We start from the raw sequence: 144,179 nt of genomic DNA, 5'->3' as shown, positions 1-144,179 counted from the left end.
GGACGATAGCAAATATAATGTTTGTATTCCAATTTCTTCCAAAAGCTAAAGACAAAATTCCAAGATGGAAAATCCATGACTTCCCAAAAGAGGGAAAAATATTGAGAGATTGATTTTGTTTTCCGTCAATTGCCGTCACACCATTGTATTAGAAACACTCTCACAGCAGTGTTAATTCTTAACATTTTTTTTTGCAATTTACTGCCAAGGTAATATAACACAAAGTATGCTGTTATAAATGTATGTTTTTTTTTTTTAAATGAAAATATGAAAAACTTTACTAGATTTGTGATGTTGATAACTGGAAATGTGCATCACAGTCTGAATCCCAGTCATTCACTCCATACTATTACCCAACATCCTTTGCGACAAAGTATTAATACCTCACCTTAAAGGATGGTGCGAGCTGAGAATAGGTCAATGACATAACACTGTTTTCTTGTCCAGAACCATTCATTAAAAAAAATAATAATAATTTAAATTACTTAAATACAACTGAAGAAAAATTCTCATTGAAATAATTCAGTTCTTGGGGGAAAAAAACGTAGTAGTTTGGCATAATATTTCATTATTTGATTAATAATTAATAATAAATATTTTAACAAAATATTCAGGTTTCAAAACATCATGTGATGTGACACCCCAAAACCTTAATAATAATTCTGATTTAATCAGTTATTTATTTTTCTAAAAAAATTGTTAAATAATCACAAAATAGTGTGTACACATATTGTTATTTTTGATTAAAATCACAATCACAAATAATGATGTATTTAAAGTGCAAGGAAATTATATTATTTTTTAATTTTTTACTTGATGGTTACACCACATTACATTTTTATAGTCATTAAATTTCTTGAAAAAGGTATAAACGTTTTTTTAAAACCATATGTAAGAATAAAAATACTTCTATGAAAATTTAAGTTTTTTAAATTACATTTTTAAAGATATTTACTTTTCTTTATATGGACACTTGTATTTGTCATTGACCCCGGTGTCGGATGATTGGGAGAGTCAGATAATTGGGAGCTCTGTCCCGTATCCTTTTTCCCGCTGACGACAACTGTGTAGACGGAGCAAAAGAACCAATGTGGAAATCATTAAAACTCATTAAATATAGCTACACCAGCCACACAGCAAAATCCCCAGAGTTAAATCAACTCTACTCAGATAACACATGGTCCCTCTCTATATAGTGTTAAAGTAACACTGAAGCAGAGATAAAGTTAATGAGATAATTAAGTGATGAAGTTATGATTGAGCATTAGTGATGAACACCTGCTGTTAACAAGCATAATCACTGAAGAGAAACACAATAACAACAAAGGACTTCCAGCTACAGCCTTAGATGAAATCAAATGAAGATAAAAGACATTAAATCTCTCAAGATCTGATTAAACAACTCCACAAACAGCATATTATTTCATTAACTTTAACTCTGCTTCAGTGATATTTTAACTCTATGTGGAGAGGGACCATATGTTCTCTGAGCAGAGCTGATTTAACTCTGGGGATTTTGCTGTGCAGGACCTCTTCTAGACATGTACCGGATAACATCCTTATTAAACCTGCCAGATCCAACAAAAAAAATGTTCAAAACGCATTTATTTGCATAGTCTAATTAAATTAGTCTAAAATGTGATTTAACTACTAGCCTGTTATTCAGTTCATTATATTTAGCAGACTGAATAGGTCCTGTAGAGTAAATTACATTGTATCACTCGTACCTGGGAGTGCCAGTCACAATTAACAAAGCTTGTTGATGATTTAAAACATTATCATCCAAAGTGATTGCAAACAGGCTTTCCAACTAATGTAAACTAATATTTACATTGTACAATAGTAGTACATTTATCTCTCCCGCATTGTTCCGCAAAAACACATCTACTGTCCAGCAATAACCAGGTTGTCACCCTACCCCTGTGCCATTTGGGACAGAGCCTGCGTCTAGGGATTGAACCAGCTTTGCTAGGATGCTACAATACATCCAAAGTGCCAACACTTAGTATACTGGCACAGATTGGCACATAATGTGTCACTGGTCAAAAATACTGATATAATAGCATAGTTTACATGCATTACTGCCGGTTGACATAATCGGATCCCAGTTGAAACTTGAAACCAGCCCAAGCGCTTTGATGCGTTACTACAGGGGTTGCTGAACAAATCACACAGGGCCTGAATTTGGCACAAATGTATTAGAGTGTCATTTTAAGGTGGAGAGAGTTAAACGTGGTCTTTTGTATAGCAGAATTCATTCGGTCATAAAAGAGAGTTGATTTTGATTATGGCTCATGTACCTCTGTATCCCTGGGTCCAATCCTGAGTGTCATTGAAAGTGCATAGAAAAGACCTCATGGAGCAAATATAATGATAGATGTACTGTACAAGACTCGTCGGAGTAATTTTTGTTAAGATTACGGTGTTTGATGGTTAGAATCTAACCAAATAAGAGTGACACAGAATAAGACGTATGCAACCACCAAAGTGGTACAGTATGAGACAGAGAAATGTCACTTTTTCATGTCTTTTCAGCTAATGAAGACTGTATAAACGCGTCTTTTTTATATTATGTAAAGTTTTACTTAAAGCACTCTTTACCCAGAGTTAATCACTGTAAATACATTCCCATTGCACTCTTGGACTCATGCATAGAGCACATAGGATAATCAGCTGAGATTTAATGAATATTTTTATACTTTTTTTTTTTTTTTTTTTTTTTTTTTTTTCATGTTTGGAATGATGATACCGAACTTTTTGTATTATTATAAAAATTACCCTAAAGTGTCAAAGCAATATTTAGAGAAGACTACTACGGCTGGTGTGTTAGCATTCTTGTACTGTTCGCTCAGTCAAATACAACCAAAGAGCAATATGCTTGAATTATGAATTTGGACACTGTTCAGTGTTGCTGAAACAGTCGCTGTCTTGATTTGTAACCTATATTAGTGAGCTTGCTTCTTTTGTCAGCTCAAAACATGCAAACTTTTTTGTTGTCATCATTATATCATGAATATGGACACAATGTAACAAAAATTTTAAATGTACATTGTTTTAAATGGCATATTATTTCGATTTTGTTCGAATGTAAATGTAAGACTTTAAAAACACTTGATACTATGATTGCTGTTTTTGTTTTGAACTTGAGAAATACACCAGCAGCAATTCTTGTTGCGATTAGTGCCTTCTCTGATGCCCTTATTCTGAGAGGTCAGTCATTTTAAAAACATTTAACGGTGGAATGTGTTTTCTGATGTCCTTCAGATGGTTTCAGTATCACACAGTGATGCTGTAAAAGACACTTTGATGCTGAAGATGATTGTATTGTAAATAGATACTGTATCAAGCTGTCATAATGTTTCATTATATACAAAATACCTTAGTCACAGTATATTATGATTGTGGAGAGGTCTGGGTTTCAGATGATCTCAGCTGAGGGTGAACCAGACCACACTGGTTTTTGAGGGGCTAAGAATGAAGAATTCGGTGCTGCCTTGATGAAAAAGCCTGAAAACATTTATCAGTGATTTTGTACATTTGAATAAATAAATTTATTGTCTATAACCAGCTTCTGTGCCATATTATTTTGTCATTTTTTATTTGGGTTTTAACTGGGAAAAATGTAAATGTAAATTTTCAGTAGCAAAATTATAACACTGTACAATAAGGTCCTATTAGTTAAAGCTGTAAAGCTGCAATGGGTGATCTGGGAAATGCTAACTTCAGCCTGCTTGCATTAAAAGTACAGTGGGTACGGAAAGTATTCAGACCCCCTTAAATTTTTCACTCTTTGTTATATTGCAGACATTTGCTAAAATCATTTAAGTTCATTTTGTTTTTCTCATTAATGTACACACAGCACCCCATATTGACAGAAAAACACAAAATTGTTGACACTTTTGCAGATTTATTAAAAAAGAAAAACTGAAATATCACATGGTCCTAAGTATTCAGACCCTTTGCTCAGTATTTAGTAGAAGCATCCTTTTGATCTAATACAGCCATGAGTCTTTTTGGGAAAGATGCAACAAGTTTTTCATACCTGGATTTGGGGATCCTCTGCCATTCCTCCTTGCAGATCCTCTCCAGTTCTGTCAGGTTGGATGGTAAATGTTGGTGGACAGCCATTTTTAGGTCTCTCCAGAGATGCTCAATTGGGTTTAAGTCAGGGCTCTGGCTGGGCCATTCAAGAACAGTCACAGAGTTGTGGTGAAGCCACTCCTTCGTTATTTTAGCTGTGTGCTTAGGGTCATTGTCTTGTTGGAAGGTAAACCTTCGGCCCAGTCTGAGGTCCTGAGCACTCTGGAGAAGGTTTTCGTCCAGGATATCCTATGTACAGATATCCTATGTATAGCTGAAAAACACCCCCACAGCATGATGCTGCCACCACCATGCTTCACTGTTGGGACTGTATTGGACAGGTGATGAGCAGTGCCTGGTTTTCTCCATACATACCGCTTAGAATTAAGGCCAAAAAGTTCTATCTTGGTCTCATCAGACCAGAGAATCTTATTTCTCACCATCTTTGAGTCCTTCAGGTGGGCTTTCGTGTGTCTTGCACTGAGGAGAGGCTTCTGTCGGGCCACTCTGCCATAAAGCCCCGACTGGTGGAGGGCTGCAGTGATGGTTGACTTTCTACAACTTTCTCCCATCTCCCGACTGCATCTCTGCAGCTCAGCCACAGTGATCTTTGGGTTCTTCTTTACCTCTCTCACCAAGGCTCTTCTCCCCCGATAGCTCAGTTTGGCTGGACGGCCAGCTCTAGGAAGGGTTCTGGTCATCCCAAATGTCTTCCATTTAAGGATTATGGAGGCCACTGTGCTCTTAGGAACCTTAAGTGCAGCAGAAATTTTTTTGTAACCTTGGCCAGATCTGTGCCTTGCCACAATTCTGTCTCTGAGCTCTTCAGGCAGTTCCTTTGACCTCATGATTCTCATTTGCTCTGACATGCACTGTGAGCTGTAAGGTCTTATATAGACAGGTGTGTGGCTTTCCTAATCAAGCCCAATCAGTATAATCAAACACAGCTCGACTCAAATGAAGGTGTAGAACCATCTCAAGGATGATCAGAAGAAATGGACAGCACCTGAGTTAAATATATGAGTGTCACAGCAAAGGGTCTGAATACTTAGGACCATGTGATATTTCAGTTTTTCTTTTTTTAATAAATCTGCAAAAATGTCAACAATTCTGTGTTTTTCTGTCAATATGGGGTGCTGTGTGTACATTAATGAGGAAAAAAAATGAACTTAAATGATTTTAGCAAATGGCTGCAATATAACAAAGAGTGAAAAATTTAAGGGGGTCTGAATACTTTCCGTACCCACTGTATATGATCCCACCCATGATAAGCCACGCCTCCTCCAAAACACATGAATGCACACAGACCAGAAGCTAGACGACCAGAGAAGACGTTATTGGATTACATCATTTGTCATTCACCGGTGAGACACTTTACAGTACAGTGAGTAACAGTACTACTTAACTAAAGTTGGGTTGTTGCTGTTTGACTGCCATTCTCGCTTTGTCTCGTGAACGCACTGATGACGTATGATGTCTGCATGAACAGGCTGTGCAGTGGTATGCAAACACAAGTTGACTGACAGGAAACACATGCTATCATTTCTTTCGGACAGAATGCAATGATTGAACGAACATTTTATGGTCCTACGCCTTCCACACACGATATAAAAATACATTTTAGACCGCTTAACATATGATTGTTATCAGGATATGAGAATTTCAACCAGCATAACTTTTCTGTAGAGAATCACTTATTGCACCTTTAACTTTACCAATTAGCTAACTTTAACTAACAATTGACCTTTGGCATATTAGACGCCATATTGAATTTAATATGGATGAAAACAAGGCTGTGACGGACTTGTCTTCACAATGCCAGGCATGCACTGTATAAAGGTTCTGAATGTAGTCCCTCTGGCCCTCTTTGGTCATTTTTGACCGAAAAATTTTATATTTTGAAATGTTAAAAATCGTAGCTTCATCGGAATGAGATGACACTTGGTGACTTTTGTTGCATTAGCAATATGAACAAACAAAAAAAATCAAGGACATGATTCGGACATCTAAAAGGGTCATAAAAAAAAATAGTCACACTTGCCTTCTTTGAAGTAAAAAATGACCGACATAGGAAATGAATGGGAAATACGAAAAAATACGACAACTCAGAGAATCTTTTGTTGGTATAAACTACAAATCAGACACTGCAGAAAAAAGTGCACAGCAATGAAGGGGGGACGCTCTAAAATGTAAAGAGTACAAAATAGAAACACCCACTAAAACACACATTCACAGACACACACACACACAACACACCATTATACACACACAAATTAACCGGTTTGGCTGTAACAATATGGTAAAATTGAGCCAAAACTCAAATAAGAAGTTTAAATCAGATCAGACCCAGATTTATTAAAAGTGCCATCGAATGTTTTTTTACAAGATCTAATATAAGTCTAAGGTGTCCCCTGAATGTGTTTGTGAAGTTTCAGCTCAAAATACCCCATAGATTTTTTTTTATTAATTTTTTAACTGCTTATTTTGGGGCATAATTAGAAATGCGCAGATTCAGGTTGCGGTCCCTTTAAATTGCGCGCTCTCCGCCCACGGAGCTCGCGCTTGCCTTAAACAGTGTATAAACAAAGTTTACACAGCTAATATAACCCTCAAAATGGATCTTTACAAAGTGTTCGTCATGCATGCTGCATGCATGCGTCGGATTATGTGAGTATTGTATACTGTTATATTGTTTGCATTTGATTCTGAATGAATTTGAGGCTGTGATCCGTGGCTAACGGCTAATGCTACACTGTTGGAGATATTTATAAAGAATGAAGTTGTGTTTATGCATTATACAGACTGCAAGGGTTTAAAAATGAAAATAGCGACGGCTTTCTTGTCTCTGTGAATACAGTAAGAAACGATGGTAACTTTAACCACATTTAACAGTACATTAGCAACATGCTAACGAAACATTTAGAAAGACAATTCACAAATATCACTAAAAATATCATGTTATCATGGATCATGTCAGTTATTATTGCTCCATCTGCCATTTTTCACTGTTTTCCTTGCTTGCTTACCTAGTCTGATGATTCAGCTGTGCACATCCAGACGTTCTGCCCTTGTGTAATGCCTTGAACATGTTATGTTGAAATTCGCCTGTTCTTCGGAGGTCTTTTAAACAAATGAGATTTATATAAGAAAGAGGAAACAATGGAGTTTGAGACTCACTGTATGTCATTTCCATGTACTGAACTCTTGTTATTTGACTATGCCAAGATAAATTCAATTTTTAATTCTAGGGCACCTTTAAGCTGTAATAAAACATACCCGTTCATTTTTGTTATATTTTTATTGACTTTTGATGTTATGTGTGACAAAATGCCCTCCTCTGTGTTCAGGTTTGACTGTAGTAAAATTAATGCAAAAACCAACACTTCAAATAAAAAAAAACCTTGTCTAAAACATAAACCTTGACAAAAAGTAGTCTTTGAGAATGTCTAAGTATAAATCCAAATGCAAAACTTAATAAAAATAAGTATTTGTGTCTAAAAACCACTAGAGAACTTATAAGCCACTTTATATAGAGCTCTATAGGAATCTAGTGGTTACACCATGGCATTGCATAAGTTTCCCTTTTTTTTACTCCCACCAAATGGCAATCTGCCTTCAAAAAATGAATTTTAAATGCCTTCTCTATTTTAACATGGAATACTGCTTTAATTGAAAAATAATTTTAAAATATATTAGAAAAAAACTGTATTATTTTCAATGGGGAAAATAGCTAATAAAAAATTGTATAAATATTGCATAGTATCATAAAATACCCCAAAATTTTACATAATAATCAAAAAATATTATTGAACAAAAATATATTACATTGGTGTTCCTGAAAAACCAAAAAAGTTACTTTTAAAGGCTTCGGTCACTTCTGATCGTATAGAAGGCAAGTGTGACTCCTAAACGAAAAGGGCCAGAGGATTAAACAAAAAACAACTTTTGAAACAGATGTTTCGTCCAATAATATCTTGTTGTTAAACAACAGTAGGCTATCCATTGAATGCACTGTAGCTTCTATCTAGGGCTGTCAAACGATTAATCGCATACAAAATAAAAGTTTGAGTTTGCATAATATATGTGTGAATAATGTGTGTAAATAATATGTATATATAAATACACAAATTAATGTATATATTTAAGAGAAATATGTTATGTACAAAAAATGTATTTATATATAATATAAATTATATAAAAATATAAATATACTTATAAATATTTTTTCAAATATATACATGGATGTGTTAGTATTTATATATACATAATAATTACACACAGTACACCCACATATATTAGGCAAACTCAAACTTTTATTTTGTATGCAATTAATCGTGATTAATCGTTTGACAGCCAATACTTCTATCCCTCCTTCGTTTTCATTCCTGTCAAAAATTAAATAGTCCCTCCCTGACTTAAAGTCTATAAGCAATACATTTGTTAGAGTATTTATTATTTCTTAATGTTAGTTAATAAAATATAACTGTTAAATGTTCACTCAGGTCCATTAAATAATAACAGATACAACTTTTAATTTTAATAATGTATTAGTAAATGTTGCAACATTAACTAAAATGAATAAATGCTTTTAAGTAATAAGTGTTTTTCAGTATTACTTCAAGTTTACTAATGTTGTTAACTAATAGCGTTTTGTTTACTGACAGAGTAATTTGGTAAGGAGAGCACATGCGCTTCAGACTTCATGTTTGGTAACCTCACGCGCATGTTACCAAACGTGCCCGTCACTCTTTCTTCGCTGGTCTGTATGTTCAGCGTAAACACGACCGCTGCAGACTTCTTTACGCCATTAAAGACCGATTGCCAGGATGTCCGCTTCTCGTACGGTCATATGTCTGCTGAGAAACGACCTGCGTCTGCATGATAACGAGGTAAATATCACAATCACAGATAGTATATTGTATCCATATTGGAGCATAGAATCGTTCAGTCTCTCGTCTCGAGCAAACCACACTCGCGCCTGTGTCCATGTGCTTAGACTTGTCCTGCTCGAGTTTTAACAAGTCACAATGATTCTCTAAGTAATTTTACTGTTTACATATAAAACTGAACACTTGAGAATAATAAATGGAGTTCTTTTCATCTATTTGAGTTGTGAAACATCATGTCCATGTGAAGCGAAATCCGGGCGCTCATTGGGTAGTTTGTCGGCAGTCGTCACAAGGGGCGTGGTCACATGCGAGAACTAAACTTGCAATATACATAATTTATATATTTATATAATAAATGACTCGACGGATTTTTTTTTTTTTTTTTTAATTTAGCCCTATTTTTGTATTAATGCTCTCACTTCTAATATGCAGATTTGGTTCTCAATTATTATAAACTCTCTCTCTCTCTCTGCAAATAAACAACTAAAAACTAAATAAATATAATAAATTATTACAAAAATACATAAATTAAGGACAGCATTAATACAAAAATAGGGCTACATTTAAACCATTAAATCATTTATTATATACACTGCCCTCCAAATGTTTGGAAACGCCCCTGGCAAAGTGTGGTTTTGGACGACATCAGCATAAATCCTTATCATTTTTTGGTGCAAATACATTAAAGTAACTTGACATTATCATTGAAGACCAGCAATAATAATTTTCATTTTGATTACATAATAATGTCAATATATACATGTCAAAGTCAAACATGCCCCTTTGCCAGCTGTGATGCCTGGTTACTGGTTTAAACTTGGCCCAGGTTTGTAAAAGTTTTTTGGGTCCGCACACCTTAATAGCTTCAACAATTAATTGCCAATTAAGTTTAGAATACAATGAACCAATCAGAACCCAGTTTAGGTCAGATAGCTGCTAATGGTGGATATTATAATGAATCAAAAATCAAAGTTTTTTTTATGTATAAACTGCTTATGTAATAAAATATGTCTTCGTAGATTGTGTTGTCCCTTATCAGTGCAAAATTATCACAAATTAAAAAGGATTCATGCCAATATTGTCCAAAACCCCACATTTCTATGGCGTTTCCAAGCTTTTGGAGGGCAGTCTACATATATAAATATATGTATAATTATATGCAAGTTTAGTCCTCCATAGAAGTGCTAGCATGTGACCATGTCCCTTGTAACGATTACTGACCAACTACCAATTTGTATACTTAGTAAACATGCTATTTTTTGAATTAGTAAACAAATTTTAGGTTTATGAACTACACTGTGCAAATGAACAGTGATTTTATGAACTGCACTGCTTGCTTTGACATGTTAAGCTTTGATGGACCTATTAAAAAACATGATAAACCGGTTTTACTCCATTCATCCAGGTGTTTCACTGGGCTCAGAGGAATGCCGAGCACATAATCCCCCTCTTCTGCTTCGACCCGCGTCATTACCAGGGCACCCATCACTTCAACTTCCCTAAAACTGGTCCGTTCCGTTTACAATTCCTTCTGGACAGTGTGAAAGACCTGAGGGCAACACTGAAGAAACGGGGAAGGTGGGAATGTTCCATCACACACAGTATGTACATTCTCTCCACATACTGATGGTATGATTAATGTATGTTTGTATGCCTTTGTGCAGCACCCTGGTGGTCAGACAAGGAAAGCCGGAGGAGGTTGTTGGTGATTTGATTAAGCAGCTGGATTCAGTCACAGCTGTGGCATTTCATGAAGAGGTGCGTTTCAGAGAGGCCACACATAGTGCTGAAAGCTGTGAATGTAGAAGTTCAGTGTTTTTAGTCTTTCTGTCAATTTCCTGAAGGTGGCGTCAGAGGAAAAGACTGTGGAGAAGAAGCTAAAGGACATCTGCTGCCAAAACAAAGTCAAAGTTCAGACTTTCTGGGGGTCTACACTTTACCACAGAGATGATCTGCCATTCAGTCACATTGGAGGGTAGGACAAGTGTTCCAGTGTTATTTTAGTATTATTTATATATTATTATAGTATTTATTCATATTGTTATATTTTCAGATCTTATTTTAATTTTATTCTAAGTCATTTTTTTTTTCTTTTCTTTTTTCTTTTTTTTGCTTTCACATATTTTTATTTAATCTCTGAGTTTTATTCATTTTAATACTTTAACTTATTTCAGTTAGTTGCTAAGGCAACAGTTGTAATTTTTGTTGTAGTTAACTAACAACACTTAAATTAAGACTTAAATTAAGTTTAACATTAGTTAATCCCTGCATAAGACAGTTAATGATATTATTACAAAATTTTAGGAGTATTATTAAACTGTTATGGTCTCTGTCTGTGCCTCCCTACATAATATTTTGCCATTAAAATAATTAAATTCTGCTTTTTACAATTCTGCATATTAAATAAATCTTAAAGGGTTAGTTCACCCAAAAATGAAAATTCTGTCATTTATTACTTACCCTCATATCGTTTCACACCCGTAAGACCTTCGTTAATATTCGGAATACAAATTAAGATAAAGTTAAGGACAAATTATAGACAAATTAAGAGGCCGTGAGGCCTCCATAGGGAGCAATGTCACTTCCTCTGTCAAGATCCATAAATGTACTAAAAACATATTTAAATCAGTTCATGTGAGTACAGTGGCTCAATATTAATATTATAAAGCGCCGAGAATACTTTTGGTGCGGCAAAAAAACAAAATAACGACTTATTTAGTGATGGCCGATTTCAAAACAATGCTTCAGGAAGCATCGGAGCATTGTGAATCTATTGTGTGTCGAATCTGCTGTTCGGAGCGCCAAAGTCACGTGATTTCAGCAGTTTGGCGGTTTGACCCGCGATCATCCGATTCATGATTCGATACATTGATTCATTTATGCTCCGAATCTTCCTGAAGCAGTGTTTTGAAATCGGCCATCACTAAATAAGTCGTTATGTTGTTTTTTTGCCGCACCAAAAGTATTCTCGTCGCTTTATAATATTACTGTACTCACATGAACTGATTTAAATATGTTTTTAGTACCTTTATGGATCTTGACAGAGGAAGTGACATTGCTCCCTATGGAGGCCTCACGGAGCCATCGGATTTCAACTAAAATATCTTAATTTGTGTTCCAAAGATGAACGAAGGTTTTACGGGTGTGAAACGACATGAGGGTAAGTAATAAATGACAGAATTTTCATTTTTGGGTGAACTAACCCTTTAATATAAATATTACATTTTCCTTACACTGTACTTTCAATGATTTTTCCAAATGGGAACTTGATTGCAAAAGTGTGTAATAAAACGTTATCTGAGAATGATGCAAAACACTACATCACTCATTTTCTAATTGTATATTTAAGGAATTTTTTTATAGAATTTACTGTATAGCATTTTATGTATATTTATTTAAGACATTATTTTATAATAATCACTTATCCACAAAAAAATGTTGTTATTGTGTTTTAAACTAAAAGTAGATTTTGTTGCTGATATATAATAAAAAATAAAATAAAATGGATTGTTTTACCACTTATTTTAGTCCATTCATGCAACTTTAGCAACTTATTCAGGAACTTCATCCTAGCAAAGCTTTGAAAGACAAGGTAAACTTTCCTAGGAAACTTTACAGAAATGTACTGGAAACTATTTTTCAGTTTCGTTGTTGATGTAACTTCCTTTTTTAGGACCTGAGTAGTAATTACAGTGTCAGTTTCAGTGCTTGTGAGGTCAGCAATTTAAATGTGTGACTAAATTTCCTATTAATTTCCACTGTCTTTGAAAGGTTACCTGACGTTTACACCCAGTTCAGAAAGGTGGTTGAGGGACAGGGCAAAGTGCGACCTGTCCTTTCCACCCTGGAACAGGTTAAATCTCTTCCCCTTGGACTGGAGGAGGGTCCTATACCTACGTTTGAGGGCCTGGGACAGACAGGTACCTTGATTTATGTAACTGTACTGGAATATATGTAAACCTGGTAACTGTAACCCCAACCAATATCTCTAGATGCAAAACATAACACAGTCAGTAGGCTGATGAAAAAGGCTGAATCGGCTACTCATATTTCCTCTTTCTTAATATAGCAGTATTATATGAATTGTGCTCTGATTTCCTCTCAGAAGACTGAATAATCCCCAGAAGGATATTTGTAGGATAAAAACAATTCATATTATGTTAACCACAAAGAACAATCATGATATTTTTCCTATCTGTGGTTTCAGAGTCGGTGATGGACTGCCGCTCTGCCTTCCCGTGCCACGGTGGAGAGACTGAGGCTCTTGCTAGGCTGAAACATTACTTCTGGGATACAGTAGGGCCTTCTCTTCCTTTTTCCTAAAAATAACTCAATAAATGAGAGGGTTTTTTTAATATTCTTGTTTTATCACAGAATGCCATTGCGACTTATAAGGAGACTCGGAATGGCATGATCGGAGTGGACTATTCCACAAAGTTTTCTCCTTGGTGAGTCTTCAAAATAATGTTTTTTATAATGCATAAGCAAAGCTGCTGACCCTCCTTCACTGTACTTCAGGCTTGCGTTGGGCTGCATATCACCCAGATACATCTATGAGCAGATAAAGAAGTATGAGGCCGAACGAACCGCCAACCAAAGCACATACTGGTGAGGAATGTGAACTGGAATATGTTTTCAAATAAGATAAACTCATTTCAGGTTTTTATCTGCAAGAATGCTACATTTGTCTTCACCAGGGTGATATTTGAACTTCTGTGGAGAGATTACTTCAAGTTTGTGGGTTTAAAATATGGAAACAGAATATTTCATATGAATGGTAAGTCTGGATTTGTTTTGTGTGTTCTGTTGATCTCTTTTGGTTTTAGTTTCCAGATTTTACTTAGTTTTTAATATCAGTTTTTAAGTTTTTGAAATATTATGCTCACCAAGGCTGCATGTATTCAATCAAAAATACAGTAAAAACTATTATTAATTTAAACTGACTGTTGAAATTTTAAAATGTAATTTATTCCTGTGATGGCAAATCTGAATTTTCAGCATCATTACTCCAGTCTTCAGTGTCACATGATCCTTCAGAAATCATTCTAATATGCTGATTTGCTGCTCATGAAACATTTCTTCTTATTATCAATGTTAAAAACAGTAGTGCTGCTTAATATTTTTGTGGAAACCGTGATAACTTTTATCAAGGATTCTTTGATGAATAGAAAGAAAAAAAAAAAACTTTTTTTAACATTATAAATGTGTTTACTGTTACTTTTGCTTAATTTAATGCATTCTTGCTGAAGTCTAATTTAGTCATTTTTCATTTATTTAAACTATAACTGACATTAAGCTAAGGAAGCCAAAAAACAACGCCAAAAAACAAACAAACATAAAAATCATAAGCAATAAAATACAACAAATCTTCCCCCAGTTCTTCAATAACAGATTTATAGTGCTCATTTACATTTTAATAATATCTAATATTCAAATGAAATGGATGTTTAAATGATTAATAAGATCATTTCATCCCTCATGAATTGAAGGTCTGCAAGACAAGCATGTGCCCTGGAAGACAGATATGACATTGTTCAATGCATGGAAAGGTAATGTGTCCCTCAGAGAATCTTCTCCTCTAAATCTTAATTTTGTACTTAATTTCGAAGAATGCACATTTCAGTTGATTTTCTGTGAAGTAATAGCAAAATATTTTTCACATGATTTCCAGAGGGGAGAACTGGGGTGCCGTTCGTCGATGCGAATATGAGGGAGCTTGCACTGACAGGATTCATGTCCAACAGAGGACGTCAAAATGTGGCCAGCTTTCTGACCAAGGACTTGGGTTTAGACTGGAGACTGGGCGCTGAGTGGTTTGAATACCTGCTGGTGAGAAACATTTGCTGCAGTATATTTGATGGAGTGGGTTGATGCTCTCTGCTCTTTGAAGTGAAGAAAAAAGTAATATGTAGCCAAGTATGGTGTCCCATACTCAGAATTTGTGCTCTGCATTTCACACATCCAAGTGCACACACACAGCAGTGAGTATTCAACACACACCCAGAGCATTGGGCAGCCATTTTTTGCTGCGGAGCCTGGGAAGCGATTGGGGGTGAGGTGCCTTGCTCAAGGTTGTTTGTAATGAGAGTGAAAGAGAGCGCTGTTCATTTACTCCTCCCACCTACATTTCCTGCCAGTACTGAGACTCTTACCCACAACCTTTGGGTTACAAGTCCGACTCTCTAACCATTAGGCCACAACTGCCAACCCCCCAGCTGACTGATGCGCTTTTATCTTTCATTGTTGTCAGGTAGACCATGACGTCTGCAGCAACTATGGAAACTGGCTCTATAGTGCCGGAATAGGAAATGACCCACGAGAAAACAGGAAGTTTAATATGATCAAACAAGGACTGGACTATGACAATAATGTAAGTAGTAGTTTTACTGGTCTCTTACGGTAATAGCACATACAACCAAAAACACCTGCATTCTGATTCATACATTTTGTTAGTATCCTACATCTAAGCAAAAAAGTAAGAGAGACTAGTTGTCTAGTTGTCACACTTTTTACCCCAGTGAATGTTTCTCAGGGTAGGTTTATTTTTAAAGGTGCCGTAGAACATCTTTTCAAAAGATGTAAAATAAGTCTTATATTAATTTTTTTAATTGCCTATTTTGGGGCATCATTAACTGTGCACCGATTCAGGCTGCTGCCCCTTTAAATCTCTCGCTCCCTGCCCTCCGAGCTCTCGACTATAAGTGCAGTTATACAGTGCATTTACAAAGTTCACACAGCTAATATAACCCTCAAATGGATCTTTACAAGATGTTCGTCATTCATGCTGCATGCATGCATCGATTCCTGTGAGTAAAGTATTTATTTGGATGTTTACATTTGATTCTGAATGAGTTTGAGGCTATATGCTTTGTGGCTAACGGGCTAATGCTACACTGTTGGAGAGATTTACAAAGAATGAAGTTGTGTTTATGAATTATACAGACTGCAAGTGTTTAAAAATGAAAATAGCGACGGCTCTTGTCTCCGCGAATACAGTAAGAAACGATGGTAACTTTAACCACATTTAACAGTACATTAGCAATGTGCTAATGAAACATTTAGAAAGACAATTTACAAATATCACTAAAAATATCATGTAATCATCGATCATGTCAGTTATTATTGCTCTATCTGCCATTTTTCGCTATTGTTCTTGCTTGCTTACCTAGTCTGATGATTCTGCTGTGCACAGATCCAGACGTTAATACTGCCTGCCCTTATGTAATGCCTTGAACATGAGCTGGCACATGCAAATATTGGGGGCGTACATATTAATGATCCCGACTGTTACGTAACAGTCAGTGTTACCTTGAGATTTGCCTGTTTTCCGAGGTCTTTTAAACAAATGAGATTTATATAAGAAGGAGGAAACAATGGAGTTTGAAACTCAATGTATGTCTTTTCCATGCACTGAACTCTTGTTATTCAACTATGCCGAGGTAAATTCAATTTTTGATTCTAGGGCACCTTTAAAGGTTTATTATTATTTTTAAAAGTAGTTTTTTTTTTTTTTACCAAGGAGAAAATATAAAGTTTACTTTATATATTGAACTTTTGTGATAAAAAGTTCTGCATGGATACTATAGGGTAAGTTGTCACAATGGAACATAATTTATACAGTAAAATAATTATAAAACAATTCAAGGAAAACCAAAGTCAGAAAGGGAAAATAACGTCAGAATAAATTGTAATTAATAAATTAACAGCTTAGTAACAATTAATAGCCTTTAGTGAATTTTTTTTTAATTATATAACATTAAAATCAATTTTGAAAAAGCAAAATATGGTTACACTTTATTTTGTTGTCTTTGTTACAGTGTAATTATGAATAATTTATAGTTATTACTATAGTAACTACATGTAACGTGTAAAAAGGAAACAAAGTAAAATAAAGGGTTACCCAAAATAAAATAAAAAAATCTAATAAAATAATATTTGAACTAAAAGTGCTCAAGTCAGTAAATCAGTAAATTAAATGAATTTTTAAATGGTTAAAATGATCATTAAAAAATAATTAGCTGCTTTTAGTATTTGTATATATATAACACATTGTATTACATTAAATTAGAAAACAATACAAATAAATAAATAAAAAAAAATTTGAATGATAAGTTCAATTACAGCAAATCTAATATCAGCAAATAAAATGGATGTTTAAGTGATTAAAATGATCTATCACTTTTATGGCCTAAACTGTTGTGAATCATATTTGTAAATGCACTTCCTGGTATTTTCCACTTTTAAATGCTTTTTATTGTCACTTAAGTCAGCAGGTTCTGCTATGAATGTAAGTGTAAATATAGGAAGAGGAAGTTACACATGCGTCTGATGTGTCCGAGAGTTTAATGCAGGATAAGCCATTTTTCTGCTCAAAATTGACACTAAATGTTGTATCTGTGAAGGGGGACTATGTCCGACAGTGGGTTCCAGAGCTCGGAGGTATTAAAGGTGGGGACGTGCACACGCCCTGGACCCTCAGCAACTCGGCACTCTCACACGCCAAAGTTTCACTCAACGACACATACCCTTCCCCCATCGTCATAGCGCCTGAGTGGGGCCGTCATGTCAACAACAAATCAGTAAGATTATTAACAACCGATTGTTATTGACTATTAGGGACAAATGCAAGCTTGTATTAAAAAAAGTAACACAATATAATTGTGGTTTCTTTTTCAGTCTGGTCCATCATCAACAAAAGGAAGGAAGGGCTCCTCTTACACACCAAGACAACACAAAGACAGAGGCATTGACTTCTACTTCTCCAAGAAAAAGAGTTTCTGAGGATGAGATGTATTGGATTAGTGCTTTTTCTTGAGCTGCTTCACAAATAATAATAGGGCATCTGCTCAGGTCACAGGTTACAGAATGGAATGAGGAAGGGGAAATTAAAAATATTGTGGTTTTGGGTTGCTCTTTCTGAATCTGTTTTCACATGCAGATACAGAAACTGCTGCTCATATTTTGAGGACATTATGACAAAATGTAGCTCTAATTTTCATGTGTTTGTATATATTGTATTGAATGCAATATTGTATTTTGGTTGTTTTCATAAATCCCTGTGAATGTCCTGGTTTAGTAAAGGATGTTGAAAAGTTTATGAAGCTTTTTTTCAGGGTTTTTTTTTTTTTTTTTCAGACCTAAACATTTTTTTTGGAGGGGGTAGTTTTGCCTTTTTCTCATGAAACAATGATATATCATGTAAATTATAAACAAACTGTCAAAAAGTTTTAATAAAGTGCACATTCAGAGTATTTTCTTCATTTATTCGGAAATAGGAAGTGAGAAGTGCCAAATGTTTCAGTTTGGTTTTGAAAAGCGAGGGAAAAGGCTGTAAGACAGCTGTGTGCATAGAACTATGATCACTAGTCAAAAGTACTACAATACATTTCTTGCATCATTTTTTTTTTTTTAAAGTTCTGAATATCAAGGACTTTAAATCAAAGGTTACTTCACTTGACCTGTACAAAATGTGCACTTTCACAAAATATATAATATTCTAAAGGGGTCATCTATGTTTTATGGGTTGGTTTCTTGTCACATGACAACAAAATCGCTTCCTGCATGTTGGTTAAACCACTGGACAAACATATTAATATTTTATAACAAAATTGCTTCACTTCTTTTTTTGTAAAATATCTTTGCCAACGTTTCTTTTTTCAAGAATTTCATTGTTTGAACTAAAGTGTTTTTAGTTTTTTACTTTCCAAACACGTAGACCACATTAATTTGATTTAATTGTCTATGTTTGGAGCATTCTCGGTGTTCAGTTTACTGTTAGTGTTGTCTAAATTATAATTAGACAACATTATCAATAAAATGAAATTTAGACAACATTAACAATTATGTTTCTAATATTCGATACATTTAACCAAAACGCTCCTGCAAAGGAGACCATTATGGCTTTTTCCTCCAGTCAACTTTAGTTCGGAAATTGTCCATATTTGGTGTTGAGCTCTGTGCCCTTGGGAGCAGGCCTGAGATCAGCGTTTGACCAGTCTCTATGACGCACGGAATTCTAACAGCCGATCCTGAAACAGTCCATCCTCCCTTTTTTACGTAAACTTCGCGAGCTGATGAGTCAATTGGCTGTACGCTTATTTCGTCATTTCTCTGACGCTTTTTTTTGCGAACATTTCCTCATCTTCACTCGACTTTAAACAACGTAATAGTTGTTCAGTGTTCTGTACTGCGTAGCACACTACTGTTCGTAAGTTTTGATTTCCTTCAGTTTATCGGTAGCTTCAGGAAATGACACTTTAAGATACTTTTTTAATCACGTTCTCTTCTCTAGTTAAACGAGGGGATTAACAACGTCAGTGGATAACAGTGAGGTTTTGCCCATAAATATGGCATCAAAGTCAAGCATAGACCATGCGGTGATTCCTATGACAGCTTTAAACTGCAATTTCCGGAAGAAACTGGGACTGTATTTAAATCCACAAAACACAGTGGCAGCAGACTGGAGGACAGTCGCCGAAATGATGGACTTTACCTACCTGGAGATCAAAAATTTCGAGAAAAGGGACTATCCCTTTGAAAAGGTTTTAACGGAGTGGGAAACTCGTCCAGAGGCCACAGTAGCAAATTTACTGTCGATTTTAGAAAAAGCCGAAAGGAAAGATGTTATATCAGACCTCAAAGAGATTATAGGTATGTCATCCACATTTTATTTATATTAATTTTTTTTATATATATTGTAATATATACTTCATGTGATATAATCTAGCTTGCTATAATAATATAAATAAATAATACGACATATTTACTATTATTACTGTTGCTACTAATATGTTAATAATTATTAAAATATATTATTAAATTATTAAATATTTTAAATAATTAAAAGTACTTAAGTGCTTTATATAGTGAAATGTATTATTAATATTAGTATTGTTGTTGTTATTATTATATATTTCCTTGTTTATACAGTATTAACCCAGAAAAAAAAATGAATAAGAAAGATCACGTTTTATTGCAGTTCTTGTCTAATAAAATTTTATTTAGAAAAGTGAGACGCCATGCCCCCCCCTAAAAATATTGCATATATTATGGAAACAGACATTATTACATTACACCTTTTTAACACATATATGCTCAAAGACCAAGATTGAGAAAAGAATGACTAATCTTGACTACAAGAGGAAGTGACTATTCAAAACTTGAGATGACATTAATTATTTTGGACAATAGCGAAAGTCCCCAACTAAGTGTTATTGTATCTTAATGGTGTTTCTGCACAGATGATGACTGCAGGAAGTATTTGGAAAGACAACTGAGGAAGCCCGTCCAGGTTCCAGTGGTGGACAGCTGCGGGCCCCGCACACAGGAGCGAGAAGGCATCACGCTGTTTGATGATCCACAAGGTGAGTTTTTCCTTGATCAGTCTGAATGCACTGTGGAGTTAGTTAGCAGTTTACCAAACTAATCATTGTCTTCAACAGGACTAATACCGGAGACCTTTGATGCCTTCATCTGCTACTGTCAGAATGACTTCCAGTTTGTCCATGAGATGATCAAACAGTTGGAACAGACTGAATACAACCTGAAGCTGTGTGTCTTTGACCGAGACGTCCTTCCTGGCACGTGTGTGTGGACCATCGCCAGTGAGCTCATAGAAAAAAGGCAAGTCTGTTTAGAGTTATTTTTCATCCAATGCTCACTTGAAATTAAACAAAAAAACCCTGATAATTTAATAAAAAATTTAATTGTAATGCTTAGCCAATCTAAAACTGAATATCAGTTCTTTATATCATATATATATATATATATATATATATATATATATACTTGGGTTGACTTTAGTTTTTTTATTTTTAATTTGTTTTAACAAAATAGAGTTATGCTTTATTTTAAGGTGTCTTTGTGACACTGTACTTATACATTTAAGTACTGAGTAATATTAACCCTCTGATGCTCTTTGCGTGTTGGTCAAAAATGACAGAAATGTATCTTTTTTTATTTAATGAAACAAAGTACTATATTTTAGTTTGATAATGTTTTTTATGTAATATTTTGTATTTTTAGGGGATTTTATGGTACTAAATTATATTTACGCTGTAGTTATAGTCCATTTATCTATTATACATTTTTTGAGCATAGACCTGAAAATGAAATTTCCAACTTAAACTGTCATAAATTTTGAATCCTTTAGAGCACAGACTTAATTTGATCTCTTTTCAAAGACGACACTTGGCAAATTATTGCTGATGTGAAAATAGTTTTAAAAAATTACACTCTTTTACGTTTGTTGTTATGAAAAATGCACAAAAATACTATTTTAAATTTTTATATTAAAACATGTTTTACTCTAAAACTGCAAGAAAATCTAAATCGAAACAAGACGTGTTCCAAATTTGAGTTTGATATCTCAAAAAATTAGCTTTCAGTAAGATTTTGTTTGGCCACAGTACCAAAAGTTTCCCATTCATTTCCAAAGAGGTCAATTATGATTACTGTGTGACTATTTTTTTTTCAGGACCATTTAACCTTTTTGTAACATGTCCATGATTTTTTTTTTTTTTTGTGTGTGTGTGTGTGTCCACATAGCAATTTCCAAACCCTTTACCAAGTTTCATACCATTCAGATGAAGTAAAAAAAATTAAAAAGAAAAAAGAAAAAGAAAAGAAACGTAAAATTTTTCAGTCAAAACTGACCGAAGAGCACCAGAGGGTTTTAAGTAACTACATGTACTTACTATAGGGTTAGGATTAGGGTTTGGTTTGGTTTAGGTTTGGCATGTAATTATTCATAATTTATAGTTATTACTAACTACATGTAACATATATGTAACAATGACATAAATGAAGTGTTACCCAAAAATAGTATATAATATTATATCAATAATTTATTGTTTAACAGCCATAACATAATTTTAAAAATCAGCTTGTCAGGATTGGCTAGAATTTATTTATTGTTTTTTATATATATTTTTTCAGTTGTAAATCCTTGATGAGTTGTCTAATATCTACTTTAAATGTTTGTAATCAATTGTAATGGTTATAATTAAAATATGCCCCACAGGTGTAAGAGGATGGTGGTGGTCATTTCTGACGACTATCTGGACAGTGATGCCTGTGACTTTCAGACTAAGTTTGCACTTAGCCTTTGCCCAGGTACAATATCTTTTTTAATATTTATTTGAGTTGCATTACTGTTTTAATTACTTCATTAAGTGAGCTTATTAGGGCCCAAGGGTTTTTTGAGGAACTTAACATGCTTAAAAACGAAAATTTAAGTCAGAGTTGTCGGCCATTAGGCATGGTCGTGGTGGCAGACTCTGCAGCACCCTTTTTTACATGGTACATAAACTTGCTGCATATCATACATGGATGTATACATATGAAACTCTGTACATTTTATAGTTCTCATTGAGCCAAAAAAGTATAATGCAGCTTAGAAAGCAGGATAGAAATGTTCTTATTTCCAAAACTGTAACCGTCGCCTAACATCAGCTTCACTTTTGTCTCTGCCGCAGGAGCTCGCACTAAACGTCTAATCCCTGTTGTCTACAAAACCATGAAGAAGCCTTTTCCCAGCATCCTCCGTTTTCTGACCATCTGTGATTACACCAGACCCTGCACACAGACCTGGTTCTGGACCCGGCTGGCCAAGGCGCTCGCACTCCCCTGAACATTTCTATAGCCGCCAATAACGGTTTATTATACAGTCATCACTAGGTAAAGCACACTATTCCCTATGGAGGATGAAGGGAAAATACCTTCTGTGATTTCTGCTCGCTTGGAGGGTTTCTCAGACTCAGTAGTGAGTCCAGCTTTTGGACATTTCAAGAAAGGTACTTCTAGATCTGCCCCAATCAAAAGGTTGCTCATTTAGTTTCTTTTTCTTGTCTTGTTTGCAATGTGCAGAAGTCTTTATTTTGTATTTTGCTCTTTATGGCAAGTGTTTTGGCAGGTGAAATCTGAATGTGCATAATGTATTTAATGATTTGCTATCATTAAACTTTCTTGCGGTGATGGTACACTCTTAAAAATAAATGTTCCAAAATGGCGTTTTCACGGCGATGCCAGAGAAGAACCATTTTGGGTTCCTCAAAGAACCTTTCAGAACCTTCTGAAGTGGATGTTAAAGATTCTTCATGCACCATCAATGTCATTTTTAGAACCTTTCTTTTTAAAAGTGTTTAGTACTATAAGAAACATTGATGTTTTAATGTACTTTTAATCTGTCTTTCATACTGCCAGTGCCTTTTGTGTTATAAAATATTAATGTGAAATATATTTGTGGATACCATGTTTGTTCTGCTATTTGCCATGAACGTTATTACTCTGCATTTCTTGGTAAGTTCACAGATTAATACAGATTCACTGTCACAATCTTTATCTCGGTTACGCAGTCATAGTTGGTTAACCTTGCTTTTACGTCTTGAATACCTCAGTCTTCCTGTGACGACATGTGTTCATCTGCACAGAAAAGATAATGGCTTTTGATCTGGTAGATCAGACCTTATTATTGTTTCAATTCTTTTCAATGTTTTAACAATTTATGTAGCTGGCTTTGAATTTATTTGCATTGTTGCTTGTGTCGCATAACTTGAAAAGCTATACAGGTCTTTTTAATCATTTTTATATGCAAACAACACAACTTTTTCCTGTACTCACAGTTAATTTGGCTGCAATGCATATTATTTGCTTTAATAGCAAAAAGCTTATATTTCATACAGTAGGTCATTCATGTGTATACAGATGGAAGTGCGTATGTATAGATGTATTTAGATCAAGTTGCCACATTTACCGCACTTCCTGTTAGTGGAAACTGTTTCTACTGAAGCAGCGACAAATGCATTCTTGTGAAGCTGATTAGAAAGCCAACAGGAGTAACCTCTGCACTGGAGCAAACCTTGCAGATTTTATGATAGGAACTTTTTTAAATGTGTGGCGTGGGTGGGAGTGGATACGTGGGCACGTCTTTCCACTGTTTTCTAAGGTTACGAGACATAAATATTATTTTTATTTTATTTTTTCACTTCTAACATGGAATTCATTAAAATATTCTTGGGAATGTTGTTGTAATCGAGCCTCATTTCATAGGAGTTTCCTGTCCTCAATTTCACTTTCCATTCTTTGTAATATCCCTTTGCTTAATGACATCATCCTCCAAAAAGTGACACGAATTAGTTTAGGTTTGATGAATTTTGTGATGCTTTGTTCTGTTAGTTGGTTTGTCTCACTTTAACATTCTAAAATGAATTTACAGAAATTATTATTAAGTAAATCATGGTTGTTTTGGTATGAAATAAATCTGAATTATCTTCAGGTCTGAATTATCTTCTAACTTTAACACTTTATTTCCATCTTCTTAGGCATTCTGTGAATTTTCTTATCACAATTAATTATCAAGCTATAATAAAAAAAAAATATATATATATATATATATATATATATATATATATATATATATATATATATATATAAACTTATTTCTGGAAGTCCTTTACCTTTAATAGGAATGCTATTTTGAGGAATGGCCATTGTAGTGTACTGTTTATTCCACGAGATGGCGGTATAATAATCAGTAGAATATGGCCACGATGCATTTTATTACAACTATTTAAAATAAAACGTTTTAAGGAACGATGGATGATTTTTCAACAATTATTGCAATAATTGACCCTATGATTGACCCGAAAGTGCTGAACTAGGTTTTGGAGGTTGTGTTTCTTGCATTAGTACTGTACTAATTAATTTTGTGTAAAGAACTAGACTCATAAACTAATTAACGTTGCTTGACTATTCTTATTGGCTTTCAAATATTTTCCATGATAATGACTACAATAAATAACTATAATACATAGTTTATACCAAATAAATCATAGTTATACATTTGTTGTTAATAGCCTATTAATACTATAGCATAATATATAGTATTAATACTATAGCACAATTATTTTTGCAGTATAATATTAGCTAATACCCTAACTATTGATATTTTGCCGGAATGTACAGTCAGTGCTATGGTAGGCTAAATTATTAGCATGATTCCAGATTACATGACAAAAATTGTTATTACGTAATTCATATACATTAGCTACACATTTAAGTAATATTTTTTGATTAGGCTACTTTCAGATTACTTTTGACCTAACTCGTTTATCACACTTGAATAGGATAATCTTGTAGCCTACCATATAAAAATGCGAAGAGAAACAAAATATATTCCATTGTTTGTTATCAACAACATGAAGTGCGTTACATTAAGGGTGTGCCAGACTGGGGTTCGTGAGTTTAATGAAAAGGTATTAAGTAATTAAATCATAAAAATGTAAAATTAAAATAAATAATTTTAAAATAACGATGATTTTTTTATTTGTTATTTATTTGTTTACCTGCATGTCATGTGACCATTAACCGACATCAGAGAACCGTGAACTTCATTTTATTTAGCTAGCCTGTATTAGGCTATTATTGATTTAATTGTATTATTGACCTAACTTATTAAAGGCTTCAAGTAGCCTAAACATATTAGGTCAGAGGTTCAGCTGACAAAAAAGAGTTGAGGAATCTTTGCATTGCATGTAAATATGAAATGACATGGATTTGTGCAATTTAATGTGTTCCAAAGACAGTAATACATGGTTAAAATACTCAATGAGTGATCATTCGAATAATAATGAATGTGATAATGCCGAGAACACACTTGTTAAAAGTGAAATGACTTCTGTAGAGCCAGTGATCAAATGCTGTGTTTGCTCAGTTTTCAGTGATCGGCTCATAGTGTCTGATCTGTGCGTGTAATTTTACAAACCTGGAAGAGATTCTGAACGGATATAAGCAGAAGACTTTTTTAGAAAGGAAAATTTAAAAGACAAAAGAGGGAGAATCAATGAATTATGAATAATTTACTGCAATTGTGAGAATATGTAATCATATAGGCTAATCAATTAAAATAGCCTGTAGTCTGATTTTAAAACGTATTATAATCTAATTACACAAATACTTGATTTTTTGGAATCTGATTACGTTATCCAGAACGCATGTAATCAGTTAGTATGTACAGTATCTATTTTAAAGGGAGATAATAGATAATGTGTGTGATTATGACACACCCAAGATGGCCGCCTTTCGCGTCCGTCAGTGTGTAGGAATGTGGTGGGCGGGGCTTTTGGCGCTGGTGGCAAAGTTTGGGAATGATAGAAAGGCTATTGAAGATAATCGCGGAGAAGAGCTGGAATGCTACTGCTTTGCGAATTACAGTAACATTTAAACGTTGTTTTCTGTAAGCACCCAACACTAGTGCTTGGATTCATCAGGATCTAAATAAAGGTACGCAATCCTGAGACATGTCGGAGGACCTGAGCTCCCAACCCTGGTCCATCAACAAGGATGACTATGAGCTGCAGGAGGTGATCGGTGAGTGTGTACCTTATATGATAGCCGGTGAATACATGACCTTGTGTGCTAGAAATAAGTTATTTTGCTACAAACGTTGCGTGGAAGTGAGTTGTGCGTGTTGTTGTTCAGTGTACAGTAGGTTGGCGGTTTTGTAAATATGGAGCTTAAAATGATGTATTAGAACCAGGGTTTGGGTTTTTAAACTAATTAGCTCTTGTTATGAGCACATGCCATTGAATTTCAACTCTCAAAAAGTCTTAGCTTGAGTTAAAAGCTATTAAGTTAAAGTAGGTGTCTGCAAAAGACTCATAACCTCCACTTCAGTTGTCAAGCCTGTCACGTATGCCAAGTTCAACCTCTCTCTCTCTCTCTCTCTCTCTCTCTCTCTCTCTCTCTCTCTCTCTCTCTCTCTCTCTGAGCATTTTTAACCATTTACCACCTTACTGAAATGCAAACAGTGTAGATGATGAAGTTTAATGGCACTCATGTGAATAGCCCATTGACAGAGTTTGCATGGTAGTATTTTGAAGACGTGTGCCAAACAGCTAAAGTATTCTGCACGCGACAACGCCTCATTCTGCTGATAAGCCCGAACACGTGCACTAACGCTCCTTCAGTAATGGCACCCTTTTCATGGCCTTTTTCCCTTCTCTAATATTCTCAATATTTTGTAGTGTACCTATTGGTTGCAGCATTGTGCAATCTATTATGAAGGTACCGCCCACTTTTACGTTTGGATAAAAACTGTTTACTGACAACGTTTGTTTACAGAGATGACTGTTGAAACATTTCTAAGAGTTAACATAGTCTGCTTAATTTAGAACCGAGTCATATGTCAGACCGGTGAGAACCGTCTTTTCATTGTAGGTCTCAAACCCACAGAGAATATCCAGCACATAGTGCGCGCGCAGAGCCTATACGAAACTCATTCATGGGTCATCGCTCCATATTTACATCAGTGACAGTAATAAATAAGTGTCTTGTGCTATTTATTTATATACTAGATAGCGTTTTGGTGACCTTTTTATTCAGTTAGTGAACAAATAATTCTGTGTATCCTGGTGGTTTGGTCTGGGGACTGCATTGAACAAGATGTTTAACAGTAGGTTTCTCCAGAGGGTCTTGTTCTGTAATAAGTGCACCATATGTGGCTTAACAGTTTCCATCACCCCCTTGTCGTGTGGCCATAAAGACACTGTCATAAGCTGTAATTCTTTTTGATGATCCATGACTCTGGCCAGCGAGCGACTTTTACAGCCTGTCAGTATATCTGCACTCCAAATCTGCTTTCTAGGCATGATCTTCTTCCATGTGTATTATGCTCTTCATTTTCTGAGCACTTTATTGTCTGTATTGTTTTGGTTACTGGTTGATTTAATCTTGTTACATCGCAGGGTTTTAGCTTGAGATTAGCTCTTTGCACAGTCACACGAGTGCTGGAAGAGTCATCTGATACCTGATATACTTCTTTCCAGGGCTTTAGACCCCAAAGGGATCTTTTTGCATGTTCCATGTTTTGAAAAGGTTTTACTAGTTTTCAAAGCTGTAAAGCTCTTGCTCATAATGCAGTTCAAACTTTTAACACTTTTTTGTATTAAATTGCTGTCATGCTCTAATATAGTTTCATGTTTTAAAAATACAAAAACGGATTATAATATGCACACATTAATTGCATCACAGCAAATGAGTAAAATATTGATCTATATTGATTTTTGTATTTGCTTGCCCTTTTCTGGAAACCGATGTTTTGACATTTTGTCTTGTTAATCTTCATATTTTTTTAAACATTAATTTAGTTCACAGTATGTAAGATTTTTGGATTAAAATATCCAAAAACCACTAGAACAATGTTATATATTTTGTTGACTTGTGTACTTACTTACATTATCCCAAATGTTTCCAGGAATGTTTAAATCCAGAGAAATAAGCAATTTTAACCAGGACACGGCATCGCCTATCAATGACATCATAACTGCGTTACCCTCGATTTCCGGTTTTATTTTTGTAGAAACCATGGAAACGCCAAAGACGCTTTAATATATTATGTGTTTTATTAGTCGGGTGAGCAACTGTTTTGGATGCATTCATTGACAGAAAACGAATCACTGTTATATAGCTCAACACAGTCGTATTGTTTAAATTCTCTTTTTTGATTAACCGTTAGTACCATGTTTTTACCATGCCTAATAACAATCTGTGAACGCACAAACTAGCATCATAACAACTTTAAACACAAAAATGTATCTAATTTGATAAAACAGCGATACGTTACCCCAAATACTCATGACCGGAAGAAGCGGAAGTGGTCGTTTGCGGCATAATAAAAGCTCCACTGCTCAAGTCTAGCCATCGCGCTCGCTATGCGCGCTCGTCTCTCATTAGCAATCGCTCCAGCGGCCTTGTTCAGCTCCAACGGCTTTCAGCCACACCCTGCTTCATATTACAGTAATGTTAATACATTTTTAATACATTAGCTCATGAATATGATTTTTGCCCAAGTCCCGTTGGATTCTTTTCCACTGGCTGTAGACATGATTCCAGGAAATCAAGTTTTGCTTTGTTATGAATAAGCGACCTTACCTCTAGCGGGAAAAAAATACATTGTGCCTTTAATAATGAATATTAAAAGAAAAAAACGATGTTTTTGAAATAATATATATATATATATATTTATTTTTTTTATTTTATTTTTTTTATAAGATCATTTTGTAAAACACTTTGATTGAAGGTGACTGTGAACATTAGGTGGTATAATATGATATACTTGATAATGACCCAAATGTACAACAATTTGAAGAGTTTTTCCTTTAAACTTACTGCGCATTTGGGCCTGTGACTAGTCTCTTAACAGTGTGTGTGAGAGACAGTGAAAGACTGGTCAAACCTGTCTTTACTGTTGCCTTTTTTTCTACTGTGCCTCTTCTTTTGACTCATCAGCATTTAAAGTACCCCACACCTTGAACATTTCAACTTGTAGAGGAGAAATATATCATCTTTCATGCTTTTGCATGGTTGAATACACAAAAATTACTTTGATATCTCAGCTTCAGTTAAACATATCCTTAGTCTGGACTTGTCTTTTAATAAGTCCTCTTTCTTTTTAAAGCTTTTTTTTTTTTTTTCGAAGTGCACCGATATAGACTTCAAAGCTTCGGGTTTGTTTCTGTAAGCTGCAGTTTTCCCAAAAGATTTAGTTATCCTCAAATTCCTGGAAACACACTCTGTATGTCTCCCTGTGAGGATATGTTGTGCCCTCTAGCATGCACCTTCAGAATTGCTTCTTTGTTGTAACCTGGCATGTGACGTGACATGCCAAAACAGGAGTTCATGCTAGAGGTGAGCTTGATTTGTAGTCCTTCTGTCCTTCGATTTTAAGCTTGGACTTCTCAAGCTACAGTGTCTTGTTGTAATCATACTATACTTTAATCACAGTTTCTGTTACTATTCTGTCTTTAAACTCAATCCCAGGTGTCCCAGGACCAAAATAATCGAAACAGCGATGTTTAATAAGTGACAAAGTCCTGTTAAGGCAAGTCTGCAGTCTGCAAAAAAACTGCATTTTTCAGGCAGGACCAGCCAATGTGCATGTGCAGTCATAAGCGTGCGTCTCAGAACATTGACTGTTTCTATAGCAACCGGAGCTCTTAAAGGCAGCTAGAGTGATGCAATGACTTTACCAAATTGATTGGCTCTTTTATTTAGAAAGCGGGACTTATTCTGCTGTTGCGCTTTGCACTTTCTCCCCTAATATGAGAGCACCGTCTTTGTTAGCGCTTCTCAAATGGCCATTTTGATTGTGTCAGTTACTATTTTGTGCAAACAGCGCGGATAAGCTACAACAGGTAAACATGTCAGCTGTGTCTAGGGCTGGGTTGACAATATTGATTTCTCGATTTTATTCAATCTTCATTTTGATGAATTGATTCTTAAATCCCAAAATCAAAGTCTTTTAATCCATGCTGTTTTCAGCTGATGCATGAACAAAACTTCACTAAGCATTATTTCTGATATATAGAGCATAGATGCAAACTCCTCACCTTTCAGTGACAACTCACCTTTTTGAGATCAAAATAGATCACCTATGGGATTTGCATAGATCCAATGAGAAAGTGTTTTTAGAACTGGTTGTTTCAGAAAGTACTGTACAGTGCTTCCTTTACTCTTTTAAAACTATGTCTGTAAAGGGTAATATTTTATGTATGTGAGGTTTGAGGTGTGGGAATGGTGAAGAGACAGAGGGCAAACAGTTTGCAGTTCAGCTCAGTATTGCAATCCAATCAGCCAATATTCTCATAAATAGCCTGCATAGCACTTTTATAACATGAGATTTTGACCAAATGTATTCAATTTTGATTTTGGTAAAATGTTAAAAATACAGTTTTGGACATATAAGGTAATAAAAAGTAATAAAAAAAAACTTAAAGTAACTACAAATGAAGCATGTAAAGTGAATATCTTTTTTTTTTAAATCCATGCGGAGCTGCCCCCACCACATGCAATGTTCCCACCTTTTTTCCCTTTACCTGTTTGCATCCCTGATAGAGGGTATGCACCATGCACATGACATCACAGTAGGCGGGAGTCACTGCGTTTACACCCACTGGGAGGCAAAAAGATTGAGTGGCAGCATTAGTGTTCAGCTTGAATGCTGCGAAAATGCACAAAAAACACATCAAAAATGAGAACGAGCTGTGCAATGACTGTACAAATAGATGCAACAAGAAACTGAAGCTATCTAGAGAAGGAAATGGATTCACAGAAACAACTGGAATCTAGGCATCATCCTGAATTTTCAGTTACTGTTGTGCAAGATATGTTAAGTTTTGGGGTAAAATCATACGATGGATGGATGGATGGATGGATGGATGGATGGATGGATGGATGGATGGATGGATAGATAGATAGATAGATAGATAGATAGATAGATAGATAGATAGATAGATAGATAGATAGAAATTGCAGTTTTTTTTTGAGTGTTGATGATTAAATAGGTTACATTTGAATTTCAGTTTTCGGCTAAATGAAAAGTTTCTGTCTTTCGTTAAAAAATTAATTGCAGTGCACTAATCTTTGATCTTAAATCTCTTGAATCATGAAAGTCTTGCTTTGTAGGCTTGATAAACATAGACTAATAAAGGAGCTGGTTGATCTTCTGTCACTTCATTGGGCTCATTTTATGGTGCTAAGCATTTCTGTGTATCTGAATCCTTGTGTAAACTGGTCAGTGGTGTTGAGCCCAGCTGGAAGCTGTAGTTGCTGACCCGAGCAGCTTTTATGAAGGCCCTGTATTCTTGTATTCTAAGTATTGCTTCAGTTGGTTTAGACTTAGAGAAATGCACTAAAAAAATAAATGACTATATTTGAAATAAAATAAGCACTTTGTTTTCATCAGCCACCTTGTAATTATTAATGGTGCTTGCTAAGCAAAGCATCTACTATTGCTCATACTCGAGGTTAGAGATCTGAACACACCCATAACCGTAAATGTTAATGTTCAGTGCATAAATCATCCTCCACCATTGTTCTGTGGACATGAATGAAACCTCAAATAGTTTGTAAGCCATCAGATCTTTTTCTTGGCAGATGATAAAATGGGAAAAAAAACACATACATTAAAGGTGCCCTAGAACTTTTTTTTAAAACATGTAATATAAGTCTAAGGTGTCCCCTGAATGTGTCTGTGAAGTTTCAGCTCAAAATACCCCATAGATTTTTTTTAAATTCATTTTCTTAACTGCCTGTTTTGGGGCATAATTAGAAATGAGCCGATTCAGGGTGTGTGGCCCTTTAATTCTCGTGCTCCATGCCCAAAGACCTCGCGCTTGCCTTAAACAACATAAAAAAGTTCAAACAGCTAATATAACCCTCAAAATGGATCTTTACAAAGTGTTCGTCTTGCAGCATGTCTAATCGCGTAAGTACAGTAGTTTATTTTGATGTTTACATTTGATTTTGAATGAGTTTGAGGCTGTGCTCCGTGGCTAACGGCTAATACTACACTGTTGGAGAGATTTATAAAGAATGAAGTTGTGTTTATGAATTATACAGACTGCAAGTGTTTAAAAATGAAAATAGCGACGGCTCTTGTCTCCGTGAAGTAAGTAAGTACAGTAAGAAACGATGGTAACTTTAACCACATTTAACAGTACATTAGCAACATGCTAATGAAACATTTAGAAAGACAATTTACAAATAAAAATATCATGATATCATGAATCATGCCAGTTATTATCGCTCCATCTGCCATTTTTCGCTGTTGTCCTTGCTTGCTTACTTAGTCTGATGATTCGGCTGTGCACAGATCCAGACGTTAATACTGGCTGCCCCTGTCTAATGCCTCGATCATGGGCTGGCATATGCAAATATTGGGGGCGTACACCCTGACTGTTACGTAACAGTCGGTGTTATGTTGAGATTCGCCTGTTCTTCGGAGGTCTTTTAAACAAATGAGATTTATATAAGAAGGAGGAAACAATGGAGTTTGAGACTCACTGTATGTCTTTTCCATGTACTGAACTCTTGTTATTTAACTATGCCGAGGTAATTATGCCGAGGTAATATTACTATATCTTTAAGTTATTACATCTTTAAGCACCTTTAAGTTATTTTTGATGAAATCCTAGAGCTCTCTGTCCCTCCATAGACAGCAATGCAACTACCACTTTCAAGGCCCAGAAAGGTAGTTAAGACGTTGTTAAAATAGTTCATGTGACTACTATGTTATGAAGTGACGAGAATATTTTTTTGCGGAAAAAAAAAAAAAACGACTTCAGCAATTTCTACTCTTCCGTGTCAGTCTCCGACGCTGTTCACATGAGCACCACGACACATGTGTGTGATGCTGACGCAGGAGCCGGCTAATACTGAGCCGCCGTTCTGACATAGAACCTGGAAGCGCAATGAAACAAGTGAAGTATTTATGAGTGTCATTGAATCATTCATTCAAACCAAATTTTTTAAATTCCTTCATGTTAATGAAACTTTTTAAAATAGACTGCAGCGTTTAACATTTTGTCAGAACCTCTAGTAAATTACATGTTATTACATGTTTTCTATTTGAAACAAAAAAAATCATGACTGTCAATTTATCCTGAATTATGCAGCTCTATTCCTAATATTTTATTGAAATTATCATTGAAAATTACATGTTTGACATGTTTGCCTTCATAATTTTCTAATAAATGAATTAAAAATATGTTGTCAAAGTCCAGCAATTACTGGGCATTCATCAGATTATGAGCAGAAAATATTTAGCCAGATTCAGTTATCATAATTTTCTAAAACTTAATTGCAGTGTAATGATATATGTGTGTTTTCCATCCACTTTTAGGCTGTCAACATCTGCAGTATGTTATGCAGTGTGTTTGACCTCCCATTGCAATCCTGAGAACTTGTGAGCAGCTTTCGTTTCATAGAATTGAAGCTGAAGGCACATGTTCTTTCCATTTAAAAGCGTGACTTTTTGAATGAAGTTGATATTAGTCAACGTTTCCTTTTGTCTTCCAGCCAAGGATGGGTTTGTCTAATTTTCTTCAACCCTGTTACTATTGATCACAGACAAAGAGTTGTTTTAACTGGATCCAAACGTATTAAACCATATAGTCCAGGAGGATTTCTCGGGTACTTCTGTTATTCCACTCTCCATTGGAAAGTTCACAGTGTGTGAGTGTGAGTTTGGAGCACACTCAGCTGAACCATTGTGTTGGTATCTTCCCAGGGGAATTGGAGTCTTGTTATTTCACTGATCCTAGCTGTTTTTTCCACCTCAGAGAGCACAGAGTCTCCTCGGATGGAGTCAGACCCACGCTCTGTTCTTCTCAGGTTCCACAGTCCTTCACTGTTCTAGACTGGAAATGTTTGATTGCTGCTGTTGGACAGTCTGAGACTGTAAGGCCCTGTTTACACCTGATATTAAGATGTGTTTTGGTCGATCGGATCACAAGTGGACGAGAGAGATATGTAACCATCTACACCTGAAGTTTTAATCCTTCTCTTTTGTCCACTTTCGACCACTTCTGTCCTGATTTCTTCAAGGGGAGGGCCTATGGGCAGGTAAATGTATGGGCTTTTTCAGAACTTTTAAAATAAGTGAAATAAGCTTGCGCAATTTTCATATAAACGCGACCGGAGACAACGGGAAAACATACAGAGAGCAGCAGCTTTTGTTTATGCTCTGACAGCCGCGAGACTGCGCTGAACATGGTAATGTAATGGCATGTTAGAAAACTGAAATGTTTAGAGAACATTGTGCTTAGTACATTTTTTGCCTTTAAAGGGGACCAATAATGCCCCTTTTACAAGATGTAATATAAGTCTCAGAATGTGTCTGTGAAGTTTCTGCTCAAAATACCCCACAGATAATTTATTATAGCTTGTCAAATTTGCCCCTATTTGGGTATGAGCAATTTGGCCTGCTTTCCAAAAGAGGGTGGAGCTTTAACAGCTAGCGCTCTGCTTTGGTTGCTCAACAACAACAAAGCTGGAGAATCTCAAGCAGCCAAAATGACGATTGTCAGTAATGGTGTTCAGCCTTACATTGTTCATACCGGAGTCGGACACTGATGGAGAGACTCAGGAAGAAGTTACAACTTTAGAATGCAACTGGACCTTTTTCTGAATGGTTAGTGGATAAATTTATGTAGTTGCTGTGGAGTTGATTCAACTCATCGACTAGCATGTGCTGTCATGTTAATCTTTTGTGCAAATCCACCGTTGAATTGACCCTCATTTGTGAAGCAGTCCTGCATAAAATGATGGCATGGTAACAAGTTGAACACTTTCAACCACATGAGCGTCCACACCACGAATGCAGTCCGGTCTAACGCATTTTCAACTACCTCTAGAAGTGGTCAAAAGTGGACAAGCTGAAAAGATTTTACACCCTGTTTACACCTGTATTTAGCTCGTCCACTTGTGATCCGATCGACCAAAACGCATGCAGTTGGACATTCTTTTTCTCTTGTCAGATCATGTGAGTCATTAGGTGTGTTCGACTTGAAGCGGCGCTGCACAGACCAATCGGTGTATGACATCAAAGTACCTACCAGTGTCAGTTGCGTCGCTTTACATCCATTCATAAATCTTCTTCCGCGACCTCGTGGGATAGTACAGTGTCCATCAAATGCGGACTTCAGAATCTCGCCGGAAGTAGTAGGTAATTCGGGGACTTTTCAGCGTACTGTTTTCGCATACTATACAGAAAGGAAGTATTCGATTTCGGACACAGCGCCAGTCTGTATGACATAATTCGGACTACACAGGTTGTGCTGTATGTTTTTGATTCACTAAAAAGAACCAGTTCATATTAGGGCTGGGTGATATATCGCATGCGATTGTCATGCGCATTTCGTCAGTAAAGCCGGTTCCCTGATTACCACTAAATCGCCATCACCTGCTTTCAAATGGAGCGGCATTTAATAAACAGAGCTGTAGTTCACTGATAAGCCACGCAATATCGCGTTCAATATCGAAGGCGATTCATCTGCGATATGAACGCGATATTGCGTGGCTTGTCAGTGAACTACTGCTCTGTCTATTAAATGCCGCTCCATTTGAAATCAGGTGATGGCGATTTAGCGGTAATCAGGGAACCGGCTTTACTGACGAAATGCGCATGACAATCGCATGCGATATATCGCCCAGCCCTAGTTCATATGAGTCACTTTCTTTATCAATCAGACTACACTGCTTGCAGTGTGTGTTTTTGGTTCACTTCATCTTCATCAACTGGACTGCACAGGTTATGCTGTAAGCTTTGAATTCAGTTCATATGAGTCATTTGTTTCTGAATCAGTTTACACCAGTTGTGTTGTATGTTTTTGATTCATTAAATAGAACCGGTTCATGTGAGTTATTTGTTCAGGAATCGGACTACACCGGTCATGCTTTAAGACATGTTTTGCTATCATTGCTGTTATTTTGAAATTGCAAGGTTTTGCAAAATTCATGTTCATGGTCTTTTTCTGCTACGCACTCCACCAATTGTCCAGTTGTACTTTCTGAAATCCAATTCGCCCTCAAAGTGAATCGTACGCATTCCTGTGCATCAAGTGCTCCGTCAGAGCTTTTCTCTAGTATGAAGCTCCCTAAGTGTGACATGTCTCAGTTCGGCCCAGAATAGTGTGAGGAATGCAAGCCCAGGAAATGTAATAAAGGGCTCCTGATGTGAGAGAACAGGCTGGCTCAAGGTAGCACAAACAGAGAACTATGCATGAAGGAACACATTCACACCGCTCCGGGGACCTCAGCCTATTTCAGATGCTGGTCTTTTGGGCCATACACCACAAAGAAGTCAAATTCCACACTTTGTCCTTTTATGACCGATTGATTTTGACACAAATAAAGGCTCAATACTTGTTTCTTCCAAAATTTACCTTCTTAAATCAAGTCTCGTACTCCTCTTTAGACCATTTATTTGTTCTGAATAAAATAATTCCCTCTTCGCTTGTAACACTTGGTGTGTCGAAATGAACCTGTTTCTTGACAAGTGGCTTTGAATTCAAAGTAGCTTGTTAATTCATGATACTGGAAAGAAATTGAAGGCTGTTAACCTTTATCTCCTCATAAACTCTCTCATGAAGTTAACATCCTCTCTAATGAGGGACATCAAGTAGGGAGGCGGAAGAAATGAATCATTATTCAGATTTGAATAAACCTCGGATCAGATACATTAAGTATTTCTCAGTCTCCAGGCATGTGTGGTCAGATCACGGTCTGCTCATTTAAACGTTTGTCTAACGGAATGAATCGAAATCCTTGATTAAAACCAGACATATATCCTTTTTTCTGAGGATAATTAGGGAAGAAACCACACAACATCAGCTGGTGGTTTTTCATTTAATTTTTGTAAGGCTGTAACCTGGTAACGTAATATTGAATCATTCGATTCAGAAAGCAGCAACAGGCCTCCATAAAATCCTGTTGCTGTGGTGCAGATGTACACAGAAACTCTTCTTCTGCAGTATTTTCAATTCAATCAATAGACGAGTCTGTGATCGAGAACTTTAGAACACTAACATAACACCACTTTATTGCACCCAACACACCTGCATTATTAGCGTCTAATAACTGACCATATTCACAGGTTGTTTTCAATTCTTTATTATGTTTATATAATGAAGTATCATGACTTTATTATATTTGTTATTGGGTTGCTAGGCTGCTTTTGCAGTTTTATTACTTCCTTCTGTGTGAGATATTTGACGCGTTTATTGGAGACAGAAGGAAGTTAAGAAGCATTAACAGTTAGAGAGCGGTAAAACAAGAGTATATCAAACATTTAATATACACTAGCCATTCAAAAATTTGGTGTTTAGTATGATTTTTTTAAATGTCTTTGAAAGAAGTCTCTTATGCTCACCAAGACTGCATATATTTGATCGTTTTCTCTTTTCTATGAGTTCAAAAGAACAGCTTTTATAACATTATAAATGTCTTTACTGTTAATTTTGATAAAAGCATTTCTTATTTAAACAAAGAAAAAACTTTAGAAAACTTAATTTTAAACAGTAGGATACTCCAGTGAGCCAAAACATTATGACCACCTGCCTAATATGCTGTTGGTCCTTCACGTGCTGCCAAAACAGCGCTGATCCACTGAGGCATGGACTCTACAAGACTCCTGAAGGTGTGATGTGGTATCTGGCACCAAGACGTTAGCAGCAGATCCTTCAAGTCCTGTAGGTTGCGAGGTGGAGCTGCCATGGATCGAACTTGTTTGTTGGTCCAGCACATCCCACAGATGCTCAATTAGATTGAGATCTGGGGAATATGGAGGCCAGGGCAACACCTTGAACTCTTCATCATGTTCCTCAAACTATACCTGAACAATATCTGCAGAGTTTCAGGAGATATTATCCCATTGAATGAAGCCACTTCCATCAGGAAACACCATTGTCATGAAGAGGTGTACCTGGTCTGCAGCAATGTTTAGGTGGGTGGGGGTCCAGGGTTTCCCAGCAGAACATTGCCTGAAGCATCACACTTCCTCCACCAGGTTGTCGTCGTCCCACAGTGGGACATCCTGGTACCATCACTTCCCCACATGGCCATCTACATGATGTAAAAGAAAACGGGACTCATCGAAACAGGCGACCTTTTTCCACTGCTCCAAGGTCCAGTTCCCACACTCGAAGGTGGGAACGCACCCCCATTTGTAGCAAAGTGCGATACACTGTCTGTTGTGACACATTCCTCCCATAACCATCATTAAAATTTTGTGAGTTGTGCAGTGCCACAATAGACCTTTCTGTTGGCTTGGATCAAACAGGATAGCCTTCGTTACCTGACCGGGAGCAACCCACAAGCCTTGATCAGAGATACTGTGACCCAGTCACCTTGCCATAACAGTTTGGCCCTTGTCAAAGTAACTCCTGCCCATTTCTACTGCATCTAACACATTGATTAGAGGAAATTGTTTGCTTACCATCTAATTTACCCAGACCTTAGGGTACGTTTACACAACAATGATGTAAAAAAAAAAAGGAAAGGTTTTTTCTTTGTGTAGATGACAACGCTGTCAAAAAGATCCCTGTTCACACAGATCCTTGAAAACATTGTATTATGCATACCAGGTCAGTACTTGCCTAGGCTATATATTGCAAAATAAAACGAACTGGAAACACAACCATTCCAAAAAATGTTTTTTTTTTTTTTTATAAGGATAAGGATTGTTGCAACACACTATGTTCTGTAAAAGTAATTAAATATTAATTGTACACAATAATAGCAATGTGGTATAGTATATAATACTATTATAAATATTTAATTATTTTTCATGCTAAGTACACACAAACATCATTAATTTGAAGTTTAAAAAACATGCCTAATATAATATAAGCTAAGCTAGCAGCTAATTGGATAGATGTATGTTATGCTAGTACATAAGCTAACTAAAAAACAGAAAGAACAAGAAATGCTTGATTTCACAACCTATAGCTTTAGTTATATATAGTAGTATATAAACCATGTAATTTAAAAGACATTAATGGTCATTATAACGCATTTTAAAATATATAAATCAACGTGATTTTGCAGGAATTTAATCGGGTGCTAAAAATACTACCCATTAATAGTCTTTTGAACCAATGGGATCACTCAGGGTCCTAAAGGAGACCCGATTCCTGGGGGGACTCGATTTCTCACTACAGTGTCACCGTTTTCACAGATCCTCGTTTTTGTTGTTTACTTGGATATGATAACCGTATTCTTTTCAAAAACTTGCACTTTGTAACTTTTGGCCTTTTGGCTCATCAGTGTGCATGATACCATAGTAAGTTTAGGTTTTTTTTCTGAAGAAAAAATGACCATGTAATGCAATTTATTATTTATATTTAGATTCGCAGACTTTATAGTTTATATATATATATATATATATATATATATATATATATATATATATATATATATATATATATATATATATATATATATATATAGCTGTTTTACATACATCACAATAGGAAAGAACAGACTAATGCAACTTCTGTTTCATGCTGACTTAAAAAAAATGCTCAACTTTAGTGCAGTCATTCCTGAATCATCCCTAACAACCGATTGTTTGTTTGTTTGTCTGTAGGAATTTACACTTAAACTCATGCTGTTGGCAAAGGCAACTTAATCTTCTTTCCATCTGGTGCCCTGCGCTCCTTTAATGTATAGCATAGGGTCTCAAATATAGCTCTAGACTCTGATTGATGAACGTTGAACTGTAGTATTCACAGCTGGCACTGTTAAGGCTGTGCTGGGGACCAACATCCGTCTGGAGGCCATGATATTGGCCAGGGTGTGATTAATGGGATTGCTGTCAGCACATTTTGGTAACAATTTAGCTATACTACTTCAGTTCAGTCTCATCATTGTAGTTTAAATTCTCCAATGAATGTGTTTGGCTGTTCACAAACTAGTCAAACCATTTCAGCACAGTAGTTTTTAATTGAAAATGAGAATTGTCAGATTTGTTCCCTTTTTTCCCCCTAATCCACGGTGCCCTGCTGGTGTAATCAAAATGCTAAACAATGAGGACTTTGTTATTATTAGGGCCATATGGAGTTCGAGTAGTTGATTGAAGATGATTAAAAAATTCCCTCTGCCTCATACCAGCACAATAATATGTCATTTATATTCAGCTCACAGTGGAAACATAGGTGCTTGCTGATTTATGTGGGTCTCGGCCCCCGTAGAGTCTTGTCTTCTAGTATTCAGGAGGATGTGTGGACCAGGACGACCTTGCGTTCTCAAGGATAACCGTCTCCAGAAGTGTCTTGTCTGCTTTCTCTCTTGTGCCAGTCTGTGTTGCCATGAGCAGAACCTCATTAAAGCACTCTGGAGATTAACCTCAGCAGTAAAGTTGAAAGCCAAGTATAGCGCTCAAATCCTTTGACTTATAGTCTGTTAGGATTTAATAGTCTTCTCGAATAAATGTCCAATGCTGCAGTGACAGAGGAATGTTTTGATTTAGCATTTAGCTGTCAGCTCTTCTCCAACACTTTCCCAGGGAGTATGTGGAATTGCTAGAAATAGATGTTTTTAATGAGCAATTAAAGTTTATAACCAATATGCATTATTGTATTTCTGCTTTTTGACTCCACAATAAACATTTGTCATTCATACATCAATAAAGTATAACATTTTTAATATAACAATTTGTTATTTTTTATTAATATAATTATATTAGTTTTAAATTAATTTAATTGTTTTGAATATTTTTTTAAATATTTATATTTATATATATATATATATATATATATATATATATATATATATATATATATATATATATATATATATATATATATATTTTAGTGCTGTCAGTCGATTAAAAAAAAATAAACTAATCAATCGCACATTTTTCTTTAATCAAGATTAATCGCACCTAACATTCAAATTTGTAATACATTTTTATATTTTAATAGATATTTTCAAATTGAATCTCCAATTATTTTAACGTTTAATATATGGCTTAAAAATATAACAACTTTTAATTTAAGTGAACTTAAACTTCACTTAAACCCATTATAATAAAATTCACATTTAGCTGTGACTTTAATTTTGACCGCCCTAGTTATTTTATAATTTTGCTAAGTTCTTCCACTTATTTTTTATTATTTATGCCATTATATTGTTGGTTTGCAGAAATATTGTTAGGCAGTAAGATTTCTTATTTAATCCTCCTCTTGACATAGTAACTTGTTGTTATAATTTCTTTGTCCTGTAAATGTAAGAGACTTTGTTATAATCCCATTAAAGTTGATATTTATATTTGTTTTATGTGGACATTAGACATAGAGTTCTGCCAGGGAGGAAAAAAAAAAAAAAAATTTGTATAATATATATATTGCAATGTATATTGCACATATATATATATATATATATATATATATATATATATATATATATATATATATATATCTGTCATGACTTTATGTCCCATGCAGCTCCTGATGTGCTGAGTTTAACATGCATTCTTATTCTTGTGTGTTTCAGGGAGTGGAGCTACGGCTGTGGTCCAGGCTGCCTACTGTGTGCCCAGGAAGGAGAAGGTCGCCATCAAACGCATCAATCTGGAAAAATGTCAGACAAGCATGGATGAGCTCCTGGTATTGAACTTGTTCCCACATAATTAAATGGCACTTGTATGTTTCATTGTGTTTGAAGATATTAGTGCAAGAATGGAAGTAACCTGGTTGTGAATTCCATTTCATGTCGACTTTGGGTCTTCACATGTTCTGCTTAAATGTATGAAACCTGTTGGGCATGATCCCAGCTGTGCAACATTTAAAGGCTGCATATGAGAAATATCACTCAATAAGTCATGGCTCATAAATGTCAACACCTTTTATGAGCTGACAGTGAATAATGACCATACAGGACTGATTGTAATGCTTGGACACAACTTATCGACATTTGGTATGTGTCTTTGGACAGTAGGAACAGATTTTTCATATTGTCGCTGTCGGGCAGAATCCTCCCATCAAACATTTGGACCGACACATCCCGTCATGGTTGAAAAATAGTTCCAAAATTAAAGTTATGAAATGGATCTGAGTGCATTTTTAGAAGATGTTCTGTGTTACATATTTTTACCAATTTATGCCATCCTACCGCAACTATTTTTGGCCAGGGATGCAACATTTCCATTGAACCAATGTTTGGTAGGCTTGTAGGTCCAAATTTCATATTTTTTTTTTTTTTTCATTAATCATTACTATTGGGCACTCTTTACATCTGTCTGTGGCTTTTGCAATTGTCTAACCAATGAAAGTATTAAAAATAGCTTGTGATTAAACCTTGTAACTCCAACTCGTATGTAACTCCACTTGAGCTAAATTTTGTTAAAATGTTAATAATATAATGACACATGCAAGTGGCTTACCACATATAAAACCACAATATCAACTTTGACAGTGTGTTTAATTATTTAAAAAAAACAGTGTTTTTTCCATTTCCTGAAAAGTAGCATTTTTGGAGATACAAGATTTCCGCCCAACAGCGACAATATGTGTATTAGGGCTGAGTTAAAAATATTGATTTCTTAATCGATTGTCATTTTGAAGAACTGATATTGATTCTTTAAATCCCAAGAATCGATCTTCCAGTCTATGCTGTTTTCAGTTGATGAATGAACAAAGCTTTACAGCGCGCCTCCCATCCAATAAATCGCAAGCTTTGTGCTTTGTTCCTTCTGATATGAAATGAAGTCTCAGCTTTCATATTCTGTCAATTTTATTAAGAAATTAAAACAATAAATACCTCTTTAATGTGACATGACAGATCGTTGTAGCACTCAGTTCAAGCGGCATGTGAACTGATCATCCCTTCTGCTTTACTACTAGATACAGCACAAAATAAACATGAATGAACATCAGAAGGTATGTTAAAAAAGATACAGTACAACTCAGAGAAATCTGTATCGTAATCGACCCTTCGCAGGGAGTTTGATTGACAAGCGATCTAACCAATCAGAACGCAGAATCCGCCATTTTGTCCGACAAAGCAGTCAGGAGTTAAAAGATTAACCTCGGTGGACTTAAACTTGAAAAATGGTGTGTATTAACGTATTTCCGCGTTTGAAACAACATTTCTTCTCATGTTCATTCATGTTTATTTGATGCTATAAATTAACTAGTAAGAAGAGATGATCGGTTCACAAGCTGCTTGAGCTGAGGCACTACAGCGATCTGTCATGACACATTAAGAGCCACAAAACATTTTTTATTGTTCGAATTTCTTAAAAAACTACACAGTTTGAAAGCTGGGACTTTGTTTAATATCATAAGTAACCTGCTTTGTCTTGTCTGTCGACGTGTTGTCAGTGTCATCTTTGCTCTGTGATATATTTTACACTGCGTGTGGCGTGACAAAGCAACAGTAACTAAGGGGGGCGGGTCTTTGCGAAGGGTCAATTGTATAGAATCATGAAATTTGTCAATGCCCAGCCCTAATGTGTATTATATAGGCTACATGTATTAACATAAGCATAGAATTAACAACATGAAATGGATCCCCTCTGTTGATATTGCGTTCAGATTTGGTGTCCAGCACTTCAGGGGACACCAAATTGTAAAAGTATTATATATACTACATTTTATTTTTAATAATATTTTAAAAATATTCTAAATTCATGGATTAGGTTACATTTTTATCCTAAATTTAAATAAAAGTTAATATGCAAGTACACTACTGTTTTTGAAAGAAGTCTCTTATGCTCACCAAGGCTGCATTTATTTGATCAAAAATACAGTAAATATTTTAACGCCCCAATATTTGCATAATGCCAGCCCATGTTCCCAACATTATGAAAGGGATTACACAAGGGCAGCCAGTATTAACGTCTGGATCTGCACACAGCCGAATCATCAGACTAGGTAAGCAAGAACAATAGCGAAAAATGGCAGATGGAGCAATAATAACTGACATAATCCATGATAGCATGATATTTTTACTGATATTTGTAAACTGTCTTTCTAAATGTTTCATTAGCATGTTGCTAATGTACTGTTAAATGAGGTTAAAGTTACCATCGTTTCTTACTGTATTCACGGAGACAAGAGCCGTCGTTATTTTCATTTTTAAACACTTGCAGTCTGTATAATTCATAAACACAACTTCATTCTTTATAAATCTCTCCAACAGTGTAGCATTAGCCGTTAGCCACGGAGGACAGCCTCAAATTCACTCAGAATAAAACTTTAACATCCAAATAAATACTTTACTCACATAATTCGAAGCATGCATGCAGCATGCATGACGAACATCTTGTAAAGATCCATTTGAGGGTTATATTAGCTGTGTGAACTTTGTAAATGCGCTGTAATATAGTCGACAGCTCGTGTGGCAGGGAGCATGCGATTTAAGGGGGTTATATGGTGATTTGCTGCTCAAAAACATTTATTGTTGTTCATGTAAAAATAAAACAGTTGTGCCACTTAATTTTTTTTCAGGATTCTTTGATGAATAGAGTTTAGAAGAACAGCATTTATTTGAAATAGAAATCTTTTGTAACAATGTAAAAGCCACTTTTGATAAATTTAAAGCATCCTGGCTGAATAAATGTTTATTTCTTTTTAATGTTAGTATAAATATGCGCATTCGCACTGTCAGTAAATCAGAACTATTTCATGTGATAAAAAGAGCTAACACATGGATTCTACCATTTCCAGATTGCCTGGAAACCATTATTAACTGGACCAAAGGGAATCCCTGTGTTGTTTCCCAGTTTTATGCCAGAGTTTTTATTTCCTAGTTAGAATTTCCCCCTTGCACTTCTGTGTGAATCACATCATTGGCTAATATAAAACATCATCCTGGTCATTAAAGAACTTAAAAAACAAATTGCCTATCTTCCAGTTCTAAGGGCGTTTTCACACCTGGCTCATGGGGAGCGTTTGTTTTGAAACCTGGTGTGTTTTCTCCCTTAGTTCGGTTTGTTTAGGCATATATAAACAGTGCAATCGCGCTTGGTTCAAGCAACGAAACAAGCAGTATCATAATTCATAATGGGAAATGTGTTCCTCTTCAGCAAGAATGCTGTCCCGATGAAGCCCTGATTCCCACTCTAACTGCATTATAAATTATATATATGTTTTTAAATATAATTAAATATATGTAATACAGCAGCAACAGATAAAACCCACAATAATCCATGGAGCAAACTTGTCAATCCATCTTGATGGATCGTGCAGAGGAACATAAACAGGTGAACTCTAACCAATAAGAGGACAGTTTTACTTACATGTGACTTGCATAAACGCATTTTGGTATGCTTTGAAATGTTGCCTTGTGAAAGCGAACCGATCAAAGAAGAAAATGCAACATTGTATCAAATTAGGTTCTTGTTTTGAAAAAGCAAACGATCTACAGGTCTGAAAATGCTCTAAAACACCAACTTCTGTTTGGTTTGAAAGCTTCCCTATTACTTTCTTGTCAAGTTACAGTTTCCATACATGAGTCCTCAAGTTTCTACACAAATCCTTTCCCCTTCCCATCTTATTAATTTCATCTGTCAACTCCTCAAGGAGCTCAAAAGGTCAAACATTTGTTCCTCGTGACCAGGCGGAGCCAATTTCGTCGTTCACTGGGAAAGCTCATATTCCTCTATGCATATTTACACGCTCTCTGCGGGAGGCTACCAGAAACTCAGTTTTTCCCATATCCAGGTGTCTTACAGAGGAGTTAGAAGTCGTTAGGGATATTATCCATAGTCCTGCCCTCTATGATTCAGAAAAGTCAGTAAATGGAGACTTTGTTCCAGCTGAACTGAAGTAAAACCTTGAAGTTAAAGGGAGATTCTTGTAGAGTTAGGGTCACATGGAAAATTTGCAGTTCAGGTTTCCTGTGATGCTTTCTTTGCCTTTATGACCTGCTGAGCGCTCTCTTAAACACAGAGGAGGCATTAAATGAAAGCCAGATTGCTCCTGTAATGAGCGGGAGCAGCAGGCGGCTATTGCATGTAATCTGCATCAAGGCCTGCTCTCGGAGGAAATTCCTTCGAGAGGTTTAGGTCAATTTCACTTATGATCAGCCCAATTTGCTGGAGTATAGCGTGCTTCAGTTCTTCCCAACATGCAGGAGCAGCCCAAACTGTTGTGAAAAAGAACAGGACAATCCAAACAAGTCATAACGCAGAAGCCGTGTGACTCTGTAGTGGTGGGAGGAACAATTTTCCTCTCTGACTGAGCTGAGATCCTGTCAGTGCCATTGACGTCAAGCTGAATCTATAGTAAACCCACTGTGTACCACTGCAGCGTTTATTCTACGGGGACGTGACAAGTCCTCCCCTCCACTTCTGAAATCACACGACTATAGTGTCTACCGTCAGATGACGGTGTTTAAATGTGCTGCATTTCTCCTAGATAGAATAGCTGCCTAGGAATGTGTCACTCATGTATACAATATATTCAAACTATCCTGCTTAATTTATGTTCCCAGATAACAGCTTTTTGAATATGATGATTTGGGCTATACACCGTTAATCAAAATGAAGTCAAAATTTGGATATGGTCTGAAATGTTATGGTTGAATAATGAGTCATTATTAATATTATTACTATTCAGTATTATGATTTTTATGTTACTACACTGAAAAAAAATAACTTGTAGGATTTGATAAAATCCTTGTAACAATTTGCACATTTTAATTACATTTTACTGCTACCTGATATTATCAAGTAAAATCTACTTACTATTGAACTTAACATTCATAAAGAAATTAAGTCAATATTACTTGATTATATTTAATTTAATTTCACATATAGAATTAAGTAAAATCTACTTAACTAAGTTAAGTAAATTTAACAAAAATAACTCTTTACTCAAATAATATAACATTGAATTAAACCATGCTTCTAAAATGTGTGCTTTACTTAGAAACATGCAAGTAAACCCAGAGCTTCCCACAGGTTTGAAATATACTTGCGGTGGTAGCCGGGCGAAAAATCCTCCCATTACCCACGGCACAAAAATGGTCTACTACATGTGACAAACAAATAATGTGTGATTTTTAACAGTATTTTTATTTATTGAAATTAATTTTAATTACATAGCATATTACATCTAATTACATACTAATATTATGCATTGTAAATTATGCAAAATTACAGCATTTAAATGGTTCACCTTTTCCTATGTTCTCCTTGCTGTCATATAGTGTCTCTCTCCGTGAATGGGACACAGATTTTACTAGTAAAATTTATAAAATTAATAATATATCTGTCAAATAATGTTGTAGAACTTGTAGAATGCGCAACAGCGCCCCCTTGTGACTTTGCAAAATGCAGCGCCTGTGGGAATTTCAGCGGGAGTAAACAGTTCTGATGCACACATAACGAGCAGGTACAGAACGACTAGTTAATCGATCGCGGATGGTTTCATTATCTTGCGCGGATATAAAAGTATAAGAGGATAAAAATAATAAAAGCAAAAATGTGTCTCCAAATATACTTGGGCGGGCCGCCACGTATAATAACGGCCGCCCAAGTAAAGTCTATGTGTGGGAAGCACTGAAATAATACAATAGACTTCATATCTACATAATAAGAAATGCAGCACTCACCCGAACACAGATACTTCAATTCTTGGTACACAATACACAGTGACGGACAGTAATATTCGATAGATCGTTTTTGAGTATGATTGTGTCATTTTGAATAGAAAATGAACTCCAGATTTCACAAAATTGCAAGTTAACAAATGTAACAACAAAAGCAATGAAAAACAGCGTAAATACAGCTGGAAAACAGCAAAAAAATTAAACCTTATTAATTATTCATGTCCTGGTGCATGATGGGAACACCAGTTTCAGAAAGGTTAAGTAGGTTTTACTTAATTTTATATCGTATAAAGTTAAATTAAGAAAATTAAGTTGAAGATTGAAATCGTGATACGATCAAATGTTATAATTCAGTTTTCTGCATCTGGACCAAATATGAAATATTACTTTTGTATAATAATTCTAATATTATTATTAATTCATTTTAATTAATTAATTTTATTTTAAAAATGAAAATTATGTCATTAATTACTCACCCTCATGTCGTTCTACACCCGTAAGACCTTCGTTCATCTTCGGAACACAAATTAAGATATTTTTTATTAAATCCGATGGCTCAGCGAGGCCTGCATAGCCAGCAATGGTACTTCCTCTCTCAAGATCCATAAAGGTAACCTTAATATTATAAAGCGATGAGAATATTTTTTGTGTGCCAAAAAACCCCCAAAATAACGACTTTTTAACAATATCTAATGATATCTAGCTTCGGAGCTTTACCAATCAAATCAGTGGATCGGAGCGCCAAAGTCACATGATTTCATTAGTTTGGCGGTTTAATACGCGATCCGAATCGCTGATTCGACTCAAAAGATTCATAACGCTCTGAAGCAGTGTTTTGAAATCGGCCATCACTAGATATTGTTAAAAAGTTTTTTTTTTGTTTTTTTTGTTTTTTTGGCACACAAAAAATATTCTCGTCACTTTATAATATTAAGATAGAACCACTGTACTCACATAAACTGATTTAAATATGTCTTTAGCACCTTTATGGATCTTGAGAGAGGAAGTACCATTGCTGTCTATGCAGGCCTCACTGAGCCATCAGATTTCATCAAAAATATCTTAATTTGTGTTCCGAAGATTAACGAAGGTCTTACAGGTGTGGAACGGTATGAGGGTGAGTAATAAATGACATTATTTTCATTTTTGGGTGAACTAACCCTTTAAAGGCAGCTGCATGAGATATTAATCGTTAAAGTTCAAATGTAATTGTAATACTTATTGTAATCAATTTCTTTTTATTTTTTTTACCAAAATGTCTCCTTTTTTTTTCATTAAGATATCTGAAGTTTACATTCTGAAATTGTGAGATTGTGTTTTTGATGAGTTTCAGCAGGAGAGCAATTTCCCTTTTACCGATCTCAAAGGAAATGTTCTGAAAGTGAATCAGCTGAATATACTGCTGATCTGTTTTAATCTGATTTTCAAGTCAATGAAGAAGGAGCTTGTTTCTCGTGGCATGTTGGGAAAGAGAGAGAGAGTGTGTGTGTATATGTGTGTGTACGTGTGTATGTGTGTGTAAGTGTGTGTGTTTGGGTCATGAGGGGTGAGTGCAGTGTGAGAATATCGGTGGGTCAAAGTTTAGTGAATATTTTGAAATAAAGCACATAGTTATGTGGATAGTTTCAATGCATAATATTTTGACTGAATAACCAAATTGACCAATGTTAACCCCAGGCTTTAATGTAAATGTAATGCTATTTGAAATGTATACTGGAGAACATCATATATTGAGTGAGAAATTTGGCCTGAGGAAGAAGGAAAGTGTTTTTTTCCACTGAGCATAGTGGCAGAAAGGCAGTGACATAACCTCAGACAAAGAGTCTCAGTGCTTTTCTTTGCTCATCATGTCTCATTGTCCTCTGGACGTACACAAATCGGGTGGCAAACAGTCTCCCTGTCACCCTCCCTGCTCAGGCTATTGTGTTTGTCTCTCTCGGGTAGACATCGGCCAGCCACGCTGAGATGACCCTCGGCTTCTACTGTGAGAACGCAGATGGAGCCCTAGCCATTGAATGTCCAAAGACCTTCCTGTGCATTATTGTTTTCGTACGCCCTCAACCTGGTGTCCATGGTGGAACTGGACGCAGCCTTTGTGGAGCCAGCCAAAGCTGACTAAATTGTTGAATTAAATCCAGCTTTGGGACAGAGGGGTGGGACATACCCAGTGGCCCACTGCTGGGGTGTCAGTAACCCTACAGTGTTGGCACGGGAAGAGCTTTGTGTTGACTGGCATCCATGATTGCACTTGTAAATTTATTTTTTGGTTCAGTGGAAAACATGGCTCATGTTGACAGGGTCATTTGAGGACTCAACTTGGAAAGTTCAATTGCCATGAGTTGTTTTTCGGGAACTTGAAATGGCCTTTTTTATTATTCACTTTTTATATTGGAGGGGACTGCAACCTGTCCGTTAACTCTTTCCCTCCAGTATTTTTATTTTATTTTTTTATTTTTTTATATAAAGTTGCCAGCCACCACCAGCGTGTTTTTTTGTTTTTGTTTTTTTTTGTTTTTCACAAAAAAATCATGGCCCTCAGAATATTTTGTTTTATGGATATCTGAACATGCAATATATCAAAAGAAAGAACAGACTCTCTACTTTTACACAAACAAACAAAAAACTTTATTCTAGCTTCATGCATTCTTTTTTTTATCAAGTTTCATCAAAAAAAGCAACATTTTGAGCAAAAAAACGAAGGAAATTGCGTTTTTGTCAACTTTGTTAACTTTGTATCGGATTCAGAATGATGATCAAAACACATGGAGTAGATCGAGTCCATTGCACAGTCCTATAGCTCGTCCTGGGTCGACATTTAATTCAGTAACGTTAGGCAGTTTTGATTTATAAGCTGTTTAATGTTGTTGATCTCGTTATTTTACATATGCATATGATTACATATGCTATCGCTTGTTTCTGCATCTTCTTTGCATGTGTTTTGATCAGGAGATTCAGTACTCTTTTTAGAAGATGCGTAATAGCGCCCCCCTACCTTATAACAATGAAAACACAGAAAGCCATAAAATGTCTTTTTTAGCAAGGAAGCGTTTTCTCATAAAAGACGAGATAACTCATAAATAGCAGGGAAAAAGTTAACTTGAAGAAAATTGGTGCCCTTAATTACAACATGGCAACATTTTTGCAAAATTTTATTACCAAACTTGCATTCAAACCATAGTTATTTTAAGATGGAAGTGTTTATGTAAATTGTAAGCAGTTGTAAATGCAGACTTTAGAACAGGTTCAGTTGAGGTATGCTGATCTCATACTTGGGTTTCTGCCATTTCTGTCTTTCCTGTAGTGTTGAACCTATTGACTTGTGGCTGATTTACACCTGACTTAAAAAGGGACCTGTTATGCCCTTTCCTATGTCTTGATTTTGTGTTAGGTTTTATATTGTTGTAGCACCTCTCTTCCCAGTCTGACAGTACTGCCCTGTTTAGTTCCTGTCTCTATGAAGCCCCTCCTTTTGAAAAGCCCAGTGTGCTCTGATTGGTTGGCTGGACCAGTGTGTTGTGATTGGTCAACCACTTTAAGTGTGTTTCTGAAATGTCATGCCCCTTACCATAATCGCAAGTTTCACAACACAACTCGAGTTTCGAATAACACAACTCAACCAGTCCTCGCCCCTTTTTTTTGTGTATGCTTTGGGTGGGAATTACTTAAATGAGGAATATTGTGATGTGTATGTTTCTGGAAGAAAACTCAAGACTACAATTGAGGCGTTCCAGGGAATTCAGAAACAATGCTTACTGATATAGAGAATAAATCAGTTTAATATTAACACAACAGCACAAGACTATATGAAGCTTCATGGTTGTGGAATGAACAAGGTGTAAACTCATGTGGCCATTCATTAGCATTAAGCCTGCAGTTTTTTTGTTTCTCTTATTGATTGCTTTGCATTGCATGTAACAAATTGAACAAGACTGTGCCTGACAGCTAAATAGAAATGGCAGAATTGCTCTGTAATATCATTAGTAAGCCCCCACCATTAAATGACTTGGGGAGTGCTCAGAGTGATGGATTCAGCCGCTGTGCCGCCAACATTACCTCAGCTGTCAATCTCTCTGAGCTGCAAGGCTTTCACTTCAACTGCTCCGTCAACTGGAAAGACTAGCAAATAAACGTGATTGAGAAGAACTGCTTGTTTTTCCTTCTGTCTTCGATTGCTGACAAATCCATGTAGCAGCGACATTTTTCTGATGGATATTGACAGTTACATATACGCCTATTTATTTGGACACCTTGGTTGTTTGGAACAGGCTGTAAGGCAGTCAGATGAAGGTGTCAAGGTGTTTATAGCTTGCTTAGATTGATGTTGTTTATTTTTACAGTTTGTGCATGCTTTGCGGTCGGTGAAAGGGGCTGGAGGTGCTTCTTATATGAGTGAGCTAATAAAAACTACTATTTCACCTGAAATACGTAAATATCTGCACTAAACCTGAAGATTTGCCAACTGTGCAACTGAGCCAGACTTGTTTAAACATTAATCCAGATCTGGAATGGCACCATTGTGAGACACCACAGTTATTCGATTAAGCCATGAGGCCCAGTGCATTCTGGACCACATACTATGTGACTGTATACACAGTAAATGCTTTATGGAGAGCTGTTTCAGTCTGCGACCAGCAGATTCCTGTGTTTAATAAATTGCTTCGCGGGTCCTTAAAAAGTCTTATATTTTTATATAGTTTTATAAAATTTAACATCATAAAAATTAACATAAGACTTAATTATCATTCCAAGATGTCTTAAATGAGGACGGAAAACCAAGAATCGCAATATGGCTTAAAGATTTCTGAGAAACACTGTTGATATTTAAAATCACCAAAACAAAACCACCACTACCTAAAAGGATCACACCCCTATCTTGATAGCTCCACCCCCAAATTCACTAACACACTATGCAACAGATGACACACTAATGAGTGTCTACGCCCCTTACTGCTGATTGGCTACAAGTGTGTTTCGGTGCTCGGTCTGATCCACTTTCAAAAGAGTTTTTCAGAAATTGCTTACTGCACCTTTATTGTAATAAATAAACTTCAAAAGGCTACAATTTGGATAAATAAAAGTGTGTGCTGCATGTTACAATGTAAAAATGCAGCACGATTGCTTGTTCTAAGGCTCACGCTTTCAGAGCAGTTTGCAATCACCGAAAAGCCCACATTTATGCTTTGATTTATGATTATTTGTGTTTATATAATTCATACCTGCAAACTTGTCACCTTTTGGCACCCCCCCCCCCCATATTTCCTTCATGTAATGCCTAATAAAGCAGCGCTACTTTGTTTACAGAGGGAACCAGAGTTACCACTATATTTCTACTATTAGATTTATTAGCATTTTCATTCAGCACATCTGCCATTTTTGTTCAGACCAATGCGAAGATCGAACCCTAACTTTACACAGCTTACACACAGTTTTGGAAATGTTAACAGATGGATCGGCAAGAAGCTAATTTGCATTAAAAAATGTAGCTTCTAGTATATTATGTATGGTCCAATTTTAAATGAATATATGTAATCATTTTGATTAATCCCTTTTCTTAAAAAAATGGTTTAAAGGCTGATATTTGAGGTTTTATTTTATAATTTTGTAAAGTTGTTTAAATCATTGTTTTTACAGTCATTTTATGGTTTAGGATGTTACCATTGAATCACATCCCTCCAAAACGATATTAATTTTATTTGTGGAGGTCTTAAAAAAGGTCTTAAAAAGCCTCAAATTTGATTTTTGCAGATGCCTTGAAGGAATCAGATTGGTTGTTTTATCCAATTTGTGCAGACTCTGAATCATTTAGAAAGGATATTGGTTAAATCAGGTTACTGTCAACAAAGAGTGATTGTCTCTCTCTTTTTTTTCCCTCTCTCTCTAGAAAGAGATTCAGGCAATGAGCCAGTGTCACCATCCCAACATTGTGTCGTACTACACATCGTTTGTGGTGAAGGATGAGCTGTGGTTGGTCATGAAGCTGCTCAGTGGTGGTAAGTCCTGCCGACCTGTTCTTTTTCCTCCAATCGAATCACTTAATTTCCATCTATTCCATTGGCTGCATCCAAGCACTGAAAAATGCCATTCAGTTATGTTGATTCCTATATTTATACAACATCCTGTGTACTGAGAGAACTTCATTTGGTTGATTTTTGAAGACAACATCTGAAGGAGCTTTGAAAGAAGTAAATTAACTCAGAAATATATATATTTTTTTAATCAAGACTTCATTTTTTATTTAAAAAAATATTTGACTGACAACAACCTTTTGAACAGTAGTGTATATTCGGTCCTTCATCTATCAAATACTGTTTGACTCATTAAATTAAAGTTTGCCTAAATATATAGATGGTTTCTCTTGGTAGTTGAAATACATTATGCATTTGTATTTCAGTTTTGAGTGCTATAACCACTGATTAGGATCTCAAATGAGCCGTTAGAATGATAATAGAGTCTGCCAGGAGCTCCCCTACGGAGTTAATGAGAGGCCGCTGTTAATTACAGCAGATGCATTAGTGCTGCAGCAACCTGAGACTCTCAGGATGATGTAGAGCATTATTGCATTATGACTGTGACCAGCACAGGTATCTTCTGACAATCTAGTCAGTCTGGCTTGTGAGGAATTTCTCCTGAGATGTGCACAGCATATCTTTGTCCTGACATATTAAGTTGTGCAAACAGATCAGAATTTGTTCTCTTTTTTGCAGCAGTGAAGGTGCTGTAAATAGCTTTATTTAGGGCTGCACGTTATATCAAAATAAAATCTATATCATGGTATGGCTTAGTGCGATAGTCAAATTGTACAGGGTACGATTTAGTTAAAAAATATATGCGCTGCATTTACACACACATAGTTCATGATACAGTGTTTCAGCGGTGCTTCATTATGAAACTGACAGCTCATTTTTTTATTTGCTGGGAACCCAGAAAAATAAAAGCTCATTTGAAAATGAAGAAATGAAGGCATAGATGTTAGTATTGTAATTTTAAGTAAAATAAAATATTTTTTGTCACCAGATTTTATTTATTTGAACTCTTTCCCATTCCATTGATGGAATTTTCCGTCATTTATGAGACAACGCTTCACCGCCATTAAAGTAATTTTCTGGCTTTCTGTGTTTTCACTGTTATTACTATGCTCATCTTCTGAAAGAGTACAGAATCAAAACACAAACAAAAAAGGAGCACAAACGAGTGATAAAACCATTGCTTATGCACATTGTCTTAGAAAAATAAAAATGGGATTTTCTCAGGTATTTGTTCAAAATATTGCTTTTTTTTATGAAACTTACCCACATTCAAGTGTTAATAAAAAAGAATGCTTAAAGCTAGAATAGAACAGAGGCTCTGCAATAATATTATTACAGTTTATTACTTATTTCATTTATTAATTTTATTTAATAGTCACAATAAGATCATAACTTCACACATTGAAGCGCTCCTTCTGTATGTGTGTGTGTATATATATGTATAATATATATATGTATGTGTATATATATATATATATATATATATATATATATATATATATATATATATATATATGTATGTTTGTGTGTGTGTGTGTGTGTAATTGTGTGTGCGCATAATTATTATTCAAGTTGATTTTCTGATCATATTCTTTTTTCCAAGCACATTTTACCAATTCCAAACCACATCAATCTTATTAACTACTATTAATTTTGTATTAAATCATTTATAAGTGATATGTAATTGTTCATGAAGGCTGGAAATGAAAAACGCCTTATATTGAGGTGTGCATAATTATTAAGCAGATTTTCTTTTACAGATAAAACGAGCCAAAAAAGAGATTTAACTCAAATTGAAAAGTCAAAAATTATTAAAAGCCCATGAGAAGGATGCAATACTAATGCAATACTAGAAATTGCAAAGTTAAAGCATGACCATTGGACAGCAAAATGCTCATTGGGTCAGATAAAAACGGGTAGAGAAGAATAGACATATGTTAACTGCAAACGAATTAAGAATTAAGATGAAGAATTAAGTGTGAAACCATTAGGAACCCAGCACCACCATTTTCCAGAACTGCAACCTACCTGGAGTCTCCAGAAGTGCAAGGTGTCAGGATCTCAGAGACTTAGGTTAGGTAAAGAAACTTTTTGGGAATTAATTTTTAGTCCATCACCTATCCTGAAATGTCCATCAGAGATGGACTAAAAACGAACTCCCAAAACGTACTGCCAGATTCTGGAAGATAAATTCTTCAAACAGTGGTACAAGAGGATTGGGTGCTGGTCCTTCAAGAGTCACTCTCAAGCTGTCTGTCTATAAAGCCTATATAAAAACAGTATTCATGTATTTTACATAGATAACAGGATAAACACAAACCAAACTATACATTAACAAGAAAACTGAACAGAACCAGGGTTATAAATAGACAGGAGGTACTAAGAGAACTCAATTAGACACATAATCAGTAACTAAGGAACCTAATTAGAAACGCAGGCAAACAGAGTGAAAAATAAAAGCAAAATGTTAGTCCTGTGAAAACTTTTATTTTTAAACTCTTCACTTTATTTGAGTTGGTTCTTGTAAAAAGTAAACCCAAGTATGACCACCCAATTTTTCAGGTTTTTCCCAAATCTTTCAGCTCTACAAGGATTTCACACTCAAAAAAAAAAAAGTCCTCCAATATTATGCAGCCCTGGTTTTAATTCAGATTTTTAAACAGCACATTTTCCTTCTTGATTGCACTGCATCCTTAAGCTCCAGTAGTGCTCCTGTCTTTCCAAACCCCATTGTGTAAAGCTACTGCTGAGAGTTTGATGATATGTTTCAAGCCAGCGTGTAATGCTCTGCCCCAGACGCAGCCAAGTGCTGGACAGGGAGATTATAGTCTGGCTCGTGCTGACACTGACAGCCGTGGGACGCGGCCTTTCTTCCCCTGGTGCAGAGCTGAAATCACTCTGTCTGGATAATCGCTGTTCATTTTACGCCTGTCATCAGCTGTCGTGCCCTCCCCCTTCTGCTTCTGCCAGCTGAAGATGCTCAGGTGGCACGCTGCCCGTCTTAAATTTGAAGGTAGGACATGACAGGTCTCACAGCTGGACTCAATGTTGTGCCTGGCACACAGGGCACATCACAGTGGGCTTAATATTAAATAATAATGCTCTCTTATCAAGTGGGGCAGGCAGCTAGTTTAAACATAACAGATACTGCTGTGTATTTATTGTGTAAAAAAGGGTAGGGAGCTAAAAATTGGCATCATTTACTCACTCTTATTGACATCTTCTGTGGAACACAAAAATGAAAATAGTGTTTTTTTGTCCATACAATGAAAGTCAATTGGGTCTAATCAGTGTTGTTTTGGACCCTGCTGACTTCCCTTGTATGGACAAAAACAGTTCAAAAACATTCCTCAGTATTTCTTCTTTGGTGTTTTGCATGAACAGTAAAGTCAAACAGGTTTGGAATGACATGAGGGTGAGTAAATGATAACAATTTTCATTTTTGGGTGAACGATCCCATTAAACATGAAGGCAAAAATTTTCCAATTCTCTTCAGTGAGCAATTAAAGAGCTGTTCTGCTCAAAGCCAACTGTTGGTTGATAGCCTGAAGTTGTGACCTCTACGTGCTTAACCGTCCCATCTTGACAGAGACGTTTGTAATATTCCCTTTGACAGCTGTCAGATGTGATGACGTAAATAGGAATGTGATTTCACATAAAGCTGCTTGGTGGCATTCCATAGTTTCAGCATAGGAAGTGTGTTCAGGAAAGAACTATGAAACATATAATCTCAATATCTTTAGTTTTTACTAGGAAAAAGCAATGTTGTTTTTCAAAGTAATGCGTTTTGTCATTCCCTCCACTTCCTGTGTACTCTGTACTGTCCTGTATCATAAAGGCAAAAAGGCCTTAAATTGAATTTGAAAAAGGATAATACATTTCATAGTTGTTTTATTCACTCGTGGCTTTACCAGATCTGGCAGAAAGTCATCTTCTCAGCCTGGCCTATTTGTTAGGTACAAAGGTATGTGAGATAAGGACACGATCAATAACTTCATTAGCACAAAGCACAAAAGAGGTTGTCCTCTCTGGCCTCTGAACAGCACTTGTGAGTAGATCTTTAACAGCTAGGATGGGAGTTTTACAACTTTACAAGCACACATTGGTGGCTGTTACCTGTGTGCTGCACTGGATATATATGGGTCATTCTACACAACAGGTGCCATTTGTGTACAGGTGCTGGTCATATAATTAGAATATTGTGAAAAAGTTCATTTTTTTATTGTAAATTATTTTAAAAAATGAAACTTTCATTTATACTAGATGCCCTACATGTAAAGTAAAACATTTCAAAAGTTTTTTTTTTTTTTTTTTTTTTTTTTAATTTGTCGATTAGAGCGTACAGCTAATGAAAGTCCAAAATCCAGTATCTCAAAATATTAGAATATTTACATTTGAGTTTCATTAAATGACCATCCCTACAGTATAAATTCCGGGTATCTTTTGTTCTTTGAAACCACACTAATAGGGAAGACTGCTGACTTGGCAATGGTCCAGGAGACAATCATTGACACCCTCCACAAAGAGAGTAAGTTACAGTTGGTCATTACTGAATGTGGTGGCTGTTTACAGAGTGATGTATCAAAGCATATTAAATGCAAAGTTGACTGGAAGGAAGAAATTGGGTAGGCAAAGGTGCACAAGCAACAGGGATGACCACAAGCTTGAGAATACTGTCAAGTAAAGCCGATTCAGACACTTGGGAGAGCTTCACAATGAGTCAAATGAAGCCGGAGTCAGCGCATCAAGAGTCACCACACTCAGACATCTTCAGGAAAAGGACTACCAAGCCACTTCTGAAACAGAAACAACGTCAGAAGCTTCTTACCTGGGCTAAGGAGAAAAAGAACTGGACAGTGAACAGTGGCCGAAAGTCCTCTTTTCAGATAAAAGTAAATTTTGCATTTCATGTTGAAATCATGGTCCCAGAGTCTGAAGGAAGACTGGAGAGGCACATAATCCAAGCTGCTTGAAGTCTAGTGTGAAGTTTCTGAAGTTAGTAATGATTTGGGGTGCCGTGACATCTGCTGGTGTTGGTCCATTGTGTTTTATCAAGTGCAAAGTCAATGCAGCCATCTTCCAGGAGATTTTGGAGCACTTTATGCTTCAATCTGCTGACAAGCTTTATGGAGATGCTGATTTCCTTTTCCAGCAGGACTTTAGCACCTGCCCACAGTGCAAAAACCACTTCCAAGTGGTTTGCTGACCATGATATTACTATGTTTTATTGGCCAGCCAACATGCCTGACCCCTGAATCTATGGGATATTTTCAAGAGTAAGATGAGAAACAGTCGATCCAACAATATACAGATGATCTGAAGGCTCAATAGTGCCTCAGCAGTGCCACAGGCTGATCACTTCCATGCCACACTTCACTGATGCTGTAATTTGTGCTAGGAGCAAGTCATTTGCTGTAATATGTGCTGCCGACCAAGTATTGAGTGTACAAATGAACATACTTTAAAGACCTTGAACTTTTCTGTTTTGAAAATCCATTTTTTGATTGATCTTAGGAAATATTCTAATATTTTGAGATACTGGATTTTGGACTTTCATGAGCTGTAAGCTCTAATAATCAAAATTAAAAAAAAAAAAAAACTTTTGAAATGTTTAACTTTACATGTAGGGAATCTAGAATATGAAAGTTTCATTTTTAAAAATAATTTACAATAAAAAAATTAACTTTTTCACGATATTCTAATTATATGACCAGCACCTGTATGTGTAAAAACAGAAAAATGTCTCTTATCTCTTTCTTTCTATCTTTCTTTCTTATTTCTATTTACCATGGGTTGAACAAAGTGCTGTACATAAAGTTAAAAGATAAACACAAGATGAACAATCCACTTAAAATATGAACAATCCACTTAAGCAGATCACATTTTGGAGACTTAGCATATTATACACACACACACTATAAGGAATTTCAACATAAACTCTGCATTCTTGAATGTGAATTATTTTCTAGTCATGAATGTGACTTTTTTTTCATCCAGCTAGCAGATTACCCAGAGCAATTAAAATTTTTGGTGAAATAATATTTTAAGCTGTCGCTATCTTGTAGGTTTTAAGCACAGTGTTTTGAAATATGGCTTTGTGCCCATAGTGACTCACAGCCCACTGAGAGACAACAGATGCTTCCTATCTTCCTTTTATTCCCTCTGCTCCTCCACCCTTATTTTCTTGGAGTAATCTTTCCCTCACCAGCAGCCCCGTATGGCCCTGTGCCCTTTGGCCCAGTGGGCACGACATGGCTTGTTCCACCCACACCAATGCAGGATCCTTAGGAAGGCAGCAGTGTCAGATAGTCTAACAACTGTTGGACAAAGAGTCATTTTCTTTTCCTGTTGCGGAAGCATAATTGGAATTACAGAATGGAGATTTCCTGGTGATACTGTTCCTCGAAGTGTCATGAGAGAATATCAAGAATGCTTTTGAACCACATGGTCACGGTTAAAGTTACTTTCAAGAGTATTTGGAATGGGAGTTTGGCTCATGTGAATGAGACATTAATCGATTTAGTCACATTTTCATCACATCTCAGCATGGGGCTTCACATGATTGAGGCGTTCCAGAATGAGCAACATTGGGAACATGGGAACGTGGGAAGTTTTGTTGATGAGCCCCTTACATTCATAGTTAAATGATTAGTTCATTCAAAATTGAAATTTTATCATTTATGTTGCTCTTAAAGGGATAGTTCACTCAAAAATGAAAATTTATCCCAGGATTTACTCACCCTCAAGCCATCCTAGGTGTAAATGACTATCTTTCAGACAAACAAAATCAGAGATATATTTAAAAAAAAATGTAGTCCTCCAAGGTTTATAATGGTTGTGAATGGGGGGCCGTGTTTTGAAGTCAAAAATAATGCATCCATCCATAAAAAAAAAAAAAAAAAGTAATCCATACGACTCCATGGGGTTAATTTTTGTGTTTTTGTAAGAAAAATATCCATATTTAAAATTTTATAAATTCAAAAAAGTAGCTTCCAGCGAAAGACCGTACGCAGAATGCGCAAGTTGACTTGCATCAAATGAATAATCCTCTGACGCGATGTATGCCGCAGGATTTAGAGTATTGTAAGCTTGGACGCCTCTCGCGGTTCAAACAAATAGGGCTGGGCAACAAATTTAAGCTCCTCTTCTCTTATATCGAAATACTCCAACATTTCTCTTTAAAAAATGATCAGTTATTGTTTTAGACTTAATACATGACCGGTGATTTGCTTTGCTCTATCCTCTGTGCCTCTGCGTTCGTCATTACGTTGTGCGTCAGGTCAAAGGATACTCTTCCGTCACAAATCTATGGATATTTTTCTTACAAAAACGCATCGCTTCGCTTCAGAAGGCCTTTATTAACCCACTGGAGTCTTATGGATTACTTTTTTCATGAATGGATGCATTATTTTTGACTTCAAAACATTCACAACCATTATAAACCTTGGAGGACTAAGGATATTTTTAAATATATCTCTGATTATGTTTGTCTGAAAGAAGATAGTCATATACATCTAGGATGGCTTGAGGGTGAGTAAATCATGAAATAATTATCATTTTTGAGTGAACTATCCCTTTAACCCATGAGATTTTCTTCAAAGAGATGCTAACGATATTAATATTAACTTAAACACATTGTTTGTTCACCCATGAATAAAAATCATATCATCATTTACCCACCCTCAAATCATTCCAAACCCTATCTCTTTCGTCTGAGAAACACAAAAGACGATATTAAGCAGAGTGTTCACGCTGCTCTTTTCCATATAATGAAAGTGAATGGTGACCAGAAGTCAAACTCCAAAAATGGCAACAAAAAAGTGAGCCATACAACGTGTTATTTTTCAAAGTTGTCATCTGGCTTCAGAAGGAAATAGAGCCCTTAAATCATACTATTTCCATATAGCTTTTATGGTGCCTTTTGTTGTTTTGTATTGTAAGAACACATACCATTTACTTTATGTATGGAAAAGAGCAGCGTGAACATTCTGCTTATTGTGTTCCACTGAAGAAAGTCGTACTGTTTGGAACATGAGGGTGAGTAAATGATGTCACAAATTTATTTTTAGGTGAACACTGTCTTAAAGTTAATTTTAACCCTGTAGCTCAAGATATTGAAGGGAGTTGTATAGGAAATTACTTCATTTTTATCTCTCTTGCTCTCTGGCCCTCCTAGTGTATGTTTGACATTAAGCATTTTTGCTGGTTTTACTCAGTAGCCTCACCCATCAGCCTCACACAGGTTTGTAAACTAATGTGGTGTCATTTGCCAAGATCTCTCTCTCTCTCCCTCTCTCTCTCTCTCTCTCTCTCTCTCTCTCTCTCTCTGTCTCTCTGTGCTGGAGCTTGACTGCTCTTAATCCAGGTCGTAGCCGTCACTGAAATTTGATGTGTTGTTCGCTCAGTCAGCAGTGCACTGGCTTCAGGCCACACACATGCCCGCACACACACATTTTCACAGTCTCGGTTTTTTTTTTCATTCGAATGCTCACTTATTTGAGTTTTTATATGAAAAACAACCTTCAGGCCACCTGGAGGTCGACAGTGCCCTTTTTAAACCACAGAAGAAGAATGAGCTGTAGAAAGAAGAAAAAAGAAACCAAAATAAGAAAACACATGGGCCATTTTTCTGTTTCTTGGAATCACTTTTACCATGAACTAGGGTGTGGGTGTGATAAACTACCTTGATTTCCTAGGCTGTACAATCTCTCAGTTTTTCCTTGTGAGTCATGCTGCACTTTTGAATATACAGTATTCTAGGCCTGTGTGAAATTGTATATCTTTATTCACTCTTGAATATATTCAGTATATGTATTTTTGTATTTGCCATTTAAAGGGTAAGTGCACCCAAAAATGAAAATTCTGTCATTAATTACTCACCCTCATGTCGTTCGAAACCCGTAAGACCTTCATTCATCTTCAGAACACAAATTAAGATATTTTTGATGAAATCCGAGAGGTATATATATGTCTATCCATATACAGCAATTTAACCACCACTTTCAGGGTCCAGAAAAGTACTAAAGATATCATTAACCCTTTGAGCGGTACGGTCCCACATGTGGGATTTTTATTTCTGTGCCCCTGGGCGTACGGTCCCACATGTGGGATTTTTATTTCTGTGCCCCTGGGCGTACGGTCCCACATATGGGATTTCGAACGTTCAGCGACGTCGCCAGATTCAAACTGTGCTTTCACGCTCTGGCTGCGAGACGGACGCGCGCAGCTCTTGTCATATATCACAACTATGCAGTGTTTTCAGCCACATAACGTTTCTTTTAAGGTTTCAGACATTTAAATACACATAAGCACCATTAAAACAGTATATTTAGAGTTTATAAAATACACACTGATGTCAGACATCAGTGGAAGGAGCAATAACAATCCATTCAAATATAATTTGCCGACATTTATTCATATCATACACACATAATGGGCCCAAGTAACTATAAAGTTTACTCTATTATTCTTCCAGTTCACCAGCAACTTACTTGCATATATTTCGGGAGAAACGGATGAATTCACCTGCTGTAAATCCGACTGACAGGACTCTGTGAACTGCAGCGCAAACTAAGATGGCGGCGCCCATCTCGTGTTATAGATCAAGATAAAAATCATTTATAAAGGCTTTTAAACGACAAAACACACTCACTTACACATATTTGAGGATCGGGATATCAGATAGTTGATGACATGGTAAGCAAGTTTGTGAATATTTTAAATAAACAAGGAAAAACAAAATAATAGCGATCCATCTGTCATACAGTGTTATTGTGGCTGCGTTCAGCGCTCGTGACACGCAAGACGCATCGCTATGGAAACATTAAAGGCAAACGTTCTAAAATAACGGTCGCCTTAAAAAAAACTCACTCTGGGGGGACAGTTAGAAGAATATTTTAAACTCACGCTCGAAAGGGTTAAAACAGTCGACGTGACTGCAGTGGTTCAATTTTAATGTTATGAAGTGACAAGAATTTTTGTGTGCAAAAACAAAATAAAAAGAACGACTTTATTCACCAATATCTTATCATCTTAGGCTCAGCGCTTCCAGGTTCCACGTCAGAACGCGACTCATTATTGGCCGACGTTGGTCACGTGAGCAGCACAAAGCATGGATGTGATGCTGACGCAGGAGTCGGCCAATAGACCCCTTAAAAGTTTGTAAACATTGCAACGTTTCCTGGTGGGCGGGGCTTAGCTGGAGGCAAAAAGAGACGCTGGACTCAATGTTGACAAGCGTAAGCTAGCATGTTTTAGGAGGGATTTATTAAACATAGATGCAGAACTTCAGGTTCAGAACTGTCCAAATATGTACAGTCACTGACTCTGCGGGACCGTGACAGCTATTTTTGTAAATTAACTTAAGTTTTGGATATTTCCTAGACCAGTGTTTCTCAACTCCAGTCCTCGGGACCCACTGCTCTGCACATTTTGTATGTATCCCTTATTTAACACACCTGATTTAGATCATCAGCTCATTAGGAGAGTCTGCATGAACTGAATTGAGTGTGTCAGATAAGAGAGACATACAAAATGTGCAGAGCAGTGGGTCCCGAGGACTGGAGTTGAGAACTATTGTCCTAGACAACATATGAATTACTTTCGGATGGTTCGGGGAATTTTGTCAAGGCTTATTGTCTAATGTAACCTAACGCTGGGCTAACTATGATTATGGCTTGCAATGTGGATTATTTTAAGAGACCATTCAAAGGATGGCACACAATTTTACCTGATATGAAGTGTGCACTGCAAACACGAGTATTATTTATGATCGTCTCCGTCCAGTCTGTACGCCGTATTGCTTTCAACCACAATTATCTTTTTGATTTCTGTGAAGGAATGTCTGCCAGGATCTGGTAAAACTTTAGTTTTGAACCAAAAGTGCTGTTCCTTCTATTCTGGCAGCCAAAAACACAACAAGACGACATTTTAAAGTCAAAACCTCAAACTTTTAGCGCGCCTGCTATGAGTTCTTATTTATGTTTTGCCTCCAGCTAGAGCGGTGATGTCACAGTGACGTAGGCGGTTAAGGGGTCTATAATGAGCTGGCGTTCTGACGTAGAACCTGGAAGTGCTGAACACAAAAAGTATTCTCATCGCTTCATAACATTAAGGTTACTTTTCTGGACCCTGAAAGTGGTGGTTAAATTGCCGTCTATGGATAGACATATATATACCTCTCGGATTTCATCAAAAATATCTTGATTTGTATTCTGAAGATGAACGAAGGTCTTACGGGTTTGGAACGACATGAGGGTGAGTAATTAATGACAGAATTTTCATTTTTGGGTGATCTAATCCTTTAATATAATGTTTCCATCCTTAAGAAATATCCTAAAGTGATTGTGCTATTAAATATCTGGACTGTCGCTCTGCCCTTCAAAAACACTGGCCAGCTGCCCACTCTGCTGAAGGCACGCTGCTGGACTTCCTCTCCCCCGGGGGGTTTAAAGTTCCGCTTTCGGCGTCAGTGAAGAGAACCCTGTGATGCCATGACAGTTAATTTGATCAGAATTCTAAGAATTCAGAATTCACTTTCTTAGAATTTCATTTGAGGGAGTTTAGATTACTTGAGCTAAGTAGGATGCTATTTGCTATTAGTTCACTCCAACTTTTCACATGGATAGGAATTACATATGCAACTCTAGGGTGGTTGCATGAACAGACCGTCTTTGTCTAAGTGATGTCTGAAATGAGGCCGTTCAGAGCGTTCCCTGACACATGGAGGCCAGCAGTCTTTTTGGTTTATGCCGTTTACATCAGCTCCCTCAGGAGCTTTTGCCTGTCTGTGCTGTTTGCGGGAGGTGCTAGCCGTCCTCCAGCTCAAAAAAATGGCCTAACTGGTTAATAAAGTTGCTGATGGAACATTCTCTCCATCGACTCTTGTATATGCCTTAATTAAATGTCATGGGAAAAATAAGGATTGACAGATTGTTTTCCTAAAACATTTGCTTTGGGTGTCCATGTTTCTGTCCCTTAGGGTTAAAACAATGTTTATTTGTTGGGTGTCCTGTAATCAAGTTAAGTGTATATATAAACAGCACTTAAAAGCTATGATTTTAAAGTGACAAAGATTCTTGGGAAGCAGCCAGAGCCAGTTATTGTAGATTATGAAATTTGTGTCTGACCTTCTGAAAAAGCTTTAAGGTCATGCACGCAAGCCAAGTGCACAAAAATGAAGCACGCTGGCCTTTGATGTGTTAAGTCTAGTATATAGCATGTGCCCTTTCGCAGATACTCTTCTAGCATTTGCACTTGTGATACTAATGACAGTACAATATTCTGACAGCTCTCTGTGTTGTCTTTGTTGCAGGTTCAGTGTTAGACGTGATAAAGCACATCATTTCAAAGGGGGAACACAAGACCGGTGTGCTGGATGAACCCAGTATAGCTACGGTGCTGAAAGAGGTCCTTCAGGGTCTGGAGTACCTCCACAAAAATGGCCAGATCCACAGGTAACACACTTCTCACTTTTGGAAAGGTTTTTGAATACTTAGTCATTATTTAGTCACCCTCATGTTGTTCTAAACCTGTATGCTGTTATTCTTTTCCATACAATCAAAGTTTATAGTGATCACATCAGTGAAACTCCAAAAACTGACTGAAAGAAACCCAGTAAGAATAATTAAATCCATGAAGAATCATTAAGGCTGATTTGTGAACCAGAGCTGGCTTGAAAGAACAGTTAATTCAATTGGACTGATTTGCTTGTTAATCAATCAAATGACTCTGTGATTCTTTAACCACTCACTGGAAGGGGAAGATTTTCAGGAAATAATAACTTGAATTTTGGCCTGTTTTTCACGTAAAGTTATTGTAGGATTCAGAAGACTTGGAATATTGTGCAAGAGTTTATATGGACAACTTTTATTAGACTTTTATGGTGCTTTAGAGACTGTTGTTGTATCGAAAAGATCTCAAAACAAATATTTTGCATTTTACAGTAGGAAAAACAGCATATAGCTTTGAAACGACATGAGAATGAGTAAATAAAAACAGAGTTTTCATTTTTAAATGAACTGTCTCTTTAAAACTGGACTGTTTTCAGCACAAAGAAGGTCTGTAGGATGCCTCTGGACCGAGACTCCATTTAATCAGCCTAATCTCAGATGATGAATGATGGAATTAATGAATTCCGTTTCAGAATCAACATCTTGAGTTTCCAATGGAAATCCATGGAAAAACTGAGTGAGATGTCTAGTCTAATCGTACCCTTCAGTCTTGTATCATTAAATCTTTAAAACATACAAATCTCAGTTGATGTAGGCCAAGCGTATATGACTGTTTCTTTTCCAATCTTTTAGTAAGATCATCAAAGATCCCTTTGCTAGTTTATCTGAGACATTCATCTTCAGACGTCAATACTCTCTTTGCGGTGATGACTCACTGATGGTTAATTTAAATCATCTGTCAGTTTCTCTCTCTCTATCGCTCCCTTTTTTATATTAATTGCTTTCTTCTCATATCCCTTGTTCTCTCTATACACGCACAGGCCTGTTAAAGCAGACAGTGTAAATAATTCACAGGCTTTTAGTCTGGTTAAATGCCCATGACTTGCAAGCTGGACTCTGAATCTCAATAAGAAGACCTTGTCTTTTTGCTCTCTGCTGTGCCGCCAGTGTGACGGGAGGTAATTTTTGACTTGCTAAAAGCAAGTGTGTTTTTTTAGATGTCTGACACAAACACATACGCAAAATTAAGTACATTTAGTTTGTTGCCTTATGAACACAGATTTTGGACTTTTATTACGTAGTCAGATCTTGTTTCCCTGTGTTGGCATGTTGTATGTTAGATGGGACATATAGAGTGGTACAGGTATGACATCAATTTCTAGGCCAAAATGCAGAAGCGAGTTAGCATTTTAGCACTTCCGGTTCCATCGTCCCAAAGTCAATGGGTTTTTTGAATGGGATTTTGGTTAAAAGGCTGAAATAAGGTCTGTGGTGAAGACAAGCTCAAGACACTTTCATTTTTATTCTGTGGCGTAAAATACATCAGCATTACCCCACTCATGATTTTTTTTAAGCTGTAATGTGTCTTGAAAAAGGCAGTTGCTAACAAATGGCTAAATTGGACTACAGAGGCTGCCAGGGACATTAAACATCATCACACCGAACCGGTTAGCTCAGTCCGCTTTTACAGCCTAATTATGCTTATAATTGTGCTCTTGTAAACTATTCTAACTCAAACGTTGTGGGAAAATGTTTTTATATAAAAACTGAAAGAGTTGTCGGAAGCTTAGTGGTGGTGACTTTGAACTTGGTGGGAACGTGGTGTAGTTTGTTTATAGCTCTGTTCACAGAGCTCTGTGTCCAAGCACATTAATAGAGAGGCGAAGGGAAGGAAAAGATGTGGTAGAAAAAATTCTACAAGCAATAGGGATAACCGCACCCTGGAGAGGATTATGAAACAAAACCCATTCAAAAATGTGGGGGAGATTCACAAAGAGTGGACTGCAGCTGGAGTCAGTGCTTCAAGAACCACTACGCACAGACGTATACAAGACATGGGTTTAGGCGAGACAGCGTCTAGGCGAGACAGCGTCAGAAGCGTCTCGCCTAGGCTAAAGACAAAAAGGACTGGACTGCTGCTGAGTGGTCCAAAATTATGTTCTCTGATGAAAGTAAATTTTGCATTTCCTTTGGAAATCAGGGTCCCAGAGTCTGGAGGAAGAGAGGAGAGGCACACAATCCACGTTGCTTGAGGTCCAGTGTAAAGTTTCCACAGTCAGTGATGGTTTGGGGTGCCATGTCATCTGCTGGTGTTGGTCCACTGTGTTTTCTGAGGTCCAAGGTCAACACAGCCGTATACCAGGAAGTTTTAGAGCACTTCATGCTTCCTGCTGCTGACCAACTTTATGGAGATGCAGATTTCATTTTCCAACAGGACTTGGCACCTGCACACAGTGCCAAAGCTACCAGTACCTAGTTTAAGGACCATGGTATCCCTGTTCTTAATTGGCCAGCAAACTCGCCTGACCTTAACCCCATAGAAAATCTATGGAGTATTGTGAAGAGGAAGATGCGATATGCCAGACCCAACAATGCAGAAGAGCTGAAGGCCACTATCAGAGCAACATGGGCTCTCATAACACCTGAGCAGTACCACAGACTGATCGACTCCATGCCACGCCACATTGCTGCAGTAATTCAGGCAAAAGGAGCCCCATCTAAGTATTGAGTGCTGTACATGCTCATACTTTTCATGTTCATACTTTTCAGTTGGCCAAGATTTCTAAAAATCCTTTCTTTGTATTGGTCTTAGGTAATATTCTAATTTTCTGAGATACTGAATTTGGGATTTTCCTTAGTTGTCATAGTCTGGGTAAACCCAGCCTGATCTGCCGGTGTTTTGATTTCGCTCGGCAACTCAGTCTGGAAACCCGTGCATTCATTTCTGCTGCGCTGTTACACTTTTGCGGGAACCAATCATAGACGGGCTTATCCACCTTGCTCGCTATTGGCAGGTATAACACAATGACAATAGAGAAGCGACGGCAAGCAGCTTTCAAACTCTATCTGATCTACCCGTCTCTCGCACGATCGTCACTCCAAAATAACAATGCACAATCACAGTGACGCCGATTGTGTTAAGCATTTACCTTATCTGAGAGAAATGTAGCAGAGCGTTGATCCGACAGTCTCTTCATAGGAAGATTACAAACTGCGATTGATGAGACACAATGATTCTCTGCTGTTATTTTGGTGGTTTGCTTCACGATGTGAGTACAGGACTCTTTTACTTCAATGCCCCTTGATGGTAGACAATATTTTTATTATTTGCGTTTATTTACACTGAACCAGAACAGTATCAGAGTCGCCTTTTAACCTCTCGATGATGCTGAATGACTTCTTTAGTTAGCAAACAAATTGCTCGAGTGGGTGTAAATACCACTCACTTTCATGTTTTTTGCACAACCTGCAAAAATCGCTCGATGCCATTGCTGCTTCTGCAAACCACGGATCAATGCTACAAACCAATACAAACTAACCCTGCGTCTCAATCAGCTCCCTAGTTCCCTAGGTCGTGAATCAGTATATCATGCAAGTGAATGTGGCTGATTCCCTGATCAGTGCCCTGACTACTGAACTAGGGAGCTGATTGAGACACACGGTAAACCTGTCTGGAGTTTTCGCATCGCTCTGCAAAGTACGTCACCCGGATCGTTGATCTGATTGGTTGAAGGACTATCCAATTGCGTCACTAATGCTCGTTGATCACGCCTGTTGTGCAGTAGGAAATACATAGCAAACTCCCCAGACCAATGTTCAATTTTAAATTGAGCTTGGTCTGGTGATAGCCAGACTATAGTTGTCAGTTATAATCATCAAAATTAAAAGAAATAAACATATATCAGTCTGTGTGTAATGAATGAATATAATATACAAGTTTCACTTTTTGAATGGAATTAGTGAAATAAATGTGAAATATATATATATATGTTTGTGTGTGTGTGTGTGTATATATATATATATATACATATATTTTTTTTTTTTCTGTAATTAATCGCGACTAATATATACTTTTTATATTGTAATGATTTCACATTTAATCTCCAAAATAATGTTAAAACAACATAAAGACTGTATATTTTAAATATTTGATCTATACAATGAAATATACAGAAATTGAATAAAGTTATCAAACACTAATTTTTATTAAAGCTACAAAAGTTATTCTTTTTAACTGTGAGTGGATTTCCTTTACTTTTCTTCTTTGATTAACATTAATGACGGACTGTATTAGGCTGTATTATTTATTAGGCTGCTGTCACTTTAAGACCTGCCGCACATGACGCGGATTTGCATCCTATTTTCTCACAACTCTTTACGGTAATTTAAGACTTTATTTGACTCATTTAAGACAAAACCAAGATCCATCCATCCATCCATCCAAAATTATCAAGAAGGATGTATTCTGAATCATATGAGTGAAAGGTGAAGAGGGTTTGAAACATGTTTGCACATGCCCGTGGCGTGTGCCTCGAGGAGGGAGTCACACAGCACCCCCCCACATCCCTGGAGGATGCAATTAGACACTGTGGCTTAAGGCTGGCATGTAGTCAGTTGTCAAAATGGTGTGAAGCAGCAAAATTCTTCATCATCTTCACTGCCCTGTGAAGTCCAGCAGATGGGCGTAAAAACCATCTCGCCCATCTACTCTCTCCCTCATGACTTTTTGTACAGTCTTGTTTGTTGATGTTGAGCTTGGAGCTTCTCTCTGCTCTGGTGTGATTGGACTCAAATGGACTCTTTGGGTCTGTCCTCACACTGAGGCTCTCTTTGTTATGAGTGTCAGCTGGGGAAACCAGAACACGTTGTCATGGCTCCCACAGAGGGGTGACATCATTGCTCAGGCTGTAAGAGATCTGTATCACTTAGATCTCAGGAAACCATTCCGCTTTTGTTCTGACATTCTTTGGATTGCCTAGTGCCATCTGGGATTTATATGGTGATGCAGTTTCGTTATGGGAAGTTTTTGAATGACTGAACCCTGTAGTATGATTATCATTCCCCTAATAATCTACACCAAGGCTTCCTTGTTCTCCAAGCTTCCAAGTTTGTAAGATAAAATATAAATGGGCACTTCTGACCGTTTTAATTTTTAGATATTTTTTTTAATTAATACATTTTTTTAACATAAAAAAAAAACCAAACATTTTTCATAGTCTCGATGCAGATTGAAAGATTTTTAAACTATTTTAGAATAAAAATTCGCTTTAGTAGTGGTAGTAATAATACATTGTTAAAAATAAAATTTGTTGACATCAATAAATAATATTTCATCTAGCATTACATTTACCTCAGGCAAGTCATTTCCGTGTCCACAACATGTTAGTTCACTAGAGAAGGAGTAAATGCAGAGGTAAATGTAATGCTAGGTCAGAGATTAATAATAATAATAATTTATTTTTATTAGTATTATTTCATCTAGCCTTACATTTACCTCAGGCAAGTCATTTCGTGTCCACAGCATGTTCACATGTTCACTAGAGAAATGAACTATAGAGAGGAGTATTTCACTAAATATATTCATTATTTTAGCCTATATATTCTTTATATTTACTTTACCTGTTAGTAATATCTTAATTATTTAATATATGTTTAAATAAATTTATGAAAACAAGTTATGACAGTAACTGTGTAAAGAATTATATTTCAAAAATGAATTGAAGTAGAAAAATAATTGAAAAATAATTTTATAATTAGATTTAGAAGTTAATGCAAAACTTACCTTATGTGCAATTTACATTTTTTTTTATTTGATTGTTGATTATTATACAATAACAATAGAAGTGCTAGCAATGCAAAGTTTGAAACATTGTCTAGAATAGTAAAAGCTTGAACTGGGATGCATTTAAGAATCAGTGAAAGCACTGAAGAAGATTTTTTTTTATCTTAGTTATAATAATTAATATCAAATATTAGATAATCCTACTTTTAAATGTTGAATTAATGGTATTTTTAGGGTAAGCATTAAAATCTATGCATAAAATCTATGCATATAGTATAAGTTAGAACTATATATATATTGAATATAACTTGAATTTGTAGTGACAATAAATAATAAAGGCGTTTTTCTGACTCTTCATATCACAAGCTTGAAATCTGTTCAGCTTCAGCTGTGCCTGTAATTGAAGAAAACCATACCACATGTGTAAATACAGTATGCTGTACTGTTCACACAAAGATCAACCACATATCCTGTTCACCGTATCTTGTTCTTCAATATTTATATCTCGCTTTCCAAATCAGACATGTTCTCTCCTCTCAGTGCCTTGTCTGAGAAATATGCAAGCGATTATCAGCTGTGCTCACAGACATCAGGAGTGTTACCAACCACTCTAATAGTCTCTAAACATCTTTTGTGCTTCAAGAACACCTCCAAATGCGCATGAGTTTGGAGTGAACATGTGTTAGTATGTTTTGATTTGCCCAGCAGGAGTGAACAACTGGGGCCTCTCAGAATATGTTGGTCCATGTGTGTGACTGTGAGGGCTCATACTGCAGAAAGGTTGCAATTATGGTTTTGCACCCCTGAAGAGCATAATTGCATATCGTCATGGCAAGAGAATGTGAAACTTATGATAACAGAAACAAAGTCTTCTTATTATGTTCAAAAGTTCATTTATGTCTTGTCATCAGCTTCAATTTAATTCATATCTCTGCTGCCCCCAGCTGGACAGTGAAAATTAACACAAGAAAATTATAAGCTTATCCCTAAAGCAGGCTCATCACACAGGATGTATTATAATTAATGTAATAAATAATGCAAGTAATACATCAAAATGAATAACCTGTTCATACGAGCTAAATTTAAACATGTTAAATGTACTATTATGGGTTCCACTGGCATCTTAAAGGGATAGTTCACCCAAAAATTACTTACTCAACCTCAAGTGTTTCCAAATCTGTAGTTTCTTTCTTCTGTTGAACTCAAATGAAGGTATTTTAAAGAATGTGGGTAACAAGACCGTTGATGGCACTCATTGACTTCCATAGTAGGGGGAAAAAATAATAATATGGAAGTCAATGGGTGCTGTCAACTATCTGGTTACCAACGTTTTTTAAAATATCTTCTTTTGTGTTCAACAGAAGAAAGAAACTCACACAAGTTTGGAACAACATGAGGATGAGTAAATGATGACAATTTTCATTTTTGTGTTGAACTTAAAGTCTTAAATATAATATCATACAAGAGTTCTAAATATCCAACGAATATCCATGATTGTGAGAGTGATTTTGCTTTTATATAGAGTAATTTACAACATTTCTGACAACATTTGGCTAGTTAATTTTGAAATATTTTGTCCCACAATTGAAAATAATTTAATTTCAACACACTGAAAGTGACTTTCTATACAAGGACACAGAACCTGAATGTCTACAGTATCATAAAACATGACTGTAAACGTTTAATTATTCTCAAAAATATCCAATGATCTATTCATTAGTCTCCTCTGGCCCCTCTTTTGATTCTCAGCCTTCAAAGTTAGATAGGAAAGACACTACATTTGCAGTGAAGCAAAAAGTGCAGATTCTCCCTGGATTGAAGTACAAATCTGGAACTCTGTTACACAAACACACACATGACTTGATCATCAGTTATGGAGGAGAGCAGATATCTGCTGGCTTTCAACTGAGTGTTAGAGGGCAGAGGGACAAATATAGTATTGATTTTTGCATCTAAACAAACAGGAGTTCGTCACCATGACCACAGATGTCTGTATGCTGTAGCTTTAGTACTAGCCACACACAGAAACATCGTGCACACATATTATTTGTACAAATTTTATTCTGGATGAATCCTCCTTTTGTCCTTTATTATATTCATAATACTTAATGTTTCATGAAACTGTTGTCTCAGTATGATCCAATTCAATATTCTTGTACAGCTGTTTGTGTGTCTAAAAACAGACCCTGTGTTTGTCTGCAGGGATCTTAAAGCTGGAAACATCCTGCTGGGGGAGGACGGGTCAGTGCAAATCGCAGGTACCAACTTTCTGTTTAATTGCAGTGTCACAATTCACTACTGCTTAACAGTGAATGTGCTTATTATAGTATAGATAATTTAAAAAAATGTAATATTGTGAAATATTATTACAATTTAACTATATTTTAAAACATGATTTATTCCTGTGATGACAAGACTGAATTTTCGGTCTTCAGTGTCACGTGATCCTTCAGAAGTCATTTTAATATGCTGATTTGCTGCTCAAGAAACATTTATTATTATCAACATTGAAATAAGTTGATCTGCTAAATATTAGAATTAAAAATTGAATTTATCTTGGCATAGTTAAATAACAAGAGTTCAGTACATGGAAATGACATACAGTCTCAAAGTCTCAAACTCCATTGTTTCCTCCTTCTTATGTAAATCTCATTTGTTTAAAAGACCTCCGAAGAACAGGCAAATCTCAACATAACACCCACTGTTACGTAACAGTCGGGATCATTAATATGTATGACCCCAATATTTGCATATGCCAGCTCATGTTCAAGCATTAGACAAGGGCAAAACGTCTGGATCTGTGCACAGCTGAATCATCAGACTAGGTAAGCAAGCAAGAACAATAACGAAAAATGGCAGATGGAGCAATAATAACTGACATGATCCATGATATTTTTAGTGATATTTGTAAATTGTCTTTCTAAATGTTTCGTTAGCATGTTGCTAATGTACTGTTAAATGTGGTTAAAGTTACCATTGTTTCTTACTGTATTCACGGAGACAAGACTCGTTATTTTCATTTTTTAAACACTTGCAGTCTGTATAATGCATAAACACAATTTCATTCTTTATAAATCCCTCCAACAGTGTGTAATGTTAGCTTTAGCCATGCAGCATAGCCTCAAACTCATTCAGAATCAAATGTAAACATCCAAATAAATACCATACTTACGCGATTAGACATGTTGCATGACGAACACTTTGTAAAGATCCATTTTGAGGGTTATATTAGCTGTGTGAACTTTGTTTATGCACTGTTTAAGGCAAGCGCGAGCTCCGTGGGCGGGGAGCGTGAGCATTTAAAGGGGGCGCAGCCTAAATCGGCTCATATTTAATGATGCACCAAAATAGGCAGTTAAAAAAATTTATTAAAAAAAAAATCTATAGGGTATTTTGAGCTGAAACTTCACAGACACATTCAGGAGACACCTTAGACTTATATTACATCTTTTAAAAAGACGTTCTATGGCACCTTTAATTGTATTAAAGGGTTAGTTCACACAAAAATGAAAATTCTGTCATTAATTACTTACCCTCATGTCGTTCCACACCTGTTGTTCCGAAGATGAGCGAAGGTCTTATGGATGTGGAATGACACAAGGTTGAGTAATTACTGACAGAATTTTCATTTTGGGGTGAACTAACCCTTTAATTTATTTATTTATTGTTAAGTGCCCTTTGTTACTTTCTATAAGTTGCCACACTGAATTTTATTGTAATTGTATACAATGACAATTGTATACAATTGGATAATATGTTGGATAATATGTTTATTTATTGTTTTATTTTTATTTGTTATGTTTATCTTTAGATTTTGGAGTAAGTGCCTTCTTAGCCACTGGTGGTGACATGACTCGAAATAAAGTGCGGAAGACGTTCGTGGGAACGCCATGTTGGATGGCTCCAGAGGTGATGGAGCAGGTAAGTGTTCCCACCCTGAAACTACTTTCTTCTTTACTCACACACTTACAGTAGAACTACTTATTTCACACCATTAAACAAATGACACATGCAAATTCTGATTCCAGTGAAGAAGATACATTGGGCTTCAAAAGTCCTGAGGTCACAAGGAAGATGATTTGTATTAAATTATACTCATGCAAAATAGAAGCATTTTCACTAGTAGTCAGACTGTTGGACCTCACTGTATATGGACTGAATTAGACGGACAATTAAAGCTCTTATTTTTTCTTTAAGTCTGAAGACTTCAGTGTGATGTAAAATTGTCAGTAACTGCAGCCATATGGGTGCATTTCTCATGTTAAACAAATCTGTGACTGTTTGTGTGCAGGTGAAAGGTTACGACTTCAAAGCAGACATCTGGAGTTTTGGGATCACAGCCATCGAACTGGCCACAGGCTCCGCTCCTTACCACAAATACCCTCCTATGAAGGTGAGGCTAGAGCAGGATATACAGGCCCATACAAGCTCTAATGACTCTTACGGCTGTATTAAGACAGTCATGCGTCACTCTAATGAGAAACATGTTGTGTGGGTTTGCAGGTGTTGATGTTGACCCTGCAGAATGATCCACCTTGCCTTGAGACTGGAATCGCAGACAAAGAGATGGTGAAGAAATACGGGAAGTCCTTGAGGAAGATGATCTCGTTGTGTTTGCAGAAGGAGCCAGAGAAAAGGTGCTGAGCAGAGCTGCATAAAAATATGTGGTATAAATACACTACCATTCAAAATTTTGGGATCTGTGAGATTTTTTTTTTTTTTTTAATGTTTTTGAAAAATCTCTTATGCTCAGTAATGCTGCATTTATTTGATCAAAAATACAGTAAAACAGTAATATTTCTTATTTTATTTATATATATATATTTTATATTATATTTTAAAATGTAATTTATAATTTAAAAAAATGTAATTTATAAAATGTAATTTTTTATTTTTTTTATATATATATATATATATATATATATATATATATATATATATATATATATATATATATATATATATACAGTACAGTACAAAAGTTTGGAACCACTAAGATTTTTAATGTTTTTAAAAGAAGTTTCGTCTGCTCACCAAGGCTACATTTATTTAATTAAAAATACAGTAAAAAACAGTAATATTGTGAAATATTATTACAATTTAAAATAACTGTTTTCTATTTGAATATATTTCACAAAGTAATTTATTCCTGAATTTTCAGCATCATTACTCCAGTCTTCAGTGTCACATGATCCTTCAGAAATCATTCTAATATGCTGATCTGCTGCTCAAGAAACATTTAATGTGTACAATTGTACAAAATATTTGTGTACAATATTTTTTTTCAGGATTATTTGATGAATAGAAAGTTCAAAAGAACAGTGTTTATCTGAAATCTAATCTTTTGTAACATTATAAATGTCTTTACTGCCACTTTTGATTGATTTAATGCATCCTTGCTGAATAAAAGTATTCATTTCTTTCATTTCTTTTCAAAAAAATAAAAATAAAAATTCTTACTGACCCCGAACTTTTGAACGGTAGTGTATAATCCTGAAAAAAAAAGTACACAACTGTTTTCAACATTGAAAATAATTATAAATGTTTATTGAGCAGCAAATCAGCATATTAGAATGATTTCTGAAGGATCATGTGACACTGAAGACTGGAGTAATGATGCTGAAAATTCAGCTTTGCATCACAGGAATAAATTACTTTGTCAAATATATTTAAATAGTACACAGTTATTTTAAATTGTAATAATATTTCACAATATTACTGTTTTTTACTGTATTTTTAATTAAATAAATGTAGCCTTGGTGAGCAGACGAAACTTCTTTTAAAAACATTAAAAATCTTAGTGGTTCCAAACTTTTGGACTGTACTGTATATTAAAATGTAATTTATTCCCATGAAGCTGAATTTTCAGCATCATTACTCCAGTCTTCAGTGTCACATGATCCTTCAGAAATCATTATAATATGCTGATTTGGTACTCAAAATTTATTTTTTGTTAGTTATTATCAATGTTGAAAACAGCTGTGCTCCTTCATATTTTTCTGGAAATTTTAATATTTTTTTCAGGATTCTTTGATGAATAGAAAGTGTAAAAGAACAGCGTTTATTTGTAATAGAAATCTTTATAAATCATAAAAAAAACTGACCCTGAACTTTTGAATGGTACTGTATGTTTAAATGTTCAGTAATATTCAGCTGGTCATGTGATCCCAGCATGGCAGCCACCACTACCTGCTCAATGTAAAATAAATTTAAAAGTAAAATATTTGGCTATGATATGATATGATTTTGAACACTTTTTAAAAGTACAGTTCATTTATGTGTAAAACTTTTTAGTGACTGTTAATGCTGATATTCCCTGATTACACTTTGTTACAACAAATATATTTCAATAGTGTTTGCTTTTTAGGCCAACATCATCAGAACTCTTAAAACATAAATTCTTCCAGAAAGCCAAGGTAAGAACCTTACTTTCAGAGCATTGTTTTTGGTTTATTTTATTGTTCCGTGATTTTTATTTAAGTCTTAAATGGACAGTTGTCAGGGCGATCTGTCATCATGTATTCACCCTCATGTTGTTCCAAACTTTTATGAGATTCTTTCTTTCATGAAACACAAAAGGAAATGCTTTTTATAAAACAACACTTCATAGTGATCACTGTCAAGCTCCAAACAACAAAAAAGCACCATAAATTATTTCATATGACTTTTGAATCCATATGATCGCATATTTGAATCCAAATGCAGAGGTGAAGGTTAAGATCAATGAATACCGACTTAAATTTCATGTTATACGAATACATTTTAAATGATACTTTTTATTTTTTCATATCTTTGATGTGGTTTGTCCTCATTTGTAAAAATACATATAAAAACAGAAGATTATGCAAAATCCCCATTTAGATCACCAAGTAAGTGTGTGTCTCTCTACATTCCCTCATTGAAAAAAATTATTATTGAGTTCAGTCCAGCATTCCTCTCATTACTGGACCGTCATGTCGGTGTCTAAACAAAAGCAGGGATAAGCATCCCAGCATCCCTTTCCAACTGGCTGATAAACTGTCTGCCAAATGGAGTTCCCTTACTACTATTCAAGTCAAGCCAGTTCTCTCTCCTTCCAGCACTGAGTACTCAGATGTTACCGCACATGCCCAGTAGGGGGCTGGAGTTGAAATTTAAATGTCCATTTTGTAATTCAACCTTAATTGGTGGTTATTTGAATAATTTACAAAAAATATCTATCTTACTGTTCTGTTTTGTTTGGCAGAATAATGAATTCCTGCAGGAGAAATTATTACATAGAGCACCTACAATTACAGAGAGAGCGAGAAAGGTGAGGAAAATGTTATATAATGTTTTATTAGGTACTACTTTTATTGTTTTATGATGTTTTAATTTTTACCATGTTTTATGACCTTTATATAATTATTATATACTGTGCATATTTATATATTATAATGATTTGGCCAATTTTTATCTATATGTCCAGCACCACAAATCAAAATCTGAGGGACAATAAAGAATATTCCAAATCAATTTGAAAAAAAAAAAAGATATTCAAAATTTAAGCTAATTAAATGCATTCATTTAGATAAAATCTTTTTGTTTTCTGTGACTGATAAAGAGAAAAATAAAATAAATTTATATAATTAGAAATATAAATTTAATTATTAATTAGAATTTAAATATTAATTACATTTGTTTTAACTTTTCATATATTTTTAAACGTAAACATATTTTGCTCTTCTATACGCATGTCTGTATAAACATATATGTATGTTTGTGTGTGTATGTGTGTGTGTATGTGTTTAGGTACGGCGAGTTCCTGGCTCCAGTGGGAGACTCCATAAAACAGAAGATGGAGAGTGGGAATGGAGCGATGATGAACTGGATGAGGAGAGCGAGGAGGGCAGAGCTGCTGTTGCTGCCTTACGGGTAACACACTCACACACAGACAGTTTTAGCACTGGTTGTTTGCACTCTTTGTTTGTGTGTGTGGTGTTTGTAATGGTTTTGCTGTTGTAGCACCTCTCATCCCTGGGCTCTGTGTTTTTTGTTTGCCGCTAAAGGAGCAGCAGTCGAAGTCGACAAGGCGACAAGTCCGTTTCTCTCAGCCTCTTGAGCTGCCCCCACCCAGGGTTGTTCAGTTTTCCCACTGATACAGATGGCTCACCTTAACAAGGAAGCATACTCAGTCAGACACAGCATTGGGACGTGTAGTAATTGGAAGCGCTAGATAAAGAGGAAGTGAATTTGTTCAGAGAGCATAATATATCTGCTAACATTCTTGTTATCCAGCTTCAAAGACTAAAACAATAAAGATACTAGAGTTCAGGTTCGGTCAAGGATGACCGTTGCACCTTCACCTGTCTGTGGTAATCTGTTTCTCTGCATATCTATGCAAGAAATAATCATGTACAGTATAAAAGCATTTAGATCGCTTAATGTGATAACTTTTGTTCCGTATCCCCAGCTTATTATGAACAAATAGCTATTATGTGCCTTTTGAGATCACCTACAGAAATATCTAGTTTCACACAGCTACTTAAGCTTGACCACATGCTCTAATCTCAATGACTAAACTGAGGTGAAGCAAAAACAGTGTAGTCAATTCTTGCTAGAGACTGACTTAATAGTGATGATGTGTGCTTCCTGGACGCCATCTGTACTGTGTTTTTATTTATAACTTTTAATATACTGACCAAATCAATGACCTCTGATAACCAACCAAATTCTGTTTAACAGCCTTGTAATGAGACTTCTGCTGGTTGAGGTACTAACATGCAGTATGGCCACTTCTGGTCACTAAATGATCTTTGGATTCCAGTTTGGTCACTTGTTATATGGCCAAATACCTTTGATATCATGTCATATCTATATGTACACTACCGTTCAAGAGTTTGGGGTTTGTATTTTTTAAAATATGTCTCTTATGTTGACTAAGGCTGCATTTATTTGATCAAAAAGTAAATTAATTAAATATACAATAAAAACGGTAATAATATATTAATAACAATTTATCTTTTGTAACCTTTTGTACTGACACTTTTGATTAATTGAAAGCATCATTGCTGTATAAAAGCATTAATTTATTTAACCCTTAAATGCATGACTATTTCACCAATCATTCTTACATATTCGGGTCTTTATTGACCCGGATCTATATCTAACACGGAAGGATCTCTACCTGTCGTGATAATATAAAACTCCTCTGATATTATAATATATATATATATATATATATATATATGATATATAATCGCTGAGCCATTTCATGTTTCTCTTATTGTTTCGTTTTCTGTCTAAATGAGTCGTCACTTCAGCATTGTGTATCAGACATTGCCACCTTGTGAAATAAAGGTGAATTGCACTTATTCTGTCATCTAAGATTCAATTATTGTCGTGCAAAAAAAATATACCGGTATGTACACACCTCGGGTCGTTTGCGACCCTATACAATTTTTACAAAAAAATGCATGCAAAAATAGGCATTCTTTTATAATTTTATGATTTTTTCTTGTTATATTCTTTATAATGAATTGACTGAGGAATACCAAGAAGGTTAATGTCTAACTTTAAAAAATGAATGAGGAGGAGGGTAGTGAATGACATCCCGGGTCACTAAAGACCCGAGGTATGCATTTAAGGGTTAAACAATAAATAAATAAAACTGACCTAAACATTTAAACGGTAGTGTAAGTCTGAACACAACTCAGTTTAGGTGGAAGTGTTTTTTTTTTGTTTGTTTTTTTGGTTAAGGGTTTGGGAATACTTTGGATGTGTTTGGATGTATGTTCTTGGCAGAAATTGTGTATATAACCTGTAATTTGATTGCATATCTCAAAACAATCCTGATAGTCCTTGAATTCCTGAAGGACATTATATGAAAACTATGAAATGTTTACTTAAAATCATAGCAAAAGTGTAAACTGAAATACTCATGAAGGGCCTTAACCAAAGACTATAGAATAACACAAGACGCGTCACTCGTATTGTTTTGAATGGGAGAAAGTGTAACGCGCAATATGGCGGAATAAGTCCCGCCTTCTAAATAAGAGCCAATCGCCGACTGGTAAAGTCATCGCGTCACAGCAGCGGCCGTTAGAAGCTCCTGTTCCTATAGAAACAGTCAGACGCGCGCCTCCGAAATAAGACACAAGAGACTCGCATTTAGGACTGCGCATGCGCATTATGTTGATCCCGCCTGAAAAATACATTTTTTTTGCCATTATTCGAACGTTTAGAAACAAAATTTATGAGACAATTGTTGTCAGATTTCATTGATGATTTCAAATATGAAATTTAATCGAAAGCTTTGCAAACAGCTTTGGAGAATTTGTTGTTTCCCCATTCAAAGAGATAGGAGCTGCACTTGAATGCCTGAGAGGCGTTTCAAAGATGGCCGCAGAGTGAAATGACTTATCTTAAAGGGAATTGCCTTAACTCCCTGCTGCTTCATTCCTTACTACAGTGCGTTTAAATCCAACGCTGAATTACCATAACCCAAACAATTATATATTATTATTTATTACAAGAGACTTTGACCTTTGACTTTTGCCCATTCTATCTCTCTCACACAGTCACCAAGAGTAAAAGAAGGGCTCCAGACTGCAGAGGTATGTAGACCATGAAGAACCTTTCAGAATAGCTAGTGTGTTATTCTTACAATTCTACGATGCAGTATGCATACTTGTCATATAGTGCATTTATTTGTATGCAATTCTTAAATGATCTACTGGATTTGGCAAAATAAGTATGGCACTCTGCTGACTGCTGTATCCTGCAATTTATAAAAACCAATTAAATGTTTGAATATATTTTTGTATTTGTATTACAGTATTAATGGTTTTAATTTAAAAGGGCAAAATAACCATATTTTTCCAAACTACAACTAGACGCCACTCACATGCAATGCATACTAGGCTATATTCTTTAAACATTTATTGTGTAATAATACCTACTGTTTCACTTTTTTTTAAGAATAGTCAGCAGTATACAGTGTACACTGTACAGTATCCACTAAATAGTAATCTAGTATTCCATTCCAGACATAGCTGTTTGTATTATCTTAATCTAATATATTTCATAATGACCAGAGTTTAGATTTTATAATATTTATGTATTTATATAACGTAATTAATAAATGTTTGTGTGGGTCTATGCATGTATTCGTAGATATTCCAGCCTTTCGGCAGTCATCTCCAGCCTGAACTACCTCAAGCTGCTGGCCAGGGCTCGGCCAACACTCAACACACTGCCCCAACTACAACCCCATCACAGCCACAGCCTGCGCAGGTAGCTGTAGCATCAAGCATTCACTTATTAGGCCACCTCAGTTTTTAAATGAAGATGTCTCTGCCTCTGTTTGTAGGCCCCAGGAAGTGATGCTTCCCAGTCCCCCATCAGTTTAGTATTAAGGTTAAGGTAAGTTGTGTTTGCTGTTCTTATGTTTGGAGATATTTACAATTAGGCCCATATGAAGCGAGGTGTCCCCCAGGGATCCATTCTTGGCCCGCTACTATTCATTATTTATATACTACCCCTGCGTCAAATCTTGTACGGACATGGCTTTAATTACCATTTATATGCTGACGACATTCAAATATACTCTATCTGTATGCTATCTCTATCTCTATCCACTCAAATTGACAAAATCTCTGCTTGCGTACATAAAATAAAAGATTGGCTAACCTCTTATTTTTTGAGATAGCTTGTACTCTTATTAAAATTTACATGTTGTTTTCGATTCAACTCTCTCCTTTCAGGCTCTTATTAACTCTGTCAGAAAATCAGCATTCTTTCAATCACGTCGCACTGCCGAGCTTCGTCATTTCATTAGTGTCAAAGATGCCGAAACCATTATCCATGCCTTTGTCTCATCCCGCTGATTTATCATTTCCAGATTACAGTATATTCAAAACTCTGCCGCTAGAATACTCACCTAAGTTCTTCATGGAACCATCAATGCCAATAAAAAAACGTTATTATTAAGAGTGTAGATAGGAGAAGTAGATGACTTCTTTTTCTCTTCCTGTCCTACAGAAACTTGAAAAAGGAGCTGAATGACATACGATTTGAGTTCATGCCTGGCAGAGGTAAGAGCATAAAGACACATGGCTAATAGTCTAGCAATAATTGCACTTGAATATATCCAAACAATACACTTGTAAAGGGATATAAGGGATAAAGTGTCACCCTAAAATGAAAATTCTCTCATTTCCTCACCCCAATGCTGTCCCAGATGTATATGACTTTCTTTCTTCAGATGAACATAAATTAAGATTTTTAGAATGCTATAAAAGATACAAAATGCAGGTGAATGAGTCCCTCAAAGTTGACACTTGCAAACATGCAAAACATTGTATTTGTAGATAGTATCCCTTTAATGCAGATGTATTCCCAAGCTGTCTGATTTTTTTTCCCATGACTCTGAACACCAAATATTATGGTTGACATTTGTCAAGGGCGGTGAACATCTCAATCAGTACGATTTACGACACACTTGGGCAGTTCTTTTGTCCAATGTTTTTTTTTTTTTCGCTTTAAAAATCTATTTAACGTCCTTTTAGAATCAGTTCCTGTTTATCTCAGTGTTTTGCCCTCCAGCAGAGAGAGGCCAAATCAAAGCAAGAGCAACATTTTCTACCCCATCAGATGTCAAAGAGCCTGCATCTGCGTTTTGTCAGTGCCATGTTGTGAATTTTCCCAAAATAAAACATTTAGAGACATGCACACAGCTGGCCTGATGTGGTGTGTGAGAATGTTCCTCTGCCCGAACACGTCTTCATTCTGCTGTCTGTACTGACTACATGATGTGTGCAGCTATTAAGTTGTCAGCCTCATTCTGAAAGATCTACAACCTTGTCAGTTCAAATATCCAGGAGGTTGTAAATCGCCAGAATCAGAGTTTGTTGATCTAAACAAATCATTTTAAAGTGGAATAAATGCATCACGTATATTTTCTCTGTCTGTAGACACAGCAGATGGGGTTTCTCAGGAGCTGGTATCGGCTGGTTTGGTAGATGGCCGAGATTTAGTTATAGGTAAGTATTCTTTTGTGGAATTAAAAGAAAATAAATCGTGATTTTAAATAATTTAAAATGGTAAAATAAAACTTAAAGTAAATCATGGTTTTAGTCCTAAACTTCTGTTTTGTGTAATTTCAGTGGCTGCTAATTTGCAGAAGATAGTTGAAGAGCCTCATTCCAATAAAAATGTCACATTTAAACTGGTGAGTGACTGTTTAGTTAAACCCAAGTAAAGACCCGTTCACATCAAGGACAATAACCATATATATATATATATATATATATATATACACTGCGTTCCAAATTATTATGCAAGTGACATATCAGTAAGATTTCAGTGCAATAAACATTGAGATTTTAGTTTTTCTAAGAAAATGTTTGTTTGTTTATTTCTCCATGTCTTTTTAGATAACTGGTATCAATCTCAGACAAAATAATTTGCCAGATCTATGGAAACCCTACTTAGAGGTTGTTCCACATTATTAAGCAAGTCACAGTTCTCATGCAATATGAGGAGGAAGAAAGATCTTTCTGAAGATGAAAAGCATGAAATGGTCCAATGTTGTGCAAAAGGCATGAAAACAACTAATATTGTGAGAAAACTGAATGGAGATTATCGAATTATCATAAGATTTGTGAGTGATTTAGAGCACAGCAGAACTCATTCAGATAAAGGCTTATTAATGAAAGTTCCTGACAAAAAAAATTAATTGTATTAAAAGGGCAGCTATAAAAAAGCCAGTGTTGAGCAGCAAACAGGTATTTGAAGCTGTTGGTGTCTCTGGAGTCTTGAGAACCTCTCCATGCAGGCTGGCAGTTGTGCGTAAAGATGCATTTTAGCCACTCCAAACCAAACCTCACAAAGAGAAACATTTACAGTGGGTGTAGAAATACATTTTCAAACAGTTTTATTGCTGTGGTGTTTTTTTGCAGCATGGGATAGTGCATAGTGCATTGTACAATAGTGCAGTTGTACAATTATACCATAGCTGAAAATGACCAGTTATGAACTCCACATATCTTGCAAAAAGTCATTTTAATACCCTCCATCTCACTTCCCAATATTCCAGCCCAAATCATCACCCACCAGCTCCTTGCTGACGTCACAGTCTTGTTGGAACGTGGTGGCCATTCACCAACCATCCAGAAATCCATCCATTTAGACCATCCATTGTAGTACGGCATTAGTCAGTGAATAAAACTATTTAAAAATGAGTCTTCATGTATTTCTAAACCCACTGTAAATGTTTCTCTTTGTGAGGTTTGGTTAGTGATGGCTGAAATGCATCTTTACGCACAACTGCCAGCCTGCATGGAGAGCTTCTCAAGACTCCAGAGGCACCAGCAGCTTCAAATACCTGTTTGCTGCTCAACACTGGCTTTTTTATAGCTGCCCTTTTAATACAATTAATTTTTTTGAAAGGAACTTTCATTAATAAGCCTTTATCTGACTGAGTTCTGCTGTGCTCCAAATCACTCACAAATCTTATGATAATTCGATAATCTCCATTCAGTTTCACACAATATTAGTTGTTTTCATGCCTTTTGCACATCATTGCACCATTTCATGCTTTTCATCTTCAGAAAGATCTTTCTTCCTCCTCATATTGCATGAGAACTGTGACTTGCTTAATAATGTGGAACTCTAAGTAGGGTTTCCATAGACCTGGAAAATTATTTTGTCTGAGATTGATACCAGTTAGCTAAAAAGACATGGATAGATAAACAAACAAACATTTTCTTAGAAAAACTAAAATCTGAATGTTTATTGTACTGAAATCTTACTGATATGTCACTTACATAATAATTTGGAACACAGTGCGTGTGTATATATTATATATATATATATATATATATATATATATATATATATATATATATATATATATATATATATATATAAAAGAATAAAAAAGAATAACAGAGTCCACACCACAACTATAACGATAATGGCACAGACAAGCAATATCATTGGAATCACTTTCAGAACTATTTTTTCCAGCTGATGTATGATAAATCAGAAAGTGATAAACCAGCAAATCTTTATTATTAAAGGGTTAGTTCACCCAAAAATGAAAATTCTGTCATTTATTACTCACCCTCATGTCGTTCTACACCCGGAACACAAATTAAGATATTTTGATTAAATCCGATGGCTCAGCGAGGCCTCCATTGACAGCAATGACATTTCCTCTCTCAAGATCCATAAAGGTACTAAAAACATATTTAAATCAGTTCATTTGAGTTCAGTGGTTCTATGTTAATATTATAAAGCGACGAGAATACTTTTTGTGCACCAAAAAAAAAACAAAATAACGACTTTTAGTGATGGGCGATTTCAAAACACTGCTTCTGAGCTTTAAGAAATCGAATATCGAATCAGTGACTCGGAGCGCCAGTCACGTGATTTCAGCAGTTTAGCCATTTGATAGGAGATCCGAATTTCTGATTCGATTCGTAAAGCTCTGAAGCAGTGTTTTGAAATCGCCCATCACTATATTGTTGAAAAGTCGTTTTTTTTTTTTTTTGGCACACAAAAAGTATTCTCTTCCCTTTATAAGATAGAACCACTGAACTCACATGAACTGATTTAAATGTTTTTAGTACCTTTATGGATCTTGAGAGAGGAAATGTCATTGCTGTGAATGCAGGCCTCACTGAGCCATCGGATTTCATCAAAAATATCTTAATTTGTGTTCGGAAGATGAACGAAGGTCTTATGGGTGTAGAAGGACATGAGGGTGAGTAATAAATGACATTATTTTCATTTTTGGGTGAACTAACCCTTTAACTGTATTTATGATTTTTCAGCTCTTTTTGCCTAAAATGATCTCAATAGATCTTTAATTGCTCACTGTTGCAGTTAGTCTGATGCTCCCAGCCATGTGAGCATGACTTGTTGTGCCGCTTTTGTGCTTGGCCCCCGTAATTGCTGCTTGCAGCTATATTTATCTGTAGATTTTGTTGTGAACGGGCCTTAAATCCTCAACGGTGTGTTGCAGTAACACGTCATGCGTGCTGTTTTTCAGGCCTCTGGTGTTGAAGGCTCTGAGATTCCTGATGATGTCAAACTCTTGGGATTTGCTCAGCTCAGCATTAGCTAAACTTTGGCTCTGTGCGGGACCATGACTTGCCTACAAATGTGAAAACAAACCAACACTACCAACAGAATGACACATTGATATTTTTTTCCTCTCTCAATTGCCCTCAAGAAACCACTGTTGCCAAAGAGAAAAGTACCATTGCTCAACCCATAGGATTTCAAACGGCCCATCGGCAGAGTTGCACAAAGATGAAATTGATCAGAATTTGTAGGAATCCATTAAAATAAAGTTTACGATTTATTCGTACAAGGATGCCGTTATCGTAACCAGATATAACCTTAATGCTCTTTTAATGTTTCTCTTTCTTTTCCTCTTTTATGTTTGTTCTATTTTTGCACATTCTGAACTGACACCCAAAAAATGAAATGTAAAAATGCCTCCAATTTAACTACTGAGTGCATGTGAGGAGAGTGGTGTTAATAGAGGAAATGAGTGAATGGGTTTGCAGTAGCTATAGAATTTTTTTTTTTTTTTACTTGTATTTTTTCTATGCCTTTAAAGAGAAGCCGCTAGCATGTTTTACCAGACCGCTTGCATTATTTACCTAGGTTCATTTAAACCAGCTTGATGAACATTTATAGAGTCTGGTTTAGAAATTTCAGAGATTATGGTTGCGCTCAAAAACAACCTTTCCGCCTGTTATTCAGAGAGTCTGATTCCTTCATTGTACACTGGCTAGTTTCAATACAAACACAAATATCCTTTAGTTCAAATGCAACACACATTCGCTGAATAAGATTAAATTATCTATTCAGTGTCACTGAGGCTCGACGAACACTCCTAAAGTCTGGTTTATTTTGCTGCTTTTCCCTTGTTTATTTTATTTGTGTGTGTGTGTGTGTGTGTGTGTGTGTGTGTGTGTGTGTGAGTGAGTGAGTGAGTGAGTGTGTGTGTGCTCAACAGGGCACATTTGCAAATGTTACTATCCCACGCTGCTCTAAAAGTTATTGCCTTAATGTTTCTACACATTTCTGCATCAACCATATCTCTCCTTTTTTTAGATTTCACATTAATTTGTGCATTTTGGTTTTAAGTTTTTGATTATATCTGTCACTTCTTCTCATTTTTTATAAGTCTCTGTTTAAGCGATTAAGATTTTCGAAAAAGGTAGAAGTACGTGAGGTACCTGATGAAACTTTGGTGTTTGTTTTTTTTTTCTGTTCTGGAATTGAATTCTTAAGTATTCATGTGTATTTCTGATCTCGATTGAACATGTAAATAATATAATTTGCCATTGGTTTGATTTTATATGGGATATTTGTCTCATGGCCTATGTGTTCTTCATAAATACGGTGATGGGAGGTGGTGTCGGTCACAAAAGACACATTGTGAGTTTTGTTGGTTTGTCTGTTTGTCTATGAGGGTGCCTATAATCACAGCGGGATCTTAGGTGGCCTATATTTGCCTGATGTTTCCAGCAGGTCTGTCCTAAACTGCTGAAGTTCTCCTTAGAATTTATGTGAGAGGTTGTTTACTTCACTCAAGAAATCTCATTAAACATATCGCTACCTGTGTGCAAGAACAGCCTGGAATAATCTTAAGTATCTTAATTAATTTGAAGCAGTGTTTCACCTGATTTTTTTTTTTCCTTTGACCTTTTTGACATTTTAAAATATATATATATATATATAAAATATATTAGCTATGCACGATATATCAGCCAATAATCAGTATTGATTAGCAAATTTTCGCACTTTCAGCTATTGGCCAATAGTTAGGGCCGATATATCCTGTCAATCAAAAGAGGCTTTGGGTAAAGAAAATGATAAGATACCAGTTTGATGTTCAATATTATTAGTAATTATATGATTTTATAACATTTAGTCTTCAGAATTTAGTTGTGTTAATATTAATGTGTTTATATTGTGTTTATGTTTATAACTGATACCAGTTACTCTGAAACAAGTTGATGAAATGGAGAGAATAAAGTTTTTATTTGCATTTCTTTCGAAATATAATAATTAAAAATATAATTATCAATTATAATGAATTTATCATTAATTTAAAAGAAGGTATAAAATGCAGAACCCCCAAACTATCAGTATTGGCAGATATCACTCTGAATTATTGGCTATATGGAGAAATTTATTATCGGTGCATATTAATTATTATTATGTATTAACATGAACTAACAATGAGCAATACATTTGTTACCGTATTTATTAGGGGTGTGACGAGATTTCTCGTCGAAGCGAAAAGTCTCATGATGTTGCCATGACAGAGTGTTAGGATGATTAGGAAAGAATATGCCACCGCTACGTTTACATTACGCCTCCACTGTCCTTTTGCTTTGTGTTTAAATAAAAAAACATTTAATTAAGTTGGATAACGGTCGCCGCCGCTCCATATTTACAGAGTTACGCGCGATCGCTGAAAGTGAAAGTAAACGCGCGCGCATTCAAACGCGATTTCAATACCCCACATTTTGAAAGCGGCTCCCTGATGCATGCAAATATCTCTCAATATGAAAGCTATTTTAGGCTGGGCAGTGTAGTTGTAACCATCTCTTAGCTCTGTATCAAAGAAAAAGTTGGTCTTATTTGCACTTTGAACATTGAGTGGGTGCAATAATGGTTTCAACTTGCAAAGTGTTGCCATAGAAATGAATAACAGTTTCTCTTAATCTTAATAAGCACAAACAGTAAGGTTTCATTTGTTAACATTAGTTAATGCACTGTGAACTATCATGAACTAACAATGAATGACTATTTTTATCAACTAACATAAAGATTAATAATAAATACTGTAGCAAATATATTGCTCATTGTAGTTGATGTTGGTTAATATGTTAATGTTAATAAATGAGACCTTATTGTAAAGTGTTACCATTTTTATTTATACTGTTTTTATGATCAGTTTGGGGAAAGGAGTTCAGTTAGGAGGTCAAAGTTGTAGAAGCTCATAAATCATGTACAGTAAGGTCTGAAGAGACTGAAATCATACAGAAGAGAAGTCAGTCAGTTGAGTTAGTGGCAAAACCTTTTACAGTACTTGAGTATTGTTGTCTTTTACTGCATATGATAATTCATACTAAGAAAGTAGAACTGAAATGACATTCATTATAAGATGATTAGTTAAAACATTTCAAATACACCTGCAGAATATTTTTTCTAGTCATGTATTTCGCCATTGAGGATTTCTTAAAAATAGTGTGTAAAAATCTTCTCGTCTCGTGAAATACCCGTCTCGTCACACACTTTTTTCCTACTTTATTTTCCAGTTTTATTGGGAAGATTCAAAAGATAAGAGGGAAGTAAAAGAAAGCTTTGACAACGCACAAGTATTTTCTTTGCACCACAAAGCTGTCTACTAAAAAGAGGAAAAAATTAATAAAATTGCTTGCATTTGAAAAGGCTAGTTTTGCTTTAAATACAGAATTTTGAATATTGAGGTTGCTATACAGCAGAGATATGGTCAACATGATTATATGGTGTATATAAATAATATCCAATCTTAGTTATATGCATTTCATAAAGTCGCACAAATCTCCTGGCTTCTTCTTAATACAGACCAGTGTTGGAGTACAGCTACAGACCGCCTTCATAGTCAGTTTACTGGTAAAAAAAAAAAAATTCTCACTTTTATTTTTATTTTCCTTTTCAATTTTAAGGGGTGTTTTTAAATGCTTTAAAATCAATAAAGAATGAACTGAAAAGGTGCCTCAAATGCCTCCTTATTGGTTCATTTTAGTTTTACATTATAGAAATACAGATTAAGAACAAACTAACATTAAAGATTTAGTTTAAATAAAGCAGTGTGACTGCTGTGATTTTAATTAAAAGGCAGACTTTATTCAGGTCATATGAAAACTTCTTGATATTCATGACTCAAAAATTCATATTTGGAATTTTTTTTTTTTTTTTTAATGTTTAAAATTTGGTCACATAGCATATCCTGTTCTTGTCACAATCGTCTTTTTTCCCTTGAGAGTGTGGCTACTTTGTTACACATTACATTGTTGCCTAAATATTGTGCTTGAGTTGACCCCACAAGCATATCACAACAGTTTACACATTACCACAACATTAAGACCGCCTTATTAACTGACAAAAAGGCCCCAGTGTTAAACTGCATCAGCCTCATGATCCAAAGTCCCTCACACACACACAAACACACACACTGCAGGAACTCTTCTCAGCACATTTTAACAGTTGGAATCAGCTTTTTAAACTACTATACCTAATTTGGCATAGGAGGATCATACTTTATTATTATGATTATTTAAAGTCTTCTGACTGTCCTTCTCGCTGTGAAATAACACTTTATCTTTGATCGTAACAGATAAGTGCGCACGAGCAGATATGCTGAACTTGTGACAAGTTTAAAAATTAATTTCTCGGACCCGCGGGTGCAGGTGTTTTAAGCGCGAGCCGCCGCTGATGGTCGCCCAGTGATCATGATAGACTTCGCGCAGATCCTGTCGTCTGTCGGCGAGTTTGGCGCGTTTCAGAAGCGCTTGCTGGTGGCGGTATGCCTCCCCAACATCTTCACAGCTTTCCACATGTTCGGTCAGGTCTTCACCGCCATCACCTTCCCACACAACTGCGACAGCAGCTGGATCTTACAGCGGGCTCCCAACCTGACAGAGGAGAAGCAGCTGAACCTCACCATCCCTCTGGACAGTAAAGGACAACATGAGAGCTGTACGATGTTCTCACCTGTTGATCTTGATCTTGATGTCATTGAAGCTTATGGAATAAACACAACGACATCATGTACCGATGGATGGGTTTATAAGCACCAGAAGGCAGCACCACCCTTATAACTGAGGTACTGAACTTTATATATCGATATATAATTTATATATGGTGCAGTTTTGGGCTTTTCTTCATTTGCTTTATAAAAGTAGACTTAGGCCCTAGGCCTAATCCTCCGGCTGTTTTTATTATTACTATTTTTTATATATATAAATATTATTAACTTTTATGGTTATGGTCTACTTCAGTTATTATTCAATGACTTTCAGAGGGATTAAAATTACACTGTCAGTAATTTTCTGGTAAAAGTTCGTCTCGCGCACGAACACGAACAATTTTGCAATTTTGATAAGTAATGACAGTGTTTGTTTTGTCCATATAGACAGCAAATTGCTGTTTGGCCATGGTTACCTCCTAAAGCAAGGCAATTTCTAACTCAAAATTTAACTTTTGGTTACCGAATCGTTTGAAAATTTATTTAGTTCATATAAAAAAAACACTAGTGCTGTCAAATCGATTAATCGCGATTAATAGCATCTAACATAAAAGTTTGTAAATATATAATAGGCTACATGTGTGTATAAGCCTACAGTATATACGCACGCACATACATACACACAAATTTTATCTTTTGTTAGATGTGATTAATCGCGATTAATCTGATTAGCACTAGTAAAAATAAAAATGTTACATGTTAAAAAAATAACTATTTCACAGACGTTGACCGCTCACCCAGCTAACAAAAATATGTTCTAAGAACGTTTTGCTAATGTTCGTATTAAGTTATGGAAATACTATTTCTGAATGTTCTCTAAACGTTAAAAATGTCCAGTTGTTATCCTTGGTAATGTGAATGTTAAAGGGTTAGTTCAGCCAAAAATGAAATTTCTGTCATTAAGCACTCACCCTTATGTCGTTCCAAACCCATAAGACCTTCGTTCATCTTCGGAACACAAATTAAGATATTTTTGATGAAATCCGAGGCTATACGATCCACACATAGGCAGCAACAACACTGCACCTTTTGAGGTCCAGAAAGGTATTAAAGCATCGATAAAATAGTCCACGTGACTGCAGTGGTTCAACCTTAATATTATTAAGCGACGATAATACTTTTTGTGCGTAAAAACAAAACAAAAATAACGACTTTATTCAGCAAATTCATCTGTCCTGTCATACTGCTACGCTATTTTCATTGCAGAGCTTCAGTGTTTATGTCTGAACCCTCGGATTTCATCAAAAATATCTTAATTTGTGTTCCGAAGACAAACGAAGGGCTTTCAGGTATTTAATGACAGAAATTTAATTTTTGGGTGAACTAACCCTTTAAGGAAACATACAATTTTATGATTTTGCAAACATTATGGAAATGTTACTTTTGAATGTTCTCTAAACATTCTGAAAAATGTTAGCTGAATGTCCAACTAAAACATTTCAGAAAAAAAACTTCCATGAACAATGCATAAATAATTTTTTTATGCTAACGTTTTGAGAACATTATTGAAGACCGGATAACTTTGAATTAACATATTAATGTTACTGGAGAACATTTTTTGTTCATAACTTGAGAACATTGCCAGAATGTTAGCCAAAGTTCTGAGAACGTTCCCTGTTAGCTGGGCAGTTTTTTTTGTTTTTTTTTATACAGCCATGTGTTATCTGTTTACATAAAACCAATGTAATGCATACAGTACATGCATCATAATAGTTTTGTGTTTGTTTCATAATTTTTCCTATTAAATTTAACTTGACAGTTTCTATTGTGCCAAATTACCCCACATATTGTTATCACAAAAGATAAATGTGTCTTTTTTTCCTGTACATTAATGGTCGAAATGTAACTTCTGTAAACGTCTTTTCAGAAACTAACTTTCAAAACGTCACCTATCCTTTTATTATGTTTTAATGTTTGTCAATTTCATACAATTGAAAGTTATTATAAACTGTAACCAGTACATATCATTTTCATTAGCATCATTTGTTTGCTGTCTTTCATCATGTTTTCTTTTCTTATCTTATCATAGTTTGACCTGGTGTGTGAAAATAAGATTTATAATGAGGCATCTCAGTCCATCTACATGGCTGGTCTTCTTATTGGAGCCCTATTGTTTGGGCCAATGGCAGACAAGTACGTGTAGAGTACAATAAACATAAGAATGATCTAAAACACACAATGATTATTTTGGAGTTTTTCCCAAAAACAAAACATACAGATTATTCAGTTTGTTTTAAAAACCCATCAGTAATAAAGGGCTACTCTTTCATGTCAAATAAGTCATTTGAGTGCATTCATAACTGTGCTTGTTAACATGTTGTTGTTTTTTTGTCACAGGTACGGTCGGCGGTTTGTCACACTGCTTTCCTTGTTCCTGCAGTTTCTATTTGGGGTGGGAGTAGCATTTTCCCCCAACATCTATGTCTACATAGCCCTCCGCTTTGTGGTCGGCACCACAATATCAGGGATCTCTATGAACACCTTTGTTCTGGGTAACACCTGTGACTCCTTTTAATACCAGTATATATTAAAAAGGCTGAAATTTAATTTAGATCATTAGATATACAGTAGATGGCATGTAGAAACCACGTTTACATGTATGCTTTAAAGTCACCATGAAATCAAAATTGACATTTATTTTTTTATGAAGTATTTATTATAAATGATTTATCCTTGGATCATTATTTTTTTTAATTCTCATGCTCTGGTAATCCTTAATTAAAGGGTTAGTTCACCCAAAAATGAAAATTCTGTCATTATTTACTCACCCTCATGTCGTTCTACACATGTAAGACCTTCGTTAATCTTTGGAACACAAATTAAGATATTTTTGATGAAATCCAATGGCTCAGTGAGGCCTGCATTCCCAGCAATGGTACTTCCTCTCTCAAGATCCATACTAAAAACATATTTAAAACAGTTCATGTGAGTTCAGTGGTTCAACCTTAATATTATAAAGCGACGAGAATATTTTTTTGTGCGCCAAAAAACCAAAATAACTTCTAGTGATGGCCGATTTCAGAACACTGCTTCATGAAGCTTCGGAGCTTTACGAATCGAATCAGTAGTTTGGAGTACTAAAGTCACGTGATTTCAGCAGTTTGGCGGTTTGATACGCGATCCAAATCACTGATTCGACACAAAAGATACGTAACGCTCTGAAGCAGTGTTTTGTAATCGGCCATCACTGATTTTTTGCCGCACAAAAAATATTCTCATCACTTTATAATATTAAGATTGAACCACTGTAGTCACATGAACTGATTTAAATATGTTTTTAGTACCTTTATTGATCTTGAGAGAGGAAGTACCATTGCTGGAGATACAGGCCTCACTGAGCCATTGGATTTCATCAAAAATATCTTTGTAATATAATTTGTGTTCCGAAGATGAACAAAGGTCTTACGAGTTTGGAATGACATGAGGGTGAGTAATGACATTATTTTCATTTTTGGGTGAACTAACCCTTTAAAATAACTTCCTGATGACATGTTACAACCTGTCACTCAAATGACATCATAGCAATAGCAAACCACAACCATCCAATCAATTCCAGTCCCGCCCTACATTTTTTCCTGTTCAAGAAGCCGTTTCACTTGGATATACATCAGAAATTGCAACTTCTGTTTCATGCCGACTTTAAACAAATGTCCTGTAACAACAGAAATCGTTGAGATCTCAGCAGATGATTATTATTTTATAATTTTATATTTTTCATGGTATCTAAAACATGTTTTAGGTACTGAGTGGTGCGGTTCAGCCAAGCGCGCACTTTTCACCATATTGTCGCACTGCTTTTATGCCATTGGTCTTATGCTGCTGTCTGGTGTGGCCTTTGGGATCCGGAACTGGAGGATTTTACAGCTGGTTCTGTCAGCGCCAGTTGGGCTTTTCTGCGTCTATTACTGGTTAGAGTTATTCTATATTAGAAATTCCTAAACGTTTTTTGTCAGCCGAAACCCTTAAAATATTTACTTGAAGTGTCCCCTGAGGTAATTGTGTTAAAGGTGCCCTAGATTCAAAATTTGAATTTACCTTGGCATAGTTGAATAACAAGAGTTCAGTACATGGAAAAGACATACATTGAGTTTCAAACTCCATTGTTTCCTCCTTCTTATGTAAATCTCATTTGTTTAAAAGACTTCCGGAAAACACGCGGATCTCAACATAACACCGACTGTTACATAACAGTCGGGGTGTATGCCCCAATATTTGCATATGCCAGCCCATGTTCCCAACATTATGAAAGGCATTAGACAAGGGCAGCCAGTAACGTCTGGATCTGCACAGGTGAATCAACAGACTAGGTAAGCAAGAACAACAGTGAAAATGGCAGATGGAGCAATAATAACTGACATGATCCATGATAGCATGATATTTTTAGTGATATTTGTAAATTGTCTATCTAAATGTTTCGTTAGCATGTTGCTAATGTACTGTTAAATGAGGTTAAAGTTACCATCGTTTCTTACTGTATTCACGGAGACAAGAGCCATTGCTATTTTCATTTTTAAACACTTGCATTCTGTATAATTCATAAACACAACTTCATTCTTTATAAATCTCTCCAACAGTGTAGCATTAGCCGTTAGCCACGGAGCACTATCAAACTCATTCAGAATCAAATATAAACATCAAAATAAATACTTTACTCACATAATTCGAAGCATGCATACAGCATGCATGACGAACATCTTGTAAAGATCCATTTGAGGGTTATATTAGCTGTGTGAACTTTGTAAATGTGCTGTAATATAATCGAGAGCTCGTGTGGCAGGGAGCACGCGAATTAAAGGGGCGGCGCGCTGAAAAAAATCAGTGCATAGTTAATGATGCCCCAAAATAGGCAGTTAAAAAAATTAATTAAAAAAAATCTATGGGGTATTTTGAGCTGAAACTTCACAGACACATTCAGGGGACACCTTAGACTTATATTACATCTTGTGAAAAAGCATTCTTGGGCACCTTTAATATTTTTATAATATAAATTAATATATGAATAATTTAACAACACATTTGCACGGTTTTCTGATGTCGGTCACGTGACATGCAAGTATACAAATAAAATATGTAACCTTTTTTAATAAGTGAATAAAGCTATTTTGATTGGCAGGATTCTCCCTGAGTCTGCCCGATGGCTTCTGACTCAGGGCAAGCAAGACAGAGCCAAGAAAGAGATCCTGAAGGCAGCCCGAATCAATGGCAGGAAGGTGCCCGAAAATCTGCTCGACAAGGTGACCGTTTTCTCTTTGTAAATAGCCAAGCTTTATCTGGTCTAAAAAAAGAGCTGATAAAAAGATCCCATTTGCCTTTTAAAACATACAGTACAATTGAAAGTAGTTCTTTAAAATGATGAATTAACAATAAAGGATGCATTATCAGATGGAAGCAGAGAACACAACTCAAACAGGCACCATGCTAGACCTGTTTCGAGTGGGTTACCTGAGAAAGAGAGCTCTCATCATGTGCTATATGTGGTGAGTTATGACAGCATTTCCTCAGTACGTAAATCAGGTTGCACCAAATGTGTCAAATTCAACAACATACAGTAAAAATGTTAACAATAAAGCATTATCACTGAGCATAAAGATGTATTTGGAATACAATCTAACTGTGAAAACACTCCCAATGTGATAAAAAGCAGCCGAATATCTTATCATATGTTTATGTTATTGTAGGTTTGTGACGAGCTTGGTTTACTATGGAGTCAGCTTGAACGTGGGGAACTTTGGCCTGGACATTTACCTGACTCAACTCATCTTTGGCATTGCAGAGTTTCCCGCCCGGCTGTCCTGCTTTCCTCTCATTCAGCGCTTCGGAAGGAGGATCTGCCAGAGTGCTGTTCTGCTCCTTGGAGGCACTGCTTGCCTGGTTATTCCTGCTATACCACCGGGTGAGGGAGTTTTTTGACCCATTGAGGGTCAAAAAATTGTCCCCAAAATGTGTGAAAATAATCAACACTGACAATGGCGGTGTCTGAAATCACCTCCCTATGCCCTCATTCACTATTCCCTACATTAGTCCACTAATATAGTTCACTTGAAGGAGTGAATGAAAACGAGTGAGTGAATTCGGACTGTGTGCACCACTTTTTGCAGTTTGTGCTTGCTGTTTAATAATCATTTGAAACTTGGCAAACTGGCTTCATTAGTAAGATGAAAAGATTAACTCTGTCATGGAAATTATGCATAAACCTTAATTAAACAATTTAATAGTCAATTAAAAAGGAAAGTATACCTGTATGATATTAAGCTGTACCCACATTGGATCAGCGGTTTGGAAAATGGATGGATGATTCAGCTGCGGGACGCGTGAATTCATTCAGCTTGACTGTCACAGTGCATTATGGGTTGGTTGTACACTCGTTATTGCAGAGAATTCATAAGTATTGTACTAGTTGGTGATTTTGTATGAATTAGTACAAATCGATTAGTACCGAAACTCACCATGAAGGTTCGACACCAAACTTAAAAAAGGGTAAGTTCACCCAAAAATGAAAATTCTGTCATTTATTACTTACCCTCATGCCGTTCCACACCCGTAAGACCTTCTTCAGAACACAAATTAAGATATTTTAGTTGAAATCCGATAGCTCCGTGAGGCCTCCATAGGGAGCAATGGACACTTCCTCTCTCAAGATCCATAAATGTACTAAAAACATATTTAAATCAGTTCATGTGAGTACAGTGGTTCAATATTAATATTATAAAGCGACGAGAATATTTTTGGAGCGCCAAAAAAAACAAAATAACGACTTATTTAGTGATGGCCGATTTCAAAACACTGCTTCAGGAAGCATCGGAGCACAGATGAATCATTGTGTCGAATCTGCTGTTCGGAGCGCCAAAGTCACGTGATTTCAGCCGTTGGCAGTTTGACACGCGATCTGAATCATGATTCGACACAGATTCATTTGTGCTCTGAATCTTCCTGAAGCAGTGTTTTGAAATCGGCCATCACTAAATAAGTCGTTATTTTGTTTTTTTGGCGCTCCAAAAATATTCTCGTCGCTTTATAATATTAATATTGAACCACTGTACTCACATGAACCGATTTAAATATGTTTTTAGTACCTTTATGGATCTTGAGAGGAAGTGTCATTGCTCCCTATGGAGGCCTCACGGAGCTATCGGATTTCAACTAAAGTATCTTAATTTGTGTTCTGAAGATGAACGAAGGTCTTACGGGTGTGGAACGGCATGAGGGTAAGTAATAAATAACAGAATTATCATTTTTGGGTGAACTAACCCTTAAACTCTCAGGAGTGCGAGAGCAGATCGATCATGTGAATTTGCTTCAAATTTACAAAACCATAAAATTCTTAGGAATTGTCATAAGACTGTGTTGAAAAAAAAAAACATTCAAATGACAAAAAACTGCTTAATAGAAAATTAGTCGGGCACTTTTATACTCTAGCCCTGCGTCTCAAACAGCTCCCTAGCTTCCTAGGTCGTGTATCAGTATACTGTGTAAATGAATGTGGCCGACTCCCTGATCAGTGCCCTGACTACTGAACTAGGCAGCTGATTGAGATGCATGCTAGATTTGTACTAGCATGAATTGGTAAAATCTGACTAGAATTAAAACTTGCGCTTTATAAGCTTTTTGGTTGTGTTGGTGCTCTCAGGAGGGCGTGAGCAGATCGTAAAAAAACATACAAATGAGATCATACTAATTCATGTGAATATGCAACTAATTCACCAAATAATAAAATTCTTATCATGAGGAACTTTCATAAGACTGGTTTGGAAAAAACATTCAAATTACAAAAACTTGCTTAAAATGAAATTTCTGTTATTAATTACTCACACTCATGTCATTCCACACCCGTAAGACCTTCGCTCATCTTTGGAACACAAATTAAGATATTTTTGATGAAATCCGAGAGCTGTCAGACTCCTCCATAGACAGCAATTTAACCTCAACTTTCAAGGTCCAGAAAGGTTTGATGTTTACGTTCAGCGCTTCCAGGTTCTATGTCAGAACGGCAGCTCATTATTGGCTCCTGCGTCAGCATCACATGCATCCGTCATGTTGCTCACGTGAACAGCGTCGGCCAACACTGAGCCAGCATTCTGACGTAGAATCTGGAACCGCTGAACATAAACACCGTAGGAGAATGACACAGAAGAGAAGATATTGTTGAATAAAGACATTATTTATGTTTTGTTTTTGAGCACCAAAAGTATTCTCTTCGCTTTTTGAAAGTGGTGATTAAATTGCTGTCTATGGAGGAGTCATATACCTCTCGAATTTCATCAAAAATATCTTAATTTGTGTTCTGAAGATGAATCTTATGGGTTTGTAACAACATGAGGGTGAGTAATTAATGACAGAATTTTCATTTTTGGATGAACTAACCCTTTAAATGTTAATTTATGTGACAGAAAATCTGTTAATACTCAACGCCATCTGCTTTTTTTTCCAGAGTATCCTGTGATTGTGACTGTGATCGCAGTGATTGGGAAGTTCTCCCTCGCTGCCTCTTTCACCATAGTTTATGTGTACACAGCTGAGCTGTACCCAACGGTTGTGAGGTATGTATGTAAAAGAGAGCCCATACAGCAACATAGTGTCGGCCTAGATCCGGCCCACATCTGGTACATGTGGATTACACGCGAACCAGATGTGGGCCGGATCTGGGCCGACATTATGTTGCTGTCAGAGAGAAACCAGCATGAACACTCACTATTTTCAGTTCTGCATTCTAAATGACTTCTCTTTCTTAAACTCAATCATCTAGGCAAAATGGAGTGGGACTGAACTCCATGTGTGCACGTGTCGCTGGTATTCTAGCTCCTCTGATTGGCTTGTTGGACGTGTATCATCCTGCCATTCCAATGGTCATATTCGGCTCTCTTCCTTTTGTGGGAGGAGCCCTGACCTTCCTGCTCCCAGAAACACTAAACACCGAACTACAGGACCACACTGACGTTCCCGTGAATGAGAGCATGTGAGTATTCTTTATATTAATGGCATTTCAACTCAACTAATCATGAAATGTCTCTTGCAATAATAAATCATGTAAAAAACATTAAGCTTTTTTTCCTCTCTTTCTCATTTACAGGGGATCAAAGAAAGCCAGTATTGAAAACGGACTGAATCAGGAGCAGGAAATGGCTCTCAGAAGCACAAAATTATGAGATTTATATTTCCATTTCAAAATGTAGTTGAAGTTCATGCAAATAGATTTATTGAATAAGTGTGGATGAGTAAAATAAGACAAACAAAGGTGTGACTGTTTACTTTTCATGCTGCAAGTATCATGTTTGTAAAGTTTTATTGATTAAAATAAATTTGTACTTTTTTTAACATTTCATTTTGAAAAATAGTAAAAATCTGATTTATTTACACATGCAAGAGTGTTTTTCTCCAGTACTTTTCAGACTGCTACAGAAAAGCGGAATCAACTAGAAAGCCATTAATGAAGACAGAATTTAGTCATTTATTTATAAGTTCAGTCATTGAAATAGTGAAACAGCATCTAAAAAATATGTACAAATATTCATATTTGATTTTATCCCAGACATCCATGTTTTTTTACACATTTGTTTTAAAATTATTAAGATACAGAAGTATTTTGTATTACCTCTCAATGGAGCTTAAACGGCGCTTTGCCATACACTGATATCATAAAACACACTGTCAAATAAACATTTTAGAATATATGGAGCGATATTGATTTATAGACATAAACTGCTTTGTGAAATCATGTATTGTTAATATTAAATCTTTATATGATTTAAACGTGTTGATGCACAATCACCAAAAGACCAGAAAATCGTATTTGCCAACACAAGACCATCTGCTATGTCAAGATTACAGGCCATATACTTGTTCAGTGGCCATTCCTCTGTATCCAAAGGTCTTTATGCTGTTGACGGCCGAAGCCCTCGTCATAGTTGCCTTTCCTTTTGAAAAGCTGCTGATAGTGGAAAACACAGTAGAATTCCCCGTAGAGAGGCGCATAGCTTTGAAGGCTAAAACCAAGAAAAACATCTTTTAGTATAATAATGGCTTATGATCTGTAGGCTATAAAAATCACATTAATATGGTGCATATTTGTAGATTAACAGTTTTAAGCAACGTCAGCAAAGTAGGTTAACAGCTTAAGAGGCAAAGTCTAAAACCTGGTGCAGAACTGCAACTTCAGCACTTCCTAATAAATGATTTGCTGTGATTTATGGTCTAGCTGCATTATGGTAAAGTGATTTAACTAATGTAGAATTTTAGATGTAATGTGTTTATTTCATTGATGTTCATTATCAGCTTTATTATTATCCGAAATATTCTTACCTCAGTTTCTTTTTGCAGTGCTTGCAGCAGAAACAGGTTTTGTGAAAAATGAGTTTATCAGCTGCCATTCTTTCCATTGGGTAAACTGGTTTCAGACAGGATGAGCATGTTTCCTGAGCCGCTGGCTGAAACTACAGTCACATAAAAGGGTTAATACACCACTGTACCACATGACTTGGGGTCAGAAGTTGGCCTTTAATTCACTTAAGCTGTTAGGTTGCTTGTGTTTTTATGCAGCATGGGCTTTTGGAAAACACTGGTGTAAATTATGGTGTTTGCACTCCTAGAGTAAAACATAAGCTGCATTTTGTCTTCACATTGGCTGGATGAGATCTAAAACATGTAATACATGTAAAGTGCATCTGTTTTTCAATGTCCGGCATTCCGACATGGTGTAGTACTCTTTTGTACTGTGAGTATTCTTTTGGGAAATATTTCTGTAGATCACTGTATTTCACTCAACCCAATCTCATGAGAAAATGTAGCTATTTTACAAGTGTGTCATTTCATATGATGTGATTCATATGAAAATTTGTATGAAAAATGAATGAAGGTCCATTCTTAAAAACTACCCCTCGGTGAGACGAAAGCAAATAGTACGAAAACGTAAATTTACAACAAATCAAAATAGTTATGAATTGTTGTGGGACTGTGCTGGTTTCAGTATTAATTGTTAAACATGAGAAAACCCATTTACTGACATTTAGAATGCACTCTCAGAAAATAAAGTACATAATTGTACCTTTAGGGGTACAATGGCTTGTCACTGGGGCTGTACCCTCAAGGGTACAGCTTTTGTACCCTTGGCATAGGATTCCCAATGCTTGAGAACAACCCTCAAAAAGGTACATACATGTACCTTGAGATCCAATAATAAGCCTTATGGGGTACGTTAATGTAGATTGTACCTTGGGGGACAGAAATGGACTCCTACTGTACCCCTGTTTCTGACAGTGTGTGCTATGACACTTTCTATTATTTTATTGACAAATATGGAAGAAATTCAAATTTTATTGTATTCACAGAAATATCAGAACATGTTTTCTGCATGACTTCAACATACTAAAGAAATAGTTTTAAAAACAATTCACAAAAAACAAACTGAAATACTAACAATTATCAATACTAACATAGATACATAGGAATAGTGAGGTAACCTATAAAAGATAACCAAGCAAAACAGTACAAAAATGTGTTACATTTAAACATATTGGCTGTTGCATAGATCTTTCATTGATGTGACAACCAAAACTGAAATAAATTTCCCACATTTACAGTGGGGGATGGTCCTCTCTAATAAAAGGTGTGTTGATTCTTGGGTATGTGACAATTTCAGATGTGGCTGGAGTGCTCGTTGTGAGCTTTCTAGAAGTTGTCCTCGTTTCAGGTTGGGTTGTCACAACTGTGGAGGTTTTCGTGGAGTAAAACTTGTTGCCGAAGGAGTCCGTCCTCTCATAGTTCTCTCTGATGGTTTTTGTTCCGATTACTTTTTCTTTCTCGGGCACCGTTTGCACTTCTAGCACGCTGATCTGCCGTTGTGGATTCGGGGGGCTGGAGGATGCCCCCTTTGTGACAGAACATTGCCTTCGGTCTGAAGGCACACTACAGCAGCACTGGAGCTTGGCCTCTTCTTTTGGTTCTGCTTTCAGGGGACTGATTTGAGGTGATGGCAACTCCGAAGGCTTCCTCGCTGCAGACTGAATGGAAATAAATGAAGGAGATGCTGGCGAGGCTGATCTCTGTTTGGTTGTGGGAATAAAAAGCGCTGGCTTTTTCTGCGCCGTTGACTGTTCAGAAACACTCCTTCCAATCTTGTTTTGAGCTTTTGGTGATTTGCTTGACCCAATACTGATTTTCCTGATATTACCTGAGGGAGGTGAACCTTGTACAGCCACCATTGACTCCCTGAAGAGACCAGAGAGTCCTACAATGTCAGAGTCAGATTTCAGAGTGGATACTGAGTAAAGAGCCTTTTTAATGGCCTCCTCTATATCCATGAGTCTCGCAAGGGTTTGATCTTTTAAACGAATGATTTCTGCACCGGCTTTCTCTAGGTCCCCAAAAGCAACCTCCATGGATGACATCACCTCAGGTTCACTTGCTAAATGTTCCGACATGACTATTTTCGGCTTGATTTTTTTCTCCTGAGGCACAACCCAATCTGGCACGCTCTCAAAAATGTTTTTAAGCGAGCTCACGTCTACTTTGTTGGTGTCTTCTTCCATTTCCTCTACTTTAGAGAGTATGTTTTTCAGTTCCTCTTGCTTTTTCAGCTTGTCAAAGATCTCCATGACAGCCGGCACATTTCCTTTCATGATTTCATCCATGTGCACTGAGAGTCTCTGCCTTCGCTCATCCTCAGTCTCTCCTCTCCTTTTCTTTTCTCGTCTGACCACTCCACTCACTTGTTGAGCATCACTTTTATCATGTCTTTCTTCACTGTTGTTGCTATCTATCTTACAGGTCTTGCCTGAAGAGCCATTGTTGTGAGGAGGAGGAGGAGGAGGAGGAGGAGTGATTTCCTGTGCTGTTTTAGTTTCCAAAATGGTGGAGTTGATATTGGTGTTGTGTGTAGTGTTCTTCAAATTATCTTTTGCCATTTTGATTCTTTTAGGTTTCACAGGAGGCACTGAACCACTCTGCTTCACTCCAAAGTTTTGAAGAGTGCCATGAAATCCTGTGGAAGATTCACTGACAGTGCCTTCTGGGGAGCTCTTTGGAGTTTCTTCAACAACCTGTACACAATTTAGCTTTTTATTTTCAGGACTTTCAGTGTTGCTCATTGATGTATCACTAGGCTCAGGTTCATTGGCATCAGTATGCTGTACACTTATGCAGAGTACATCTTCATGAGACACTGGGTCTGGGCTTGGTTTGGGAGTTGAAGGTTCTTTATTCTGCTCAGTTGGTGGTTTTGAAGAAGTAGCAGGGACTTGGCATTTGTTGAGACAGTTTGCATCAGTTTTAGTACCAAGAGGGTTTGGCTTAATTTTTAAATGATCTGGTTTAGGTGGGATAGCTGGCTTGGGTCCGATAGGAGTTTTACGATTTTTAACAGGTGTATCTACTGGTTTGTTTTCAAACTGTCTTTCACAAAGGGTTGTGTCAGTTCCCTCACCGAGTGATTTTAAAGCCTCCTGTTCTACTAGTGGTGCAGGAGAAGATGTTGATGGCTTATTTTCTTTAGTCCTATCACTTGGCTGCTCTACATCTGTCTTTTTGTGTCCTGCATATCCTTTAGCAGAGTTTCTATAAATCATTGCAGCTCTAAAATCACCCTTTGAGACATTAAAGTTGGACTTTCCCAAGGAATCAAGAGCTGCCTGTATGCTACCCCTCATAACCTCCTCCTTACTTTCTTCTTCATTTTGAGTTTCGGAGAACTGTAAGAGCTCTTCTTTCTCACTAATATTATCATTGTTTTCCACATGCGTAATCTCATGGTTTACTGAACCAAGGTCACCGATTTGTTGGGTTTGGTTGGTCTGGGATGCATGTTTTGCTTGTACACTCTGCTGAAGAGCTTTTGCCTCCATTGTGGCCTGATGAAGATTCATAATGGCTGTTTGTAGATTCACTAACTCATCATCTTCCACTACATCAACCAACTCTGCTTGAAGAACATCTCCATCATCCATGATATCTTGATCTTGGAGAATTCTTTCATTTTTCAGAGTGCCCCCAGTGTTAGTGCAAATTTCAGCCTGGCTTGATTCTTCGGTATTATTTTCATTATTTATCAAACTTTCTGTAGGTGACTCTTTTGACTTGTTTTCTTCTGACTGAATTTTGAAGCTTAAATGATCTATATTGGTAGTAAAAAGGGCTTTGATATTGTTAACATTACCTGGTATAATCTCTCTTGTTTTTTCTGATTCCTCCTTTGGCGCAGCTATATTTAGGTCATCATCATCTGATGATATTTCTTGCAGCTGTTTTAGATTATCAAGTTCTCCTTTCTCAATGCAGCTCTGGCATAGCTGCACATTACTAGTTTTGTTTGTATCTACTACTGAAGAACTTTCAGATGAACTAATATCTGTCTTGAGATCACCCTTTTCAGACTCTGGATTGATCTTTAGACTTGAGGGGATGGATCTACACTGAATTTTACCCAACTCCTTCACCCCTGTACTGTCTTCATTGTGGATAAAAAGAACATAAACTGTAATCTCTCTCGTTCCTGTGGTACCATCTTGTATTAATACGCCTTTTCTCATGGACTTCTCTTGACTGAGTAGATCCTCAGTAATCTGAACCACATTGGCAGTCCTGCACTCTTTATCTTGAGTGAATGGAAGTTGGTGAGTGGGAACATCTACTTTCTGAATTTCCACATTGCCCTGATTGTCCTCTTTTAGGAAGGTCACCGTTGGGTTCAGGCTTGTTCCTGGTAGCATCTGAAGCATGATGCTCTTTATGCTTCCAGTCACTATCTCTTCTTCAACAATTTCTGGTCTTGTATCTTCTTTAATGAAGTGATATCTTGCTTTCTTGATATGGCCAATTTCATTAGTTTCAAGGATGGTTCCATCAGAATGCATGATACTGAAGTTGCATAATGAAACTAGAGTCTCCTGCGTGTTTTCAAGGATGGTTTCAGATTCTTCCTTGGTTTGCTGATTGATCTTATCAAGTGGAGTTGATTCAAACATCTGAGCTCTATTTTTTACATTTGCCTTCAGCAGTTCTTCCTCTTGGCTAAAACTATCATTTGTTGGTGAGATGTTCTCCTTGTCATGTGATATTGTTTCAAAGACCTGTTTGGCTCTGGATATGCCTACAAATGCCTCATTTGTGCCTATGAAATCAGTGGTTAGACTGTTATGGTGAATGTGTGATGTTTGTTTTCCATCAGTATCAGAATCAGTCTTTGGTTTCTGGTCTGATCCACGTTCCTCCTCAGAAACAATGTTTCTTCTTGGACAGGGGCTTTGACTGTCTCTCAGAATATCCACTGACTGAGTTTCGAACATTCTGCGTGTGGCTTTCACATCCACTCTGACGCTCTGCTCTGATGTCCCTTCCTGTGATTCACTGAGTTGAGGTTTGTTCTCTTCGTTGAGGAAAGTTAGATGTAGGTTGTTCAAACATGCAAACGGTTCTCTTGATGTCGCCCTCTTGAAACTCCTTTTTCATCTGTAGTTTTTGGTCGTGGAAATCCACTGAATTGATTTCATGGTTCTCAAACAGCCAGCACCTAGACTGGACCTCACTCTGGTATCCAATGTCTGTGACTGGGTCGATGTTAAGAATATCGGCCATCTCCTTCTCGACCAAACTGTCTACATTTTTCAACTCAGGATAAGTGTGTTTTAGCAGTCGTCTAAGCTCACATTTCTGTCTGCGTTGGTGCAGAATGGACATTAATTCTCTTGTAGGGGGTGGTGAAGTAAAGGCTCGTTCATGTTCATCAACACTGGTTTCCAGATGATGTGTAGTTGGATTTGATTCAGGTGCATATGCATTGCTGTTTTGAGCACCTTCAGCCATCTTAGAGTAAAAATGACAACCACATTAGATTATTGTAGCCAATATATTAACCAATTATTTCAAATGGTTATAATTAATTTTGAGCAAACATGAATGGTTAAGAAGTTAAACATACCTGTTGAACTGTAAGGAAGCCAAACCGCATGCCAAAGAAAAACAGCGTTTTGTGCCTAATGTTTCTAATGGTTATTTATTTCAGCAGTCTGAATTCAGGCAGTTGAGAACATTATCATTCATGTTAGTATTGTGATTTTGAGACTGGTGATTATGAGACCGACAAAGACCGGTAAAGACACCCAGAATAATTATATGTTCTTTTCTGCAAATGAGTAGTTAATCAAACACAGCAAATTCATCTTCCTATGTTGTTGTTTTTTTAATTCAGACCCTAGATCATGGGTTCACTACCACAATTTGTTATTTACAGATTATGCAATTACAGAAAGACACAAACTACAAATGTTGCTAATATTTTGCTAATTTTTACAAACAAGCAAACAATTTTATTTCAAGAATAAGGTGCAAAATATGATATAATGCACTTAATTTTCAATAAAATACATTTATACACAATATTACAATTCATCCCAAAGTTCACATCAGAGGTTAGTTTGTACTTGTAAATCACATGAAAAATCCAAAATGAGTTTTATCACTGGATTAAAGTACATCTTTGAAACAATTATTCCTTACCTTGTTTGCTTTTGGCCTTTTCCCAGTTGGAGAAGAGGGAAAGTTCTGGTTCTAGAACAAACAAAAATCAAGAAAATGTCTTATTAGAAACAGCAAATTCAATTTCAAATTGAGCTTTTATGAAAATAACCATGAACTGATTTTAATAACTTCATTTAAGAGGTTTTCCAATGTATTATATAGTAAAACTATTAATTATATACCCATGCTCCTTGAACTTTTATCTAAACACTTGTAGCTAAAGCAGTTGTACAAGCAGTTCATTTAGCAGCATGTTCTTGCTGCCTTACCCCGTCTTATCCCCCTGGCCCCAAAGGTCACCACATGTATCATGAGGAATAAAAGTAGCTACAAGTACTAACTGGTTTCAAGAGGTTTCCTGCTGGTTCTGCAGCTGCCACTTTTGACAGATATAGTGCAGACAATGCTTTGACTGAAATAGAGGGTTTCTCCAGTCCGTGGAGAGCCGAGTTGTCTCTGAAATCTGCGACTGACCTTCTTTTATCCTCTGTAACAAAGCAAAAAGGTGACTCAAACTTTGACTCCTAATTTCCTGAATGAAGGAATGAAATCAAGGTCAACATCTGTGCTTTTACAACCAGACACACGCATCAGGGGGCACAACAGACATTCTGAACTGTCAGATATGAGATTTATTTAAAAAAGAAAAGTTTTTCTGTCAGTGGGAGGCGAGCAGTCATGTGATTGATCAGGCATATTGTTTGTTAGTTTTGTGAGACTTTATCTGTGACCCAGCAAGCTTTTAGATTTAACTGTAAATTATGATAGACTACTATAATTTAATGACTGATTCTTTAATGTATCACATTTATGGAATATTTGTATATTTTTTAAAGAAAATCCTGATCCCCGCAGGACCTCTGCTGGATGAAAACCCTGCGATTGACTTATTGATTTTTATATTTAACTGACATCAAACATAGTTCATGTTTTTTAAAACTAATTTAAAATCCAATTTGTGTGCTTCATTTCAAAATGGTGATGTTATAATGATTATTGCTCTGTCAGCTCTCATTACAGTAATGTGGACAGCTGCTATGAATGCAAGTCATCAGTACGCTCAGAAACTAGGGTGGAAAACATCTGACTCTCTGTGACACAGATACCAGTGGGATTTCCAGTCGAGAACCAAGAAGCAACACACAGCTTGGTTAAATGAGAAGAAGTGTGCAGACTAATATTATGTTTCAAGGGCAAAATATTGTCTTGCTTCAAGCTGGTAAAATAAAATTGTGCTCAACTGTGGCTGCATTTTAGTATCTGAAAAGGAACTGAAACTCATTATCTGATTTTTACCTAAGTCTATTTTTTATTGTAGTAAATCATTTACGTGTCGAGTGCATCTGTATTAAATCACTCTTGCTAATCATCTGATCTAGGTATCACAATGATTATATGGGATGATATATCTTTTGTTCTTGTCATTGGTTAAATGATCATGTTTTGCTCTCCAGTTCACCACAACCACATTCTCCAACATCTATTCATTAACAATACAAGACAGATTTTCTTTAACGCAAAACAAAAATCCTCTTTAACTAATTTCAGCATGTTAGTGAGTTGAAAATTAACATACGATTATTTATTTGCACAGTAAAATGTTAAGGTTAAGCTTGTTTTCCAGCCTGTTTTTAACACAAAAATGAATAATGAAATTCTGGAAATCCCATGTCCTTAGTCACACAACAGTGGTCTTCTATAATACACATGCTGTGGGAAATCCTCTTTAGCACACGCACTATTTGACGCAATATAGCGGTTTAAAAATGCATAAACATAAACTCACCATTCAGTGCTCTTTTTCTTTGCTCATAAGCTTCAATCAAATCTCTCTGAATTGTTTTATTACTTAGTTCAGTAATGATCCCCAGACTGGTCTATCGGCCATGCGTGTCCTCCGAGTGTGTCAGCAAGCCTGTGGCCGCTTCTGTTCTGGTAACAGCTGACCCTGTCCGGCTCCCATGGAGGGATAAGTGCCAGCCAGCTATTTTAGGAGCTATTCTGCTGTTCTGCTATTGCTACACCAGGTTGAGTCAATCACTTGTTGAGATACATAGCTACTTTTCCAGTCTGCTTCAACCCAGCACTCAGAAATGACTAAAATAAGCATGTTATTTTCATCTCATGTCATTGTGAACAGTTGCTGCTCCTGCTGTGATGTCATCTGGCGTTTCCTCAGTTACAGTTTGGAGACTCCTCACATGTGGCCCAAGTTTTATCGAAAGCAAAGTAAAGAATATTTTCTATATTTCACCATTGCTTTGATTTGACAGTATTTGCAATATTATGTGATTTGTGTCTTGAAAGATCTTCTATATAGTTTGATCTTGACATTCAGGTCACATGATACTCTGTCAACATTTGAAATGCAACCTTGAACTAGAATCCTTTATAGTGTTGTTTGCTGAGGTAATGCTATTAATATTGCTCATAGTTTGGGTTAGAGTTTTGAACAAACCCCTAACCTTACTTTAACTGGGCAAGTGTCCTTTATGGTTTGTGCTATAGGCATGATACCTCAAACTTTGTAGCTAGATTTTTTAAAGGGACAGTTCACCCAAAACTGAAAATTTGATGTTTATCTGCTTAACCCCAGGGCATCCAAGATGTAGGTGACTTTGTTTCTTCAGTAGAACACAAATGATGATTTTTAACTCCAACCAATGCTGTCTGTCAGTCATATAATGCATGTCAATGGGAACTCCATCTATAAGAGTAAAAAAACACGACAGACAAATCCAAATTAAACCCTGCGGCTCGTGACGACACATTGATGTCCTAAGACACGAAACGATCGGTTTGTGTGAGAAACTGAACAGTATTTATATCATTTTTTACCTCTGAAATACCACTATGTCCAACTCCCCTCCACATCCGGTTAGTGAGGTCTGATCGCGCTCATTGAAGCAAAGCGCGAGACATCAGTTTCTTCATCAGAAGGTGTTTTTTGACCTCACTAACCGGATGCTGAACGCAGTTGGACATAGTGGTGTTTTAGAGGTAAAAAATGACATAAATGCTGTTCGTTTTCTCGCACAAACCGATCATTTTGTGTCTTTGGACATCAATGTGTCGCCACGAGCTGCAGGGTTTAATTTGGATTTGTCTGTGGTGTTTTTTTTACTCTTATAGATGGAGTTCCTATTGACACCCATTATACGGCTGACAGACTGCAACGGTTGGAGTTAAAAATCATCATTTGTGTTCTACTGAAGAAACAAAGTCACCTACATCTTGGATGCGCTGGGGGTAAGCAGATAAACATCAAATTTTCATTTTTGGGTGAACTATCCCTTTAAGTGATCAAACTTACAATAAGGCAATAATACATAAATAGTCAGTCAATCCATCCATCTGATTTTTTTTAAAATCTGAAAATGCCCAGAATTACCCAGAAGAGTTGTGCATGTGCAAGCACCACTTACATTATCTTTATAAAATGTAAAAAAAAAAAAAAAAAAAAAGATATGTATACTCACCCTCTGGAGATGTTATCTTTTCACTATGAATGCCAGAAATTGTCCTTCTTCTGTCAGACCGGGTTATTATCTGTTTTGTTCTCACACTCTGAAACAGTAATTATTTAATCAGTAAAATACAAATGACTCTTATTCATGCACATCTCTGTAAGGTCTAACTGTTTACCTTTGTAATCACTTGAACCTCTTCAGTCTCTTTCTCTTGTTCATCATGGCTGTTATTAACCTCTGCCTCTACTTGTGGCTTTGTGTCCTCAGCATCCTTGTTTTTGGGAAGTGTAATTGAAAGAGTAGTGTTACTGGCTTTCTCAGTACCCACTGACTGAAGTGCAGTCTTGCTGGTCTCAGGCTGAGTGGTGACCTTTGACTCAAAGAGCGCCCTGAGTGCTGTGGTGCCTGTAGGTCTCTGCCGAGGTAGGCTCCCCATAGACTTACTGCGGACGAGAGGAGAGACTCTGGACTTCTCTTTGACATCAGTCTTCCTCACTTGTGTCTCAACTCTGCTTACATTCTCAATGACCGGAACTGGTGCAGTCTGCATGCTCAACTGTGGGAGAAATTAGAAAACCAATTCACAGAAGGTTTTGTGCAGGTAAAAAAAGTGGATGATTCATTCAACCTTAGGTAAATAATGACATCACATGTTTAATTTTTAATAATCTAATAGAGTATATGAGGTTTAGTGTTTTTACCTCATGCTTGATATCCTCTGAAACAACTTCTTTTGTTTTTCTTCCAGGAGAGTGTTGGTACCTGGTGAAGACATGATGTTCAGAAAGTCTGATAAAATCCTGTTTTAATTTCATTTCATTCAAAATGATTTTGGAAAATAGAACTGTTTACGTACACTTTCTGTTTATTTAAAGGCATGATTTACAGTTTTACCACATAGTTAAACATTAAACAGTCCAACGGATTATTGATATTATGTCATTATTACAGAAGATAGAGTTTATTAAGTATAAACTCTCAATTTGGTTCACTGAAATTGAATATTCTGTCATCATTTATTCACCTTCATGTTTTTCAAAACACATTTCATCTCTTATTTTCTGTGGAACACAATAGGAGATCTGAATGTCGCTGAATGTCTAAGCTGCTTGTTTCCATACAATGGAAGTGAATGGTGACCATGTCTGTAAAGCAAGATTTTTAGTAAATAAAAACTAAAATTCAGCCAAGTCAACACTTGTAGTGAACAAATCTCATTGACAACCTTATTGTTTTTCCTTTTTGGAGTTTGGTCCCATCCCACTTTCATTGTATGAAAAACAGTGTCTCAGACGTTTTTGCTAAACACCATATTTAGCGAGTATAATGGAGGCCATCTAGTAAAAGCTTTGCGAGTAAACCTCAATCCCCTGATCTCAAGAGGCATACTAGCAACTGATGCTAGAGATTGCAGACTTTAGCCTCCTTGTTAGTGCGCCTGCCTCCCATGCTGCTCAGAGTGGGTTGAGTAGGACCGGTCATGATTGGTGCCGTGACCCGGATAAGAGTGAGGTTTAGGGGGTTGAGTGTAATGGGGGCCAGGTGGTGAAAGCTGTGCAGGTGAACCTCACTCCCCTGATCTCAAGAGGTGCACAGTAGCAACTGATGCTAGAGGCTACGGTCTTTAGCGTCCTTGTTAGTGCGCCTGCCTCCCATGCCGCAAACGCTGTGTCAAATCCCACTCGGAGTGGGGCGAATACAACCAGAGGGGTTACACAAGTCATACAGATTTGAACTATCATAAGGGTGAATAAATGATGACAGAATTGGTGAACTATGCCTTTAAAGTAAGAGAAATGTCTCCCTCACTGTGCCACAAGCTGAGAGACAGACTTCCTCTTGTCTCTGAGTCCAGGTTCTGTCCAGGACACGACCTGATCAGATGAAACACTTCTGAGAGACTGGGCCCTCCGCAAGCTGCTCTTCACTTCCATTTCTTCTTCCTCACCAAATACTCTGTCCTCCGTCCACATCCCAACCTACACACACTGTGAACACACACACACATCACATGCATCTTGACATGGAGCACATTTGTGGCATTCAGTCACATGGTGTGGTCTTACATTTTTACATCAGTAATGGGAAAAGCACTTATTAACTGTCAGTCTCAGTAGTGGGACACTTAGCACGCTTTTTTATTGCCATTTTTTAACATATTTTAGTAATCATCATATGAGGTATCATTCAAAAGCTTAAACACGCAAAATTCATTCCATGAAAACCGATTTGAAATTGGACATTGCATTACCATAGAAACAGTACTTTTTTTTTCGTTTCATTTTAGTGTCCAAATTATTTTGTGAAATATATATTTTGGTAACACTTTATTTTGGTGGTCCATTTTAGACATTCTACTGACTACTGACCGGAACCCTAACCTAACAGCATACTCTCAGTCTACTACAGTCTATAAATGCTCTAATGAGAGTTAGCTGACATGTAGTTGGAAAGTTGCTTAAAGTGGACCATCGAAATTAATTGTAACCTACATTTTATATAAGATAATAATGTTTAATTCAGTACATTTGCTTTACAGTGAAATTACACTTTCATTTTTGAAGCTGCTTTCACTTCCGCAATAATGCATGGTCTGAGTATTTCTTTAAAAAGAGACCAACATTAGGTCTGTATTCCAAAGCATTCATGAGTTACAACCATGTAAGTTCAGATATGTGCTAAAAGAGGGTGACAGGTTAAACTGCATGTTTAAAATGTGGGGTTTTATATTACGTTTATTTGATTTTTTTTTTTTTTTTTTTTTTTCAGTTTTCATATTTAATTTTAAAAGGAACATACACAGTGAAAAGAAGTGCATACATATATTTTTAAATTATGCAGAATATAACATCTTTGATTAACTGACCCATGGCACAATACTCATATTAATCATTACCAGTGTTGATAATATGTCAGTTATAATCACTAATTGATAATTAACCATCTTTCGTTTACAGAACACTAGTAATCCATTGTTATGCGCTTAAAAAAACATTAGATATTTTAAATAGGCCTAACCGTGGTTCCGTTTTAAAGCTGCATGTTGTTTTTTAAATCAGACACATTTTGATATATTGACAGACATGAAACGGATAAAATAAGTGAATATTTTACCTCTGAAAAGTGTGTTGCTCGCTCCATTCACAGACGCCTAGAGACAGTTCTCTGTGCATCACGCGGGGAGCTAGCTGGGCAGAATCTGTGGGCAAAGTCCGGCCGGTTTATTACACCTGACTCCGGGAAAAATGCCTCCTGAAGGTTTGTACCCTGTAAAAAGGGCTGGTTAGAAAAAATGTGATTGCCATCAATAAAACACATGGCTGCTACTACTGAAAGTTGCATAATGTTAGATGTCATCTCTGCCTATACATTGTGTAATATGTACAAAAAGAAGATATAGGGTTTTCTCAGGCCTGGCTGTTTGCTAACATATGGGTGATTCCCACACATTTGAATATTCATCAAATTTATTTTATGAATTTCAAACTAATTAAATAAAATGAAATAGGCTTTAATAATAACATAATATACATATTTATGTTATCTGTGTTTTTGTGTGTTTTTATGCATGATTACATTTATTGGTCACACTTTATATTGCATGTCATTAACTACTATGTACTTGTATCAAAAATAATTGTTTGGTACATTGTACATATTGTGTTCATGTTGTATTGCAAAACACTTTGGTGGGCTATGGTTAAGGTTAGGGACAGGTTTGGTGGTATGGGTAAGTTTAAGGGTGGGTTGTAATTTCATGCAAGTATCTTTAAATATAAGTACAATGTAAAAACATGTATGCACACAATAAGTGCATTGTATGACTTTAAAAGTTAGTACATAGTCGTTAAAGACACTTACTACACTGTAAAAAAGAATTGTTGGTTTAACTTAAAAAAGTAAGTTACTTGGTTGCCTTGAAATTTTGAGTTCAGTGAAATTAAAAAATTGAGTTAATACAATGAAGGTGATTGGTTTAATCAACAGAAACTCAAAATATTATGTTATCTGAACCACATTAATTATCTAAGTTGATTTGACAAAGAAAAAAATTTTGTGATAACAAATCATGAAAATAATTTTTTACAGTGTATGAAGTGGGACCAATTTTTTTAGCACATATAATCATCTAATTCAATAATATTATGCTGCATTCACACCATGTTGTAAATACTGTAATTTCGAGATGACAACTAATGCTCCACTGGTTGTAATGCTCTACTGGGTGGTTGCCCTGCACGCTTAATAAACAAACTCCAGCAGGTCCAAAATGCAGCAGCCAGAGTTCTTACTAGAACCAGGAAGTATGACCATATTAGCCCGGTTCTGTCAATACTGCATTGGCTCCCTATTAAAGGTCCCGTTTTTCGTGGTTTTTTTAAGCTTTGATTGTGTTTATAGTGTGCAATATAACATGTGTTCATGTTTTGCGTGTAAAAAAACACAGTATTTTTCACATAATTTACTTATCTGTATACCGCTGTTTCCACTGTCATAAAAACGGGCTGATGACTTCCTTGTTCTATGAAGTCCCTCCTTCAGAAATACGTAACGAGTTCTGATTGTGCCAGCGGTTCCTGTGTTGTGATTCGACAGCAGCTTAGCGCACCCAGAGCCATAGAGAATGGCTCTGAGCGCACCTTGCCCGGAAAGGTCACGCCTCTTACCATAACGTGTGCTGCACATAGTTTTACATGTGGATTATAATTTTCGGGAACTGAGTTAAACATAAATTGTAACCATTGATCTCTAAGTACAGCGTCCCTGGGAAGGCCAAACAAAGGTGATTGGACTGCGGGATGAAAATAACAGCGTTTCGATGACATGGCGACAAACACACTCTACAAACGCAACTCTTGCTCTTCTCCGTGGGAGCGCAACAAGACCACGCCCCCTTTTTTTGTGTATTCCTGTGGGCGGAGGTTAGTCAAAAAACTGTTTTAGTGACGTCATTAAAGAAGGAAGTAGAGGGATGTAGTCCAAACTGGCCGTTCGATGTAGGCGACTTCTGTTAAATAAAATATCTCGCTTGGCATTGAACTTTGAGCTTTAAAATTTTACAGATTTTATTTATACTCTAACAACAACATTACACACTAACTAAAGTTTGAAACATGGGATCACGAAGAACGGGACCTTTAAACATTGCATACATTTTAAAATCTTGGTACCTACAAAGCACTAAATGCTTTAACTCCTCAGAACTTGATCAAGCTTTACTCTTTATAGTCCTTCATGTCTATTGCGATCTCAAATTTCTGGCCAGCCGATAATACCTAGAATATCAAAATCACCTGCAGGTAGATCCTTTTCCTATTTAGCATCCAAACTAAAGTCTTCCTAGCCTTGTTTGGGAAGCAGACACACTCTGTCAGTTTAAATCTAGACTAAAAACCTCTTTAACCTGGCATACACATAACACATTTTCACATTTCTATAATTCACATCTGTTAAAGGATTGTTAGGTTGCATAAATTAGGTCAACCAGAACCAGGAACACTTCCCATAACACCAAATGTACTTATTACATTGTAAGAAGAATGCCATCTATGCTATCTCTCTGTTTATCCTGAGGTTACCGTGGTCAGCTGTATCCGGATATCCAGATCAGATGGTGGACCTGCACCTAGACGACCGCAATGCAGCCCTGAATATCAGCAGAGATCTTGTCAACTAGACAATCCCCTGTGAAGGCCTCTTTGACACGACAGCCATCGCCACAGATCCACAGCAAAGACCACAAGAAGCAGACAAGTCCTCTGCACAGACCTATGATCAGCTGGCGTGATGAATCCGATCTTCAAACAGAAGGAACTGGATGAAATATTTAAATGCTACAATCCACATATAAAAAGAAAATTCCCAGTTTACAAGTTAAAATTACGAGTTCTACGAGGATGTGAACACTTTTTTATTTCTACTGTGATGTGTTAAGTTAATAATTTAAGGCCTGGTTTCACAGACAGGGCTTAGCCTAAGCCAAAATTATGCCTTAGATCAATTAAGATATTTAAGTAGCTTTTATAAATGTTCCTTAGAAAACAACATTACTGGTGTGCATCTTGAGACAAAAAACAATAATTTTTGGTATTTAAAGATATGTCAGTACAAGTTGCTTTCAGTTAAAACAGCTCAAACATGCATTTTAGTCTAGGACTATCTTAAGCCTTGTCTTTGAAATCGGGGGTAAATGTTTAATATTATCTTAATCTATGTTCATATTAAAGGCTTTCTCTGCAATACATCATTACATGCTGTGGTAGGTGTTAGACAGATGGTTAGTCTTTATTACTCAACCATGACCCAGGTCACGTCTGTGGGACCCCTGATGTCTTCTCTTATTAGGGTCAAGCTTCCATTTGACTTTTGACCTGTAGGGGTACAAGAACCTGCTCTAGACACGTATGTTCAGGGGTCAGTCCCGAGTCCCAGAGCTGGCATCTCATTCTGTCTTAAAAAGAGCCGCTAAAAACAGCTATGAGACACAAAGGCATTTTGTTGTGTCTAAATTTTATATGCTGTTCTCTATTAGGAACTAGGAAACCAATTACGAAATGCATGGATTAACCTGTGAGTACAAAGTTACATGGTGGACAAAATCTGCACACTTTGTTCTGTTAATAAGTGTGATGGATTTTTGCATGTTATTTGATATAATCACTTCTTTGTGCTTTTTGTACTGTTTCTTGTGCTTCAGTGCTTTGAAACCACGATGGCACTCTGAAAACAGGTTAAGAATGGAATACCGCAAAGACCTGATAACCAATGAATGATTTCATTGTGTTATGGGAGTAGTGTGTCTTGCATCATAACCACATTGGGATTTATTGGTTATTTTTTGGAGTTGCCGTTTTTTAGCAAAAATAAACATTTTGCCCAGTTCATACACTCTTAGAAAAAAAGGGTTCAATGGGGTTTTATAACCCTATAGAGTGCTTGACTCAATTTTAAAGAACCCTTTATGCCAAAAATATTCTATATAAGGAAAAATGTCTTAATGTTGTGTTTTATCAAATCGCAAAAGATCGCTCAGCTCTGTGCCTCAGTTCACAGTGAATGAATGCAGTAAACTCCATCTTTGCTTGTGCTGAATTTAGCGTGCATTTGGGAACGTAGCGGGTATTATTTTCACATTTTATTTGCATAGGTGACGATTACAGCATTTCACTAGATTTGTAATGAGATGCGTTTGTAAACTTGTTTTCTGCCAAAATAAAAGCTCAACTGCAGCTTCCGTCAAAATAAAAGCTCTAGTGTTTATCTCTTTCCCCCAGACCACCCTACAGGGACGAGGTCCACCCACCACAGTTTGACAAAATCCTGTCAGAAACACTGGGTACAAACCTTGATGAACAGACTGCAACTTCTGACCCAAAGACCCATGTAGACTGGGAGGAGTGTGTCCCTCAATAAAACTGAATATTGCTCGGCTGTCCTTGCTACAGAGTCACCCCAGAGCTGAAAAACAAAATACACTGTTATCAGTCCACTAAATAAATTTACGTTCAAAATTAATTTAGTAAATTTGTTCATTTTATTAGAAAGTCTTGAAGTCTTCCTAAAGAGTACCACAAAGAGCAAGACCTTTTAATTCTGTAAATGACAATGTAGATTAGAATAACTTTGTTAAAGTCTGGGCCAAGACAGACATTTGATTGTTCACTGAATCTTTTAGACCCTAATTTGCTTTGACTATGCCAGCAAAATATAGAAAAACCAAAATAACCCATCATAGTTCTACTTGAACACTTCTGAAATTGCAAAGTATTTCAGTTCAACAACAATTCAAAGGAATTTATTTCAACAGTTTTGATGTCATGAAGTGTTTCTGACTGTATACGTTAAAACAGTGATTTCTAGACTTACCATATATTTCATGTTTGTGGCTGAGGGGGAACACTTGACTGTTATAGAAATTAAGAATTTCTTGCTTATCACAAAATGTACGTTTTGAGAAGATTTGAAGCATCAGTGAGATAATTTGGAGGCAGGGAGCTGGTTGCTGGAGATGAAGAGGCAGCACCATTAAAGGCTGATAGAGGATATACACAAGAGCAGAATGTCAATAGCCAAACGGGTTTCATTTGTTATAGACATCCCACCATACCACATGAAATCAAAGCCATTTCTTTAAAAGAATATCTGCCTGCAAAATATTAAGTATAGCCTATAGGCCTAATAGGCTATATTAAAAACAACACAAGAGTCATTTCAACGTCTAAGTCAATAGTCCTAACCAGAGTCTCATACAGTCATATAGCCTACTGTTTAAAAACTCTTCATTTTTGAGCAACTCATGGATTTCTTCAGGACTCAAACAGCAAATAATTAGTTTTGCCTAAATTGCGGGGGAAACAGTGTTTAAAATACATTTGAATAATGTTATGTTTTACAAAGGAAATTGAATGTTTACTTCAGTAGGTCGGTTTTAGGTTGTTGCTTAATATATCTACTAATACATTATTATTATTTTTTACAATTTATGAAGCTAGAAGATCATAGATTCTAAAAAAAGAAATGTATAAGATTCCCTTTTACACCAAAAACAAACAAAACATCTGTTTGTTTTTGATTATCATCTCTATCACGGTCAAGCTCACGTGACATTGCTGTGGTGAATGGCCACTCACGACAGTTTGTATTATTTGCATGCGTTTTAAAGCTATATCCGTTTAAACTTCTAATGTATAATGAAAAAATGAAAATATGGTGTTGGTAGCACATCCTGGGCTGCATTTCTCAAAAGCATTGAGCCTTTGGAGAGAGTCTTTCGACGTTGCGTACATATATGAATCACATTCACAAGCGCTTATAATGGTTTCGGTCGCGACCATGGTCGCGACTTGTGGGCGGGGCCTGTTTTCATGTGACGTCACAGCAGAAAACCATTATAAATAAAGCGCGTTAGAATGTTTCGCGGTTCTCTATTGTTGGAGACAGTCTCTCGCGTTGCATACATATAGCCTATGGATCACATTCACAAGTGCTTATAATGGTTTCTGTCGCGACTTGTGGGCGGGGCCTGTTTTCATGTGACGTCACAGTAGAAAAACATTTAAAAAGCGCGTTAGTTTAGAATGTTTCGCGGTTCCCTTTGGAGACAGTCTTTCGACGTTGCGTACATGGATCACATTCACAAGTGCTTATAACTTGCGTTTTGTGCACAGATTTTTGTTTTTCTTCAACCGTTATGGAATAATGGAATTTTGATTTCTTTTGGTCACACATATTTTCGCAACGAGAACTTCAGGCAAGTGGAAAGTAAGAAATAATATCTCTACAATAACAAAACAAGCAGGCATGAGACTCCAACTGATAACAGAAGAGTCACCGAAAAGTAAGATTTGACAAATATTAATATTTAAAAAAGCTAAATTAAGTCTGAAATAGGTAAATTTATAATGAAACATAGTCAAACACATTTTCAAGTGACAAAGCAAAACTAATGCCCAGATATGATGATTTTAAAATATGAAATCTGTGGTGAATTGGCCTTGTTGTCATATTGGTTCCTAGCTCTGGTGCAGCACTCTGGACGGGACTGACCAGCTATGTGCCCATCGCGCAGTCTGTTGTAGTCTGCTTACCCAGAAAACCCTTAACCGCCTGTACAATTTGGGAAAAGCTGCCCTTTCAGGTCAGGAATGTAGGGAAGTTGTGGCACTGAACTAAACCAGCAGCCATATCACCCTGTAGCCCAAGACTGGTTGCCCACTGAAGCTAAACAGGGCTGAGCCTGGTTAGTACCTGTATGGGAGACGTCCTGGGAAAAAAGTAGATTGTTGCTGGAAAAGATGTTAGTGAGGCCAGCAGGGGGTGCTCACCCTGTGGTCTGTGTGGGCCATAACACCCCAGTAAAGTGATGGGGACACTATACTGTCAAAAAGCACCGTCCTTCAGATGATACGTTAAACTGAGGTCCTGACTCTCTGTGGTCATTAAAAATCCCAGGATGTCCTTTGAAAAGAGTAGGGGTGTAACCCTGCCATCCTGGCCAAATTTGCCCATTGGCCTCTGTCAATCATGGCCTCCTAATCATCCCCATACACTGATTGGCTTCATCACATTGTCTCATCTCCACCAATAAGCTGGTGTGTGGTGGGGGTTCTGGTGCAATATGGCTTCCGTTGCATCATCCATTTTTTTTTTTTTTTTTTTTTAAAAATGACAAACAAAAAAAAAGCTAAATGAAATCTGAAATAGTTAAATTTATAATGAAACATAATCAAACACATTTAAAATTTAACACATTAAAATTAGGAAAAGCTGCCCTTTCAGGTCAGGAATGTAGGGATGAACTATGTACCGGACAACTAGCAATGGACCAAGAGCCCACTCTGTGCATTGCATACCTTGGCCAGTTGGATATTTTGGCAAATCTGTAAGTTCACCCCAAGTAAACACTTGGAGTTAGAACTAGGGTGCATCCTGTAAGGTTGCGGTGGGTGGGACACAGGCCGCACCCTAGGTTGCAAAAAAAAAAAAAAGACAAACAATTATTTAAAAAAAGCTAAATGAAATCTTAAATAGTTAAATTTATAATGAAACATAGTCAAACACATTTTCAAGTGACAAAGCAAAACTATTGCCCAGATATAATCATTTTAAAACACGAAATCTGTGGTGAATTGGCCTTTTTGTCATATTGGTTTCTAGCTCTGGTGCAGCACTCTGGGCGGGACTGACCAGCTATGTGCCTATCGCGCAGTCTCTTGTAGTCTGCTTATCCAGAAAACCCTTAACCGCCTGTACAATTAGGGAAAAGCTGCCCTTTTAGGTCAGAAATGTAGGGAAGTTGTGGCACTGAACTATGTACCGGACAACTAGCAATGGATCAAGACTCCACTCTACACATTGCACAACTTGGCCAGTTGCATATTTTGGCAAAACTGTCAGTTCACCCTAAGTAAACACTTGGAGTTAGGACTAGGGTTTGTCCTGTAAGGTTGCGGTGGGTGGGACACAGGGCACACCCTAGGTTGCCAAAAGAAATGACAAACAACTATTTAAAAAAAAAAAAAAAGTAAATAAGTGAAATTGGAAATATACTCACATTTATAATGAAACACTGTCAAACACATTTTCAGATAAGCAAAAGCAAAACTACTGCCCAGATATAATTACGGTGGAAGAATTATTTGCGGAAGTTGGGACATTTTGTAAAATGCAATAAAATCAAAAATCTGTGGTTTGTTAATTCTCTTTAAACTTTATTTTACTGACAAAAGTACAGAGAAAATATTTTCAGTGTTTTCACTGACCAACTTAAGTGTATTTTGTAAATATAAAGATTTTGATGGCTGCAACACACTCCAAAAGAGTTGGGACAGAGGCATGTTTACCACTCTGTCACATCACCTTTCCTTTTAATTACAGTTTTTAATTGTTTGGGAACCGGGGATACTAATTGCAAATGAAATTTTTGCCAAATATTGCCTGATACAAGACAGCTGCTCAACAGTCCGTGACCATCGTTGTCTGATTCTCCTTTTTGTGATGGGCCATACATTTTTAATAAAATCCCTTTTAAAACACATCCCTCCTACGGTGTAGAGTGTCTAAGAAACCACTCTGATGTAGCACATGCTGAATGAGGCCTGGCATTGTTTTGCCTCCCAGAAAAGATGTCATCTTGATATTTCAGTATATTTCTCTGTACAGTCCCAATATACGCCTCCACGTCAATGATTCCTTCACACATAGGCAGGTCACCCATGCTGCTTACACTGATGCACCCCAAACTATGACATGTCACATGTTTGCTTTTGCACCTTTTGCTTTTTCGCCACTTTTCATGAAAAATCATGTTCAGTAATTTTCCAATGTGATGTAAAAGAAAAGTTTAATCTTTTTTGTTTCAAGTTTAAAGTTATTTACTGATACAATGCATCAAAGATAATGATTTCAAACTAAATTAATTAACACTAAATTGATAAAATGATCCCATGATGGGACAGAACCTTTTAAGGCTCTATACAGAACCTTTTCTTCTAAGAGTGTACTTTACATTTTAAAACTCAAAAGCTTTTAATTGAGAAAAATGACCAGAAAGGAATGTGAATAAAGGGAGAATTTCACAATAAGGCCTTGCTTTGAATCATTATTTTTATTTTGCAGTTCTCATTGCATTAACATCTTCCTTAGCCAGATTTTACACCCTCAAATTACTGTAAAATAGCTCATCATCAATCCCGAGGTTAGCTAATTTGCTGCGTCTGTTTGACAAACTACCTTGTTTAAAGCCATATAGCTTTGCACTAAGACTCTTTCTGTTGCTTGCACTTAAATTATTTCCTTTAGTTCTGTTGCCTATTTTAAGCTAAAAAAGGTCTCAGTTGAATTGCAGGTGCAAGCTATTTTTTACAACCTGTAAGAGGCCCTGAAGAACTCTGCAAATCCCTTGAGTCATCCATGATGCCCAGAGAGAGACTGATAAATGATCACTTTGTAGAAAAGACAGACTTTTAGCACAGAAGGCAAAGCTTTTTATGTGACTTATAACTTCATTATCTCATCACATTAATATGGAAGCTTGTTTCCACCAGTGAAATAAATAAGAATAAAAAAGGTAATTGGGACTTTTTTCCCCTCACTATTATGGTATATCTCAGAATACAGACTTTTTTCCTCGGAATTGCAAGTTTAAATCTCACAATTGTGAGTCATAAAGTCAGGATTGCAGGATATAAACTTGCAGTTCTGAGAAAAAGTAGCAATTGCCTATTTTTTATCTTTTAATCCATGGCAGAAATAAGCTTTGAACACAACATTTGTCATGATGTATGATTTAGGTATTATATATATATATATATATATATATATATATATATATATATATATATAATAAGCAATGTTGTTCTAAAATAAAATGGTTGTATGGTTGTTGTTGAAAATGTTGACTTTAGGTGTTCTGACTGTAATGCTCATGTTTGTGCATGGGACTGTCATATGTGTTTAGTACATGAATGGCTCACTTGAACAAACTTCAATGGCACCTGACAGCCCAGGAAATGACTGGATTTGAGTTTCTGCCTTGATCTGACAGTCTGTCTCCATCTAAGACTAAGCCATATTCACCGGGGCAAAGAGAGGTATTTGTTTTGTCTTTCCTGAGTCCCTGGTGTAACATTTACCCTTGTATCTCTGATCTAAGATCAGCTGTGTGTTTAAGTGAAGTGTTGATTGAAAGGACTGGGTGTATGTTTACTGCGCAACAGCTTTCCACAGGTTTTCTTCCATTTGTACATACATTTATATAAGAAATGCATTGTTTCTTGGAGCATGAGATCCTTTTTTGTGATTTTGTGAATATGTATGCAATAAGATATTCCTGTCCGAAAATTGAGTCCTAACCATATAACTACCCCTAAACCTAAGTCTACCCATAAGTTATCCTTAAAATGATAGCACTGATGTAGAAGCACGTCACCCTGGTTGTAAGCCTAAACTTGACATAAACTTGTCCCTCAGATCTGATTGGTTGATTGGAATGTTGTTCCAGGAACAACAAAGATGTTGATGCAGGAACATGTTGCACTTTGTGAAATCAGATACTGCATACAGCTATAATATATGTTGTTATGTGCTTAGTTAACATCATGTATTCAATTAAGTAGACTCAACAAACATGTTAGGCAACAATTACAACTTGTGCTTGTATATATTGCTTGCTATATTGTAATGATTACAATATGGGATAATATTTAATAGTTTTGTATGTCGATCCAAAGCTGGCGTAATCTGAAGTCTTCACTGTCTTTGCAAAGATGAAGTCTTCACAATAATGCTGCTCAAAACTCAATATAGTCTTTACACAAGATGTTGTAACATTGTATTTAGCATATTATCCCGAATTAATTATTTATTTAATGATAATATCATTAATATTATTATCTGCAAGTACAAAAATTATACTTTTAAGATTTGATTTGAAGTACACCACAAATGCATTTTCAATTAAGGGTATGCACTTTATACTTCTTCAGTTTTCAATCAAGTCTTTACATCAACAAAAACTGAGATCATAGAAGCACATAACACCACTTTCTAGTGTGTGTTTCTGGGTGGCTGTTTTTTTCTCATGTTCATCTGCTAGCAAGTATTTACATGACCACAGGCTACAAGTGTTTTATCTCAACCTGTATAACAAGCACTTTAAGCGACTTGCAGACCTTTCATGCAGTAAAATCAGCTCTGTGATGCCCCAGGGTTATACATCACAGTTTCACATTACTGTGAAACAGCTGGCACCTTTACATTTCATTTCTCATCTCTGCTGTTCAAACCAACAGAACATACAGTTGGTGTCGAGTCGAGTCTTCTGTGATAACTGTGTTGGTAATGTTTTGAGACAAAAGAAAATGTGAAGCACCTCACTTTTTGAAAACAGAATGATGCTCTATAAAGGAAAGATACTGTAGCTGGCTGGCCTCTTTAGCTTTTAAAGGTCTCCATGGAGGGCAGATTGAGGGGAGACCCTGTTACCAGTCTGCAGAATAGCAACATGAGATCATAACATCTATAGGAGTGTTAATGTACTGGGTTTATTTAAATATTGGTGAAAGGAAGGGAAAGGTGTCAAATCATAACTTCTTCAGCAGATTTATGTGCATGAGGTTCCCCCATGACATATATTGGATTTATAATGTTTGCCTTCCTTTGACAGATTTTAAACCCTATAGGACATGTTTAACACCCATGCCCCAGGACAGGCATGGATGATTTTCATGGTTCATCAAGTGTATGACCCTGTGCTTCATTGAGAATAAGGTTCACAAAATAACCTGTGCTGTGCTCATTCCCTTGTGAAACAGAAGTGTATTGTACATTGTATTGAATGTGCACTTGTAGTGTACTTCAAATCTTAAAAGTGTACTTTTATGACTATGTTTCTTAACACACACACTTACACTTTTTGTGATTCTGGTTGAAACTCTTTCCACACCCTCATAGCAATCAATACCAGAAGTGGTCTAAATGGGGCTATGGGGTGCAGAATTGTAGGCCGTCACCGAGCACCGCAAACAAACAGCAGCCGCCTTTTACAGTTCCTCCTGAACCAATACTACAAGCTTATGCTGCGTTCACACCATGTCGTAACCGTAATTTAACCGTAAAAGGGAAAATCTTATTTTATGCTGCTCATTATTTTAAGTAATCTAGTGATTTGTTACTTGCATGACAACAGCAAGAATATTAGGCTGCTGTCACTTTAAGAAGGAAAGCATGGACAGAATAACTGACACATATCCTTTTAAAATCATTTGAATGTGTTAATTGGCGAGACAAAACACGTCCAAATGATAAACTTTCACTCTATGATGGTTAAATTTAGCAGTTAATCCACGAATCACATGCGTGCCGAACCGTCGGACCTACAGATCACGGATTAACTGCGATCCGTTGTACACCTAAAAATAAAAGAACACTTATCATAATTGCTATCTTACCAGAGATGGAAAAAAATCCTATTTCAGTAAGTAAACGTGTCCCTGTGAACCGGTCCTCAAAAATGTTGGTACTCAAAAGCGCTTCCCTCCATGTTTTCTGGTGTGTATTTGGCAATGTTGAGTTAGCCCTGTTCATGTGAATGCCGTCTCAGGGGACCTCACACAAAGACACCCAAAAACTTGGATGGGGTGAGTAGGCGTTCTGACGTAGAACCTGGAAGCGCTGAACATAACCAGCATAAGAGAATGTTTGTTTTTGCACACAAAAAGTATTCTTGTTGCTTCATGACATTAAGGTTGAACCATTGCAGTCACATTGACTATTTTAATGATGTCTTTAGTACCTTTTTGGACCTTGAAAGTGGTGGTTAAATTGCTGTCTGCAGGAGTCCAATACCTCTCTGATTTCATCAAAAATATTTTAATTTGTGTTCCGAAGATGAACGAAGGTCATAAAATGGTAATAAATGACAGAATTTTCATTTTTGGGTGAATTAACCCTTTAAGTCCTATCTAAGTGGGTCAACAAAGCACACTAATTCATTTGATATGAATTTAAATTATAAAATATTTTAATTTAAATGCAAATAACAAAATTAAATGTCTGAAAACATTAAATTACAGGCTTTATCCAAAGCAACTTGTAGTGTCTGAGCTAAACCAATAAAAAAATTTAAAAAAACAAAAATGTGTTTTTGGTTCTGAGAATGTTCCCAGAATAGACATATTATATATATATATATATATATATATATATATATATATATATATACAGTACAGTCCAAAAGTTTGGAACCACTAAGATTTTTAATGTTTTTAAAAGAAGTTTCGTCTGCTCACCAAGGCTACATTTATTTCATTAAAAATACAGTAAAAACAGTAATATTGTGAAATATTATTACAATTTAAAATAACTGTGTACTATTTAAATATATTTGACAAAGTAATTTATTCCTGTGATGCAAAGCTGAATTTTCAGCATCAATACTTCAGTCTTTAGTGTCACATGATCCTTCAGAAATCATTCTAATATGCTGATCTGCTGCTCAAGAAACATTTAATGTGTACAATTGTACAAAATATTTGCGTACAATATTTTTTTTCAGGATTATTTGATGAATATAAAGTTCAAAAGAACAGTGTTTATCTGAAATCTAATCTTTTGTAACATTATAAATGTCTTTACTGCCACTTTTGATTGATTTAATGCATCCTTGCTGAATAAAAGTATTCATTTCTTTAATTTCTTTTCAAAAAAATAAAAATAAAAATTCTTACTGACCCCAAACTTTTGAACGGTAGTGTATAATGCTACAGAAGCTTTGTATTTCAGATAAATGCTGTTCTTTTGAACTTTCTATTCATCAAGGAATCCTGAAAAAAAAGTACACAACTGTTTTCAACATTGAAAATAATCATAAATGTTTACTGAGCAGCAAATCAGCATATTAGAATGATTTCTGAAGGATCATGTGACACTGAAGACTGGAGTAACGATGCTGAAAATTCAGCTTTGCATCACAGGAATAAATTACTTTGTCAACTATATTTAAATAGTACACAGTTATTTTAAATTGTAATAATATTTCACAATATTACTGTTTTTTACTGTATTTTTAATTAAATAAATGTAGCCTTGGTGAGCAGACGAAACTTCTTTTAAAAACATTAAAAATCTTAGTGGTTCCAAACTTTTGGACTGTACTGTATATATTAAACATTCTGAGAACAATATGGTTAAAATTCATAAAAAGAATGTTCCTAAAGCAAAATGGTTCTAAAAATAACAAATAAGAAAAATAAACTAATTACACACAATTATGTGTTGACTAGATTGTAAGCTATACATTTAGTTCATGTATTTTGGGGAATCGAACCCATGACCTACTGTATTGTAGCACAATTCTTGCCAGTTAAACTGAACGCCAAGATGTTTCTGAATCAGAATATGCAGCATTATTTTCATAAAACTAACAGATTAGCCAATTCTTCATCAGATCAGTCCTCTGAGCTGTTTGTTCTCTCTCACATGCTGCTTGGCTGCAGTCCATTCTGTTACTATTTACACTAACTCTCGGTGCAGCACATGATTTTGGCAGCTTCAGGATATTTGTGGTGTTTCGACCACTTCTGATTCTCCAGCCTAACATGAAGATCTACAAAGAACCTACTGTATTGCTTCTGTTGAGTCAGCACAATGCTACAGCTAAAACTGTGATCATGGTAGCCTAATGGATGCAAAGTAATGATTTATATATGTATGTGTATGTATTTTTTTTCTCTCATTCAAAGTATGCTTTTTTGTTTTATTGATTTTTTTGTGTTTATTTTATTAAAGGTTAAAAAAACCTTACACTCTTGCTTAGGTTTAGCGATGCACGCACGCAGCTTGTATTTTAAAATTGTTGATTCACAGGAAGTTAACTGAGGCCGCCTAGTGGCCCGCGGCAGCTAACTATTCAATTTATAATTTAGGTTTAAACCGAGTGCTTTCCTTCGTGAGACAGCTGTTTTATAAGCTGTTATGAACAGCTTTCATGTGACTGGATTTCTCATCCCATCTGGTCGGCAAGGTGCCCCAGTTTATCAGACATATAAGGTCGACAAGTTCAGCACTAACCATTGCCATATTTTGCTCCAGGTTTAATATAAACAGGTAGGACTATCAAATTCAACATTTATTTTAGTTTTATGTGTTCGAGTTTAATTTACTTGATACGCAAAGTTAGCAACGCTAATTAATTAGGTAACAGATGTTAATTTTATCATTTCCTTTTGGTCATGTCAATCTTAATTTATTCATTTAAAAAAAAAAAAAAAACTAATGAGACTAATGTTTCCGCGTAACAGTCGACATTTTGGAAGACAATATTTTAACAATCAAATGCAAGGTCATGAAAACTGGGCCACGGATCTGCTTTGTTTATCGTTGTAATATTTCCAAACGAGCAATAGAGGGCAGGAGAGAGTCGTTGTCAAGATACATCAGATTGAACATTAGAAAGCACAGGGACAAAGAGCTGTTGTTCAGTCATGCAGATTGCTTCATAAATCAAGACCACTGTATGGTAACATGATAAGCAGACTTTCTTCTTTATGGAGTCATTGCTAGTTTGTGCTTGCTTTTCTTTGGAATGTCTTGTTAATTTGGTACATACTAGCTGAATATGTTACTAAAATGTGTAATAGGTTAGTAAATCCTATATTAAATGAACTAGACTTGTGTTTCCTGTAGGAAATACTGGTGCTAACTTACCCTGGTTAAGCAGTTTAACCCAGACTAAGATGGTTTGCTGGTTTTAGCTTGTTTAATCTGGTCTCCCATACTGACTTCAGCTCGTTTAGTTGGTCAGCTGGTCTCTCAGCCTGACTGGCTGAAATGTGTTAAAACCATCCAATGGACCAGTCAGACCAGCTGGTGCCAAACCACCTCTAATATCAACAATAACCTTATGAATTCCCTTATGGCCAGACAGATAAGCAGACCAGATAAGACCAGCAAACCAGTCTAAGCTGGTTTCAGATGTTTTCTTTATGTTAAAGTTTTAGGTAAGTGTAGGCTTTGGTCCTGTGTAAATACAGCATGTAAATAAATGGGAGGTGTTCACATTTTAATGTTTAAATAGTGTGACGTTAGCTAATATGTATGGGTTTAAGACAAACTTCAAAGAAATGCAATACAAATATATTCCTCAAGCAAGTATTGTAATGACATCTATGCAAGTATAAGATGGTGTTTGAATAAAGTTGGCTCTGCCGTGCAGGGTATCCGAGTTCCTGGCAGTGCCAGCTGGAAGAACCACAGGCCGATGCCAACATCCCCCTTTTACCTGGCATTGTGCCCTCTGCGTGCCCGTGCCGTGCACTGAGTTGCCGCGACAACCAAAGCAGTGAAGTGGATCAGTCCCAGCTGCAGCCCAGAGCACAGTGAGTAATCCTGTGCTTACAGTGAATCTTTATACACATTTTTACTGACCTAAACTTGCACTCTTAGTCAACTGTTCTTCCAAATCTCACTGTATTTCACTCCTTTTTCACGCACACATGCAGCGTCTTGCTTTTACAGTCCTGCTTCTCAGTGTAGCTTGACACCCAGGACAACAATGTAAATTGCTTTAATGAAGTCCTCCCATTGTCCTGAGCAGTTTACAGCATGTGAACCTCTGGGGTCAAGCACAGGGCAGCTGCTCAAAACACAACTGATCTCAACTTTGTGGGCAGATTCCAGGCTCCATTCCTGCTGCCTTTTGCCTGATTCCCTGAATTCTTGGCGCAAATGCATATTTACGACACAAACAAGTCAGATTCTTTAAATTCCTGTATTACTCTCCTTTTCCTTTGCAGCCTTCCCACTCTCTCTCTCTCTCTCTCTCTCTAACTGTTGTGTGGTTAGTAATGTTTTTGGGACAGAAGTCAGTAGAAAAGTTCCAGCGTGGGTGTAACTGGGTGTCACTTCAACTACAGGCACTTTTGTCACAACATTTTTCTTTTTGGTATATGTAACATTAAAACTTTGTTTCACAATGGCATAATTTGTTTTTGCTACTTTTCAAATACCTTTTATCTAGATTTTATTATTTTATATTTGTCCAAGATGTTTAATCATAGCATATGGATAACTGTTGCTCATTTTGTTTTATTATTTAAATTTTGTGTTATTTTTTTTAAAAGATGATATTAAATTAATAAAAATTTAATAACTTTTAAAACTATGATAACATTTTAAAAACTATGGTTATATATAATTACACATTTTTTAATAATGCATAAGTTAAGATTATAATAATGTAATAATGTAATAAGATAAGAGTAACCTTATAAAATACTAATCTTAAAAAACTATTTATACTATTTTTAAAGATTTTATATATATATATATATATATATATATATATATATATATATATATATATATATATATATATAATCTTACAAATAATCTTATAAAATTATATAAATGTGTATATAATCTTTAAAAATAATCTTATAAATTATGTACATATAATATTTATATATATAATGTACATATATATATATATATATATATATATATATATATATATATATATATATACATACATATCTAAATATGAAATATTTAATATATATTATATATAAAATAATTATATATACAGTATATAATCTACAAATAATCTTTTACAATTGTATATATGTACTATTTCATGAGATTGTTTTTAAAGATTTTATATATATATATATATATATATATATATATATATATATATATATATACTTTACAAGTAATATATATATATACAAAATTTTATAATTAAATAAATATGTATGTATAATCTAATTGTATATAATCTTTAAAAATAATCCTATAAAATTGTATGTATTATAATATTATTTTATATATATATATATATATATATATATATATATATATATATATATATATATATATATATATATATATATAAAATATGTGTGTGTGTTTGTGTAATATTGTTTATTGTGCATAATTTTGTCAAATTATGCAAAAAGCCTGAAAATATTATTTTACTTTTTTTGTAATTGTTTCATTGTTTCATTTACACCCCACAGAATGAAATGTTGAAATGTTGTGAAAATAAATATGTTCATGATGGTTCAGGTGGTGGGGAATAATTTAATTTTCCTGTGACACATGAATATCTACTTGTTAGGAGCCAAGTTGAAATAATTAGTGAGTTTGAAAAAGTTTTGAAGGGAGATTCATTTCTACAGTTTCAGAATTCCTTAATTTCTAAAGTCCTCAGGACCAAAAGTGCCCATAGTTGAAGAAACACCCAAGTATCCTGCATAGCAGACCTTGTATGCCACCCTCAGAAGGTCAGCTGGCAGATCTGATATTATCAGCAGCATCGTGACTGTGTGGGGAGCAGGGCTTGACTCAGATCTGACTCACCGCTCCTGTGGGTTCATTTCTCTACTGATCTCGGAGCTTTTGCCCTCAGCTGCGCCGGGGATGGACTCACACAAGTTCTGGCACAGAACAAGTTGATCGCCTGGTGAAAATAAATAACTTGCTACCAAGTCCGGATCAGTGTGGGGACATTATGCTGTGTTGTTTGGCCCCCTTGATAGTCAGATATTCTGAGAAAATGCAGAGCTTGACGATGACAGTTATGAATTTCTCCCAGTGGTGCAAACAGAATGACTGAGTGCATGCTGTGTGCTTCTATTCTGGTGATGGTGATAATGATGAAGATGATTAAGATAATGACACGAGATGCAATCATCGTTATATTTGGGTGAGGTCAGCAGTGTAGGCTTAGCGCTATAATAAAGTGATATGATATTTCTTTTCGCATTCAGGTGGCGCAGATCATGGGTTATGATGCTAGTAACTACAATAGATATGACTTAACCATTACATCATTAAATGATGCGTTCATGTGACAAAAATATTCCTCTGAGGAGACATAACGCTGATTCACCTGGCAGTGCTGATGATGGTGATGATAATTGTAGGGTGAGCCAAGATCACTTGTTGAAGAATGTGTGTAACACCTGACAGATGCATCATCCGCATTCGTTTTTAAAGGATTAGTTCACTTCAGTATTCAAATTTCCTGATAATTTACTCACCCCATGTCATCCGAAATGTTTACGTCTCTCTTTCTTCAGTCAAAAAGAAATTTTTGAGGAAAAAATTCCAGGATTTTTCTCCATATAGTGGACTTCACTGGGGTACAATAGGTTGAAGGTTCAAATTGCAGTTTCAATGCAGCTTCAAAGCGCTCTACACGATCCCAGATGAGGAATAAGGGTCTTGTCTAGCAAAACAATCAGTCATTTTCTAACAAAAATAAAAATTATATACTTTTTAACCACAAATGCTCATCTTGCACTGCTCTGCAATGTGCAAAGTCCCTCTGTAGTCAGTTATTTTTTCCCTTAAAACTTATTTTTGATCATCAAAATGACATATTTAAAAAAAATTCAAGTGAAAAAAAATTTCTTCATGCCTTAAAATAGCTTGAATGTAACTCTACACCCTTGCCTCATTTAATATACACGGATCAATGCATATGCAAATTAGCCCCGCCTAAGCTCGGAGAGTCTACTCTTGCTGAAGTGATGAGCAATTTGTTGTTTATGTTGTGGATATTTAAGAAAAAAGCTTGCTTCGCTTCATGTATTCAGTTTAACAGCTGTGCAACTGAACTGCTCATATTTTCTGACGCTTAAATTGTGTTTTAAATTATGAATTGGTAAAACGCCTTTGCAAAACGTTTGGACTGCTCTCTCACTGAATCACCTGAAGCGATTTCTCAGTAAAACAGACAGTATCGAGAGAACAAGCGGCCGTTTTCCTCTGTGAATATGCGCTAAATGGATGTTTGACAATTTCATTGCTTTTAGGAGTTTTCAGATTTAAAAAAACATGCCTTTTCTGTACATGAAATAAATGCACATCCCTGAATGAGCACGGATTTCCAGCGTATTTACTTGAACTTATCAGTTAGGTTAATATCTATGGTTTGATCTATTCCAGAGGGGGCCAAAACCAGAATTTATAATGGACTGAATTGCTCTCTCAGAACTTGACGTGCGATTCCACACTGACTGAATATGCACATGAATCACGGTCACACGCACACGCTCAGAGCAATATTGTTTTAGCTATGTTTTATAGTATTAAAATATTTCGAAGGACAAAAACATGAACTTTATTGGCTTTAAGTCAGCTGTCACTTCACTTAGCGCGAGTCCCTATGCGCTCGCACACAGCCCTTGCGACGGTTTTGTCATTAATTAATATGAATTAATATGATTAGCCTTTTGCTTGACTACGTTATCAAACAGCTAATAATGCTAATGATAATGCTAGACAATAATGATAATAAAAAATAATGATATATATTTATAAAATAACTGGCAACCAGCTGGCAGGTAACTTTCAATTATCAGCTAATTAATCAGCATACTGGATATGATTGGAGTTTTCAAAGAATGAAGATCTTGCAGAAAAAAGTTTGTCTGTTCCCTGCATTTGATATAATATATGCTGTTATGAAAGTCATTTTATAACAGTGACTGTAAGACAGACTCTACATAAGCTTTGTACTTTAGTGCAGTGACAATCCTGAAACGAAACAGGTTGAACAATGTGTGTCTCAGCTGTTAGGACGCAGGTGTGCTGCTCCAATAAACGTGCTGAAGTCCATCTGACTGGGAGGGCCGCTGCGCACACACACTCACACACATACACACACACACTCCCCTCTCTGTGCATGGGAACCAATCCACTCTAGCTGAAACTCCTCCTCCTGTCTCTGTGGCTCCAAGAGAGTGTGCCTAGGCCAGGCCTGCGAGCGTGTATGCATGAGTGTGCGTGAGCGTGCACGTTTCACACGTGTGCCGGCCGTGGACCGGACCGCGTCTGTAAGCTGCTTTGCAAAGGCTCTATAGAGTGACCGTTTCCTAGAAAACACTGGGATTGTTGTTGCAGAAGAGAGCTGTTTGCACATGGTGCTGCATGACTGTCAAATGCTCAGTCTGATTCTGAAAACAACGTGTCTGTCTGAATGAGTTTCAGATCTGCATGCTTATGAGTAATAAAGCATTTCGTATCTATAAAACTGCTCTCTCACACTTTTCTTTGCAAGCATGCTGTTACAACTGGTGGTGTAACTATGAGTATAATGTTGTACAGATATTATAGAAGCCCTAAGAGGCTGTGCATTATTGTTTCTTATGATCACAACTTAAGTTTCTCAATTTAGCAAAAGTTGTTTTCTCATAATCTTGACTTTGATCGTGAGAAAAAAATGAAAATAATTCTATAAGCATGTAAACGTTGTGGTCTCTTGAGCTGGCTGGTAATGAAATTAACCACATGTCCCTAGTGTTTATGGTGTTAAAGTTGTTGCCTCCTTCTCAAATATCGGACACTGGTGTTGAAGTGGTCTAACATTGAGTGACAGAGCTATTTCAGCTTTAGTGAGCCCCAGATTAAAGTAAAAATAAATGTGGTCATCTCTGATGCAGCAATATATGTATTTATTACACTGTTGCCCTGAATGACTGTTAGACCAAGACCAAGAGAAAACAACTTATTAGTTAAACGACTTAACAACTTAAGTCGAGACACAGTTGAAAAGTTGAGACAGCTTTATTTTAAATTACTTTTTTTTTGCCATTATAAGATAAATTTTTACTAAAATTATAATAAATCAAATTCATAATATAAAATATATTAAAAAAATACATTAAACATTAATGAATAAAAATTGATATTTATTTGAATATTAATATATTAAAATTATATATATATATATATATATATATATATATATATATATATATATATATATATATATATATATATATATATATATATAATTACATGTTGTTTACTTGTATATGTTTTTAATGTGTTTATGTATGGGTCAATGATGTGACGGCTCATTTTTTTGTCCAAAGGCCTTAATAATAATAAAAAACAAAGATATGACATCCAAAGGTTTTAATTATATTTTTGCCACATATAAAGGTAAGATTTTGAAGTGTCAGAATGTCATTCGGTTTAACCGTCCAAAGGCCAATACAGCCATTTAAAATATCTTAAAATTAAATAAATGTATATATTTTTTATTCTGCCATGATTTTATAACATCATATATCAACATAGTGCAAAATGGTATTAAAATTATGTGATGTCATTATCATTGATGTCATTCGGAGTAACCAATATATTTTGGATCAAGTCATGTGGTCAATATCATGTGACAGGATGTGACATCATTCAGACACCTGCAAAGGACCACATGGTCATGAAGCAAAGTAACTAACTCTCTCTTAAAGGGATAGTTCACCCAAAAATGAAAATTTGATGTTTATCGCGCTCTGACAGCGGCAGTGATGTCTCGCGCATATACTTCAACAAGTGCTAGACATCACTGCTGCTGTCAGAGCGCGATCAGACCTCACTAAACGAATGCTGAACGCAGTTGGACATAGTGGTGTATTAGAGGTAAAAAATGATATAAATACTGTTCGGTTTCTCGCACAAACTGATCGTTTCGTGTCTTAGGACATCGATGTGTCGTCACTTGTCTATGCAAATTTTATTTACTCTTATAGTAGAAGTTCCCATCCACTCGCATTATTTGACTGACAGACGGCAGCGGTTGGAGTTAAAAATCATAATTTGTGTTCTACTGAAGAAACAAAGTCACCTACATCTTGAATGCGCTGGGGGTAAGCAGATAAACATCAAATTTTCATTTTTGGGTGAACTGTCCCTTTAACTATGTGAAAAATTCATTTTTTCACAATTTCTCATATGCATGTCCCGAAACATCAGGTCATTCAGTACAACCACAAAAAAACATGGAAAATGTTGTAATATTTTAAAAACTTGTACTAAATATAAATGCTTGATTGTCCTTATGATAGCTAGCAGTGTTAATTGATTATAAAAAACACATAATTTCATTGATGACACTTAATAAAACTTTTTTTTTTAAAGTTTTTTTTTTTTACACCTTTAAAAACCTTATTTGTCAATGACCTGTATATATAAAACATTAATTATAATAAATACTTACAAATAAATATATATATATATATATATATATATATATATATATATATATAAAATCATAATTTAATATGAAATAAAAAAATACAAAATAATTAATAAAATAACATACAATTTATTTATTATTTTTTAATATATTAATTTACAAATGGACCACTTAAAATCTTTCACAGACCACCAGCTGACAACAGTTTTTAATAAACCAGTCCTAAACTGTACATAATCCATAATTCTCAGTAATACTGAAACACTTTGTTTCTGTAAACTCATCACTTCTGTCATCAGTAGAAAAAAATGCAATGTTTCTATGTACAATAGGAGGCTGATTATCATTAGGGTACGTCCTGTATGCTCTACATATTTGATTTGAGCATTCAACACAGAAACACCCAAGTAACACCAGGAAAAAAAAGGTGTGTATTGTGTTTATTTGTGTGAGCAGTGAGTGAATTTGCGAGTGTTCACGGTGTTCTGTGTGTGCGGCTGTGGTGCCTGTCCTCTGCTGGGAACAGGAATATCAGGTTTCCTCTGTGTGCACAATGTGTACTCAGTGTTTCCTCTGTGTTCTCCTGCTGTCAGCACAAAGCAGTGCTACGTCAAATCAACATGCCTCACCGCACCTTCCGTCCAAGTGTGCGCGTGAGCGTTACCAGCCGCACACAGTGTGCAGATTTTATTGGACAGGTTTTTATTTGACTGCTGGGCATCTGTTAATTCTCTCTGGTAATACATTAACACCTCAGGAATATGATGCAAACAGATTGAACTGTTAAACTGTCAGGATTTGAGACTCAGAACCGCAGTGGGAAAGAAACTGAATCAGGGAACAAATACTCAAAAAGTAACCCTCTTCAATTTTTCTGTTGTTTCTCCTAGAATAGGGATTCCCAAATTTTTCAACCCGAACCCCTTTGACCTAAAATACTTTAAGTATCATCTGAATTTAAAAGTTAATATTTAAGTTCATTGTTCTCGAATGACTTTTAATGGTCACATAACATGCAGGTAAATACACTACCATTCAAAAGTTTTCTTTTACAGAAATTAGTACTTTTATTCAACAATGATGCATTAAATAGATCTAAAGTGACATTTGTAATCTTAAAAAAAATTTCTATTTCAAGTAAAAGCTGTTATTTTGAACTTTCTATTCATCAAGGAATCCTGAAGAAAAATGATCACGATTTCCACATAATATTTAGCAGCACAGCTGTTGTAAGAAATGTTTCTTGAGGACAAAATCAGCACATTAGTATGATTTCTAAAGAATCATGTGACACTGAAGACTGAATGCTGAAAGTTCAGCTTTATCATCATAGGAATACATTTTTCAATACAATTGTCTCCGAAGATATAATGTATTTATAAAACATTTCAGATCCTCATACTACTTAGAATTAGTACAATTCAGTCTCTCTAAACCCCTCCTTTCCAAGAGCCTTCTCTGCTCTGATTGGTCAGATGACCCAGTCTGTTGTGATTGGTCTTCCTCATACAGCGTGTCTCGGAAATGAAACACCCGTTACCATATCTGAATTTCAGCTCCGGAGGCTTTCTAAGCACTTATAAACTGTGATTCGAACAGTAACAATGTCGTTGGTTTTACTGTATCAATTCAAACTCGAGTCCTTATTCTTTGGAATTGCATGGATTTGCAAAGTGGATTTGCTTTCGCAGTGCAGAAAACAGCATCTTCTTGTCATGTCGACAACACAAACCAAACTCTTCCAGGCCTCCGCTACAACTACAGTGTTTGAGGTCGGGTCAAAGTAGACCTATTCTCTAGGCAGCCAATGAAGACCATAAGCTGGCATTAAGCAAATCTGTTACAAACCTATGTAGGTTCATGCAGGAAGTAAGACTGGAATTACTGACGAATCGTTTCATGCATTTCAGAATCGGTTCTTTCTTTCGGGAGACAATAACTACATTTATCATGCAATTTGACCTTTGCAGACTTTTTATATTCACAAACAACTATATTACACACTACATGAAAGGTAATATCTGAAAAAATCATAATAGGGGTACGTCTTCAATTTTGAATATTTGTTTACTTCCTTGCCATACATAAAGAGGATTGAGTCCATGGACAGTTCTGCCATAAATCGCATTAGTTGGTTTGTGATGTTGGATTAGTATCATCTATGTCCTCTCTGGTTGGTGAGGGTGTAACGGGGATTGTTTTTGTGGTACATTCCTCTCCCAGAAAAGCCCTGGTGACCCCTGCGGCGTCATGTCAGTGCGAGAGCAGAGGAGGAGGAGACGAAGAGGCCCCACTGGTCTCTGATCCTGGAGAGCAAACTGTTCAGCTTCACCCGCCTCTCTGTTCATCCTCTTTCCCCATTCACCCTCATTCAATCCATCTTCTCTGCTTCTCTGACAGACACAAAATAAACAAGAATCACATGTGATGTACACTATGGTGTGGTGCAGCCACCACTGTCTGACTGAGCTGGTCTCAGTTGTGCAAACCTGTTATCTGTGTTAATGGACTTTGGTGCATTTGTGTGTGTGTTTGGCTAAAGGGGATTTGTCTTGTGATGAGATTAGGCAGAATAACCCAGACGAGAGGGAGCTACTCACTGGCTTTGAGCACTGATACAGTATCGGCTACAAGAAGAGCCCGTTGCTTCCCTGCTGGGTTTGTGTATGTATGTGTGCAAGTGTGTGCATACATGGTGTGTGCTGCTTGTTTGTCAGTTCTTCATGGTTTGTGATTGTATGGAAAGCCACTGAGTAGTAGTTATAGATGGGTGATGGTCTTACACACCATCCTTTTAGTAGGTATCTATTTATAGTTTAAAACTTCAGATTTATGTGTATGTGACCCACAACAGGGACGTCTCTATGGCATTACAGCTCAAAGCTATAATAACCCTAGCTGTGTCTTTGATAGCACGTCCTGATATTGCTGAGTTAGATGCGTTCCTGGGTCAACATATTTTGTTGATCCTGGAACAACATTCTAGTCTGAAAATTTAGTCTTAACCCTATTCCTACCCCTAAACCTAACCCTACCCATAAGTTATCCCAAAAATCAGAGGGAAATGATAGATGAATAACACTGATGCACTAGAAGCACCAATTCATGATTTTAAGCCTAAACTTGACATAATCTGTAAAATTGTCTCTCAAATCTGATTGGTTGATTTGAATGTTGTTCCAGGATCAACAAAAATGTTGACCCAGGAACATGTTGAACTCAGCAATATCAGGTTATGCGTCTTTGATAATAGTCACCTTTATTTATATAGTGCTTTATACAATACATAATGTTTCAAAGCAGCTTCACAGAAATAAACGGGGAAGTGTTGATCAATGACGCAAACAGAATTAAAGGGTTAGTTCACCCAAAAATTCATCTTCAAAACACAAATTAAGATATTTTTAATAAAATTCAATGGCTCAGTGAGGCCTCTATTGCCAGCAAGATAATTAAAACTTTTTAGATGCCCAGAAAGCTACTAAAAGCATATTTAAAACAGTTTAATGTGACTACAGTGGTTCAACCTTACACTCGTGAATACTTTTTGTGCACCAAAAAAACGAAATAATGACTTTTCAACAATATCTAGTGATGGGCGATTTCAAAACACTGCTTCATGAAGCTTTACGAATCTTTTGTTGCGAATCAGTGGTTCGGATCGCGTATCAAACTGCCAAAGTCACGTGAACTATTGAAATTTCGAAAAGCTTATAACGTAACAAAGCCTTGTTTACTGAATTCACGTGACTTTGGTGCTCCGAACCACTGATTTGAAACGAAAGATTCGCAAAGCAGTGTTTTGAAATCGGCCATCACTAGATATTGTTGAAAAGTCGTTTTTTTTTTTTTTTTTGGTGCACAAAAAGTATTCTCGTCACTTCGTAACATTAAGGTTAACCCACTGTACTCACATGAACTGTTTTAAATATGTCTTTAGTACCTTTCTGGGTGTTTGAAAGTGTTAATTATCTTGCTGGCAACAGAGGCCTCGCTGAGCCATCGGATTTTATCAAAAATATCTTAATTTGTGTTTTGAAGATGAACGAAGGTCTTACGGGTGTAGAACGACATGAGGGTGAGTAATTAATGACATAATTTTCATTTTTGGGTGAACTAACCCTTTAAAGCAGCTCTAATAATAATAAACATTGTGGCATAATTTTGATTACGATTTTGATTTTATAAAATACAGTGTAAAAATACAGTGAGGCCTTTTATGGAAGTGAAAATGGAAGAGACGTTGCAAGTTAAAATATTCATAATTTTCAAAGTAGAGCAACAAGAATGTAAAAAAAGTTTTTTTTAGTGTGAAAAAAATAGCTTGAAATTTTTACATCTTTGTTGCCACAATTCCCAAAAACGACAAAAGACAAGAGCAACTTTACAGCTGAAATAATACACAAGTTCGAACAAAATAATGTAAGTGCTTTTACATTTATGAAAATGAGTGAACATTTGTCTTTTTGGCAATATAATGCCAAAAACAGTGTTGGTTTGTTAACTAAAACTATTAAAAATGTTTTTGTTAATTGAAATAAAGATAAAATTAAATATAAATATTTGATGAAAAACTTAAATGCGTTGGCAACTAACTGACATAAAATAAGTTGGAAGTACTAAAATTACTAAAACAAGCTAAAACGGAAATAATAAGCTGAAGGGAAATAGAAATAGTTTTAAAATGACAAAAGCACATAACAAACTGACAAAAATGTAAACTAAAGAAAGCTAATTAAAATATTAACAAATATTATAATATATAAATAATACTAAAATGACTCTGGCCACAAATACTGTTGATTGAGCTCATCATGTATTACAGCCTGCAATATACCTAACAAAGTTCCCATGTGGTTGTATTTGCCATTACATGAACGACTGCTTGTTATACCATTCCTTTAAACAGCTTGTTACACAATTTCACAGATCAGTTCGTATTTCCCAAAGTTTTGTTACTCCAGTGTCTTTATTCTGTCTGTGTAATTGTTCTTTAATTTGTTTCAGAGCTGACAGCTTATCTTCGCTTTATCTTAAATGCACTTCTTTTGGAGACAGACTGAAGATTTTCATGATGATATCAGGGGTTTGTGTGCGTGTGTGATGTAGTGGTGAGATTACCTTCCCTCAATGGCATGTGCTTCATATAAACAGATCCTGTTCCCAATGCCTTCCTGTAGGGGGCAGTATCCCCCCTGCCCCTTCTAAAAGCATCTATCACTAATTTACCCTATACTAAAAAACATACCAACAACCTCCTATCTGCCATAATCATGTGTCAGTAATGCATTGTGTTTCCAGACTGGTGTG

At 36.1% G+C, this 144,179-nt stretch overlaps 6 protein-coding genes and 1 long non-coding RNA gene across 9 annotated transcripts in view; 6 read left to right on the top strand and 1 right to left on the bottom strand.

The window, feature by feature from the left end:
• The window catches only part of map3k22 (mitogen-activated protein kinase kinase kinase 22), an 81,729-nt gene extending 80,473 nt beyond the window's left edge, over nt 1-1,256 (top strand). The window contains exon 18 of the mRNA XM_048174035.1: nt 1-1,256. This exon is cut by the window's left edge and continues 584 nt beyond it. The gene's annotated coding sequence lies outside the window, so the exon portion shown is untranslated.
• Nucleotides 1,257-8,768: 7,512 nt separating this feature from the next.
• Nucleotides 8,769-18,220, top strand: cry-dash (cryptochrome DASH). Its single transcript, XM_048174476.1, has 14 exons — nt 8,769-8,969; nt 10,375-10,547; nt 10,634-10,727; nt 10,814-10,944; nt 12,741-12,889; nt 13,177-13,265; nt 13,344-13,417; nt 13,488-13,577; nt 13,667-13,746; nt 14,459-14,518; nt 14,641-14,798; nt 15,220-15,339; nt 17,372-17,548; nt 17,646-18,220. Exons 1-14 carry the CDS (start codon nt 8,907-8,909, stop codon nt 17,748-17,750), a joined length of 1,563 nt encoding a protein of 520 aa, XP_048030433.1. The 5' UTR covers nt 8,769-8,906; the 3' UTR covers nt 17,751-18,220.
• An 804-nt stretch (nt 18,221-19,024) lies between these two features.
• myd88 (MYD88 innate immune signal transduction adaptor) lies at nt 19,025-23,988 on the top strand. Of its 2 annotated transcripts, XM_048174478.1 has the most exons (6): nt 19,025-19,176; nt 19,261-19,619; nt 20,210-20,332; nt 20,411-20,591; nt 21,991-22,082; nt 22,445-23,988. In XM_048174478.1, the coding sequence occupies exons 2-6, from the start codon at nt 19,316-19,318 to the stop codon at nt 22,597-22,599; spliced, it is 855 nt and encodes a 284-aa protein (XP_048030435.1). In that variant the 5' UTR covers nt 19,025-19,176; nt 19,261-19,315; the 3' UTR covers nt 22,600-23,988. The 2 variants fall into 2 exon arrangements, with proteins under 2 accessions (XP_048030435.1, XP_048030434.1); XM_048174477.1 differs by having other exon boundaries at nt 19,071-19,619.
• Nucleotides 23,989-26,015: 2,027 nt separating this feature from the next.
• oxsr1b (oxidative stress responsive kinase 1b) lies at nt 26,016-89,738 on the top strand. Its single transcript, XM_048174425.1, has 18 exons — nt 26,016-26,336; nt 41,802-41,914; nt 53,746-53,854; nt 66,204-66,345; nt 74,327-74,382; nt 75,936-76,045; nt 76,416-76,517; nt 76,628-76,761; nt 78,492-78,540; nt 79,350-79,415; nt 79,895-80,017; nt 82,663-82,698; nt 83,258-83,377; nt 83,454-83,506; nt 84,125-84,177; nt 85,057-85,125; nt 85,249-85,313; nt 88,140-89,738. The coding sequence occupies exons 1-18, from the start codon at nt 26,267-26,269 to the stop codon at nt 88,212-88,214; spliced, it is 1,545 nt and encodes a 514-aa protein (XP_048030382.1). The 5' UTR covers nt 26,016-26,266; the 3' UTR covers nt 88,215-89,738.
• Nucleotides 89,739-92,167: 2,429 nt separating this feature from the next.
• On the top strand, nt 92,168-102,235 carry slc22a13b (solute carrier family 22 member 13b). Its single transcript, XM_048174676.1, is given in 11 exon segments — nt 92,168-92,950; nt 92,953-92,984; nt 94,936-95,039; nt 95,244-95,398; nt 96,646-96,814; nt 98,020-98,140; nt 98,289-98,383; nt 98,585-98,799; nt 101,335-101,443; nt 101,650-101,859; nt 101,974-102,235. Coding segments are annotated over 11 exon segments (1,626 nt in total). The 5' UTR covers nt 92,168-92,610; the 3' UTR covers nt 102,050-102,235.
• A 92-nt stretch (nt 102,236-102,327) lies between these two features.
• On the bottom strand, nt 102,328-118,894 carry LOC125257944 (LIM domain and actin-binding protein 1). Its single transcript, XM_048174677.1, has 10 exons — nt 118,459-118,894; nt 115,994-116,146; nt 114,689-114,867; nt 113,581-113,641; nt 113,055-113,435; nt 112,889-112,976; nt 109,751-109,896; nt 109,389-109,439; nt 103,203-103,333; nt 102,328-102,886 (listed from the first exon to the last, which is right to left on the bottom strand). Exons 3-10 carry the CDS (start codon nt 114,850-114,852, stop codon nt 102,745-102,747), a joined length of 1,164 nt encoding a protein of 387 aa, XP_048030634.1. The 5' UTR covers nt 114,853-114,867; nt 115,994-116,146; nt 118,459-118,894; the 3' UTR covers nt 102,328-102,744.
• Nucleotides 118,895-130,817: 11,923 nt separating this feature from the next.
• LOC125258262 overlaps nt 130,818-144,179 on the top strand; it is a 68,409-nt gene continuing 55,047 nt past the window's right edge. For both annotated transcript variants that reach the window (XR_007182565.1, XR_007182564.1), the window contains exons 1-2: nt 130,818-130,984; nt 132,093-132,255. This is a non-coding gene — a long non-coding RNA (uncharacterized LOC125258262). The remainder of the gene's footprint in view (nt 130,985-132,092; nt 132,256-144,179) is intronic.

This window comes from Megalobrama amblycephala, linkage group LG22 (assembly GCF_018812025.1).
Source record: "Megalobrama amblycephala isolate DHTTF-2021 linkage group LG22, ASM1881202v1, whole genome shotgun sequence".
Classification (NCBI taxonomy): domain Eukaryota; kingdom Metazoa; phylum Chordata; class Actinopteri; order Cypriniformes; family Xenocyprididae; genus Megalobrama; species Megalobrama amblycephala.
Note: the sequence above shows the minus strand (reverse complement) of the source record. Positions and strands in the feature narration are given on the sequence as shown.

Excerpts from the sequence above, each read along its gene's own strand:
- myd88 (XM_048174478.1), top strand. The coding sequence starts at position 19,316 with ATGGCATCAAAGTCAAGCATAGACCATGCGGTGATTCCTATGACAGCT. Across the intron at positions 19,620-20,209 it reads AGACCTCAAAGAGATTATAG|ATGATGACTGCAGGAAGTAT; the intron begins GTATGTCATCCA and ends GTTTCTGCACAG. Across the intron at positions 20,333-20,410 it reads GCTGTTTGATGATCCACAAG|GACTAATACCGGAGACCTTT; the intron begins GTGAGTTTTTCC and ends TGTCTTCAACAG.
- oxsr1b (XM_048174425.1), top strand. The coding sequence starts at position 26,267 with ATGTCGGAGGACCTGAGCTCCCAACCCTGGTCCATCAACAAGGATGAC. Across the intron at positions 66,346-74,326 it reads AAAAATGGCCAGATCCACAG|GGATCTTAAAGCTGGAAACA; the intron begins GTAACACACTTC and ends GTTTGTCTGCAG. Across the intron at positions 85,126-85,248 it reads TGGCCGAGATTTAGTTATAG|TGGCTGCTAATTTGCAGAAG; the intron begins GTAAGTATTCTT and ends GTGTAATTTCAG.
- cry-dash (XM_048174476.1), top strand. The coding sequence starts at position 8,907 with ATGTCCGCTTCTCGTACGGTCATATGTCTGCTGAGAAACGACCTGCGT. Across the intron at positions 13,266-13,343 it reads AACATTACTTCTGGGATACA|AATGCCATTGCGACTTATAA; the intron begins GTAGGGCCTTCT and ends GTTTTATCACAG. Across the intron at positions 17,549-17,645 it reads GTCATGTCAACAACAAATCA|TCTGGTCCATCATCAACAAA; the intron begins GTAAGATTATTA and ends TTTCTTTTTCAG.
- LOC125257944 (XM_048174677.1), bottom strand. The coding sequence starts at position 114,852 with ATGTGGACGGAGGACAGAGTATTTGGTGAGGAAGAAGAAATGGAAGTG. Across the intron at positions 112,977-113,054 it reads AGGTTCAAGTGATTACAAAG|AGTGTGAGAACAAAACAGAT; the intron begins GTAAACAGTTAG and ends TTACTGTTTCAG. Across the intron at positions 109,897-112,888 it reads AAAGATAACATCTCCAGAGG|AGGATAAAAGAAGGTCAGTC; the intron begins GTGAGTATACAT and ends GCTTTGTTACAG.